Raw genomic sequence first — 144,179 nt, 5'->3', positions numbered from 1 at the left:
CATTTGAAGAAAATCTGTTCATTTAATTGCCAATGCAAAATTTGACTGTCGCTACAGCAGTATTTTTTTCTGAGAAGACCCAGCTTCTAGAATAAAAGGACCACATGAGGCTCTGTTTTCAGCTGACGTTGTTTTCAAGGCATTTAAGCATCAATATTTTTGAAAAGCATAAAAACATGCATTGTGAACACTTAAAACCTGGAAACAAGTTATGAGATACAAACCCTTATTGCTTTCAAAATCCTATGATTTTTGATGGCCAAGTCACCATTTGTGGATACTCTGGGTTGGCAACATAGACTCCACCACAATGTTTTCTGCTCCTGAGCAATTCATCCCAGACCCGCACACTGAATGCGTGAGACATGATCAAATTTAGGGGCAGAATAACTTTCTTAGAGACCTCTAAATGGCTGTTCAGTATCTAACTTAAAGAAGCTTCGCTTTCTGGTAGCACTTCGTTATAGTCGGGAGTAGATTTGTCTTTAGATTAACTTCTACAAAACCTGCTGCCTACCTACATACCTTTCATCAAGCTCAAAAATAGTTTGATTCTATACGTTCTGCCAGTGCCTCTTTAAGTAAGCATTGCCTGGTCACAAGTAAGAAACTGAGCAGTCACAGGCAAGATGGCAGTAAGCTGGTCTGATAAGGCTTCATTATAATAGGTAGCTCCATTTGATGATACAAAAAATTAATTCCATTTCTAAATTCAGTCATTCAAACCAAAAGAAAACAAACAAACAAACAAAACAAAACAAAACAAAAAAAACACTAACCGTAAGGCTCAGGGGAGATGTGGAATATCAAAGAAATAAGACATTAGAATCATAGAATCATTTTGTGTGGACAAGACTTCTAAGATCATCTGGGCCAACCTCTAACATAGCACTGCCAAAACCACCATTAAACCATGCCCCTAAGCTCTACATCCACCTGGTTTTGAAGGCCTCCAGCGGTGGTGACTCAGCCACCTCCCTGGGCCTGGGCAGCCTTTTTTTGTGGAAGCCAATTCTGTGTGGGAATGTTACAGTTAGCAACTTGGCAGCTATCAAAGAGTAATGACAAAACATAAAATACCCAGTTTAAACTTCACTTTTTTGAAAACATCCTCATGGAGGAAATATTAACCATCTTCCCCAAGATTCCAACAGCCGCTTGGCTTCAGAGCCCCCACAAGCTTCCTACCAACCTCCCTTCTTCACGTCCTTCTTGCCCGTAGCAGGGAGCTGAGAACAGGACCAGGGGACTTCTGGGCTGGGTGCCACCAGGGCCAGCAAGAACCACACAGAGGTGGGCAAGCTCGAAAGGAAGAAGCTCTTCTGGAAAGAGCACCTGAAGCCGCTGCAGAAATCCTTTCCTGAAGGAAAACCTGCAAGGCCATAACCTGAGGGCGCATTGGAAGGCCTCTGGGTGGAACTCCCGGCCTCAGGGCCGCTCAGGCCGAGTCACTGCTCCCGTGGCCCTGACGCTGTGCAGGCAGGGTTACATCCAGAAACCAAGTATACAATATACTACTTTTTTCCACAGAATAATTCTGGAAGAGCTCTCTCAATAAACCTGCAATACAGGAGCACCCACAGGCTGTTACTTCCTTACATTTCTGCTGCGTCCCATCTCACAAGAGCGGGATCCTGTGAGGCCTAATGGCCAACCGGCCTGCTGCTGGCTGAGGAGGTGTTTCACCCAGCCAGCCAGGCTGGCACTTCTTCACACAGACGGGAACCACAGGCTGACTTATCATTAGCAAGTCCTTCACAGCACACCCCAGCTTTTGTATTTTAATTACAGATGCTGGAGCTGTGAGTGGAGGCAAGTGCTCTCACGTCAGCGAGCGATGCCCTGAGGAGGTCTGGCAGTGAGCTGAGGGTGGCTGCAGCGGCCGCTTGGTGGGACTGAGACGGACACGGAGGGCACGGCTTCAGCCTCATCACATGCAACCTCTGCCACAGACACTAAAGCCACAGCACTGAGCAGCCCTCAGAGATTGGGATGGCCTTGAATAGATCTTTGCAATAAAAGCTGCTTCGGGCTAACAAAAACATCACTGCACACATTTAAGACATGTTGGTTTCTTGGCCAAAGGACACAAACAAGAAATTGCAATTCTAGACAAGACCCAGGCTGGTTTGTGCGCAGTTAGATCAGTCCAACTCTGAAATCTGAGTAGCAAATAGCAGGATTTGGGACTAAACACTTGCACTGAATTGTTTTTATGAACATGGCATTTAATGAAGGTTTCTTAAATATAACAAACAAAGGTTAGTTCTATTCCCAGCAGATCTGCAGCATTGGATGTGTTTCTGTATAAAAGCAGATAGTTTTGGTGAAGCCTTATAAAGAAAATTCTGACATCAACCTAAATAACCCCTAAGGTTATTACCAAATCATGTACACTCTCTTCCTGCCAAGAATCAGTTCTACTGTGCCCAAGATTTTTCCTTTGTTTCCTAAATTCAGAAGAATATTGTATCAGACACCATATAAACAACTGGTCAGGCAGACTTGGCTAGACGTGCATCAGAGATATCAGGATGTCACTGAGCTGCCTCAGTGTGGAACAGGCATTCCTGCAATTCTCACGTCAGTATAATAACTTTGCTCTTTCTGCTATTAACATTTCATCTATTTCTAATGCTTCTGATTTTCTGGTCATCCAAGACGCAAACGATTCTCCTGTCTCATCAGCAGTAGGAAATTCCAACTTTGTCTGAATATAACCAACATCTGCATTTAAGTTAGTAATTTAAAATAAAATGCATGAGGCAGATACTGGAGGAACCCTAGACACGTTTCTATCACATACACTGGTCACTATGTTCTATCTTTCTGCAAAACCTCTAGATCCCACCCCAGTCTTCATTCGGGTAAATTTACTACTTCAAATGAAGCAGGTTTTTGAAGTTATTTCCTACAATCTCGAAAGGAAAAAAAAAAAAAAAAAAAAAAAAAAAAAAGCAGAGACGAACAGTTGAAAATTTTAATCCAAAATTGAACCAGACTTTACCTGCAGTCCAAAATTGTTTAAACAACTACTCTTTAATTCCTCATCCTGGTTGTAGCTAACTCTGTGAGGAAGAGTACCAGTACAGGCTCCAGAAGACTAACAGATTACTCTGGAAGGTAGAAGATATTGGAGCATTTCAATGAAAAGTCCCAAATACTTATTATCACCCCTCCAAATCTGATATTTACCTATTACACCATGACTGTCTTTGCAGATACGTTTGTTATCTCATTATGGTTACTTCAGCTGAACTTGTAAATTACTAAATCCTTAACTTTTGGAAGGAAATCAAGGAAGAATAAAATTAATTTAGCAATATAAATACTGGCAGTAATAAAGGCTTCATGAGATGTTTGACCCCCTGATAAACTGTGCTGCCAAATGACTCAATTTCAGAGCAGTGATAGTAGAGTTTGATAAGTGAGGGATCGCATCTGTAATGTACCCATAGGTGAAATCATTTCTTCACTACATGCGGACTAAAGTCAGGCTTGGGAGAGAGAGAACAGTAGACTAAAAGGGATCAGTTGCTTATACTTTATGTATCTGCATCCAACCCATCATAGAACGCAGTGATTCTTCACAGGATATGACCCAAATGCTGACACACGAATCCAGCTGATATTATTCCTCAAAAATTTATCCTAAATCCCTACAGTACCTAGCTTTCTTATAAGGCTATCTTATCCATCGTGGTGGAATACAGAAGGATGCTTATGTGAAGTTCATTCCATCTTTTGTCTGCTACGGGCTCTGCATCACGCTTCTTGACAGCAGAAAGAGGTTAGAATTTCCTTAACAAGGAGGAAAATATATATGAGAAATAAAAATCAAAACAGCTGGGTTTTCCCCCATTTTTTGCTATCAGATGCAAGTCAGGAAGCAACAGGAAAGGAGAAATCGCAAGTTCAAGAGTATCAGGTACAAAGAATTAGAACATGGGACCAGTAAGTCTAGGGTTCATTTTTTCCTTCAGATTTCTGGAACCAGTAGCTTTGCATTGCCCAGGAAGTCAGAAGCACTCCTTTCAAGTATGCAAATAGCACTTCCACATGGGAATCAAGTTCAGGAGAAACTTTGGTCCTAAAATGCAGTGGAGCACTGTGTGGGAACTCCGAAGCAATCTGGATCCCAACCTAGGTCTCCTTTGTGCCCAGATCCCTTTTATATCTCCTGGTGAACACAGTTACTATATGAATGCACATGGCAACCCCCATCAGAATGAATTTCTGGTCAGAAAGTCCCCTGTGGACCAGCAAGAGCAGCAGTGAGGTCAAACTTCCTCCTCCTTCCCAGATTATTTTGATTTCTTGCTATTTCAGCACTTCCTGCACACAGATCTTAGGCCTCTTCTTCCCCCAGCTCCATATAAGAACCAAATTCCAGTTGAGTTCAACAAGGACTCTCAATAGAATGTGTGATCTATCCTCAACAGAACCAGCAGAAACAAGTCTAAAAATACCCCTTAAAGATTCCCAAGTATTCTCTTCTGAAAGTTATATAATAAAACTAAGGGTAGTTGAGACTTTTAACCTTTTAAAACTTCTCTCTAGATGTTGACCAGATTTGTCTGATACTATTTATTTGGGAGTTCGTTAAATACTTTGAAACATCCTGTTAGCGGGAGCCCTTGAGGATGTGTGAAGAAGAAAATGGGTTAATAAAAAAAAAAAAAAGTGAAACCTTTGCAGTTAACCTTTGATCAAATGCTGAAAAAACTCAGTTTCATGATGTTGTCTGAGGAATTACAGTACTTGACATGTGCAGACATCAAATTTTATTCCCTAAGAAGAACGACTTTAATATTGAATTTTACAAATGTTGTGAAGACAAAGTTATGCCACGCTTTGATGTTATCTCTTTGTTATAATAAATTCCCTGAATTCATTTAGGTGACCTTGATTTCTTTAATCTATAAAAAGGGCAAAGTTCCCCCTCCCCATCATGTTTTAGCTACAGCACATAGCAAATTTACATGTCATTTCCATCAAGAATCCTCAGAATACCAAAACTCTTGGAGCTCGAGGCTCAGACATTCAAGGATGTCCTGACCAATTGCTCTTTCATGGTAGGATTTAGTTAGGAATCATTCCACAAAAGACCAACTTAGTAAATACTTTAAAGAAGAGTTTTCTCCCCTTTTCTTAATGTCTTTCCCATCTGGACATGCATATTTTGAAAGGTGGTGGGAAGACACATCCTTCTGCCTTTATTTCCATTCGGGATGAATCAGACTTGTCAAACTGTAATGAAGCCTTCAGCACAGCTCAGGTAATTAAGGCTAAAGCACAAACCTGAGAAAGAGGAAGGGAAGATCGGTATTAGCATTCTCCCCATGTGCAGGAGCAGCTCTCTGAGATGTTCGCCACTGTAAGTGGAGACATAATGAGAGCTCCACTGTACTCATTCAGCGTTACAAGTGCTGGAGCCAACTCATGGCAAAGCAGCGTCTCTTGTGCCACATCTGCCTGAACACACGAGCACTGCAGTGCTCCTCAGCTGTGTGGTCACTGGGCTTTTAAGGTCACTAGCTCTCTGCCCCATGGCGTTACTGACTGCCACACAAGTTCACAGCGGCATAAAGAAAAGCTTTTGCTGCTATCTGTGGGTCAGGCATCCCACACAGAGGCAATTTGAATAAAGAACATGAAATCTACCCTACAGCCCCCAGCTCTGGTAAGAGCTGAAATCCCACTGACATCTCTGGGACAGACAACTGTTTAAATACTTTTACACCACTCCACGATGCCTGGTCGTGTTCATACTTGAGATCAAAAGTCTTCCTAAAACTCTGCTGGTTTTCCAGTCAGGCTCTCTCTGTTTGCAGCCTGAAGAGACCCAGCCACTCACAGAGAGGTTTCCCTGCCACCTCTGGGGCTGGGCCTACTCTGCCCCACCAGCAGCCTGCTATCTCAGCGAGCCCGGACCTTACAGCCACCTGCTCATTACAGAAATGACCAAACAGCACTTAAAATGCAACATCCTTATGGGGAATTAATGTAAGATCTGCGGACATTTCCACCAGCTGGCAACTGGAAAACCACGAGAGCAGGCGTGCTGGGTCCGCATGGTCCCGAGGCAGCAACACATCACCATCACTGGGAACAGCGACTAACTGGTGCTACCCAGCACTTTTCAAAGCCAGCCTTTGTTTTCTGAATATTTGTGAAATAGCACTGTGGAGCTGGCTGCAGGTATCTGACCTGAGGAAGGGCATTTCAGAGAATTTAAGATGTGTTGAGCAACCCTGTACAGACCTGCCAAGCTGCAGTTTCGCTGTGCCGCACTGGTAGGGGACTCCAAGTCAAATGGCAAAGCACCAGCACTGCTGCTTCCTCACCTGCCTGCAATTCTTATCAGGAGACTTGGGAAGCAGAAACCAACCACCATGACACAAGCAAAGGAAAAACCGCTGCACTTCAAATATGGTTTTTGTTTTGCTTTTAGTTTTTTGCTTTTATACACAAAAACAAATACACACAAAGGCTCTTTGCTTTTAAAAAGAAAATAAATGAACACAAAGGCTCTTTGAAGGTCTCAGGAAAATACCCAAACAGAAAACAACTTTGGATCATAAATATTTACTGAAACAATTCTGTGCCTATGTAACGTCCTTAAGCCTGGGATTTGAAAGCACCGGTTCCAGCAGTAAGCATCATACTCTGCTCTGCTTTTCCGTGCACACCAGCATCCCTTTCTGAGGTCACCAATTTGTACCAAAAACTACCTTAAGTTTAATGTGACCTCATACCTGCCTCCCCCCTTTTCTTTTGTTTTTCTGAAAGAGCACAGAGGTCACATCAACTGCTCCAAGTAACGAGATGGCAGTTGGGTAACAGAGCCCCTTAAATCCTGACTGCCATTGTAGCCATTATGCCAAATATTTTCCTCTGCATTGCAATAAAATATTTAAAGATAGCCTGTGTTTAAACTCAAGGAAGGGAAGTGTGTAAAATAATCCTGAAGATAAACTAAATCCCTCTATCCCATACTAGCTTTACACCAGAAAAAGCCACATCTGACTTGAATTGTCTGAAAGGCTGCAATAACAAACTCCAGCAGCCTAAGGACAGGCCTAAATCACACGGCTTGGATTGATGTTAAACAGAGCCAAGGTTTCGGGTGTCCATTACAGGACCCTGAACTGTCAGGCACTGACCTACATTTCGGAGAAAAGAGAGTTGTGGTTGTACCGGCCAATTACTGAAAATATACAAGTACTCCAAGACATCTCAATTCCTCTGTCTCCTTCATATGCGAACAGTCATGGAAAAGTGCCATTTAATTTCCTTCACGCCTTTTTTTTTTTTTTTTTTGCTGCTGTTGATAAAACAGCTTTTAACGTTTCCCCGGCTTCGCAGAGGTGCCTTAAATTGCTTTACAGTTTTGGCAAGCGTGCAGCAATTTATTGAGCTAGACATTTGTCGCACGTTGCCCAACACCAGGACATTCCTTCCCAATGAAACACCGTCTTATGCCTCCCACCCCAAAAAGCAGAGCTAACTGGGGGGTAGAACGCTGCCACCTCGTAACCTTGCAGGCTGTGGCACCACCACCTGCGTTACCCCAAGCCCAGGGGTGTCTCTGCGTCCTAAGCTCCCAAGTGTTTATGTTTCTGCTGAACTGCTGGGGTCAAATTAACCAGAGGAAGGGAAGGCAACTCTATAACCTAGCTACAGCCTGCAAACAAATACCCGGAGTTTCTTAAAAGATACAGCAATTTGATAAATTAACCTTTTTCCCTTTTGAGACTGGTTCTTCCTTGCAAAAAAAAAATAAAATAAACCTGCAAGATTCGTCACAGCCACTTAAACTCATCTAGCAGCAGATCAGTAATAAAGCTAAACTAAAATGTGCAAACAGCAGAGTAATTTGTCTGCAGGTCAATGTGGATTCACACAGAAAATAGAAGAAAATGGTAAGGTACAATTACAGAAGATAGAAATTGCACAGACTAGCAGCTAGAGATCTAGAACCTGATAAACCTACTTTAACTGACCCAGCAACAGCAATAAAAAGATGCAAAAAATCACAATGGTCTTAGGGTGCATTGATGGACCGACTGGTTAACTTCCCTAATTGAGCTGACACTCATTTATATCCCCAAAAGGCTACAGTTGACTTTTTAAAATAAATAAAACCCTCTAAAAAAAAGTGTTGTATAAGACTTTGATTTTTTTTTTCTTTCTTTTTGTCTGAAGAATGAATTGCAGCATTATTTCTTGCGTGGTTTCAGGGGACCGCTGATGAAAACATTCTAAAAATTAATGTAGGGTTATGGAAGATTTATGTTTCTTAGCATTGTGTTCAAGGAATTGCACCGTAAGTAGGCAACCGGGTCTAATGGGGGCGTCCCTGCCCACGGCAGGGGGTTGGAACAAGGTGGACCTTAAGGGTCCCTCCCAAACCAAACCATTCTGTGATTCCAGGAAATTTAATCACCAGCAGTTACCAAAGTTTACATTAAGGTATCTGTAATTCCTCTGTGCTGGAATGTACCAGATTTGTTCAGAAATACACAGGTGACCCCCATAAGCTCTGGATAATTTCCGTAGTTCCCAGCTACACTTAAGTCCGGGATGACCACGTAGTGCCAAAACAGACAGATCTACCGATCGACTCCATTGCTACAAGATTTGATCACTTAATGCCTTGAAAGACCCAAAGAAAAGAATTTTCTGCAGGCTCAGAAAACTCAGTTTGCAACTGGCAGCTTTCCTAACTTGAAAAACCTCCAGTTGTGGAATTCTCTCCTCTTCATCAACCTAGGTTCATAACTTCGCATTTGCACCACCACTTGAAGTGAGATCAACGAGCTGCACATCAGCTCCTAGTCACCTTAACGCTTATGGTATCCACCATAAAACCATACACAAATACTCTTCAAAGCATTCACTACTAAACTAAGCAATATTTTACATCTGCATAGAAATCTGCACCCCATGGTTAGCAGAGATTACTACTTATACGCTGTAAATCACAAACGGAGTAGTAATACAACAGTTTTCAAGAATATTTCCAAGACAATGCCAGAACTACTGTCAAAGCTTTGCTTTTCAAACCGAGCCAGCACCAAAGCATTCAGTTCAGCTCTACAACTGTAGGCATGCACTTACTGACAGGGCTTTAGGTGAAGCTGGCTTCCCTTAGGTGGGCATCGTGAAACTGAGAATACAGTCAGGAATCCTTCCAGCTTTGTTCATTTCATGTTGAGAATTTAGGTACTTAGCACCATTAAGAAACCTGCACTGAATTTATGCTTCCCAAAACCCTGCAGTAATTTGTGCTTTCTCTCATCAGAGATCTGAGTCTGGAAGCCAAGCTTGTTCCTAAGGAAGGCAGAGGAGCCTAAATTAAGGTTTGTAGCAGTGGGGGGGAGTTCATCATGGTATCACTTAAGTTGCCTACATAAGCAACCTAGTGGGGATGCTCCTACTCATTAGAAGTAACCCAAATAAACTGCATAGAGGAAATAAGGAATAACGAAAACACGTGGGTTCAGAATCAGCTGCTTTGACTGAAGTCTGAACTTTGCACTGAGATTACATCAATCTCCCTCCCCACTACAAGACACAATTTTTAAGCAGGACAAAAATACTTGAGACATTATATTTTGTTAGGAAAGATTCCATTTGTTTTCTTCTCAAATGTTGAGAAGTTCAGCTATAGTGTCTGCAGTACCTCCAGGGTCTCCTGGCAGAACTGCAATGTAGGATAATAATCAGCCCAGGCTCAATTATAAGTGTACTATTAAAATAAATAAATGGCCACAATCATGATTTATCTTTAACAGGACTAGCACACCACAAAATAATTAATTAACCTAATGAGAAAAAATGAAAATTTTCAAGTTGCCATGTCAGATTTTTTTATTTCCTGAGATTTGCTTAAGGTCACCCAATGGTCAGGGCAGTTTATCACTGAGACATCACAAGAGCACCTAAACTCAGAAATGCAGTTACTCACCTCGTCTCAGGTTGCAGTTTTGTTTAAGACCTGCTAAGTAGGAGAAAAAAGTAAGATACCTACAAACTCAGCCTGCAACCAAATGCTTACTTTTGAAGGAATGACAATTGCTACCAGGAACATCATTGTCCCAAACATGGTTTATTAGTCAGTAGCCTTACGTTAGCAAATAACTATCCACTTCACTTTATAATGTTGATCTATAAAATTTATTATAGTGCATTTAGAGAAACATACACAGTTACCTAATTTCTGTGTGGGACAAATGCTTGAGACTGGATTTTTAACCAGAATAAACTAGTAGCGTGAGGCTGCTGACCTTAACAAAGGTATGCTATATGGCTTCATTTTCATAATGGTTTTCACTGTTATACAGACACTAACTTAATCCCAAATCAAAATAAAATATTTTTTTCAATTAGTAACTGAAGAGAAGAACTAGCTTCTATTTAAAACCAGAAATACAGAATATCTCTGTTTGAAATTAAATTTTATTTTAGAGATGTGTAAAAGTCTTTTGTTCTCTAACTGGAGAAAAGTTGAGCAAAACCCCTCTGAAAAATTCTACATACTCATGTTGTCTTTGAAGCACACAAGAAAACTGACACTAAAAACAGCCATTACTGAATAAAATTTACTTTTAGCAGATATTTTTTTCAAAGGCACAAAGTCTCTCTAACTTTGTGAAGATGAACTCCACCCAAGTCAACACAACCTTTCTGGAAAAATGAAAAGAAATCTTAGCTCTGCCTAAAATACAGATTATCACTTAGATTTTCAGCTGCTGCAAATGGAGGTAGCTCAAGTGATTTCAATTTCCTTTGACTTTAATGGAGCTCATGTTGAGATAAAGCAGCTGAGGACATCCCTGTAGATGTACTTACTCGCTGAGACCTAATGCAACAAATCACCTGGGGAATGATGGTCTCATCTGCCCTGCTCCAAGTCAGCACAGTGCCATTGTCAGCTACCACAGGGATGCTCAGGAGCTGAAGGCATTTGTGCAGTTCAGTTCTTGGTCATGTTTGGTTTATAAGTGTCTTGCTTGCTTAAAAGTCAACGCTTTGTTGCTTTGTAAGAGAATTGTTCTATTTCTCCAGAGAAATAGATAGCAAAAGAAGGCAAGGAAATTTTAAGCACATCTCCCTCCTCACTGATTACTAAGGATGTGGAGCAGATAGCACAGAAGAGTGCTCTTGGAGACATAAGGCCTCTGTTTGCTTCTGTGAGCTCACTGATACAGTTTCATCTATCTAGCCAAACCTCCTTACTAGGAACATACCTGCCCTTGGCTTTCTATGCCAGAAGTGGCTCCAGACGGGTTTGGTTTGGTCCAGCAAATGGCTCTGCTATCTTTTACCTGGAAAGTAACTTGATTGTTTACTTAAGTTACTCCAATAATGCCTAAAAGATCTAGATGGTCTTAATGTTTACATGAAAACTCTAAAAATAAACCTAACAGAGAAGATGTTTTGTTGCATTTCAATAAACAAGAGACATCCAAGGCTGAGTGATCAGCTCTGCCTGCAATTACCCTGATGTAAGTGAAGGAGGGGGGATATTTGGATGATATGACTACAAGCTAGCCTTGATCTCATCAGATGTAACTGAGAACAGAATTTAGCCTAAAGCTACAAATTGTCCAAGTGAAAAAATAAAATCTAACTTTATCCTCACAAGCAGCCTGCACTGAACAGACAAAAGCAATAACATGTAGATTTGGCAAACAAGGTACTACTAGAGAGGGAAATGTCCCAGAGCAGCCCACAATAACAAATTGTCACTGTTCAGGCTAATAAGAACAAGCACTTAGCAAAGTTGATGCAGAGGAGCGGAGTGATCTTTACATGGCAGCAAGTGACTGCAGCAACAGAGACGTTTATGGCATTTGGAACAGTGCAGGGAACAAGGGGACCGCCGTCCTCCCACTGTGCGAGTGCCTTAGGCTGTACACAGAAGCATCAGGCTTTAATCTCCTCCGTCTTGCTCAGAACTGAGGCCATAATCAGACTTAGATAAAGAGGCATTTTCATATTTATTTATGTTCTGGGTGGCAGAGAAATGCATGCCATCATTTGAAGCCTTAGAAATCAGATGTACTGTGGGTTTTGAGTGTGTGTCACCAAGTATTAAAGAAAAGGATCTCTTGCTAATTTCCTAAACACCATGCTAGGCAGTTATAAAACAATTTATCAGCATCTGTTTGTGGTGACTGCTTTGTTTTCTCTTTGATGTTGCATCCAGATAGTACCCGACAGCAGAATACCTAGTGGGATCATCATCTACCGCATACCTAGGGCTTGTCTGCTTGCTTTTCTATGGAGTTACTTATAAGCTGTGAGGCAAGCCTTTGTTTCATTCATTTCTTGGTGCAGAATGCCTCTCTCCGACCTATGATAGCTATATTTATTATAGGCATTATACCTATCCTCTCAGGTCTGCTTCCAATTTGTGCGTTCATACAACAGAAAATGGTCTTGATCTAAAAAGATCAGTGTGGTGGGTTTCTGCTAAGTCTGAGAAACTGAACCTCTTTGCACAGTAGTTCTGCCCCCAATGAAGAACACAAAGATGCATATAAAAATGTTCCAAAGTTCATGCCAAGAGGCATCTCCAGGTTCCCAGTCTTTCTATTCACATCCCTGCTTGGACCTAAGCTTAAGTTTAGTGGGACCTTTAGTTTAACAACTTAAGAAATGCCACAATACTTAAAGATACAGTCTCATTTATCTCTGTTTTGGCTGTCTCTGGTAGTCTAGAGCACCTTTTAGAGAAGTAGATCAGAGACAATATATGTATAGACCGATTTTTCCTTGTACAAACCTTATAAGCTTGTAAGAGTATGGTTCGGGGGCTGCCAGAGCTGGAGGATGCATTTAGACCACTTTGGCAGCAACTGATTGACCTGTCTTACATGGACTCAGTAAGTTTCGCACTGGAGTTAGGATCAGATCTGGCATTACTTATCACAACTCTATGCACACTAATTGACATAAACATTTCTTATCTTACCTGTGGGCTGTGAACACCAACTGCATAGGCTGTATTTCACTGCTTAATGATATATATTCAGCCAGCTCACCTTGACACCCTGATTTTGAGGTGGTTCATAATCTTTCTTTCTCAAAAGAGCTCACAGACCTGTAGTGTAAGAGCTTTCATCACCATACATGTACGTGCTCGCAATGAGCAAGTCAAGCACCTGAGAAAACACAGCCTACTTGGCAGTTCTAACCAGCCACCACTCTTGGATCTCCTCATGGTTTGGTGAAGCAGTTTTGCACGCTCACCATAAGACTAATCAAAGGAAGCACAAAATTTCCAATGTAGCTTTCGGGTCACAGGAGAGCTTGCAGACCCGAGGGGCAGCAGCAGGCACTGGCTGCTCTCTAAGCGCATTCCCTTCACTGTGTGCACATTTGTGTGAGTCTTCCGCAAGTACTTCTGCAGTCAGTGTGAGCGGAGTACAGGTCCTGTTTGTCTTGGACTAACTTTGAGTTTTTAAGAAGGAGAAAAATGTGCAATTTCCTTCTTACACCCTACTCCGTTGTGTCACCATCGTTTACCAAGTCTGATAACACTTAACCGTGGTTCCTTTCTCCTGACACTTCAGCAAAGAACCTTTTCAGAAGAAAGCGTGACTCAGATGCCTCCTAAGAGTGAAAGCATTAGGGTTTTTCAGCTACACATGGTTCCAGCTGATGTGCACTACGCGTGTTGGCAGGAGAGGTGGTCAGTGGCTGAAAGTCACCCACTTTTGGCTGTAACAGACTTCGAGAGATGTTAGCATCACTTCAGATGTTCGTGATGCCTTCATTAGTACTTGCTGCCTGTAAACTGTCTTGCACTGGTTGACACAGAGGACGCAAAATAGATCGCAACAGTCAATCTTTAGAAGGTCTCTTTTTCTGCCATTGCTATAAATGATCTCTGGGTAAATACAAGTCTGGAAAATATATATTAACTGTAACTTCAGCAAATTCTAGTAAGAGAATGGGGAAATTAACTTCTACCTTTTTTACTTGCCAACTAACTTCACCCACGTGTTGGAAGTATTTAGATGAATTTAACATTCTTGAATTATTTGGGCTCCATATTCTTATAAATATTTATACTCAGTATGAATCCAAGACAGTGTCTCCATCTAAAAATAGCACTCCGATTTGTGGCTTTGCAAACATGAGATGAGGAGTCGGAGCATTACAAACCACATATACTAAGTGTGTGTGATTATGTTCATTGAAGTACTTTAAGTGGAAAAATTGTCATTACCCTGGGATACAAGAGAAGCAGGGCAGACAACCTCTGGATCCTGGCTGCAAGCAACTTTTGCCAAGACCGTGGAATCCCTTCCTTATTTCTAACAGTTTGCTTGGACTGTCAGGGACCTGCTTCTAGCCCTGAAATCAGAGCCCAACTGCACAAAGCTGGGGCAGATGCACTGCCCCTTCCTGAGTAACCCCTGGAAAAGTACTCCGTGGTGTCAGGAAGGCTGATGGGGGAGCTCTGGTCTGGACTTCGAAGTGTCAGAGTTGGAATTTGAAAAATGCCATGGAAAAGCTTGAAGCAGGACATTCTGAGTCTTGCTCTTTCTAGACTTGCTGTTTAAAAAGCAATTTGCTTGACTGTAAGTGGAGGATTAGTGTCTAGTTAGTGTTGCCACTCAATGGATTCTGCCTACAAGTGGAAGCTTCTGGAAGCAGAAGTATAAATGAAAACATCACCATCCCGTAATTGCCATGTGTCTGATGTTCTACAGCTGCCTTCATTAGAACAGACATTTTGTATTTATTCTACTAGTGTCTGGCTTAGCTTTAAAAGCATCTATCTCCAGTACACGTTTTATCTGCCACACATTTAGACTCTCTCTGTTTCCCCTCCAAACACCTTCACACCATTTCCCAACGATCCCACTACAATTCTGCACTATGGAACAAGGGGGACCAGGAGCGGTTTTACTTCTCCAAAGGAAAGCATAGCAGGAAAAGCTCCTGTAGTAATGTTTATTCAGCTGTGGAACAGTCTTCCAAAGGAAGTAGCAGAATTGCTAACACCTGAGTCATTTTATCACAGTGATCCAAAGTCTTGCAGAATGCATGTCCTCCACTAGCAGGGGCAGTTTTGTACTGTCAAACCCAGTGTGAAATCTGTAACCCCACGCTCCCTTGTCTGGAGAACGCAAAATAGGACACAAACCAATAAAGCAGAAGTTGTGCGTCAATTCTTCTTACTAGGGAACAAATGCTTTGTCAAGCTTCTGAGCCTCGTTCTTTTCCAATCCAGGCTGCATGGAAATGCATTTAACATCTCTCCTCTTGATAGGTGACTGCGCGCAGCTAGCAGGAAATGGACACTCTGGAGAACGCATACTTACTGAATGTCTTAGAGTAATGAAGTGACTGGAATTTAAGACTTTAAATTTAATCCTTCAGCACACTTGGCCTGTAAGTACTTAGTTATAAACCTAATCTTCTTGGTAAACTACTCTCTCTTCCATTTGTCAGGATGTCAGATACGTTTTTAATATATTTACTCCTTCCACTGGCACAGATACGTATCTGCAGGAAACACAACAGCTACAGCTAAAGCAATCACAGTCCTGGTGCATGTGTTAACTGTAATGCTTCTGCAAAAATCGAAGGTCTAGTTCTTTGGCATGGAGCAGAAGCAGAGTTGAAAGATGGCAAATGAGGAAACGTGGCTCAATAACGCCCCTTGCCAAACTTTTTCTCAAGGTCTCACCCATTCTCTGCACACACATGACAAAGGAGCACGCACTTACTGACGGGTCAGCCTGGAGAAGAAGGTCCTGCTTGCATTACTGGATTGCTAGTACTGCCATGGAAAACATTTTAATGACCTAAATATAAACATTTTGGAATGCATTTCATGTTGATATAAGTGCAGAAACTTTAGCTTATATCTGACTTTTCCAATTTGAATCTTCAGAGTAAGAAACACCACCCACAGTCACTGAACAAATTCAGACTCCAAATGGTTAATCTCTTCCAAAATAAAAAGTCCTTCTGGGCTTCCTCACTATAGCTGAAACTGAAAACAGAAGTGCCAGAGTACCACAATAAAGGCTGTTCTTACCGTGTTTTTGAACTGACTGAAAGAGACAGGAAGATCAAGAAACCCTGTGAGAGATAATAAAAGACAAGCACTTGAAAACTGAATTGTGATGTGGCCACCAGAAATACCACTCTCAGAAGCAAAAATACTTGAAAGTGCATCCCCAGAGAACGGACTGCCAAGCCCTGGCTCGGCAGCTCTGCTCTTTTTTCAAACTAGATTATGCAAGAATTGTCTGCGAGCGCGTGGAAGGAGAGGAGAAAAGCAGCAGTGGCTTTTGTCAAGCATCAAACTATCATGAAAATCTAGGAATTACCATATTAGATTAGGCTGTGCCCCCTATCAAGTTCCTCTTAGCAGTCATTAGCACCAGATGCTCCAGAGGAAGCCGAGACAGTTCTGGTGTATCATATCCCCCAGGAGACGTTTCCCCCTCCCTCTCGTGGTCAGCATTTGGATAAAGCACTGCAGCACCAGAGCACTGCCTCCCTCTGCGCGCAGAAGAGCTCGGAGGAAATGCACAGAACTTGGCCCCTGACTGGTAGGTCTCTGGATCCTCTCAGAGCAATTCAGGGTTAGCTCTAGTCCAAAGAACATTTCAGTGGTGAATGTTTTCAATAAAGCGATGGAAACCACCCACATTCTGCTGGGACAGTACAGGTTTGTGTTTCTGAGCTTTTGAACCCCTCCAGTGAGGTGCTACCCTTGCAAAAAGCTGCAACACGCCGGCACCCTTTCACGTCCTATCAGGCAGCAAGGGACATTTCCATGGGAGCTAATAACTTTTGAATAAAAAACACGCATTAGCTTTTATTAATTTATTATTATTATTATTATTTTTTGCTACAAACACACACAACAGCAGCCCCAGCTCAAATGTTTATGCAGGATGAATACACAGCCCACTTTCTTCCCTATTACCTTTTGAGAGGCAGCCTCAGGCAGGCCTCTGTCTCCTTGGGAACGTCACTGGGGAGCTGTACCACTTCAGACTCCTTCAAAATAGGAAAACATTTCAAAACCAACCACACACTTTAATTACTGGCAATTAGAAATTCCTGGTTTTGTGTGTTTACAACTCAAAAATGTTAATGTGTGCCAGTTGTGTCAGAAAGTTTGATTAAGCTCTTTAAACTGAGCTTGAAAAACTTAAAATGCAACCACTCCATGATCAGAGCATCTTGGGGGCCTTTCCAGAGCAGCTGGTGGAAGTCAGAGCTGCTTTAATGGTCTCCTCGCTGCTCCCAGGGGACCACAACGTGCCTGGCAAAGACACACAGCCAGCGTATTTGGCAGAAGACATTTCTATCTGACAGCTTTACAAAGGCTGGGCAACATCTTAATCACGCTAGGGTCGCTATCTGAATGGTAAACTGGAGTGACTGCCCAGGTTTGAATGAGTACACCTGGTGTGGAGGGAGGCATAAGCAGCTGTGAAGTGACCTAAAGGTGGGCTGTAGGGGTTAGTTTCTGGTTTTATTAGTCTTAGAAAATTAACACTTGAAAGAAACAGCATCATTAAGAACTTGATGTTAGACTAAGTCCATAAGCAAAACACCAAGAGAACCAAAGGTGCATTTGCTGGCCTAACAGGGGTGGTATGTCCGTGGGTACGTAAGGCTGATGATGAATGCTTGCTAAAGAGCTCTCCAAGTGTCATAAAATATGAGCAATAAAATAGAGTCAAAGAATTGAAAAGACAAATGACAAGCCTCTGTGCATCATTAATGAATGATGAGGGGAGAAAGGCAGAAGATAACCTTCCATGCATATAATAACGATGTCTTTGACTGGTGGTGCTTCTCCATGCTCGCACGTTTAATAAGATGTGTTAGAATTAAAAATTTAAAAATCAAGTTCATGTGCTCCATAAAATATGAGCAAAGAAGCAACTCCAGCCTCAGTTAAGATCTCAGCATTGCACATCTTGGTGAAGAGTGAGAGGTACTGATGTTTGCAAGTGCTCCTAAGTGGAGCATGGCAGCATTCTCTGCTGGTAACACGAGTGACACCATCAGTAACCTCACGTCTCGTTAAAGAAAAGTTTTGATACACAGCAAAGGGTTGGTAGTGCACAGGAAACTATTCATTACTTTACCTGCTGACATTTTGCCAGTCTCTTTATACCCAAAGCCACTACAGACAGCAGGCTAACTAGCAGGGTACTCATTTCGTCCTGTCCATGCATTAGAGAGTTCCCGTTTTGCTTGTAACACTATCTGATCCTCAGACAGAAACCTCTCCAGATGTAAAAGTTTTGGGGACTCCTGAAAAGCAAGCCTTCAAATGCAGATGCCAAAGAACTGGAGGAGCAACAGGTTATTCCCTTAGCTCTGCCATGAAAGGCAAGGAGACATCAGCCACGGGAGATGTACTTTGCTAGGAGGCAGAAGTACCTGCAGCTCTCTGCTGCTGGTGGTGGCAGGGGATGCAGAAGACAGGCAGACTGGGCTGAGACTGCAGATCACAGCATGGCTAAACAGGATGAAGCCCTGCCCGCTTGCCTGCATTTTGCCCAGCACAGCGAGGAAACAGCAACGTGAGGCTCAGAACCTATAAAGCCGTGATCTTAGGGGGACAACTGCACCTCTGCAGTGCCCAGTGACAGCGATCACCACCCTCATGAGACCAGTCCCCATCCCACACCACAGCACCAGAGCTGTTAGCTCCACCATTTACAGAGGGAGAGAAATGGCCTCTTACACCTCCAGTAAGCTGCACAAGTACAGCAGTTATTTTAGCAGCCTGCTGGCTATGTGTTTATTTCTGTCCCAAATGTTGCCAGTTAGACCACACCAAACAGTACCTGCTGTTATCCCAATCACCTCCTGACCATGCCACGTTGTTTCTGATAATCCAGCACCATGGCATGTCGTTTTCTTTTGTTCTCCTTATGGGTCAGTTCAAAAGTGTTGGGTTTCACATTCTTCTCTGTCTGTCTTGTTCATCTCCACACAGCTGGAGACATCTCCTAACGCTGCCTTTGTGGCCTGTCATATTACTATCGTCCCTGCGTCTTGTTCACTCAACTATTCAAAGTTCAGGTAGGAAGAGGCAGAAATCTCCAGGAAAAACAAATATTTCCTGTACTGTAGATAGCAGGACAAATAAGGGTGTTGGTATTGCTCTCTGGGACAGATTCCACCAGCCTTGGCTGCTCAGTCACCATAACCTCAGCTGAACTGGCTGACTAAATGGCACTGACAATTGTTTTGCATTACCAGGCAGGAGAACAAAAAAAGAAAAACAACAACAACTTGCCAGATCTAGCCCTGTGTATTTAAAGAGAAAAGACACAGGAGATACTTCCTGCCATGTCCACAGTGTGGGAATGGCTCAGCTCCCCTCAAAGTCTGTTTGATGCTGTTTTCAGACTTCGGACAGGTATTCTGCAAAGCCTGCAGCACGGCTGGCACCTCCCAGTAACACGCACATTGGAGAAAGAAGATGGGGAGCTTTGGAAATGCCATATCTGAAGAAAGCAGTGAGTGCAGGTTGTTTAGAAGGCTGGGATGTGGCTGCCTCCTGGAGTGGGAGGCCCCTGGCTCACCTTGACAACCCTTCAGCAAGTGCCTTTGACTCGACTCCTCACCAACGCCCCAGTGGCTGGCCCACAGCAGCTCAGGTGCCTTACAGCTGGTGCAACTCATTCAGACCAAACTCTCAGGAACAACTGCTCTGAATGCTTCTGTCCCGTGACCTTTGCAACAACAACACAAATGACACATCATAAAACAGCTAACGGAGTAAGGGCATGATGGACTGTCCATCATGGTTTCTCTCATACCTTGACCTCTTTTTCCCCACAACCACCATTAGCAACTCTTTTTTTTCTCCCCTCCAAACTCTGTTTGGAATTAAAAATGGAAATGTGCTTTAATGAACCATTAGTGTCTCTCGATGTCTTCCAGGCTAAGTCGACTCAATTTACAAAGCAAGCCATTTAAAGCAAGCCATTTTCTTTTCTCCTTTTTTTTCCTTCTTCATGCTGCCAGCTCCTCAAATGTAACCTGGAATCTGAAGCCCAACCCTAAGAGCTCAAGTATCATCACCAATAATAAAAATCTGGTAACTGAAATCTACCTGAGAGTGATGCTGTTGATGTGCCAGACAGAGCAGAAAACCAGCTCACTTTCCCACAACTCTATTGCCCCTTAATTGTTAGCAACAATAAAAGCTCATCCCCTTTAGGTAAGCAGATATGTCGGACATCTGGGGAGCAGTTCTGTGGGGCTGAGTGCCGCTGCTTTACAGCCAGTTCCCTCGCTGTTACGGCATTTCAGAAGAAGTTTCTTGTGGCATGTGAAGGAGAAGTGGGATACGTATGAGGACGTTGTGTCAGAGACAGCTGGACTAAGACAAGCATCTGGCATCTTTATAATGGAAACCTTAAACCTTAACGCAATCAAAGTCTCTAAAGGAAGGGACCCTGTCCAGCTCCCCAAAAAAATGAATGCCCAGCCTTCTGAGGCCTCTGAGAAGAGTCCACCAATAGGGCTGCCAGGACCATAACACCTTTCTGTTCCACCACACTTTGAAAGTTCTTGGTCAAAACGTGAAGATCTGTGCTGGGAAGAACTCATAATGTTGGGGTTCTTCATTACACATTTTTCCTCAGGAAATAATTGCAGAAGTAAGAAGAACAGAAGTATTTTTAGTAGTATATTCTACACAAAAACAACTGTCAAAAATCCACTCCCAGACTTACAGAGGGGAGAGAGGAGCACCTTCAGCACCTTTAGACTTGGCAGCCAGTATTAGACAGCAGTAAGAGGGGAATGGCTTTCCAAAGCCTTGCCTACTTGCACATTTCTTTTAGCAGTGTACTACCACTGGACAAGTTGACTTGGCCGGTCCAAACTGAGTGCTCAGCCAAAGCAAAAACCAGAATGAACACAATAAAAATTTAAATCCACTGCTTGGTGTTGTGGGAGCGGAAAAGGCAAACTTCTTATTAAAACCAAACAAAACACTTGGAGAATGGTAAGAGCTGTTCTGAAATCGTATTTTAAAAATATTTTCACCCACTGAATGACAGAGCTTGTCACTTCTATACAGTATAAATGACTGAGGAGATGGGATGAGCAGTAACACCGTGGCAGATTGAGTCAAACCAAGATTTGATTCTTAGCTCTGCTACCAGCTGATGCAGATAAATCATTCAAAGTCTTTGTACTTTGACTCTGCCATCCGAGAAAGGAGATACTCAGTTTAGTTCACAGAGGTGTTGAAATGTTGATCATTTTTATGCATACAGCAATGTGAACTCATTGGGTGTAAGGTGCTTTGGAAGTATTAAATATTCTTCGTGCCATTCCGCCTGCTTTGCTCTCCACACTGTTTATGAGCAGTGCTATTCTTTTGACTGAACTTCAGCCCATTAGAAGTTGACAGTAGAGAATTTACATCCTTTGCAGTGATAAATGCATTTAATTTTCTCCCAGCAAATACATTCCAATCCAGCATTTAAATATATGACTGATCTCTTTTGTTTCACATGAGTATTGAGTACAAACAAGCACCCAAGTGCTCTGTCAAATTGAGGCCATAAGAATAAAGTGCCTTTGGCAGTCAGACTCTGTGATTTGAAAAAAGTTCCAAATCTTGAATAAACTGTTAATAATTTGGTTACCATCCCACAAGGATGGGCATGGTGTAGCAAGTGGCACATACAGGGAAAAAAAAAAAAAAAAAGATAAGAAAATGAATAACCAAATTTCCAATCCATCGAAGTATTGATTCTTCACCTAGAGCTGCAATATTCCCTGTTACAGCTTGCTAAAAAGTTTGAGGGAAGAGACTGATCCTTCCCTTCACCACCTTTACCAGGGCTGGGTTTTCTTTCACAGTTATATCAGGTGTGCTGCATTTCCTAAAACTAGGAGAATTAAATACATCAATGTATTTGGCCTTTTCCGCTGCCTGTGTGTAAGAAAAACAAGTATTACTGTTGTGTAAAGCAATCAAAAAAATGAACAAGGATATAAGGAGGTTTGTGCAACCTACGAAGTGTAAAGTCATCAATTCCTCTAGAGTCATGCACTGAAATAAGCCATATCCATGCATATTTTGTTGATTCAGATCTGTATATTCACATTAATAACAAAAGATTGTCATGAATCAGTTCTCGTGATAACTGCAATAAAACAGAAAGCAGTGTAAACAAAGCTAAGACTTGTTTTCCTGTATTAAGTCAGAGATTCACTGCGATGAGGGCAGCATCTTGTAATCTGCAACATTACAGATTATTAGAATTTCATCTGACTTCAATATAAATAGGTTCCCTTGATTAGAATTAAATCCAGAAGGCTGAGGATGATCTTCCATTTCTTCCCCCATATCAGAACTCCGAAATCCTGAGACATGACAAGCCCCAGCTCCATACACAGTGCTGGGAAGCCTTAAAGAGCATCTTGCAACTATTTCATCAGCTTTACTGGAAACACAAACTTGAGGAGCTTAAGTAAATCAAACAAAAATGGAAGTTTCTGTACTTACAAGCTATTGTACTTATGAAATAGCTTAGCACAAAGCACTGTAGAAGTAAATCGTAGTAAGCAACATAAATGCAACTGTTCCTTAAAAGAGTGAATTCTGGGAGGAAATCTGGGCCTGTTCTCTCTGGAGCAAAAAACTGGAAGAGGTCATGTGCACAAATCTCCAGTGGACACAGTGCAAAACCTAGTAAGGCATCTGAGAAGCTGGGACAACTAAAGAGCCCTCCTTCCCCTAAACTCAGGTACCGTTACGTTGAGCAAAAAATAAATTCTGTCTTCACAAAAGGTATTGGATCAGTTCTCTAAGAAATATGTTCCAGATTACTTTATGCACGACCCCCAGCAGCAAATATGAGTGTCACTGTGCTCCAAAAGGGTTTGGGTCTCAAACCAATGGTGTAACAAAGCTTCTTGTCTTAATTGATGAGATCTCTGTAGACCAAAATAAATAGTCTTATTTCATTCCCAAAAGAAGCCTAAAAGTCCAACCTTTCCCCTGAGAACACAAGGTTGTTTTTTTAAAGGTAACAGACTTCTGATCTGCGAATTACTCGACAGAGCTTTGCAGAGGGCAGGCACAAGCACCAGAGCAGTGGACAAAAGCTCGGTAAAGCAGCATCCAGAGGGAAACCAGCATTGGCAGTAAAACATCGTGTTTCAGCCCAGGTGACCTGGGGACTGCTCTACCCAAAGCTCTTGAGGAGATAAGGAGTAAAAAAGGATTAACTCGGCCTGCTGAGGCTGAAGAGCCTCCCCATGTGAAGAGCTGAAAGTGAGAGGACTTGCTGGATTTTGAAGCATATCCCTTCCTGGAACAGGAAGATGACTCCACCAATGATGGTAATACTAATTAAAAAATAATAAAAAATAAAGAAAACTTAGTAACACTGCCGCGCCAGCATAGAGGACGGCCTGATTTCAGTAATGCCTTTTAATCCTTCATAGCACACAGAAGTTCCTACTGCTTATTTTACTTTCTTCGGAAAACACAGATTGATTTACTTATGATCATAACTGCTGATACAAAGCCTTGTACATGACATCATGGCGTGGGGGGGACCAGAAGAAATAAAAACAAAGTAAATTTCCATTTAGATCACAGAGTAAAACCTTAAGCACTTTGGCTCTTTCTAAACACAGAAAAATGTGATCCAGATTTTGTGTGGAGCAGTAGCAGCATTGTTTAAAATTACCTTAAAATAAGGAATAAAAAACAGAATCAAACCTGTGCAAACGGCCCTAGAATCAGTCTCCCTGTCAGGAAAATGTAGACATCCTCTCTGGCCCATCGAGTTGCCTCTGGAAGTAGTTTAGCCATTTATTTGCCCTGTATTAATAGCAAGCATGAAAGAAATTAACAGCCCATAAAAAGCATCGGAAGAGTAATAAAAATGTTAAAAGACAAAAAGTTGGAATTTAATCCCTTTGCAGCAACATTCCCACTGCCCATTAAAATGCTGCCTTTATTCCCCTCCCGCATTAAGGGCCGTGCAGACGGCTGAGGCACAGGCAGGTGGTGCCGCTGGTGCAGGCTGTCGCCTGATGGAGGTTTCCTTTGAACTCAATACCCCCCTTGTAAGCAGACAGTGCTCTTAGACTTCTAACTTCTCCCCTTTGGGATTCCCACTGGTCCCTTGGTTTTTTCCTCCTTTTTGGCATCTCTGAGGTTGTGGTGCTGCTCCTGAGCACTCTGTGATGGACCAACGACCTAGCAGTCTCGTTAAAGGAAAATAAGCTGACCTTGATACCTAATAATACCAGAAAGTAAGTCGCCAAATAAAATCCATGAGCCTCAGTTGGCTAAATAAAATCCACAATTTACTTCCCAGCCTGTTCAGCCAGCCCCTGTAACTTGCGCAGTGCCTGCAGCTGCCCAAACAGCCCTGGTACAGACACTGAGCACACTCCTGCATATCTCATCTGAAAGCAACCCAAAGTTTTTCTAATACAATGCCACAAAATGCTGCTCAATCAGTAGATGTAAACAAGCCGCAGTTGGATTACACGTACTTTAACACAGCAAGCTGCTGATACAACCCAAAGAGAAACTCCAGATAAGTCTTTTCCCCCCAGTTGCACCCAGGATTTAACAGTACACAACCTGCAGTTATAGCAGCAGGTTGAATTACTGTGTGAGAAGTCAGTAACATAAAACTGACCACATTTTTGCAACATTACCAGGAACAACCACTGAGGAAATCAGGTACCTTTGCCTTTCCAGGGAAGTTAGTTTGTAAGATTTATTTCTATTTTGGTATTTATAACAGAAATTATTGCCGCTGTAAAGATGTCAACTAGAGAAGTTTGAATTACGTTCAAAATATATTAAACCCATTTTTTTTTATCAACTGTTGAAAAATTATTTGTGAATTGTAGTTTCCTACTGTTAAACCATTTCCATAGCCAGTAATTTCTGCATTTTCGCCAGCTTGCAGTGACTAACTTATTCAAATGCTACCTTTTCCATTATTCATCTCTCAAGGCAATTTCTTCTGTGAAAGATCCTGATGTGACTTATTGATCAATTTCCCTTAAATCTGCTCAGCTGTAAATTCCGTTCAGCCTATTAGCTTTTGTATATGTAACAGGTAGTTTAGGTTTCTTGTTTCTGGAGGTAGGATCATGGACTGGTCTCCATACACAGGATGGGGAAACAGCAACCCCAAAGGAAGGCCCACCCCTTAAGAGACCAGACAATAATCCTTAAAACACAATCCTACAACTATAAAATCAAAGCCACAAACGTCCTCTGAATTTTTACCCTAAGAAGGCAAAGAAAGCAACAAGACAATCAAGTCCATTCTAAGAACTTCACTGCAGTAACGGGACAGCAATGTACGTCCCCGAGATAAAACATACTTGATACGAAATTCAGGTGAATCACAGTACACAGTAAGACCAAACTGAAGCAAATTAACTTGCCATAAGAGAACCACATTCTGTGGCACTACTTATGATCTAGAGGAATGTATTCTGTTACATATTTGCCTAAGTTCAGCTAACATAACATAGGCCAGAAAAAAAAATGTAATCAATCACTGCACTATGCTGAATTTTTCAAAAATACATTAATTTCCCCTTCACTGGCTGAAAACGGTGGTTCAGTTTCCCTTTATGTGCAATAAGAATTCACTCGTTGCCTTCACAAGAGTCCTAGAGTGAGTACCTGATCCATACACAGCATTTTTACATGCCATCTGTATAAATAAGGAGAATGTAAGCATTTTACAAATTTATGTCCCTTTTTTTTTTTTGACTAATACAGACATGTAAAATATATGAGGATTTTAGAAAGAGGTGGCAAGGAGGGGGAAATCATATGACTACAGGCCCCTTGGCCTTACCACTTTCCAGAGTCTATAACAACAGGGACCTCTCTGTTTTGAAAAAAGCTCATTCTGTTCTCCGAGTGCTGTAATGAAACGGAATTTGCATTCAGCATACAGCGCTGGTGGTCAGAGGGAATCACTTTCTCCATCAAAGATTGTGCACTTTAAATCCTTTGCTAGTTCAACTGCTATATATTTGATTTTAATTAAAGTTCTGCCATGAATTATAAAAGACCAGATCTTCAAAGTCATTAATTAAGGCCCTTCGGTGTCTGAGTCGTAGCATTATAATGACAAGTGAGACGTACAGTGCCTATCAACAAGCGGCTGCTCGGCAGCGGCAGCAAAGCCAGCAGACCTGTTATTCTGACCTGCTCGGGGTTGTTCCAACAAAGATCTCGGCCGTGAACACATGAGCAGTGGGGAACAGCCCAGCTTTGGCGTGGCACTGTTTGTAGGTAACGTGCACCTTCCTGCAACCTGGTAATTGGGTCATTCAGGGGCATGCTTCTTGGGGGCTCTCTCTGAAATTCAAGCAGCAGGAATTACGTAGCTCTCTACCAACAAGAGGCCAGCACCAATATGGACAGCAGGATCCATCCCTAGTGCTACTTATGATCACGTCAACTTTACCAAACTTAAGCAAATACTGCAGCATCAGGACTTCGGTCCTGATTCAAAGCTCAGCAGATGTCCCTTCATCCTACCAGATACTTGAAATAAAAGTACTTAAAACATGCCAGAAGTACACCAGGAAAATGTGCAGGGACAAGAGTGGAATTTACCCAAGGAGCTGGCATTTTAAACCTTCTCTAGGATAGCTGGAAGTGCTAAAGTAGGCACACAGCAGTTTGTATGGGTGACACACGTATGCCTGGGTTTTGACCAAGGTAGTTCAGCATTGTCTCTGCTGAACTAATTCACCCAACAGAAGCTTTGCAATGCCAGTTAACACCAGCTGAGGTCCCAAGCAGGAATTTCTGGTTCAGGCAGAAGCATAATGAACAAATGTAGTGCAAAACGTCTTGTCCTGAGGTAATGGATTTACTAAAAATTCATTTCTAATTTAGCAGCAAGCTAACAAACTAAATCCATGTGTCAAAGGAACTTCACGTCCTTAGGACCCAACTTCCCAAAATGGAAGGGATGAGAGAAACAAAAGCAAAAATGTAATTGCTACCTTAAATGCTGAAAATCACATCTGGTACCAACTGCTGACCCTTTGTACGTTTTTCCGTGCTCCCCCCTCCATGCACGCACACACACGCAGGCACCGATTTCCTAAGTTTAAAGACTCCCTCGTGTGGTGGTCAGATATGCTGAATTGGATCACAGGGGTTGAGCCAGCCGCTGAGCAGGCAGAGGGCACATCCAGATAATAAATGATGTGGATGTTTAAGGCTTACGCTCTGTTAGGATCAACTCTTCACCATACATGTCTTATAGGAGCTCACTTAACTGCGGTATAAATGAGTTCTTGCTGAAGTTATTAATCCCTTTAAACTCAAATGGACGCTGCTGTGACTAACCACTGCTTTCCAGAGACAACTTGACTAAAACAGACAAACTGCTAAGATTATGTCTTTCTCTGTTCCTACACGGCCACTTGTATCCATCAGTCATCTGCCGCCGGCACCCCCTACTTCTTTTCCAGGTGCAGAATGGCAGATGCTTGGAGTTCGGCGCCTTCCCTGTGCAAAACACCAGAGGAATGTATTCCTTGTGTATTAACACCACCTGCATAGATGGTCCGTCTTCAGCCGAGGTACTGCTAGGAAATAGCAGCGAGTGGATAAATGAGCCCTGTGTGCCGCAGGTTCAGGCTGGGGGGCTTCACGCTGGCACCACCACGGGAACCTTGCAACTTTCTACCGCAGCACCCCACAAGTCAGACATGTGGCAAGAAGCAATTTAAAACATAAAAACCCACTATGAATAATGAAAAAGCCACTAAGAATAAATCCATCATCCTCCCGTGGACTGTGCTCGCTGACACTCTGCCTAACATTTGCTCTGAAACCACCAGGAAATCATCAGCTTTTGATATAATTTCAGAATTAGCGACAGGAGGAATTGCTACAGTGTATTTCTGGAAGGTTGACTACTCTGTCAGCAAATTACCCAGGACACCATCTGAAGTCTAATCCTGAAACTGCTGAGTGCTCCTGAAACATTTAAAAAATAATTTTCTGGAAACAGAAAAATCCTTTGATAAAAGCAGCATGTTCATGCATACTCATGTGCCTCTTATCACAGCCAGATCTACTAAGATATGTAGCTTATGGCTCAATAACACAAGACATCATGATTCCCTTTTTTACTGTTATTACTGAAGTATGCCCTCAAGAGAGGCATTTGGCATCTCAGAATGTGTGGTTTCTGCCATACAGTTCCTATTAATGCATGAAAGTAGGCACTTAGAAAGCAAATCTGGCATCTTACTTATAAAGTAGATGGTTTTAAAACCTCAACATGGAGTGGTTCTGACCTGAAACACACACAATAACTGGAGAGCGGCTCTCTATGACTCAGGAGAGATAAATTAATGTGTATGTTGCATAAATGTCTTATCTAATGTGGAAGTTATATGCAATATTGGCATGATTTTTTTCCAGAAGCACATAAAGGTTGTAAATGTGCTTGTAATTGTGTTCGCTGTCTGTAGCTAATCCAGAGGTAGCAACTCTGTGCATGGACAAAAGTATCTTGCAGAGTGAGTATTAAGGCAAGAGATGACTCAGCTCTTCCATGAAGCAGGTAGATGGCCTTATGGTACCTTCTCAGGGGAGCTTATTTTTCTGCCTCTTCATTGGCTTTTTACTGTTTTCCCTTCCTTTTAACTTCCAGGAATCAGTTCACTAACTGCCAGCCAGCATAAGAGGAAACCTCTTCAGAGCTTGGAACGACAAGGAGCGGTTATGATGTAAATGTTAACGGCAAACTGTACTCTGTAAATATCAGAATACTCAGGTGTGTCAGGGCCTCCCTCCTGGTTTTGAGCTTATCTGAGAACAGAAAACACACCATAGCGTGCAGTTTCAAATTCAGCAGACTGGTAGGACCATGGAGTAATTCAGGCTGTAACAGACCCTGGAAGTCATCCAGCCCAACTGGATGACAAAACAAAGGCAGCCCTGAGGTCCGAGAGCAGCAGGAGCTCCCTGCTCCCAGGATTTAGCACCACTGCAGTCCTCGCCTGAAAAAACATCACCTCCATAGCCCTGTGAGAACAGGATGGTCCTATGGAACTCAAAGAGAAGTATAAGGAAACAAGAAACATTTTATCCCGAGCTTAGTCATATAATGCTAGGACTTCTACTCTTGGCTAGGATCTCCTGAATTGCTACTGCTCCCACGTGATAATGGAGCACCCACCTTTCAGGGAACAGTCAATATCCGGGTTCTCCCCAGTGCCCCTAAATCCAGTATTCCATCGCCCATTGTGCTTCCTAATTGCACATAACTCGCATAACTGCTCGCCAGCTGAAGCTGTCCCAGGAAAGCAGTTTGCCAGCAAACCCCAACTGAAGGTGAGAAACACTGTTCCACAGCAGATCCACATCTGTTGCTTTTTTTTTGAGAAACTGTATTTAAAAGGTGCCCTATACCTACTGCTGGCAAAGACAAGAAACTAAATACAGCGAGATTCTCAAGCTGCAGGGATCTCATAGCCCATTCACAAGTGTCCTCGTCCATTTCTGATTCCTCATTCACTGGGACACGTGGAGAATGTCTGGGCATTCATGAGACTTCAGGGAGGCCTACAAGCACAAGGGGAAAGTGCCAGGACACACGTGGCTTCAAATGGCTTCACTGCAGTACCCTTCAAAGCGAAAGCTACTAAGCCATCTTAAAAGACATGAAAGCTCCTACAGAAATGACGTGGCTTGTATGCTTTAAGATTTACAGCAGCCCTCGACCTACTCCGCAGCAGAGATAACTGCAGAGTCTTGCAGCATAGCACGCAATATTTTTACTTGCTTCATTAAGGATAAGATAAGAGTAACTTGGCACATCTAGTGAGTCTTTCCTAGCTTTTGCTCTCCTGCAGTTTTGTGTAGCCAGACCCAAATAGAAGCTGTCATCACAAACAAGGCAGGAGAGCCATTCCCCACAACAAAAAGCAGGGCTGTGGAAAAACGTGATCGCATTTTCAGAGCTGCCATTTATTAAGGCAACGCTTGGAAAAGAAGAGGATGTAATTTCAAAGCTGAACCATTAGGAGAAAGTCGTTCATTGTAACTCAGGTGCTTTTAGGATCATATGTGAAGGGTGGGAGAGCTACCTGCTTACAAAGAGAGCCCCACTCGTGTTCAAAGCTCCTGCAGCTCCTTCTTCTCCTCGAGCGTTACATGCTGCTTCCCACGGCTGGTTCAGCCAGTGGCTGAGCATACAGCTGCAGTGCCTGCTTTTCACCAGAGATGCATGGGCAGCAAAAGCTCCTGGGAATGCTCCTCCCTGAACTGCCTGGCCCCCAGTTTGAAATCGATCGTTTGGTTCGCAGGCTGCAGCTGGCAGAACAGCTCGGCATTAGTTAAGTCGAAAACCTGTCAATATCAAATCCCAAAGTATTGTTAATACATAACCAAACACCAGCAAAATATTTCCTTTTCATTAAGAGCCCTACTTGGTAGAGATCGTTGTATCCAGATGCATTTTGCTCAACAACATTTAAGGGAAAGGTGCTGCAGCCCTGCTGACATAGGGCTCAGAGGAACCCTGGTGGCTGCACTTGAGTTTAATAGGAACTGCTCTGTGCCAGCTGGCTGGCCAGAACACAGTTTGCATTCATGCAGAATTGCCAGCCTCCCATCTTAAAAAGTCACGAGGAAAGCCCCTACGATCGAGGATATTCAACTAAAATAACATTTAGCTTGTAATAACACCTCCAGGCTGGTGATATTGTGAAGGGCGGAGTAAGAAGCTTAGCCATGACAATGGCCATACTTGCACCAAAATTTCAGATGAAGGCAGCTGCACCAATGGGCCAAACTCATGCCATAAGCCCTGAATTTGGCACAATTCCCCCAACTCCAGCCGTTGAGCACAACTTCTCATTGCAGAATTTGCCCGATTCTCTCTTACCCCACAGAGAGTCAAAGGTGACCCGCCACACACATGGTGGCAAAGCCTCGAGCTGGCTACAAACACCTCACCGATCCAGCCCCAAGAGTCTCACCCAAAGCTCGGCACCCACGTTCTGCACCGAGCACGGAGGGAGCGGTGCCAATGAGCCCCATGCACACAGACCTGGGGCTTGTGCAGCAGGAGGGGGACGAGAAGCCTCGCACCGCTCCATGCAGGGGCTGCCTCAAAGTACGTGATCCTAATGGTTACTGAGGGGTAGGAGTGTAACCACATATATGGCTAAGGCAGGTTGTGATGTCTGTGGCAAGAATATAGGCTAAAAATAATGCAAATACTTAGGCAGGAAAACGTTTTGTTTTGTTTTGTTTTAAATTTAAGATTTACATCAGACACTTCAATATGAAGAATGGTCTTGCCTTTTGCTGCTCTCTGGCATTACTAACTGCTCTCATACATGCAAATGAAGAAAAAAATATGCCTCTTTCAGGAGTAATGAGTATCTGCCTGTTGCTACCTTAAAATCACAGCAATCACATCTGGTAACTGCCTTTTCTCATGTTTCCACTAGTTTTCAGACTTCCTCTTGTGGTAGCTTGAGACTGCGCATCTGGATGTTTTAAACATACAAAGGAATTGCTAGAGCAAGCAAAAGAGAAAACGGTGCAGAGAGTTAAGATGTGTATATAAGCAACTGGTGTACTGTGCAGCTAAAGTAACTGACAGGCAGTCAGGAAAAAGCTTTTTCCAAAGAGGACAGCACAAGTTTAGGCAGAATGAAGACTCACATTGTCTTTGGCTTAGTTTTGAAAGTCCTATTAATCCAAGTGTATCTTTTTAGCAAAACTTTAGCTGCACCGTCACCAATCATTAAGTTTCCGGGAGACAGCACTCCAAAAACAGACAAAGAACTAGCAGTGGTAAGTGTTGGTTTCATCTTTGCTTCAGATTTATATTGTTGTTTCATAAGCAGATGTTTCTTTCTTCTTTCAGCTGGGGCTAGGAAATGACTGCAGCATTCTCTCTCTAGAGTCTCTGGAAGCGCTCGCTAGCGAGCAAAGGTATCAGCTTTCAGAAGGGAAAACTAGAGCCAAGCAATGTTTCCTCTCTTAAAAATTTTAAAGACAGCAAAGAAAGTTGTTTTTTGCTTTTTGTTTTTGTTTTTTTCTTAAGTCTGAATGTATAACGTACAAAATAATGTCATTAAATCATCATGGCTGTAATCAACAGATTCCAATGGTAAGAGGGGAAAAGAGCAAATAGAAATGTCTGATTTTTGACTTAAACAGAACGGAGGGCTGTTGCGACTCACTTATGTAAACCTGGGCTTAATGCATGCATCACCCAGCTCTCAGGGCTCTGCTTTCAGATTGTTTGCTGTGCATTGCATAAACAGCTTTAAGGGACAATTACAATTGAAAGCTGGCTCGAGTTTCATGAGCCATTATGACTACTTCTGACTTCAAAAAACAAAAAAACTCAGACATTTAAAGAAATAGTCTTTTCTAAATTCAACCTGGAACAAAAAAAAAAAAAAAAAAAGAGTTTGGATTTTTGAAAGTGACATTAGCAAATTATGGCCATAACTCTACAGCATTTTATTCTAACCTGATTTTAGCCCTGTGGACCTTCATAAAAGTGACATTATGGGAAAGTCCATTTAAGGGGAGATTGAGATGGATTAACCTTATTTTAGCATGTAAATTATAGATATCTCTCTTCTTCAGCAGCAATCCTATATTAAGGAAGATTGAGATAAATTATTCTTATTTTAGTATATAGAGGCTTGAACATTGGTCACTTTTCTTGAGGAGCTGGTGTGCATCCTGGGAAAGCTTGCCAGGTTAAAGAAGGTCGGGGGGAGGGTAGAGAGACTTTCCAGATGGGGGCTGTCGTGGAAAGTTTAGGAAGAACAGACAAAACAGACCCAAAAAGGGCACTCCTCAGCCCTTAACTAAACACATTCACCCAGGCTTTTGTCTTGGCAGCATAGCAGCCAGGGGATGGGGGGCAGCATGTGTGGGAGAGGAGAGTGGGGTCAGACATGTCTAATGGTAATTTAACCACCCTGAAATAATCTATTTTCTTAGACACAGTCAGGCTTTTATTCAATAACAGCAATCCACATCTCCCCTCGTCTCTGTTTCTTTCAAACAACCTATTTATTATGTGTACTCAGAGGAAAATTACAAGCTGCTTTAACACTGCACTTCTTCTTTGTCTTTCTGGTTGTGTCCCTGGGTAAAGCTCACTGGCTGCCTTTCTCTCACCCCCTCCACCCGCACAGCCCCAGCACTCAGCATCGGGACACAAATTGCTATGTTGCAGCTGGACCCCGTTTCATTAATGGGCTGGATCAAAATTCCTCATCACCACAGCTCCCTGCTGACTCTGGGGAAACTGAATTTTGCAGCCTAGGCCAAGATGTGGTTTACACAGACACTACATTTCCTTCAGGATTCTCTCCTCATAGAACAGCTGGTTATGTTCATTTCTCATCTTCACTAAAATCTCCATTTTAGGAAAAACTGAGAGGGGGTTAGCTTGTTATTTAGAATCCTACCAAATACAATTCTTTATCATGCCTCATTTTCTATTTTTTTCATTCTATACCATGCCTGCAAACCTAAAATGGCAAGAGCAGCATCCTGCTTCTTCAGTAAACTTCAGTTCTGACGTACAGTCTGTGCTATGTCATGGTACATCATTGGCAGATACAGAGGGTAAGACAAAAAATATCAAAACTACATTACAATCAGGATAGGAGCAGAAACGGGTCTGTTTGATCACGTTCTTGGTGCATTGCACAGAAAGCCACAAGGCCCCACTAGCTCTGAGCAGATACTTAATGGTAGCAATGGTGAAACCATTACTTGCCAGTGCTGCAGCCCTCACTGGAGAAACAGCACATCAGAAGACATTGTTATAAAAATCTTAAAGTCTAAGCATAGTCTCTGCTTAGTCAGGAGGTGACTGGAGGACCTCCTGAAGGAAATGGTGTAACATCTTGATTAAATCCTTTCTCTGAGTAAACTCCGAGCCATTTCCTAGGCAGGGTAGAATGAGGACTTAACAAAAAGGTTGGTGCAATCCATGTCCTGACCAACTGCAAGCATCAAATATCCTCTCCTGTTTTGCTGATGTAGAGGTCTTACCCCCCATCTTCTGGGTGAAATTCAGTCAATTAACTACATAAAGTAAGGTTTCCCTCGGAAATAACTCAAATCACAAGGATTCACATGTGCTGTCATTCTGTCAAACTTCTTGGATTCCTTGGTTAAAGATAATTCTCTATAATATTTCAGACACATTTTTGGAAAGTACACCTTTACCTTATCTATTTGGGTTTCTTTCCTGCCATGGACTTGTAGTTAACATGTTGGGTACAGTACCTGCAGCATGCTTCTTCCTCTCCTATGAACAGTGCTACTGGTAACCTTTCTGTCTAGCAGCATCTCCGGCCACAGCATCCCTGAGCTCTGTGCCTCGCTCAGCACCAGTGTGGGATGCCCTCACAGCAGTTTGGGAACACCTGCCATTGGACATGGCTGTAGCATTCCCTTTAGAGCTAGGCACACAGTAAAGCAACCCTGAACTGCAGCCTGCAGTTCCTGAAATCTCTGTGCCCACAGAAGAGATTGGGAAAGTTCACTCTGTTGGATAAAGCCTACAGCACCAGATTGTTAGTCAAGCTGTTTGGACTCTGTGAATGAAAATTATTAGATGGTGGTAGGCAATTAGCATTCAGGACGCTCCCAAACTAGCATCTTCACCTGAATCCATTTATCTATTCTTCAGTGAGGATGTGCATCCAGCAATCTAAAGCTGTACCTGTGCTGAACAATGTGACGGAGCTGGCCTTTCTAACAGTCAGAGCTAAGCCAACAGCTTGAACTAGAGGTTTTCCCGAATTCAGTTTGGATCCCAACGCTGAAGCCAACACCTCTAAGTAGCCAGCAGCCTGTTGTTTGGCCAGATCTGTTAATCTCCAGTTAAGAATAGAGTTGATTAAGGATTTTACACAGTTGCCGGAGATATAAGTGGAAATTTTCTTGTTTGCTTTGTGTGAGGGGTCACGCTGTTACTTGGAATGGCAATGTTTTCATGGCAGCTTTCACCACGTGCTAGAGGCTGCCAGACATTCCTGCAGGGTTGGTCCCTGCTTGAAGAAGTTCAGTTATTCTGGCAGTCAACGCTGAATTTAAGGAGAAAAAACTACTAAACCCTAAATTGTTTGTGTGAGCTCACTTGTGTACTGCACAGAAGGTGGGGAACACGTATGGATCCTCAGGGCCACAGCTGCTGACCTCCAGTTTAGTTTAACATAAATACAGGGTTTATCAGCACATATTTGAGAAGTAAGGCTGCCTAATTGTAACTGCTACCAGGGAACACTGACCCCCTGCCCCTCTGGGATGGGGCAGCAGATCATGGGAGGCAGATTTAACACGTAAGTGGAACCACAGTGGTGTGTCTGCAAAGTGCATCCAGAGGCTCAAAGGCATGAACCGATACCTCACCTGCTCTTTGCCTCATTTCTTTCTTTCTTTTTTTTTTTTTTTAAACTGAATTACATCTCCTAATTAGGTGACTAAATCAGGTGATTGCCAATCAAAATGGGAACTGGGGAAGACTTGGGTGGATGCTATTTTGGAGAGGAGATCCAAATAATGGACTTGTGCTGCCTTTTTGATGCTTTACGACCACTGCTTTCTAAAGAGAGAAAATGTGGTCATCTGTCACCACAGAAGCACCAGAAGGCCCAGCCTAGCCATGATCTGCTGGAGCACTCGATGGTCTTTAAGCATGCAGATATTGTTTGGCCACTGTGTCCAGGCAACTGAGATGTTACAAAAGCCTTTCTTCCTCAGGTCTTTGCAATGGCTGACTAAAAACCAAACATACACAACATTTAAATAGCTTTATGTGGTTTGAATAAACAATGCTGTTTTGGGTTGTTTTTTTGTTTTTTTGTTTTTTTTTTTCCTTTTCAATTAATGTGCTCTCATTTGTGTGATTGCTTTGATACCTTAACTTGACAAGTTTCTCAATAATCCTCAGAGTCTTCCAGGAAAAAAAAATACACCAAATCTAAAACTGTAAGCAGATTTATTTTTTTATAAAAAAGATAAACTTGTTTTTACTTTGTAGTTTTACATTAAAGCTCTATGCTCTACTTATTAATAAAGCAATTCATTAAGTAAAGGTGATAGCTAAAAGTGGAAATGATTGCTTAATTAGCAACGTTGTGTGATCAAGGATGGTTTGTGTCAATTAAGGCGATTCTGCTGGTCTCTCAGTTACTAATAGGAATTTTGAAAAGAAAACTTGCAAATCACAGATGGAAAGCTAACATGGAATCACAGTTTGTATTTGTAATGATTACCCATCACTTTTATGAATCTTAAAGTTTTTGTTCTGTGCCTATTTTTTTTTCCCTTCAAGCAATACCTGAATAAGTACTATGGATGCCCAAAAGACAATTGCAATTTATTTGTACTGAAAGATACCTTGAAGAAAATGCAGAAATTTTTTGGGCTGCCCGAAACAGGAGACTTGGATCAAAATACAATTGAGACAATGAAGAAACCCCGCTGTGGTAACCCAGATGTGGCCAATTACAACTTCTTTCCAAGAAAGCCAAAATGGGAAAAGAACCACATAACATACAGGTACTGCCTGACGATGCGGGGTGTTGCTCGTACATAACCAGAGCACTTTCAAGAAGTATTGCCTTTGAACAAGGCACTTTGAAGCGGGGGAGTTGTTTAGCAGCCTACAGAGGATTACTTGAATTATGATCTCCTTGTGTTTGGATAAGTCCTAGATGCTTGAGAAAACATTGAAATTGCTAATTGTAAAGGTTCAGGAATAATCATCTACAGCTCAGTTTTACGGTTCTGGTTGGGACTAAAAAGATTTTGTTTTTCTCTGCTCTGCTGCAAGCATCCTACGGGATCTAGAGCAGCAGTACCTTACCTGCCCATCTGCTCGGTGGGACTGCAGGACTTACAAACTGTAGAGGATGTGGAGGAGGACAAAGTCCTCCGCATTCAGCAGCCATAAAAATGGAGATCATCAAATAAACTTTAAAATAAAACATTGTTTATCAGCTTACAGTATTAAACAATCACAAACCCAATGAAATAAAATTCACCTTCAGTGACCAGCCAATGAGAAAAAAAAAGCAGCATGCAACAAAGGGAGCAAACATTGCTACCAAAATTTAAAATTAAGATCTTTCCCTATTAAACAGATGATCTAACAATATGAGGAACATGAAAACTTAGGCAATATAGTATTAAAATAGTATGCCCACTACATGTATTATTTCTAAGAGTTTAAAAATGCCCATTTATGAACACAGAAATTTCTAATTGCTAAGATGCAGTCAATTGCCACAGCCTGGCAAAGCACCACACTTAATTAATCCACTGTTTCCATACCCTGTACTATGGCAAATGCAGGGATATCAGCCCCAATGAAAGAAGGATGTGCCATCACACACTTGTTTGGGGATCTAAGCAGCCTCAAAATTGCCTCACAGACCAAGCACATAGATGTGAGCAGCAGTTAGAGGTCAGGTGCAATGATTTAAAGCAAACCTATTGCAATAGGTTCAGCATATTTTCATTTTTAACTCTTGCCCTAGAGGGTTATGGACCAATATAGCTCTTACTGAAGTCCATAATAAAAACATCCCATTGGCTCAAGCGGGCCAGGACAGAACCTTTGGCAGGAGAGAACAAACAGCAAATTTGTCTTAGGTGCATGACCTGGTGTGCTGCTGCCTCATGAGTTACGACTCAACACATCCTGCATTCTGGGACCATCTAATGAATGCTGAAAAAACCTGTGGCAGCTCTCACAGCTCTGTATGGCTGCCATGCCTCCTCTGATAATGTTATCCCTATGCGTGAAGTAGTTTCATCCCTTACACACAACAGCAGAAAAGGGTCAGAAACTTTTCTTTACACAGCTGTTAAGCTGGCTGTAATACAAGGCACTAATAAGTCCAATCAGCACATATATATTAAAATACATATATATATATATGAGTTTTCCCTTTTTTTAAGTCAGGTGTAGGGCTTTATCCCACATGCTTTAACCTTGTGCTTCCTCATATATCCTACCACCAGTGTAACCAATGCACTGGTGGAGACTTAATATTCACTTGGCATAAAACAATACATAGCTAGTTATGAAGGTGAGGGAGAAGGGCTGCTTTTTTCTTGTTATTAGAGAAAAAACAATCCAGCCTTGAGACTTTCAAAATTATATTGAGCTTTTTTTTTCTGGCAGCTAAATCTTATGAATCAGGGATGTGCTGGTATGTTCAGGTCTAAAGCGAGAGCATGACCTGTGAGCTCATTATGTAGGTCCCAAAAATGTCAGTCTCACATCTAACCAAGTGAAAGAACATGAGGTGTTGTCTTGCCAGCACCGATGCAAATCCCTGAATATTTTGTGCACGGCCAATGCCACGCAACTTTCACAGCCTCTGTCTAAATAATTCATGGTGCTGTGTCGATTCCAAAGGAAAATAAATAGTAAGTGCCACATCTAAACACGCCTCTGAAGCAGCGTGAAGTCCAGACCTCACATGGAGCAGTGTTACCTCTTAACCCCTTTCTAAGTCTGTTCAGCATTAAGATCAGTAAGCAACAAATACTGGGAGGAGGCTTATGTGTTTCTTAACTCTTTCTTTTACCTCAAAGGATTATAGGCTATACCCCGGATTTGGATCCTGAGACAGTAGATGATGCCTTCGCCCGAGCCTTTCAAGTCTGGAGTGACGTCACACCGCTGAGATTTAACCGAATACACGATGGAGAAGCAGACATTATGATTAATTTTGGCCGATGGGGTATATTTTTCTGTTTTTCCATATGTTTTTGGTTTTGTTCCTTTCATTAATCCTTAGTATTGGAATGACTTACCCTCAATAAGTAGTACCCATGAGCCTTTCTGGCAAACCTTGTCCTAGTTTGCACTTGGCTTGCACAGGCTAGGATCTAATTTCACTTTTTTTCTTTTATATATGAGAGTCAGAGAAAAATATTTATACAATATCCTTATTCTATATTTATCTTTCCAAAAGAGAATTGCTAGGGGCAACATTTTATTTTTAAATTTACAAATCAGAAATAAAAACAGGAAATATTGGTGCAGACCTTCAGATGATGCGAGCTGGCATCCCGCCACAAAAAAGAATGAAAAGCCATCGTAGCCTTCATTTGTAGCTCCACGCTCAGTTTTCCAGTAGTAGCGGCAGAGGTCCTAACGTATGGGACCTTAAAAATGCATTTGAGCCTTTCAATTTCAACTCCATAGCTGGTCTCTGTTCTTTAGCATAGCAAACTGAAGACTTTCAATACATTCTTTGGTTTTGAAAAATTTCAAAACATGGATCTTAAGCTAAATTCTGGCTTTTGCTCAGCTGATGAGCAACTTGATTCATTTTAGTTGTACATGCCTTCTCAATTATTTTTGGTTTCCTCTGAAAGAGCATACATAACTGTTCAGTGTATACCTGAGGCATTTTAGCTTCTTTCAGGCAGTCATAGAATTTTTAATACTAATGAAGATACTTGTACAGCCAGTCACTTGGGAGGTAGACTTGGGAAGTGAAGTGAACAGTTCAAAGAATAAGAGAGCTCTTTGTAAAAGCCTCCATTTCAAGCTGGTTTTCTTTGCTTTAGCTACTGATGAGTTGACCTCAAAAGCTTCAGAGATTCTGTACAGAACCCAAAACTTCAGATCCTCATCCAGGCTGGCTTGGTTCACAAGAAAGAAGTCTTACAAAAGCAGAAGTGTTCCTGCTGATTTCAGTACTTGCTGATTATACTCAGCTCAGAAATAGTGGGGGAATTTCTCCCACATTCATTCATCCTTATCACCTTACTGCCTACTTATTCACAGGAGTTGGGACATCCCCAATGCTGTTCATTTTTAAGCAAAGCATGGGAGCGAAGTATCTAAATTCATGTCAAAATCTCACTCCCTGAACAACTGACACAGTAACCTACTGAAATGAATGAACTGAACTAGTATTAAGAGGCTGACAGCAGCACGAAATCAGTGTAACAGAATAGAGAATCAAGCCTGTGTATTGAAGGCTTCTGCTAAATGGCAAGCCATCAGACCAAAAGGCCTAAAATGATGCAACTGGAGATGCTGGCAGCCAGCTTTGAAGCACAGGTCACTGCGGTGGGGAAGCTATGAATACCAGGGTTATGCCCTTGCCAGCCTGCCTTACCCACATGCGGTGTACTTCCAAGAAAAGCCTACAGTGCAATTACAGGAGAGCTACTTAAAATGCTGTTGCCCTGTGAGCAGCCTGAGCCTTGGAGTTGTTGATGTGGAAGAGGGATAGGCTCATTCAGAGGACGCAGGGCGCTGAATAAGAGCTAGCTTTCCAGATGCTCACTGCTGAGAAACATGCAGATCATTTACTTTCCTGCTTAAATAGTCAGTAACCTGTGCAAAGAAAAGAGCACAGCAGTCTGAGGCACAAAAGCAGCCTGCAATAAGAAGTCTTCCTTTACCTTAAAGTCTGTGCTGGGGACCAAAACAAGTACTCCAAAAAATCTCTCTCATTCACAACATTTATTTTATAGCTCCTACCAGTCTCCACAGAGAAGTAACAGCGTGCATGCAGTCGTACATCCAATGTACTACATTTCACTGCTCTTCTCAGCCTTTGAGTCCCTTCCACAATACTTGTGATATATAAAACAACATGCCCTGACAACCACAGGACTGTCACTTAATGTTCTCTGTAAGAATTGGCTTCCTGTCTTCCAGTTCAGTCTTGCCAGCCCAGCCCATACCACTCACTAGAATATTCTGCTGCTCCCTTGGATGGGAAAGTACATACGATAATCATTATTCATGTATACACTCTGACAGAGTTGAGGTCATTAGAAACTGCTTTATTTGTCTCCTTTCTCCTGCAGAACATGGCGATGGTTATCCGTTTGATGGCAAAGACGGTCTCCTGGCTCACGCCTTCGCGCCAGGGCCAGGAATTGGAGGAGACTCCCATTTTGATGATGATGAACTGTGGACTCTTGGAGAGGGGCAAGGTACCAAACTTAAATGCTTCAGAACATATGGTCTGCTGACTGCTCTGCTTTAGCGCTGCTTCAGGCACTGCATTAAAATATTTTCATTGATGCATCAATAAATGTTAGGGGAAAATATTCCTACAGATGAATATTAATTCACACAATTTAAATTGTTCTCTACACAATGCTTATGTAATCCCTGACTGTTCCGTAGGATTTCCCTTTCTGTTCCTCTACCATTACCCCTTGAAAAAAATGAATTAATAACAGGCCTGATGCTGCACAAAGGGTGGGAAAAGTACAAAGCCAGGACTGTGATTTTGAATGCTTCAGTGCACAAGCGGCAATACCTTGTTCACTTGTAAGAGGCAGACTGTCCAGCACTTTCCTGCTGACCTCCCCTTAACAATGACTTAAACTGTGGCTCCAGTCTTTAAAAATGGAACCATCTGCCTGAATAAGAAATGTACATACTCATGGTGTTTGTCATAAACAAATGAAATATAAATCCCTCATGCCGAGTGGATTAAGAACAACTCCAAGTGTCCTTAGCAGGCAGTTGGCCACTGCCTTTTACAATGAAGCAACTGAAGTCCAGAGACCATCACCTGACCTAGACAAACAAGACCAAGCATTAGTAGTTTGGAACATTTTATTCTACCTAGACTTCACCGCAATCATATATTACTAATTATAATTCTCTTACTGTAAAATAAATTGGAAATCTTAGAATAAGAATGCAAATTCATGTTTACTTTTCATTTCGAAATCCAGTTTTCTCAGCAGTCCTCCCACTAAAAAAATAATTGAACTTCAATACCAAAATAGTCAAATTCCCTCTATTTGGCTTTCTTTTGACTTTAGCAGAACCTCAACTGGTGTCTGTAGTAACTGGGCTGGATTCCTGCCTCAGAACAATAACGAACAGGAGGAAACTGTTTTCTGTATCACTGGACACACTGCTTAAGTAGTTCCTGCTACTAGAAGTGCTATAGATAAGCAAGTTATTTGTACAGTAACGTATGCTAGAGCACCAGTACTGCAGTCTTAAGAAAAAAATGTTTACGTGTGACAAATGGAAATAAAACCTGGGAGCTGGGTGTGCCTGCATTACCACCATATCCCCCAGTGCAGCAGATCTTGTTCAAGTCAAATTGCAAATACCGATGTGGTTTATGAGGCACAAGGCATAGTCAAGCTCATGCTCAACTGGAACCTTTCAAGCTATACTGAACACTTTAGACCACATTACCAAAGAGGCTAAATTACTAAATGTATTAATGGCATGTTTATAAGTTTGCATTGCCATAGTAACAACAACATATATATTTTTCTGGGCTGATTTTAAGGCCTGTTCATTCTAACACTTCACCATGAGTAATATCTATGTAATTCTCTCAAAATTACCAGTTATTATTTCAGCTCTGATCATCTTGCCAATAGAGAGACTAACAGCATACAGAATTTCAAAGTGGAAATCCACATTACATTTCTGTATCAGTATTCTCCAGAAAAAAAAAAAAAAAAAAAAGGAGAAAGAAAAACAGGTCCAGAGACTAATTTTGATATTGGTCGGTGACTAATTTCCCCATTGCATCTGTTCTCTTTGCAGTGGTTAGAGTGAAGTATGGAAACGCAGATGGAGAATACTGCAAGTTTCCCTTCTGGTTCAATGGTAAGGAATACAACAGCTGCACAGACGCAGGACGCAGCGACGGGTTCCTCTGGTGTTCCACAACAAAAGACTTTGATGCAGATGGCAAATATGGCTTCTGTCCCCATGAGTGTAAGTAGAAGTTTTTTTTCAAATGTTTTGCTCCCTGATAGGTTGGTCCCTACTTGCTTTGTTTATCCCTTCTCTCTGTACTTTTTCCAGTTCCTTTCTGGTAGACCTAGATTTACTGATCTTTAATATCTCCGTTTTAACACTCCCTAAAGAATCCCTCGGTGTAGAAGAATTTGTAAATGACAGTGACGCAAGGCCCAGTCCTCTCCTTAAAATCAAGGACACACTGAAGGCGTGCCTGAAGCACACAGGCCCCCCGTATACAACAGGGGTACAAAGGTTCCGTTTCACAACCTGGGAGCAACCAACCACATTTTAGAATAAGGATAGGGACAAACTCAGAGATAAAGCACACTAAAGGACCGAAATCTCTCCCCAGATCACCAGCCATTCCACTAACAATTGCAATGGCATCTCCTTCAAGAGCAGCAACTGAAGAAGCCTGACAGTTCAGGAGGAACCCCATTAAGCCAAGTCTCTGTAACCTCACGTACCAAGTGACCAGTTTTAGCAACTGCTAGCCCAGGCCACCTGAGTCTGGGAGCCCTCTTTGGGCAACGTGACACCATTAGTGTCACAACAACCCTTTAAATGTCCTTTGACTGCTTTTCAAAATGAAAATGATTCAATTGCAAGTGGATGTCAATGCTGGTACAAAGTCATTAATAAATTGGCGCACTGCAAATTGCTAGCTAGGAGAGCACTCACGTTTTGTGTACAGGGTTTTGTTTCATCACCTGCCTTAGGACTCTGACCCATGGAGCAGCTCCAGTCACTCACTTTAGGTACAGGAACACTGTATTTCAGAAATCCTAACTCTGTGTCAGTATCTGTACAAAAGTGGGTCTAAGACAGCTAAAATCATACTGAATTTCCAGCTTTTTGAAATCTGAACAGAATCCTTGGCTTTACAAGCAATTTATTTTGTAATCGGACTTTTAGGAAACACTCATTTGTAGATTAGACAATGTCTGTAGTGCCGTTACACAGACGTAATTTTATATAAAATACACATAATATCATTATCTTTAACATGAAATTATATAATAATGTGTTTCCTGCTAAGCATCAGGAGTGTATTCATACACTTGAAAGTCTTTATGAACCCACTGGATACAAGATTTCAGCTAATTCATTACTGTGCAAGCATTAGTTTGATCTTCTGTATAGCACACAGCAGGAAAGCTTTAGAGAAGCAATGAAGTATAACTAGCTGTAGCTGCAGTGCTGACTTACCAGAAGAGAGAAGAGCAGAGATGTGAAGGGGCTTTTAACCATTTGTGCCATCTCCTGATTGCCAGCTCCAGTGCTGGCACCTGCATTGCCATACACTCCCCATACTGCAGTTTCCCACATCCATTTTTGCCCTTTGTACGCAACCAGGTGCTACCAGCTTTTGGCAGCAGGCAGTGTTTCCTCACTCCTGTTACCTGACGTTCTTAGCAATGGCCCCACAGCATCACTAGAACTCCTGCCTGCTGCTGCTAGCGCATAGCAAGTAATAGCAGGGCTATGAAAGAGATCAAAACAGAACAGTGGAACTTCCGTTAGACTTGTGCTAATCCTGGTTGGAATAACAGCGCTAAACTTATTTATAATGTTATGGCTACATGAAGTAGGAGGAAAGAGAATGCAGATTTCTTAAAGAAAGATAGTGATGCTTAAAATGCCAAGATAACAAAATGAGACATGGTCAGGGTTTTGCCAGGACAAGAATGCACAAGCACAGCCTGACACGTCCCAGGAAGCCTCAGCAAATACTGTAGAAACACATGTGTGTGTTACTCTGCATGTGTCAGTTAAGTACACTTTTTTTTTTTTTTTTTTACCAGATCACAAATATGCATGTGTAGAAAAAGTTTGCATACCCTGTTTTCAAAAGTTCTTTGCTATCTCTGGTTTAGTGTTGTAGCCAAACACTAAACAGATGGGGAATTTCTCAAGTTCAGTTTCAGGATTGTACACTTTCCAGTGTAAGTTTTTCTGTATTATCATGGCAGCAGTTGGCAAAGAAAATCTCTTGTGGAATATAATCAGTCTTCTAGCCCTACTGTGATTTAAAAAAAAAAAAAAAAAAGTTTTGTTTTGTTTTTTATTTCCAAAAACCTAATTGCTCATTATGTGTCACACCGTGGTAGACCCCAGCTCTCGATAACAGCTATTTAGGACTATAGCAGGTAAACAAGCAGGGGTATGAACTTTTAACAGATTTCAGTTAATCAAAATATATATATATAATTAGCTACATCCCTTTCAGAACTAGCCTCTTTAGCCTAACATTTACTTGAGTAAATTGCATGCACACACACAACCACAGAATCATTCTTTCCTCAAACTTTGTCATCTCCTTCGTTCCCCATATTTCCTCAACTCTTCCCTCTCAAAGGTTAATCCTTCCAGCTGGAAAAGTGCAGAAGTGGGTTTATTCTTTTAAAACACATGAAATTGTATCTTCATTCCTCAGATACTGTAAGGAATGAAGCCCACATTATAGGTAGCTGGACAAACAGAAATTCACATACCATGACTGGTACCTTTGTAAAATCCTAGAATCAGATGAGACAGAAAATGTGAGCAGTGAAGCACTCTCAGTAAGTTGTTCAAGAGTTGGTTCAAAAAATTGGTGTTCCTGGAAATGCTTGTGTCAAGGTTTCTGAAACGGAAAAGAAGGGTTTCAGCCTTTTGTTTCTGATGTAATTGTTTTGCAAGATCCTCAAGCAGTTATGCACAGATGTTTCTTATTAAATTCAGAGCAGTATTGTTCACTCATTATTCCAAGACTCCATTTGCTAACCCCTACTAATAAATTCAGATAGGGAAGGATTTACATCATATAGCCTGTGTTGGGGGCAACATTCCTAGTTGTCAGTGTTTGTTCCTCTGCCTTTTAAGTCACCAAAGTTAGTTTCAGTTCTTCCCAATATGCCACACTGCACATTTGGAAACATTTTCCTTAGAGCTGTGGTACTGCACCAGGCCTTTCTAAACTTAATCTCAGGTCTGCATCCTAATTTTATAGCCTGATTCAACTATCTGTTTCCAAAGCAGAAAGTTACCCACCTACTACATGAGTCTTACGTAGATGTGTGAAACCTCTCCTTTGCCATACAGGATCAAAGGGCACTGAATCACTCTACCAAACTCCACTAACACTACAGGGAGTTTGGGCTCCTAACTTTTGTCCTCCAACACCTACCATTGCTGCTAACTGCCTAACTCCACAACCTCCCCTATGAAGGAAAGACGCCCACCCTAACCCTAACCAGCTGGTCACACATCGCCGAGAGGTGGCTGGGGTTTAACCCAGCTTGGTTTTCCCTGTTATGCCATCTTTCACACCAAGATCTTCATTCAAGGCAGAAGGCTGGCTCAGACCAGCTCAGAACCCCAGGCAGTGTCCTGAATAGGAGCAACAGAAAAAGGTGATTCCTCTGCAAGCCCAGAAGCCCAAATACCTCCCCTTGCACTGGAAACCGATCTCACAGCCTGGCACTGCTGCTTGCCTGCTCTCCCAGGCAGAGCCCTCACCTCACATAGCTGCAGCTACCTCCAACTTGGGTCTGTGCCACTGGGTTTTGAGCAGCCTTCCAGCCCAAGGTTTCCTTGCATCACAGGAGGCTGATTTTTCTGGGAAGAACCACCAGTGCAGCTCACGGATTAGCAGTGTCCAGTCTGAATCTGCTGTCACGGTTGTAGAACTTTACTAATTCTTAAATTGTTGAACTTGGCATGATGCAGAGCAAGAGTCAGGCCCTTTTAAGATCTTACACGTCACTAAACCTTTTGTAATGTTTTGGGGGAAACTGATCTCGTCTCCTTAATTTTTGTTTATGTTAAAGCAAAGCCTCTTCCAGTTAATCGGGGAGCTGGGGGGCATCTTTGCAATCTTAAACCACGGAGGTTACCATCACATGATGTTACCTCAAGCAAAATTAAAAGTCATCTTCTGACTGTGACTCAGAAGGACTCCTTGCAAAGCAGTACAAGACCAACTTTCTATATGGTCTCTGCAACTGAGCCATGTTTAAACCAATCCTAAAAAAATAAGCCATTAAAATACAGAGCGTGCCAGGTCTCGAGCTGGAAGCAGCTCATGTGGTAAATGAGTCATCTAAACAACTCAGCTTAATTTTGCTTTCCAAATCTATCATTTAAAAAAAAAAAAAAAAAGCATTTTTCCAATCAGTATAAACAAATTCTAGTTAGTATGTTCCCTAACTTGTTTGTATTTTTCTTTTATTCTGTTACATTTGCAGCTTGTTCTTTGGGGAAAGCACAGTGTGTGTTGCAGTTACATTGATAGATAGCACCTTTTGCCTAGAGACAGGACCTCTGAGGCTGCTTCCACACGAAGGATGCTGGACACAGAGCTTGGCAGGATCAGAATTGCAAACTCACCCATGTGAGCCAGGCCTGCAGGGTCCAAGTCCTCTCCGTACTGGGACTGGAACTTATTTCAGTAGCCTGCTGGTTCATGCCCCTGATGCAGTGGCCAATTACTGATTTAAGTGGAAAAGGCAAAGTGAATCAATCAGTCGTGTCACAACATCCCATCATCAGAACCATTCTCAGTTGCCCTTCGGCCTGGAAAGGTCTTGACTTTTTATTTATCCCTACTCTAAAAAGTGAAGCCTGTTCATAAACAATGTCTCTTCCCAGCAGTGCATCAGACTAAGCAAAGACAAAAACCATCAAAACCTACACAAAGACACTGGGGCTACAAGAGCTTTTTGGTCATCAGAAATGATAACAGCAAACTTATAAACAAATTAGCAACCCTTCCTGCATATGTGTTTGGGTTTTAGCTTTGGATTTAAACGGGGAGTAAGAGAGAGGTGACCCCCTGGGCACCTTAAAAAGGCCACATTAGGTGTTCTTTATACTGGGAATTCTCAGAGTTATTTCTTTTCAGGGTGCTGTTCTTAAATCTCAAGGAGAATTAGCATATGGCTGTACAGAGGATTTGTTTTGGTCTCAGTTCAGTGCAGGGCCTGACCCATTTTGTTGCCCTGAGGGCTTCCTCCCACCAGCATGCGGCACTCACAGACACTGAGGATTCCTGAAGGAGTGGCCAGGAGAAGAGACAGGCAGATTCAAGAGACATCAGATGCTCTGAGGCATCTGCATTTTTACAGAATTCCATTTGGACTTTTTTTTTTAAACCAGTACAATATTACATGTATATCTGTCTTCCACTGGATATTCCAGAGAATTTACTACAATCCCCAAACAGGTTCCAGAACTCTTGGCTCAGGCAAACCTATCCTTCTTCACCCACGTGAGAGAATTGTGATTCTCAATGGCGAGCCCTGGGGACCTGTCTGTGTATGTGCACAAACAACAAACACCCCCTAGAAGACCTATGGCTGCTTCAGCTACCCTGGGGACCCTGACAAAGCAGGAGGCAGGAGGAGCCCCCAGTGTTCAGCTGGGTCGCAGGACTCCTCTTCTTCCTGTCTTTTTATCTAGGGAGTGCCTGAGCCCAGCTGCAAGGACTCTGGAAGTGAGAAGCAAAGCCTAGGGGAAATGCCTCCAGGATATATCATCTGGCTAACTCTGCCATAAGCCAGCATCTTAAAGAAGCAGAAAACTTAAGCACAAGACAATTAGGAAAACCAATCTAGCCTGTCCATGGTTTTGTACGATGTTTACCATCCTAGCTATCATTCCAACAGCTTAGATTTTCTTCATTCCAAGTTCACTCATAGCAAGGTCTTCCTTTGTGCTCTTCATTCCCCTACTTGATAGACTGTAACAGCCCCTGTCTTCTTCTCAAAGCATTTCCTTTTTGGTGTAAAATAGAGGTTTTAAGTGCACAGCCCTGCACACAACACACAACTAATCACTGTCAAGACCTTCACACGTCAACACTGGCACATTATGATTCCTTGTGGATATTGAGCATTGGGTACTGACATCTCCACCTTTTGGTTTCCCAACAGCACTTTTTACGATGGGTGGCAACGGCGATGGGCAGCCGTGCAAATTTCCCTTTAAATTTCAAGGCCAGTCCTATGACCAGTGTACAACAGAAGGCAGGACAGATGGATACCGATGGTGTGGAACCACTGAAGACTACGACAGAGATAAGAAATATGGATTCTGTCCAGAGACTGGTAAGGGGAACGTTGTTTGTGGAACAGTCTCATTTGTCATTGGTTTAAGTAATGAAAATTGAAGGTTTTTGTTGTTGTTTTGTTTTACACATACACCAGAGCATGTAAAGGTCAATGAGTAAAGCAGTTTCCCCATTGGTGGCCAAGGAAGCAACTAAGACAAGCAATCTATTTAAAGGATACTGCATGTAGCATACAGCACTACACCAGACTTACAAGGGACACACGGAAGTCCTGGAACCATAGGAATGTTCATTGAGTAGACTACAATTTGTTAATGGCCCTGGAAGAGAAGTCTCATGTGACAGAATAAACCATGACTGATATTTTAGCTTATACCTGTCAATAAGTAACACTTAACATTTACATTGGAAAAAAAGGTAATCCTGTTTAGTATGGTAAGCTCCAGCTAATAGATCTTCTGAGCAGTTCAGGAGAACTAAGGGAAATGGTTTACCCAGGAAAATAAACATCTGCTTTCTTCACAGTTTTTGATATTTTGAAACTTGAATTTTACTACGTGGAAAAACAAAAATAATTTATAGCTTGGCAGGTGTTCAGTTTAGGATATAGGCTATAGCCATAGCTATTTAGCTGCTGCAGTTCTAAAATCCCAGCCTTTTACCAGAGGCAAGGTGCAGCTACGATCATACATGACAGACCATAAACTTCAGCCCACCGCTGGCACAAAGGCCAGCTGAGAGCACACAGATGCACCCTGTACTTCAAGGACTCGATGATCTTGAGGTCTCTTCCAACCTAGAAAATTCTGTGTGATTCTGTGATTCTGTGAAAACAGCCTAGCAGTTTCAGCTGTGGATTTGTATCAGTGTTTGGTTTCTTATTAGTTCTGACATCCAGGTTTAACCCTTTAATTTTACCTTACAGATGATTTAAAAAAATAGAAATATATAAAGGATCAAACTCAATATAACTTGCTACATAGTTAGGAAGGTAGAAATCTAAAGCATGGTCCAACAAGCAGAAGAACCAATGTATCTGGAATCAATGCATCAAAACTCCTAGATAATAGAGTCTCTGTTACTGGAACAACAAAATGGTTTAAGTTGTTCCCCCCTCCTCCCCCCCCCCCCCCCGGTATAAACTGTTATTGGCAGCTGTGCTCATTATTTCCTGGCTTATTAATTAATAATGATCAATAAATAATAATAATCAGGGAGACAACCAGCTTTACCTTTGTGCTGCTCTTCTGTACCTTCTAAGAAGACAGACTATAATTTGAAAGGAATTGTAATTCCGAACAAAGTACTTCCTAGGTAGTATTCCTATTTAATTAACTCAATTAAATGAATTTCATATTTCTGACATATTTTTTGTGATACCTACTTGAACATGTAATTTTTTATTTAGTTTCATGCTCTTCCCTCTAGAAAATATTTGTATGTGCACATAGGCAAGTGCTTTTTCCTATGTATTACTGCTATATACTGTACAGCTGAGAAAGCAGTTGCGGGAAAGTTTTGCAAGTTTTTGCATTAGTATTGTCAAAAGAAAAAAAAGCCACCCTATTTTATAACTATTCTGTGAGAGAATGTTTGAATGTTGTCTCACTATTCTGTGAGAGAATGTCATCAATTATTAGGAATTGATGACATTTTGACTACTCTTCAGGACACTTTTTTCCTTGAAAGCTTGTACTTCAGTGGGACAACTACCAACCAGTTCATACTCAGTAGTCCTTTAACATTCCTAACACTAAACCTAGCTGAGACACTTTAAAGCATTGTGAGGAAAGGCATTATCAAAGTGACCCCACAGAAGTACTCACTGTGCAATCCCCTTCCACAGAACACCTAACTAACTGCTTGTGGATATTAAACACTAACTGCTTCTTTCTCTAAGTTGTGCACCTGCATCCAGGGCTTGTTCTCTTTGCCACCAAAACTAAAGGCAAGTTCATTGCAGTGGCCTCTTTCCTGTGTCAGAGGATTTTGTTCTTCACTATTAGTTTTAATCATACTCTTTAGTTAAGAGGATTGCAGATTTTCTCTCTCTTTTTCACATGTAGCTTAGGAGAAGATGCATCAGCTTAATCCTACAAAAGGGATTCCCTTCTCAATGTGTTTTCCGATCATTTTCCACAGCCATGTCAACAGTCGGTGGAAATTCAGAGGGAGCCCCTTGCGTGTTCCCCTTCATCTTCCTTGGGAACAAGTACGACTCCTGTACCAGCGCAGGTCGCAATGACGGCAAGCTGTGGTGTGCTTCCACCAGCAGCTACGACGACGACCGCAAGTGGGGCTTCTGTCCGGACCAAGGTAACTCCGCTTCTCAGAGTCATGCAATGGGAACAGCACAAGGAGCACAAGGACGGGGAGAAAAACCTTAATAAGTCATTCCAGGGCTCATCTGCCTGAAACATTAAGTTTCTCTAAAACTGCAATGGAAGTGTATTTTCAAAATATAAAAACCATTCCCCCCCCCTTTTTTTTTTTAATTTGAAAAAGTGTTTCTTCCATGACCAATTTTTCCCTCCAAATCCAAACTCCCAAGGACTACAGTACTTCCCTAGTTATGCAAGAACAGACAAACTAGGAACGAATGCTAAATGTAAACAATGAACACTTGTGACAGATATTGCTAAAGATGAAGAACAATGTTTAAAAAAGAGAAAAAAAGGAGGGAGCTTTATGTTATGTCTGTATGGTGAATATCAGTATTTAAAGTTATTTTCATTAATATTAGCCTTTATTTGTAACATGGATAAAATTAAATAAAGCAAAAGGCATTTTACACATCTACAAACAAGTGCTAGGTTCAGGCTTCTGAATATTTTCCCTTCTCTTTTAGGAGGAAAATAAATGCCATATTTCAGAGACTGTTTGGACATAACTGATTAAAAGCCATCCTACGATAAAAGATTTTTTTTTAACTTAGTATTTGGTACAACAGCACTGATTCAGGCTTTGTTCAGAGACAGAGGTACACAGACCTGTTAAACATTTCAGTACCATTTCAGGACAGAAAAAGATTTGAGATCTAGATTGCAAGTTTAATTCTTCTGTGCTTAAAGAAAAATCTATGATTTGATACACTTCCTTTTTTCACAAAAGTACTAAGACAAAGTCATAAGTGAGGCTGTAGCAAACATCAGCTACAGCAGAGGTTGTAGACTCTCTCCACTGGAATATTTCTGGGTGTATCTATGACATACATAATTAGAGACTGTAATTACTAATTACCGTGTTTATGATTAGGAGATTTTCCTGGATAGCAAGGAAAATAAGACCATGACTAACCTGTGCGGTACATTTTTGACACAAAGCAGCTGATATTAACTCTGTGTTACTCAGGATACAGCCTCTTCTTGGTCGCTGCACACGAATTTGGCCATGCTATGGGACTGGAGCACTCCGAGGACCCGGGAGCTCTCATGGCCCCTATCTACACCTACACCAAGAACTTCCGACTGTCTCAGGACGACATTAAGGGGATCCAGGAGCTATACGGTAAGGCCTTCCTCAGCAGCAGATTCAGCAGAAGAGCACACAGCACAGGCTGAATTTGGGACTCAGAACTTGCAGGGGATTTCATACTGCCCAGTATCATGAACGCCACAGACATCCTTTGTTTCACACTATTAGCAGGGCTCCCACTCCAAGCAAGTATCACAGTTTAAGGATAATGAGTCACCAAATTTAGTGAACTATCCCCAGAGCTCCCCTGATAAATTCCTAACTTGTAGATTCCAGTTCCTCTTGCCTCTACTAGCACAACGAAATGTTATGGTTTTCTCTAGCCTGAAATACCCAATGGGGTGTTTTTGTCTACATCACCCTGAGCTTCCCAGACTGCAACTGTCTGTAAGAGGGGAAGAGGTTTGCGTCCTCTCCCAGCTGGAAAAGAGATCCCATTGACTTCCCACATTCAGGTTGTACAGGCAGGATAACGTTTGCAGATAATGTGTGGAAGGTGATAGCTGTATGTAAACATATTTGGCAAGCTCCTGGAGAAGAAAGTGTTTTTATGCTGGTACATCTTTAAAATTCATTACTTTCTCCACAGACACACTTATATAAATGGAAGGGACTTTAATCATAATAATTCCTTTGCATTTTACTATCTTCCACATTCTGAAGGCAAAAATATACTACAGTCAATTAAGCAGCCTAGGAAAATCCATACCATTTCTCTTTCTGTACTTTTCCCTTTTCTACTGAGATATCTTCCTAATTGTGACTACATCCTACAGTATTTAAGACTTTAAAAATGATAAGAATACACCAAAATGATTACCGCAAGAGACCTTTTTATCAAAAATCTGATATAAATCTTTTTTTTTTTTCCTCTTGTTCTTGGGTGCTTTAATTAAGAGTGGGAATTGAGACATGGGCAGGGTTAAGTGAATTTCCTAAGCTTGCACAGCATATCACTGAGAGAGTTCAGAATTTAACCCAATTTTCTCAAGTCACACCTCAAAAAACAAGACAAAACTGTCTTTCATGCTTCTTTGTACCTGAAATAACCCTTACACAAATGGCTTTCTATATAATACAACTTTTTGGGGAAAAAAACTTGGCTTTTTTCCATTCCTATCACCTTAAACCCACTACATGCACATTGTGTTTAGTGAAGTAAAGTAGCCTGATGTCTAAGAAACAGCCAAAAAGTAGAACAAAATAAAATAAACCTGATGGCAAAGAGCATGTTCTAAAGAACACATTTTGATTAGTGATAAAGACACAGAGGCCACATACAAATTGTTCCAAATTCATCTTCATAACTTGCAACCACCCTTCTTTATTAGAATTTTTAATACTGAAGTTGTTTCCCCCTTTGAGCACCACCTCAGAATCATTCCCCTTCTATAAATTTTGTGAGTTCACGTGTTACCCACCCGGTGCTGCCTTTCAGTGTAGCAGGCTCTCTCTGTTCACCATTACAGAAGTATCCACCGATGTCGAACCAGGGCCAGGCCCAGGCCCAGGCCCAGGCCCACGTCCTACCCTTGGACCTGTCACACCAGAGCTGTGCAAGCACGACATCGTGTTTGATGGAGTCGCACAAATTAGAGGAGAAACATTTTTCTTCAAAGACAGGTAAGTGAGATATGTTGTTTACTGATGGGCCTCAAGCAGAGGAATCTGTCAAACCTATTTGGCCAAATCTAGAAAGTTAGCATCGGGCACAACCTCTGCCTTTTCTTCTGTGTGCTCAGGGATAGCAATGTGTCATAATCAGCTCCTATGGGAAAGAAATGGCAAATTGTGATCGTTTGATTTCTGGCTTCTGCCTACACTGGGATTGCTCATGCCAAGATGCTATGACAGCGACTGGGTAGTAGTTATAGCCAAGATCAGAACAAAATGCCAGTAGCCTCACAAAAAGAGCCTGATCTCATGGTATCCTCAACCCAATTTAATTATTAGAGAGCCAAAATTAACCTTGGTGCCACACTCTGCTGCTTTCTGTGGAATCACACAAGGGTTGCAACCAGCTCAAAAGGGTCAAGTAGCTGGGAAAAGCATCCAAACTTCTAAACACTTATGCAAACCACATCTGACCCCTCCCTCCCCCCAGATCCTTAGGGATTTATGCATCTGTAATATTAATCACAAAATTAGCAATGGAAGAGATGCATTAGTCAGTCTATTGCCTGCCAAACAAGGATTCACTCCCTATAAAATATTTCCGGATGCTGACTGTAGCAAGAACTGCAAGGACTGTTAACTCGGCACTGGAAACCCCATTACTTCTGGTGAAGTAGAGCTCTGGAGGCACGATCCTTCCTGATTTCATTCCATATAGTCTGCAATCTGGAGGAAAGTTTCAAATCTGACTGCAGGAAAACTTCTAATCTGAACTTCCAAAAACACACCCCAAAAGAAGCACACCACCCAGGGCTAGTGGCAATGACCCCTAATGCCTCCCCCACCAGAGACTGTTTTAGCAAAACTTCAGTGTAGGCATTACGATGGCCTGGCGTGAAGAGGGCCTGGCCTTTTCCTGTGTTCCTAAAGACACAATTATGGACATCTGTCAGCAAATCTTGTCCTTGAAACATTTAATACAGGCCAAGTCCAAAAATCATTAACAACAGCATTCTGTAACTCACGGCTGCTGTAACAACACATCAGAGATGCTGATGATTAGGATAGGGAGCAGGAAGGAGGGCAAAGGCCACAAAGCAGAAGACACAAGAGGCTTTTCTTGTGCAAGAGCAGAGGTGTTCCTGAGAGGACAAGGTGGCTGCACAGCTGCAGCTCCTTTGCCAGGGCCCTGTTATTGCCCAGCTGCTCAGCACTGAACAGCTTCTCCTAAAGACTATGAGACTTGGCAGCAGCATGCCCGAGAGACACGAAAGCTCTTTCTTCCCTGCCATAAATCAATGCCCAGTTTTAAATCATTTACCCTCAGCTGCTCTGAACATTCTCCCAAAGCAACTGAAGATCTGGGCCCACGTTATGTTCAATGCATGTGCCCATATCAAACATCTCCTAGCATATACAAGCATCTGAAGCTGATGGACATATTAAAACTCACTTTTTCATTGCTCCTAGACAGATTGTTTTGGATTTGAGGGTTTACAATCTGTACTGCATTCTTGGTGTTTCAGCAATGCAGAAACCGGGATTCAGTTCTTCTAACTGGGAATTGTTAACGTAACCATTTCTATTACAACCACTATGTGCTAAAAGGATTCATTCAACACGTCCATGGGGACACCTGGGAAACCTTCTGTGCTATTCCTCTGGGCCCCATCAGCAGCAGGCCCAGATTCCTTACAACCCAGTGATCCTGGATCACTAGTAATGACTAGCAATAGCCCTCTCTTGGCCCAGAAAGGGCCCCACTGTACCAGCAGATCAGCCCCGCAGGAAACCAGTGCTGGGCCCCTCCAGTAAGCAGTGCAGAGCTGGCCCCACCACCCTGGCTTACCAAGTTTGCCAAAAACAGTGCAAAAACATCTGCTAGCATAGTCAGAGAGCTAAATTATTTACCTTATCTCAGTGCTTTCAAAAAGAAAAACACATTCTTATAACAATAAAAAAGCCTTGCAAGTTCCACAGTATTCACAGCATCCTGATGTCCTTTTGCTCACTCGTGGGCCTTGATTTTCAGCCAGATCCCCACCTTGCTTCTGCTTTGATAAAGTGGTAACCACGTACAGCTTGATTCAGCAAGGAACCATTTGAAATCTGTCCCTAAATCAGCAGAGCAATTCGGTGTTCCTTGTAATCTGAACAAAATAGAGGTATTTCACATTCAGCTGGTCGAAGAACTACACAAATACTAAACCAATCTGTTCAAATTGGCTCATTCTCTACCCAACGTTCAGCAAAAGCAGACAATTGTTTAATTGTTTTCCTCTGGAACGGGTTTGCCTGTCAGTCTTGCGGCATTCAAAATACCAGGCAAGCAACATTATGACTCACTTTTGGAATCCAAAAAGCAAAATGTCTGTCATGTCGTGTGACTTCTATGATTCACTGAAATGACCCCAGCACCCAACTGTCACATTGCACAGCCATAAGGAGCAAGTAGCAAAAAGGAGGTCGGATGAGATGAATTATTTTTAAAAAATTGTTTTTGTCTTCCCCTCAAACCACATCTCAAACCAAAGAAATCAAAGGGAATACACACCCAACAGTTGAGCCTTTCCACCGGGCACAGGATTCTCCAAGCAACCAGTGTCTAAATACGACCAACTGATTTGGTCCCTTTACATAACTGCACATAATCATAATAAGTAATAATAATTATGTTACAATATAAAATTAAAAGTATGAATTTGTCTACAAACCTAATATTAAAATATAACCTGAATGACTTCAAACATTTTAACGTTTTCAAAGTGAAATGAGAAAGCAAAATTAATTTCACCATTTCCTCAGTGACATGAGTAGAAATAAAGATACCTCTTACCCAGTTCAGAAACAAAAGAAAATTCAACTTTGACAAAGCTTCCCTCCCCACAGAAAACCTCACTATTTTAACAAGTTCCTTGAAATGTGGGCTTTATTAAAAATACCCTGTGTTCAAGTCTCCATTGACTCCAGAAAGTTTTGAATTCATGCAGATAGCAATTATTAGTGCTGACTCAGCCATGAATAAGGTCCAAACTTGACTGAGAATCCTGTAGCCTGGCTTTTCACAGGAGCTTTTTTTTTCCTTCTTCCTTTAAGGAGCTACTTTTAGGAAAGAAGTGTTGTGAAAATTTGTTACACAGATTTCTATTTCATATATTGGATCTGCTTTTCTGTCTAAGATGAGATGTACAAAATATGTTTTATCATTACCTTTTACAGTGTTTCATGTATGCCGAAAAACTGTCACAAATAAGAGCAATTAGCAAACTGCTCTATTCTTTGTCTCTTTTTTAAATGAAAATCATAGGATATGCTCAGATTTTTTTACATGTTAAAAAATAGATTTGTGCATGCAAAATGAGAATAAGTTTATCTACTATCTTAATTATTAGTACCATATGTCAGGTTAAATTAATATGTATTTTTTAATTAAGAGAAAAAAAGATGCACTTTGCCAGTTGCACTCTTCTTCATATCAAACGCTACAGATTATCATAATTCAGTATGCAGCAGCTCATTATACTTGCAAATGCATTTCAAAATGTTTTATTTGTCCTAGCTAATGTTGTTTGTTTCAAGTCAAATTTCTGTTGATAAAAACACAGCAATTTATTGAATGAATTTAGGACTGATGCTCCAACTTTTAGGCAAAAGCAAAATTCAATTTCAGCTCCTGGTTTCTCAAGCATTTGCTTATTCTAGGTAGGAATGAGTAATGACTACTTGCAGTCTGCAAAAAATAAGGTGCCAGTAGCATCTTGATCTTCAACAACATAATAATGGTGAGAGCTGTTTGACCTTTTAATTTAATAGCTCGAGCTTGGTGGTATCACCGTACTTAGTGGTATCACTAACCTGCTGAGTTTCATTTATGACAACAGCAAAACTTTTGTTCTTCTGAGGGAAAAAAGTTGTTTGTTCTATGAAGAAACTGCAGAGCTATTTTTAATACCAAAAGCCCTCAGTACAAAGCTCTGCCACTTAAAGATAATTACAGCTTTTTAGAGCTTAAATCAAATGATGATCCTACTTATCCATAAAGTAGCCAATAAATCACCCTTTGCATTTCTCTAATGAACATTTTTAGAGCTGGCAGTTCCTTTTACAGCCCAGCTCACTTCCAAGCAGTTTGATATACAGTTATTAAATCTGAACTTTCAGTCACTACAACAGCCATTGCAAGAGCAATTCATGGAATACAGATCTCTGCTTTTGTCCAACACTCATCCATCTGCTCCATACACAACAGTGGGAGAGCTTTAATAGTTTAAATGCCCTGTAAATGAGTTTATTTGTATAATCAAAGCACAGACTGCATTTTGCTCTGATGCAAAAAGCAATGCGAACTCCAAAGCAATCAGCGTAAGCAATTTCATCCGCAGTCCAGCATGCAACTCATCATGCAACGTTTCAGCAACACACATCTAAGTGAATGGTTTGGCTTTCTAGTTGCTGTAGGAAAACAGTTTTAAGTGTGTGTTGCTGCTGATGTGGGCGCGCACACATGCATGCACGCGCACCCAGCCTTTGCCAGGAATGATGAGAAACAGATGTGCTGCTGAATTAGTTCATTGTAAATCTCGTACAATTTTGTGTTCTGCTCAGATTCATGTGGAGGACTGTAAACCCTCGAGGAAAACCCACGGGTCCTCTTCTTGTTGCTACATTCTGGCCTGATCTGCCAGAGAAAATTGATGCTGTCTACGAGGCCCCTCAGGACGAGAAGGCTGTATTTTTTTCAGGTACTGGTTTTTAGCTTTAAAATGCAAGTAGTCATTTGCATAAGTGTTGTGTTCGGCTTGGTTTCCTCTGACTTGTAACCAGGCCAGGGCATGGCCTGCCTGGGAGCCAGTACAGCCGCTGGTAGGGGTGGCAGATCCCAAACGCCCCGTGGCAGCAAAGACCGGGTCTAGAGGCTCTGACCAGCATTCAGTCCCATCACAGCCACAGCACAGGGGAGCCACAGGCCCCTGGAAGGATACATTCACCAACAAGCAGAACTAAACAGGGATTAGGACTTCAAACACAAAGCAACCCAACAGCAACAGTGGGAGCTCTGTTTCACCCTGTGTTTCTTCCTTTTCTTCTCATTTTAAGCTATTGTCTGTCGGGGTTGCTTGAGAAGACTGCATCCTTTTTTCCCATGCCTTCCCCAGCCTTCTCCTCCTTTGCCAGAGGCTGACTTCTGCTCTGGCTCCCCAGGACTGCCTCCGTGGCTCACCAGCAAGGACAGAGGCAGTCATGCCTGCCACCTCCGAGGCAGGGGAGGAGCAGGGGAAGGGCTGCCCTGGCCACCCTAAAGCACACACATGGTTCAGCTGTGCTGGCCGAGTTAGCAGGGCTGGGAGGCTGCTTTCAACATGACAGACTGAGCCAGCAAAAACTGGGCTGCAGTGTCTCCTAAAAACATGACTAAACATCTCCAGTCATGTAAAAACCACATGGCTGATGCTGCTGTACGTTTTCTGTACAGGATGGAGAAGAGTAACGATAATCTGTTCCACATGGCTCAAAGGCTATTTGCTTTAGTTTACATCGGGAAAAGAAACACTTTAAAATGTTTTATTTCAGCCAAGTCAAAACACTTTCAATATTGCATATACTATACATAACCCTATTACATCTGCATCTCTCTCCCCCTCTCTCACCTATGTCAGCCCCCTTGTTATGTTTTCCAGAAAAATGTAACTAACCTGCTTTAAGTAAATAAGAACTATCAAGCCATCAAAGATTGGTTTGAAACTCACCTGAAACCCATCTGCCTGAAAATACTTGCTGGCAAGTATTGAATGCTGAATGCTGAAAGGGCAATTTTAACCCCTCTCCTTACCCCCCCCCCCCCCTTTTTTTTTTTTTTTTTAGTATTTCTCCAATCCTGCCCTTTACACCTGTCTCATTAAATATTTGACTTTCCTTCCCACTAACTGTATCACAGGATCCAAGAGACATCCCTTCATGAACAAATCTTTCCATGGTGTTAAGTGAATCCAGTTGTGGTGTTTACTAAGGAAATTACAATTCCACATAAAGAATGCAAAATTAGACTATCTTCCACCAGTACATATTTGGAGAGACATTAGAAAATATCATATGACAAAAGACAACAGAAGTAGGAACTCTGGGCAAAAAAATTCCTGGTAATTGCTCAATAAAATCACTGAATAAAACAAGACAAGGAGACAAATGGCTAAAAAAAAAAAAAAAACCAAGAGTAGTGAGTTTCTGCATTTAACCTCCAGGTGCCCATGTCCAGTTTCAGCCCATCTTCACCATACAAAAAGTTACCAATATTAACAATTTAGTTTTACAATATGCCAACTGTTGTGTTGTGGTTTTGTTTTGTTTTTAAAAAAACACCCCCCTTTTAAAAAAAAAAAAAAGTAAACAGCTGTACTTTAGAAAGACTTTCCCTAAGAGTTGAGAAAAATGAGACAGACAAGAAGAAAGAGGAGGCAAAAGCACACTGAGGTGATATTTTACAAAGATCAAGCAACAATTAAGAGGCAAAAGCAGGAACTGTGATCACAGTACAAGTGCACTCTAGTGTTTCACAGATGGAAAAATATTAGAGAGTCTAGCATTACAATTAGTACAACAAAAATTCCCATGTCACAGCACAAAAGAAGAAATATTCATCTGTATTTGATTAATAATTAGAGTTTGTTTCTTACTTTTCTTAGGAAATGAGTACTGGGTTTATACAGCCAGCAACTTGGACAGGGGCTATCCAAAGAAACTCACCAGCCTGGGACTACCGCCTGATGTGCAACGCGTCGATGCAGCTTTTAACTGGGGCAGAAACAAGAAGACGTATATTTTTGCTGGAGACAGATACTGGAAGTAAGAGGCATAGAAGTGGTGGTGGTGGGACGTTGTTAGCCAAGCTTGGATCTCTAGGGCTGAATGCACACTCACATGCAGGAGGAAGGAGTCAGACTCGGGGGTTTCATCCTCCGGGGGAAAAAAAAAAGAGGGCTGCTGAGACAGCACTGACAGTGGTGGTGGGCGAGGATGCTGAGGCAGGGATATGGTTGGAGAGCACTCCAATACAACAGTGGGAATCTAGTGTGTATTTGAGCTAACAGCTTGCTAGGGAAGAGGAGATCTGGTGTCTCTGCCAGGCTGCTCACCACTAACAACCCATCCCTTGAACCCTGCATCCCAGCAACCGTCCCACATCAGCCCCAGGCTCTTACAAGGGGCAAGTTGGTCCTATCACCAGTGCACAACTAGGAGAAAGCTCTGAAGGGACTTCAAAAAAAAAATGCTGATCATCAGTCACCATCAGTCACTTGAAAGCAGATTGCCTTTAAAATTCTTTCACTAAGCCATCAGGTCTGAAGGCGCTGTATGCAAAAGAAACAGCGACCTGTGGCTAGCGAAGCTCACTGGAGATGTGGGGGTGACTGTAATCCTCTCGGCAGCTGATGTACCAGTCACTCACTATGAGCTTTACTCATAGAGTTGGCGCTGAGGAGATCTGAACAAACTGCAAGAAGTCTGTTAGTACTGCAGGAAAGAAATCACAGCTTCAATGCATTTTGACAGTCTCAGCAATCCTTTTCATGTTTTCAGTGCATGATCAGGGAAGATTTGTTGCAAAGAAGTCCACAAATACCTGTAAATGTGTATTTGCACTAGGGTTCCCATTCAAAAGACTGTTTGAGAAGCAAAATATGACACAACATAAGCAACTAAACTCACACCTTTTTATAAAAACAATCATTGCCATGGGGCTGAGACACCCTAACCAATATAGAATCTCTCTTAGTATAATCAACACCCAATAGTTCCACCCGAGTCTTTATGTTTCAGATAGGCAAAGCATAAAAAAGGAAGACGCACGGACTTGACTAAGGTTATACAGCAACCTGTGCCAGAGCTGGGCACCGAGCTGTATTTCTACATAAATTTCAAGATATCTAAACTGCAATCAAGGTGCAAGTGACCTGCTACAAGAACACACTCTGTCCAAGAAAGGTATCAGTCTCAGAGATGAAGAAGGAATGTCTTGAAAATACCCCAAGACTACTGCAGTGTTAGAAATAAATATCCTGCATTGCACCTGATGAATAGTGTACTAAGCTTATTTAATGGAATTTTACCGTCTTAGCTGGCAGGAAGACTTGGCACAAAAGATGGTCTTACAAAGCAGACGTGCCTTGGTGCTTTGATAACTGGGTGAATTACCTCTGTGCTGCCTAGCAGAATAGTGCAAGACCAGAACAGAGACGCTAACTCCTGCTTTTACCATCCGAGGTCTCTTCCAGGGACAGGGCTGTACTCCAGGAATGCTACCATTAAGCAACAGGCTGAAAATTGAACCACCCATTAACTGACAATTTAGAGGAAAGCTAAAAAGTAGAAACAGCAAGAGAAATCTAAAAGATTCTACAAGCTATAAGGGGCCCTTCTGAGAGATGATCTATATAAAATATCAAAGGAAGTATCAGTAAAATTGAGTCCACTTTATATGAACATTAATTTCATGTTATTATCAAGTTGGATGAGTGTCTTTTTTATATCCTAATGGCTGTGGAGTCCTGTAAGTAAATAAAATACCCTTTTACAAGTGCCACTTAATCATAACTTTCTTTCAATTACTTTGAAGACTCTACTCTCCTCTATAATTTAAAGGAAAAAAAGAACTTAAAAGCTAAAGAACATTATTCATCTTCTAATGTCACAGAGACCATCTTGTTAAATTATTTCAAGTAGTTTTAATACAGCCATTTGCAATACTTCTGATTTCTATCAGAGCCTACAGACTATGAGGTAGCAAAACTGCCGGGCTCCTTTGTACCAACCATTGTTGTGATTAACTGCACTCCAGGGCCTCCACGTAATTCACCACTCTAATCTCAGACCATACTCCTATGCATTCCAGAATGCATAATTTATTGTTAAAAAATCAAAAGAAGCTTAAGTAATTTCTATATGTTAAAGATAAAAGCAAGCTGTTGACAAATATTTGAGAAAAAAAATGCATCAGATGCAGTAACATTTAAGAATGTGCTTGTTTCATTTTATACAAGGACTTTGCCACATAGAATCAAAATTGTTTCACACCATAATCCTTTCTTTGCTATTATCACACTTGCTTTTAATGGATTTTTGGAAGCCTCCTCCTCTCCCTTCATCCAGCCCTGAGCTATTTTAGCGTTATTGTAACAAGATTGTTGAACAAAGAGAAGTTATGTGAAGGAGAAGCGGAGCTGGCTCAGATTCCACAGCTCAAATTTTAAAGCTGCATTAGAAGACACTAAGATTTTCTTTAAATATCCAAAGAAAATATAGGAAGTAATTTAAATTAATTATATAAATTGATTTTAACCAACCTACTGCTCAGTTGTACTCGTGTATCTTTGGATAAAATCCAAGTAGTTTCATAGTGCAGTAAGGGAGAAGGGACCCAAGGTACCTACAGATGTGAGAAGCAGAACACACGACCATAACACTTCCCTCCTGCCAGCGCTGGTCCCAGAAGAGCTGTCTGAAGCCTGCCCTTTTTGAAGAGGAGGTGGTGGAGGGACTGAGGTCTCATGCACTGGAAGCCTGCTTCAAAGCATGTCCTGTGTCACTGCTCCTCAGGACATCTCCCCTGCTCCAGCCCAGCACTGACGGCAATCTATATGCCAGGAAAAAGGGGAAACCAGGCTGCTGTCTTGCTGCTTTCCTCTGAGCAATTAAGGACCTTGCATCTCTGGGACATTTATTCCCTGTGTATGGAAATGGAGATTCTGGATTACCTGGGGGTGTGCAGAAATGACTCCACACCGATCCTACCTTCACCTTGTACAGTGGGAAACAGTCAATGAAACAACTGATCGTCTGCCAACGTGGATGCATGCAGGTCCACTCACTTTTGAAGGACACTGAAATCTAAACCCTAATTTCTCGGAGTTGTGTGGATTAGCATCAGATGATGTTTTCTCTTCAAAGCAGTGCACCGAAACCATCGTGTTTTTCAAATAAATGCACCCATTTTAACATGGCATTTGCCTCTTGAACATCACAAAGAGAAAAAGGACTGTGAGAAAACAATAGGGTTTTTTAACAAAAAGTTAAGGGAAGAATTAGGGTGGAATTTGTAATTTAATAGTAATCCATCAGTTACATGGACTACAAGCTTAATTTATTAACAAGTGTGTTGGTTTTTTTTAATATATTAATTTCTCATTAAAATCTGATATCTCCATATGTCGGTTGCTGCCTGAAAACAGTCACCTTTCCTAAAATTATCTTTGGAATTTTAAAGCTCTATTTCTGGAAAAAAAAATTGCTTAGCAAAATTTCAATGTAGCACGAATTACAGTTCCAGAAGGAAGGATTTCACAGGGTTTTAAAGGAATTAGGAATAATAATAATTCAATGTAAACAATGTTACAGTCTTGGTTATCTTTTCTGTTTGATTGTTTTATACAATCACATGAGGACTCCCTGAAAAATTATGCTAAATTTCTACATTAAATACAGATATGTAACGCAGAGATACAATTTGCTTTAGGTACAATGAAGAAAAGAAAAAAATGGAACTTGCATCCCCTAAATTCATTGCGGATTCCTGGAATGGAGTTCCAGATAACCTAGATGCTGTCCTGGGTCTCGGTGACAGTGGTAAGCTATAATCTGATCTAAATCTCTAACAAGGTCTCTTATTTGTCTCCTGTGACACTTACTGGATACTTCAATTCCTTGTGGTCCATAAAAGCCACTGCTGCTCACATCTGCAAACTACTAGATCACACTAACTTTCTGGGCTCTCTCTTTTTCCATTGAACATCAGTTGACAAATACCCTATTAATCACAGCTCAAAATACTTTAGATGAAACTTTTACAGAACAGAACCTCTCCTGAAATACTTTTATACAAACAAATAATAATAGTTTTGCTAACAGCCTTTTTCACAAAGCTCATTGAATTTCAACCTGCTACTCTTCTTTATCGTTTACTTCCTTGATGCTGAACACTTCGCAAAAACTTAACAGGGCAAAAATCAGCGTTCAGTTGGATTTTTCTCCTTTTCTTCCTTGCTATTTTCTTGAAAATAGCAAAGGCAATAATAAGGCTATGCATGGCTTGTCAAAGCATCTTGAAGCATCTTAGTACTTTCCATTGCTTTGTTGTACTGGCCTGGAAGCCCACTACACAACCGTCAGGCTGTTATGTAAATGGAGAAGAGCTACCGATGACACAGTCACTTTGATCTCCAGACATCACACTGTTCTGTAGGCTGCTCAGGATCAGCACCATTTCAGCATCCTTCTGCTCTAGCATAGCAGGAAGTAGAGTCTGATGTTCACCTTGATCACAAACGGATCGTGTTTTGCTCTTTTTTTTTTAAATAATAATAATTAAAAAAAAAAAAAAAAAAAGAAAAAACTAGCAACTTCAGCTGAGGGCCTGGCCCATGGCATGGCCTCATATTTTGCACGGGTATGTGTAGAAGTTTGGAAACATCACTAATATTATGAGTCCCAACTTGATTACAGTTTCAACAGCAATTTTACAAGCAAATATTTCTGCCCAGAAAATTCTGGCTCACAAAATGGTAAAGTGACTTCAGGTTCTATTTAGGACAAGACCTTTGTTCTCCAGAATGGGAATTTCTATTTATTTTTTAAATAAAACTTTTTTAATGTGTGCAAATGCTTCAGGAATAAGCTCTTATAGTTCATTAAGCTTTGTGAAATCAAACAAAGAAGCTTTGATCAAGAGTACTGCGCTCCATAATCTAAGCATACTGTTTTATTTGCCTTCACAGGGTACACCTACTTTTTCAAAGACCAGTATTATCTACAGATGGAAGACAAGAGCTTGAAGATTGTTAAAATTGGCAAGATAAATTCTGACTGGTTGGGTTGCTGAACTGTATGAGATATTAATAACCAAATATTTACTTTTTTTTTTTATATGCCTTATCTGTAATTAGAAATAGATCTGAATGCTAATTACTGGACCAGTCTGGTACTGGCACCAAAACATTAAGTACCAGTACTGTACACATCAGATAATTTAAAACTGTTTGCCTCCTCAGTATACAAGAGATGTTTACGTATATATTCTGGTACAAGTTTTCAGTTTTTCGTGCTAGTAATAGTAATGCTAGTAACAGAACACCCGTCGATCTTTATTCCCCTGGTGCTTAAAGAAAGCATTGAAACCATTGCAGACTGGATCAGGCCCGTGTTATCTTACATACATCCCCAATAGCCTCAAACGAGATGTACCAGCAGTGCACTTTGATATATATTTTTTTTAATACAACTCTTTTATAAATAGATGGTTTGTCCTGATGTTTTTCACCCTCTTGAGAGTTTGATCATTACTTCCATTTATTTACATACTACAGAAAGACTGTCAAAGGCACAGGTTGCCTCGGGATTTGATTTGTGTTGATGCATGATGGAATCATGGCAAGAAACTGTATTAAAGTATTGTTTTAAAGTACTTTTTATTTTAATACCGTAGTTAAGTCTAGCAATTTGCTTCATGCACTTTGTTACTACTCTATAACTTGTTTATATGGACAGAAGACTCAGATTTTTGAAGTCAATGCGTTATACATAAAAGCCAAGTATTATTGTTTAACTTGTTTTATTTTTCCATTCTTTCTAATATTGGGTTTTTGTTTGGTTAGGTTTTCTGCTTATGCATTGGGCAACAGAAAGTGTTCTTTTCCCATTTGATGGAATGTTTCTCATTTAAAAACAAAACAAAAATGTCCCACACATGAAGTGCCAATGATACAAATAAAATCAAATTACACTGTCAACATTTCTCATGGCCATGCTTTCTCGTATCATTTGGAATCAGAAGTTCAGTAGCACGTTACAGTGGATACCGCAAAGGGTGGGCAATATTATCCCAGTATATAACTGTATACTGGACTTATTTCGAAACCTGGGTTAACTTTTCTGTTTGTTCTAAGATGGAAGGCAGCAACTTGCATTAAAGAGATGATATGGCCCCACATACCATAAGGTTGGAACAGACTTCCAAGATCATCTGATCCAACCATCCCCCTGAATCACAACAGACCTCCAAGATCATCTGGTCCAACCATCCCCCGACCACCAATATCCCCCACTAGAGAATTGTCACCTGGATGAATCACTACTACTGCCAAAAGAAAAGATGGATATCTCCCTTCTGAGCATCCTTCTTCCCTTCAGCCACCATTACTGCCTTCCTAACTAGTTCTGCACCACAGTTAACAAGGTAAGGCATAAATCAGAGTAATTGTAACTGCAAAATGCTAGAATTTCAGTTTTTGCAAACCCCCGGAAACCTTCTCAGGACCACAGGACCTGACGACGCATTGCAGGGATGTATGGTCTGCCACAGACATCTTACACCAGTGGTGTAAATACTCTGCTGTGTTTGGGACTACCAGGAATTCCTCCTGAGTGTTGCAGTAACTTCAACCCAGGGAATTTAAGCACTTACTGCTTTAAGCATCCTCAAGTAACCACTCCTTCAAGACCTCTGGGTTCTGTGTCAAGACTGCCCCAAACTGCATGCTCTAACATCTGTATTTAATACAAAGGTTTCCAAACACTGATATACCAGAAGAACACTTGCAATGAGTCTTTCCAGCTCTGAGCTTGCTAAATCACATTTCTACTGATGACTGCAAGAGTTTCCTGTTCGTCTCTAACTTACGTGTATGTTGTGCAACACTGGCCGATCCACCAGCATACCTTCGGCAACAGTAAGACCGTAAACCTACAAAACTCTCCACATCTGGTGGGTTTTAAAGAGTTCTGCACAGCTTCTTGTTTTGTTCTTGCCTGTGTAAATCCATTCCCCAGTGACTACATCACTGTCAGAAAAACAGAAACAAATTTTCTATCCTTAAACCTACTTACTCTTCTTTCAATTCAGTTTCAGACTGGCAACCTTAAGCTTATCATAGGTCATTTGTAAACACATCTGTTTCTGTTCATGAACTGTTACGTACCTAGGTGACAACCTAGCGGGTATCACACAAGCTGGAGGAATATACTGACCCTTCCCATTAACATTTCATAATTGACCACTGAAATGCCAAAAATCACAAAACATCCTGAAAAAGTCCCTGGGTTTCATTTCACTTGAGGACAGCCACTTTTAAAACTCACTGTTGGAAACCAAACACAATCTGCTCTGCCTCCCAGGTGTCACCTAGTCATAATCACAGAGAAGCAGCTCTAAACTTACTTCAAACCATTTTCCAGTTAGGGATGCTATTTTTTTCCCTATGGCCAAAACTCAAGAAATCATAAATTTCCTCCCTGATTTTGTAGGTCTTTGCAGTGAGTAAGCCATGAGATAGAAAGTCCTTTCCCAAGCAGCTCTGCCCGTGTCCCACACCAACCCATCCATCTCACTTCCCTGGTGGGTTTTGGAGTTGCCCCATCCCTGTAGACTTTTCTGGATGTCCCTGCTCCTGGCTGAAGCTGCTTACCCTCACGTGCTCTCTTCACCTTGCTAGGGCACTGCAGGACAGTGCCCTTGGCAGCGAGACCACTGCCCCTGCCTGCCCTGCTGCCACACCATCCCTTAGGGAGCAGCCCATTCTTCCTGCTCTCTACACTTCTCCTAAGACGCTGTCAGAACTGAATCAGCATTCTCACCCTCTTTTTTTTTTTCTTTTTTAAACAGAGGAAGAAACAAATGCTAAAGATATTCTATTTTTTTTTAATCGAAGTCCTGTAAAACCCCAGCACAAAACTCTACGAGCCCCTTACCTAACTTGCTCTGCTTCCACATTCCCATTAAATGGAAGTCAGGCTCACTTCAGCCTCCTGGTGTCGGGGCAGGCTGTACACGTGCTGCACAGGGGCTCGCTGCTCCTCCAGCTGAAGGCAGTTTTCCACCAGCTGTCTGCAGGACAGGCTCCATGCCCTCAGCAGGGCAATTCCAGTCCAGTGGAGTAAAGGGCAGTGGTTTGGTGCAATACAATCTGTCACAATACATACAAGGCAGCCAAGGCTCCAGAGAAACACCACAGTCTGAACACTGAATAGAAACCCCAGCCTGAGCCGTGAGTCATGCTCAACAGCTTGTACCTCACTAACCCTCTGGTTTTGTTAAAAATGCATTTTCTTCCTGCTATTTTGCCATGACTTTACAAAGAAGTAGTTACCCATAAATTTAAGCAATTGACAGCAACTGTGCTGTTCTTTGAATCAGGAGGAAGTACGTCCTTCGGGCCTGGTTTAGACAAAGTATTTCTACTGACAAACACAGACGTGCGTGCTTTTAGCAGCAAGGACGGGGTGAATGAACATTCAGCTGCTTTTGGAAGTGACTAAGCCAACACATGACCAGGCACCGGGCTCTGGGGGATCTCTGCAAGTGCAGAGATTTATGCCTGGAGGGGAAGCTGCCTGCTCCACACTGGTTATGTGGAAACTCCTCAGTGCTGAGGTATTTCAAGGTAGTGAATTGTAGTAAGGGCAAAAATACAGAATGGGAACATACACCCCAAAATAACAAAACCCAACAACTCAGAGACTGACAAAAAAAAAAAAAATAAGGCAGGTGCAGGCAGACCTGGAGGCATCTCCAAGCTGCCAGTAGGGTTCCTGCACACCAGGCCTGTCAGAGCCACGTGCCGTTACTTGCAACCCATCTCCCTCTGGCACTGCCTTTCAAAGTAGAACTGAGAGCAAAAATAGCATCTTCAGGTAAATTCTGAGATGTACATTTGCACACGATGGCTAGGATTTCAGGCACAGCTGGCAGGGAAGCTGGCTGCCACCCCCCTCCCAGTTTAACGGCAGGCCCCTACTTGCAAAGACATGGGCTCCACTTCCCCAGCTGCATGACATTCAGTATAAAGCAGACAATTCAACAGCATTCATGCATTCTCATCACTACATGAAAAATGTTTGGGGTTTTTAGTAACATCTTCCATTAGTCTTTTCTTAATGGAAACAAATATCCAGGAACTCACTGTCTCAGAACCTCCAAGTTCTGAGACAGTGAGAGAACTTCCATCTTAATCTAATGGAGAAAGATATGACCAGAATCTGAACAAACAACAACAAAAAAAAGCACATTAGAGCCAAGAATAACAAAGAAGAATGACAAACCTGGGTACCAGGCTACCAAGAGAAGTCAATTTTCTTATTTTTTTAATGTCTTTAAATCAAGACATTACTTTTTGGAGAGAATCTTTCATTTAAATATAGTATTTCTTGCATTAATCCAGCATAACTTGGAAAAAACACCTGGCCTCAACAGTTTGGAGACTGAATTCAGTGAACCAATGGTCTCTCCTAACTTTGGACTGTCTTTGGATATAAAACTAATTTGTATATACATCTTTAAGTTACATAATACATTTTCTAAATTATGTATTAAATAGATGCCTGCATGTATACACACATATACATGCACAAAAATCATTTTTTGCTATACTACGTTCTATTTTATATTAATAGGATAGCACAAATACTTCGATTAACTGCATGCTAATCAACCTTAATGACCTGCTCAGCACATCGCACTGGTTTCTCTCTCCTCCCCAGAACACACCACGTGCTGTGTGAAGGCCAACAAGCACACTGATACAGCCACTAGTACTGGCTCTGCACTGAAGGTGTTCCTCCTTGGAGGCACTGGTTCAGATAACAGTTGACAACTTTAGGCTTCGAGGCTCAGTAGTTAATTTGCCCATAGTTACACTAGCTCAATGTGTAACAGCGACTTCTGAGGCAGCCTAACAAACCCTGGGAAGGCTTTACCCACATTACCAGCTGATATAACCTTAGGACCATCCTTTCACCTCTTTTTCCAAGTCCCCAAATTCCTGTTACACTTCTAAAGCCACGCTTTAGCCAACCTCATCACTCCCAAGCTCGGACTCTAGGAGACAACCAACAACCACTCTGAAAGGACAGGGAGGAATGAAGGCAGCACGTCACTCCAGTTCTGTGTGTCACTTGCAAACCCTGATGCAGACTCTGCCCACACAATGAACTGGAGGGTGACAAAAGAGAAGTCTGTTGAGCTTTCAGCTTTCTGTTATTGCCCAGCACTTTCCTCTGGGACTTCTTAGAACTGCTTCTGAGTGACTAACCCACTTTGCAGTTAAGAATTTCCTACCATTGCCAAAATAAACGTAAAGTTTTAAGAGGATAATTGTTTTAATTTGTATTAGCCTGGAGCTTGGCAGCCTGTCCCTGGAGTCATTTGGAGGTGGTCTCCCCTTCTAAAAGACAGGAATTCACAATATTAACCTATCCAAGTGGGCTTGTTTTGGGGGTTTGTAACCACTGCTTCAACCTTAGACCGCTTCACAGCTTTATTCTGCCTTCCCTATGCCCCTTAAAACAACCATAAGGCCAGAACGGCTGAAGCTGGAAAGCAGCTTTGCACTTTGTAGTTGGAGGCCAGACAACGATGAAGACCCGGCACCCCCACAGCAGCAAGCTGCTAATCACCACGAGCCAAAGAATTAGGAAATTCAACCGCAGGTCTCCCATCCAGTGTCACATCACACACTCAGTTCAGCCACGAAGCCATGACTTCTCCTCTTGCATTTATAACAGATGATTCTGGCCACTGCCTCTCTCCACTGCTCCCTTTTTCAAGTTCCTAAATCCAACTTAAACTGCAGCAGAGTTCGCTGCCCCAGGCAGCAGCTGACCATAGTATTGGGCAAGCTGAGCTGACGCAATTCACCAGGAGACAAGGCTTGCCTGCAAAGGGAGGCAAGTCAGCCTGCTTTCTGCCTGGGGTCAATGCTTTAAGTGTTGAGCCAAGTCTTCTAAAGAAAAGGAGTGATTTCTCACTGTTTGAGGACTAGGCAACTCTCATTACATTCTCCTATCTTGCATTTCCATGCTTTTCTTTTCCATTAAGAAACTGTTCGAGGCCACTGGCAGTTCTCTTCAACAGCTCAGAAGTATGAAGGAGGATGACTTACCCCCATAATCCTTCTTCCATTGCTTCCCATGCGGTCAAAGCGGTTTGTATTTGTGTCCCTTTAAAAATCCTTACCACTGCTTTGTAGCACTCTCTTCTTCCTGAATGATGCCTTTCATCCATTCTTACATGTAGATGCCCTCCTAGGGAGCACCGTGTGGCATTCTCAGCCCTCTGTCCCCTCTATCACTGATTACAGATGTCTAATTACGGCTTGATTCTATGCTCAAATAAGTAAATTCCAGTTCCTCTCACTTTCACACAGCATTTTGAATCTAGGAACATCCTGAAGCTAAAGGAAATAAAGTTTCCAACCCAAAGGTAGGACACCAACATAGAAGATCTTTAGGCTCCAGGTTTTGCTTTGGCTCTTGCTTCAAGCAAGTCCTTTGAGAAAATGCATAATATATCAAAGCCTTTACAGATTTTGTTTTGGTTTCACTGCACTTTCATCTCCTGTTTACTCTTTTGTTCTTTTACCTTTCTTTCTAATGTAAACAACTGGACACTGGGAACAAAACCAGAAGCTGGCAGGGAGGAATTAGCCATTACCTGTAAATTCTGAGTTCAGACCCACTCTAGGAAACAAGGCATGTCGCTCTTGGAGATGAAACAAGTCACCCTCAAATATTTTTGTCTGCAGACACTATTTTTGCATGTAAATTCTGCATTGCAGACAGAATAACTGAGAAAGTAGGGGTAGAAATTGCAAGAAGGGTAGATTCTGTGCTAGATATGCTATATTTTTATTTTTAGTGAACTCATGATGTCAGTAAATAGAGCTTTTTTCATTTAAATCTCAGTATTCCCTTGGCTGTCATAAGTCTACAACATACTCTATTTTTCACTGAGAGCTCAGAATAAGGGAGTTTCACCTATATGTATTAAAGCCTGAGAGGCCATGTAGTAGTTTTAATTACAACTTTTTATTTCATTTTATATATATATATATTAATGAATGTGATGGTATTTATGTATATTTATACTTCCATAAAACGTTATATAACAGCATGAAACAGAAATTCACAGTTGTAAGTGGACACTTGTTATGCAACATAAGGTAAACAGACAGAATAAATGTCTGCATGTCAGAAATCCTGACATCTAAAATAATCAAGAGAAATAGCATTGCAGGAACAGGAGAAATTAGGTAGTGTAGGCCTTAGATGTTTATTCTATCTAGATCTCACAGAAAATCTGCTACAGGCATTGGAAATCAATAGCACATCATCGTTTAGATCACATACTCTGAAATATTTAGGAGCCAAAAAACTGCAGATTAGCCTAAGCAAGACCAGATAATCACCTCCTGCTTAACCCCCTAGAGCATTTTTAAAAGGTCTGGCAGGTGTCTACCCACATCATTTTGCCATGGTATTTTGGGATTTTATACACAATTACACACACTGATGTGGTTGCATTAAACTGAAGACTTCAAAATAGCATTCCTTTACATCCTTTTGAAAACTATTTACTCTTCAACATAAGCTGATGCTTTTTGCAACAAGGTCATGCTCCCAGCAGGCACTCTGCACTTTATCTACTATAAACACAGCACATCTTACAAACAATTTGGTGGCAAGCATGCTTTTCTGAAAGACAACCAGGCATTTAATTAAAAAAATTCAACCAAATTTAAAGCCTGAAATCTATAAAATCGTCACATGAAAATCACAGATTAAATCACCACAGAAATGACAACTCCAGAGCTTCAGATATCCTACTCAGGGTCTGAATCTGCACTTCTTTGCGTTACAACCCCCAGTGACTTTCAGGGGTGAGAGTGTAGTAAGGAGCCAGATTGACCAGTCCCAGCGGTTTGCACCTGAAGAGGTGTGGACACTTGCAAACAAAGATGACAACATTAGATACAAACAGATTTTAGCAGGGAAGTAAAGAGTAAAATCTCTTTGCTCGTAAGTTAGCTCAAAGTTAGAGCACTGTGAACACTTCAGTATATAAAAGATATCTATATCTATTAAAGATTTAAACATAGATATCTTTTGTAGATATAACAATGTGCTCATGTACCAGCCCCATCTGAAAGACACTTGCAGATGGCATTCTTAGCAGGTTACTTTCAGTACAATAAATACAATTGATTTTTCCACTGCATTTGCAGTTCTTCACTTTACATTATTGAAAGCCACACTCACCAATACATCCAGAAAGCTATTAAACATGGATTGGTTATAATACTATCAGATCTTTATTCGCCCACAAAATGAACACTGCAGTGGATTTTAACCTGTTGAAGGCTTTCAGGGCTAGTGACCAGACCCTGCAAAAGCACACAATCTGTTTTCACACGAGATTAAAATGGGAAGCAACTAGACAGGCAGAGTAAAACTCTGCAGGCAAACTCTTGTCCAAAGTGGGAATCTCACCTGGCAGTCCTGCCAGTGCTAAATAAAACTATTTGCACTCACCAGATGACTTCAGAGAAATTATTTGCACTAATTGACAGAATACATGACTCCAGCGTTTCAGCCTGGTTTCAATTAGGGGGAAAATCCCATAACTCGATTCAGGAATGTGAGAAGTTCCTGCAAACACAGGAAAGAATATTCCTAAAATTGAAAGGTTTGTGGATTTTGCAACCTCACAGGGCCCCTGTGTGTGAAAAATGAAAATATTTCTTTTTAAATAATTCTAGTCCTTGAAAAGTTCTGCTCCATAAATTCTAGCCATGCATAACTGGATGTGGTCTCTGGAAATTAGAACTATCATTACAATAAATACTGCTAAAATATATTATGTTTCTGGGGCACACTGGCAGCTTTTAGTGTTTCAGAGAAAACTGTGTCTCTGTTCAAGGGTTGCTGCACACAAGCAGCGAAGTCCTGAATTCATGGGGAATTTTTCTTTTATGAAGTTGAAGTGGTCAAGAGTCAAGGAAACACATTCTTTCTCACCTTTTTAAACCTTACAAGCAAACACTAAGACTAATTCACCTTCCTCATCTCTCTTTGGAATATTTCATTCCTCCTCATTAGTATTTTAATCGCTGCTGGCAAAGGCAATGCTCTGTGGAACCTGAAGGGCTTAAGAACACACACGTTACATCTTTTTAGGTGCTCAGTTTTGAAATTAACTTCAGCTTTTTTCAGGTGTTGAACTGGCCCTAGTTTCTCTACTTCAGAAATTAAAGATCACGATTAATACCTTGTCTGTAACTCCATCATGAATCCTACCTAAACTCTTTGCTACCTATGTGCACAGATCTCTCAAAGCAGTAAAAGAATCCAGACTCCCAGCTCCACATCCCTTCCTCAGCACAACGCAGCCCCATAGGAGAGGCACCTTCCCATGTTTCCTAATCAAAGTTTTATTAAGAAAAGAGGCCCTCCTGAGTTTCACACTTTGTGGGAATACACTGCAGTATTGCAAAAGTGAAAAAGCACCCCAAACAGACCAACAAGAGATACACTGTCGTTTTCAGGCACATCTGGAATGCAACATATGCTATCTGTAATTAGCAAACTCCTCACAATTTCTGTTTAATTTTCATTGTGAGAAAATACACCAGTAAAACTAACTGCAGCAGGTTTGGAAGTAGTTCCCAGAAACAACCACTGTTCTAATACCTGTATCTTCACAGAAAACGTAGCTCCCCTGCTCACCAATGTTAAAATTATTATAAATCCTATTTAATTAACAGAGTATGACCTGAGCAACTGTGGCATGAGCTGAGCTACTATAGCCACCACATGGCCCACCGTGAAAATGCCACATGAACTTCTGCAGAAATTACAGTGGAAACACTCTCACTGAAGTTCACACAACTTACATAGCCCTGCTTTCTCCCGGATTTGATAACAGGCAGCATCCTCCTGAACCCCTACATACAACCCCAAGGTATCCAGCTCATTCAGAAGGGTATTTATGAAATGTGGAAGTAAACTAGAAGTGTTTCTGAAGTTCAAGGCAAGAGAAGATTTTGCAGTTCAGAGAAGCAACTTTACAATAATTGATGGGTTTTAGAGCAAGCCGAGGGAGAGCTATTGCAGTTGACACAGCATCGCTTCTAGCTTGGTTTTCTTCCCAGAGTCAGCAAACAGGCTGTCATATACAAACACTTGGAAAGAGAGAGCAATGCTGAAGCATTTCAGTTTATGTAAGGTTTTCAGATAAACCAGGCTGCCGAGTCCAGTAACCGGACGAACAATGCCACTTGCAGGCTGAAATGAATCACTGCACCCAACAGAGAGCTCAAAGCAGTAAGGAAAAGCGCCTTCTTCAAGGCCCAAGCCACACTGCCCCACAGCAAACCCACAGCCCCAGAACAAGCCTGGTGACCAAATACAGCTCAGAAAGCAGCTGCATCCCTCCAAGCCCTCATGCAGAATGAGAGGGTGCCAAGCCGAAGACTTACAGGACTTGAGTCTCTTTATGTCACTTTGGGGGAATACAAGCTATTCAGAAAAATAACAGGTATTTAAAACAAACAGAAAACATTTTTTTTTTGGGGGGGTGGGGGGGGGGGGGGGGTGGGGGGGAAAGGGGAAGGGTGTAAGTGTGAAAAAACATTTACAAAGGCATCTCTTTAAAGAGAGGAAGAAGTCACACTACCTTCCATGACTCTCCCATATACCCACCATTTATACTCTATACCTACATAGGGGAAGCTGCTTCCCTAAGTTTGTCCCTCTCTCCTCCCGGTTCCCCTCAGGCTGTGCATTTTAGCAAGCAGCCCTTCCAGCACTGCAGGAACGTCATCCAAAGCCGCACAGCCCTCAGCCAGGAGAGGGGGGAGAGCGACTGAGGCTGGTTCAAGGCATTTCCTCATTGCAGGAGGTGAGTCCCCCACAGTAATTCCTGCCAGGCTGAAGAGCAAAGATCGCCTTTATAGCAGCACAGTGTGCTGCCAGTAAACCGCTGCTCTGGCCCCCGTCTCAGCAGTGTCTCAGCCGTGCACTATTTATACGGATAATGGGTTGGAATATTTGTTCTTCCAGCCATGCACGCTGTTAGACTTTATTTTTTTGAACAGGCACCACCTGAATGCAAGTTTAAGCGGTCATCTTACTGTGATTCTCTATGATAATACAACATATTAAACTGTTTATTTAACTCTGTAATTCTGTTTCCGAAGTTGGTAGGGTTTGAGTTTGTTTTTTTCTGGGGGGGTGTGTTTTGATTTTTTTTTAAAAAAGCAGATTTTGGCATGTGACTAGCATGACACACTCTCAGCCAGGAGAACAGGAAATTAGGCAGGCCATGCCTCTACAAATAAAAACCATGGCACAACTATGACACCACAGTGAAAATGTAGCCTGAAATACTTCTGTGTGCTTGGGAATGGAGTAGGTACAGCACTGTGATGATTGCTGCACATTCACAGCCCTACACATATCTTGGGGAACGACTCTGGAGGAAAGGCAGTGCCAACCCTTATATACCCTTATAGAAGGTATTTTGAGCAAGTTTGCTGATGACACCAAACTTGGAGGAGTTGTGGACTCGAATGAGGGTGGAAAGGCCTTGCAGAGGGATCTGGATAGGTTGGAGAGCTGGGCGATCGCCAACCGCATGAAGTTCAATAAGAGCAAGTGCCGGGTCCTGCACCTGGGACGGGGAAACCCTGGCTGCACGTACAGACTGGGCGATGAGACGCTGGAGAGCAGCCTAGAAGAGAGGGATCTGGGGGTCGTGGTAGACAGCAAGTTGAATATGAGCCAGCAGTGTGCCCTGGCAGCCAGGAGGGCCAACCGTGTCCTGGGGTGCATCAAGCACGGCATCGCTAGGAGGTCGAGGGAGGTGATTGTCCCGCTCTACTCTGCGCTGGTGCGGCCTCACCTCGAGTACTGTGTGCAGTTCTGGGCACCACAGTATAAAAAGGACATGAAACTGTTGGAGAGTGTCCAGAGGAGGGCTACGAAGATGGTGAAAGGCCTGGAGGGGAAGACGTACGAGGAACGGCTGAGGGCACTGGGCCTCTTCAGCCTGGAAAAGAGGAGGCTGAGGGGAGACCTCATCGCAGTCTACAACTTCCTCGTAAGGGGGTGTCGAGAGGCAGGAGACCTTTTCTCCATTAACACCAGCGACAGGACCCGCGGGAACAGGGTTAAGCTGAGGCAGGGCAAGTTTAGGCTGGACATCAGGAGGGGGTTCTTCACAGAGAGAGTGGTTGCACACTGGAACAGGCTCCCCAGGGAAGTGGTCACTGCACCGAGCCTGACTGAATTTAAGAAGAGATTGGACTGTGCACTTAGTCACATGGTCTGAACTTTTGGGTAGACCTGTGCGGTGTCGAGAGTTGGACTTGATGATCCTTAAGGGTCCCTTCCAACTCAGGATATTCTATGATTAACCCATCCCAGGTTAACAACGCAACCCCAGTGCTACAGGCCAACCACTTCTCAGGGGTGACCGATAGGTGTCGAGGCCTTCAGTGAGGATGACAAGCAAATAGATGTCAGAGAGAGGCTCCTGCATCTCCTTAGAGATTACAGCTCTGTTGCATCTTTAGGAAGCCAGCACTGGTCACGTGCCCCCAGTCATCCACCCTATGCATCGCCCAGCACTCACTGTTGGGTCCTGTGGGGCACCAGCACAGAGTTACGCTTGGAGCCCGAAAATCCTTCCTCTGAAACCAAACATTATCATCATTAGAGAGGCATGACAAAGGTAATTTTTCTGCTATTATTTGCAAGAAGAAAAAAACAAATCACCAGAAAAGGAATCATCACAGACCAGGTAAGAGATAAATTATTACTGTAACAGAACTACTGAATTCCATTCCAACACTCGGGCATGTCTCACACTGCTGTGGAAAGTTATCGGGATACAAAATCAATTCAAAACATAGACCATGCTCCTGGCAGGCTCTTTACCGCAGCAGACGTTTGTCAATAAACAGAAATTTAACTGTACCTCCATGGCATTTTGTTATCTAGAGCTGAAGAATACCACTAAATATTTCACTTCCATATAGATTCATCTCTTCTGCCTTAGTTTCTAGTATCCATCACAATCTAATCTATATTGGCAAGACTGCTCCACTTCCCTGATGGGATAGCTGCATTTTATTAATGTGAACAAGTTTTATCTGTATCGCAGTCCTGGTGGCTATTTGCAAACGTACTTTCAGTTTACCAAAATACAAGACTCTTATTTATTAGGGGAAAAAACACTGATCTAGAATTAAACACAAAAGCCTTACATTACAGATAAGGCTGGGGTGTTCTTTTCTTCCTTTCCACTTGCACAGCACTTTAAAACTCCTCCATCTTCACGCTGACTTCGGCGAAGGGAGGGTTAAAGCAAAGCCCCTCTCTGCACCCCAAGTGCTTTCAAACAGTACGTACCCTTTCCAACCAAGTGTGCTCCACAAAATTCTGACTGTGCTTATGCTCAGTATTGGTTTTGTAGCTTTTACTCCTGAAGGAATGCTGTGATAATTTAGCCTGAACTCCTTCAGTCTCCCCTCAAATTTCAGCCACTGATTACTACAGTGCTGTCACTTTTAGATAAGCAACAACTCTTGATTTAAAAGGCTACAAAATATGAAGAATTTACCACATCCCATGACTGTCTTTTTAAGGAGCTCTGTTTCCACAATGCCATGAATGACAGCTTATTTTTTTATCCAGTATAAAGGATATGAGGAAACCACAGGACATGACTGGGTTCCAAATCATGCTGTTTACGAGCTACGTGCAAACATACAAACCCTGGTAGCTGAGTGTCTATCCAAAGTCCTGTATCAGACCTCAAGAGCCTAAGAGTTATGCTGTTTATACAGAATTTCATCCCCAGTATAGACTTGCAATGCATTTCTCTATAACACTCTTTACCCTTCAAGGTAATCGACTGCAGATGTGCCTCAAAACATGCTTCACATTAGTTGGTTGATGGCAACTTCATTTTATAATATTGACTAACTGAGGCTTCCACTGGTGCCTTAAGCAGAAGCCAGAACTACTTGATCTTCCTAGAACCAGGGGATTCAACAGAATTAACTTCACATTGTCAGCTGGGCAGGAGAAAACAGAACCCTATTTCTACAAATTACCACCTGTCAGAAATTCCTATACTACCATTTAAACTTGGATCCTGCAAGCTTGCACACAAAGATCCCCTCCCTTGCAAGAAGAAGTGTTTCCACAGCACTTCCCAAACTACATCGTTTCTTCATCCCCTTTCAGCTTGGCTTCTGGTGGCTGATCTGTGCTCTCAAACCACAGAGGCAGTTGCATTTTGACACACTATCCCTCTACCTTTGTGTGTTAGACTGTGATATACTGTTACGCTTCAGAACATCATGTCACCTGTTATTCAATTTCAGTGAGAATAAATTAAACAATACAACTATTTCTATTTAAAAAGGAAGAAAAAGTGTGCTTCCACAACGATACTGTGTCCATCTCTTCAGGCAAAGATGTGTATGAGGTCTGGACCAGCCTTCAGAGGCTCAGAGTCCTCGTTAGAGGAAGAAATAAAAAGAAGCTCCACTTTCAGCAGCATTCAGTGTTGCATGTGATCAACAGATAGCAGAATAAATAATTTCAAACCAGATGGATTGTCAAATGCTTCATGTTAATCCCTGTTCCTTTTATCAGGTCCATCACGTGTCTACAGCAAAGCCTACTTCTCACCTCTCCAATGCTCCTGCTTCAATGCAACACAATGAATCAGAAACAACACAGATTACATACAAACTCATTTTTACTTTTTTCTTATTACTTGAGGAGTCAGTAGCATTTTCTTTCCAGAGTCTCAACACCAGATTTACTCAAATAAATGAATAAAGGCTGTTTTCATTAAATGCATTATGGTTAAGCAACAGAGACAAACAATTTCCTGAAGAGCTGAGCACAAATACAAATACAGTCTACAGGCATGGGCTTCATCAGTCTAAATATTTTCAGTCAAAGCAGCTCTGTATGCATTTAAAAATAAAATCCGAATAAATCCCAGCATTTTACCATCAAGTAATGTCCAGTCTAAAAAAAAAAAAAAAAGAAAAGAAAAAAGAGCACATGTACTTAAGAGTCAACTGGATGGCAACAGGAAGTGGAAGAAAAGCTCACAGGAATTCAGGTAATTCAGTAATACTCATACATTTCTCAGCGTAAGTATTTTTTATAACTAAAACCTGTTTGTCTTGCATCTCTATACCAAGGAGTCATTCAAGAGCTCTAGGTAATAACAACACAACCTTCTTCAAGGCACTTTATAAACATGAACTAATCAATCCACTGAGCATGTCTGGGGGTTTGCTGGGGAGATGAGTCTGAGAAATCTGTTAATTTCCCCCTTGTACGGCAAGTCATGGGTAGGGCATGGTGGAAGGGGCCACAACCCTCATAAAAACGGAGCTTCTTCATTTTGGTGCAATTAGGGGTGGCTGGTGCTAGTCTACTAGTGCTAGCCCAGAAGCCAGCAGCTTTCTGATTCAGCAGCACCAACAAACTAGCTGGCGTCATGACTCTGCCTTTGGAGAACATGTAGGAGAAAGAAAACAGTCTCCTCTTCAGAAAGACACAGTCAGCGTACCTGGGACTGAGAGTTATTAACAGAAATTGTACTATTTTTTATTGGCCTTCTCTCCAGAAAACATGATAGGAACTTCTGCACCTGTGGCAGCACGTTCTAGTTTATTAAACAACACGCTCCTATATGGATGACAATCAATTCAGCATGCAGCAGCACAGCCCAGAATAGCAGTTAGCTTCTTCTTTATGTCAGAGTTCCACCTGTGCTGCACCATTGATATGCTCAGTGGTATTCAATAGGACCACTGTGTCACAGAACATCAGTAATTCTTCACATTGCTTTTTTTAAAAAAATTAAATAAAAAAAAAGAAGCACAACAAGCTAGAATGCTGTTGTATGACTGCATGCCAAAATCCCTGATTCTTCATCTGAAAGTTCCTTAAATGTGATTATTCTTCCCACAACGGCATTTAAACTTGGCCAGAAGCTCTGTGCTCAGCCATGCTGTGGCAAAGGAACCTCCTTATGCTCAGGAGAACCTCTTCATTCCAGGCTATGCAACCATTTTTAGAGGTCTTGACAGACAATCCCCTGTATATACACAAGGACAGAATGTTTCAGATAGAGATCAGAAAGCCAGAAATCTCAAGAATAATCTAAGATTTCTCCAATGTTTCCTGTTCCTTCATCAAGCTACTTTCTTCTATGATTATCTCCAAGGGAGATGCCTTAGGTCTGTGTAAAACAGTTTAAAATTCTACTTAAAACACGTGTGTAAAAAAAAAGTGACTTGGCTTTCACAGATAAGCAGTGCCACTGCCAGTTTTAGCCCCAATAGATTTCCTAAACCAGCTTGGGAACTGATCCAACCTCACAGAAAAAAAACACACCAGCAGATTTAAGAACATGACAACTCCAGGGTTTTTTTGTTTTGTTTTTGTTTTTTTAAGTCTCTGCATAACTACACAATCCACACAGCACTGAGTATAGTACAGGTAGCAATACTAACATCATTAGCCTACTCCCTTACAGCGTTCTCTCTGGAAACAATAACGAGGGAAAAAGAGAGCTCTGCATGACAGGTAACGGTTTCCTTACCTGAAAAACTCTACCAAGGCTCTCAGAAGCTATGCAGAGGAGGGTAGTACAAGAGCATAAACAGCATATAAAACCGAAGTGGAGGCTATGCCCTTCATTCCAAAAATATTATTCGAGTGATATTTCTTGTGATGGAGTTACAAATTGGCTCTGTTATACTGTTCTTTTTACTTGACCTGGTTACTAAACTGACCTTAAGAGATCTAAGTGAAGCATGTTGAAATGGCTACCAGGGAAAACCAGGCGCATTTGCAACATTTGTCAAACAGTTGCAGATATATTTTTCAAAGTTCCAAGGCTGTAAGTCTGATTTCTGGGGAAACTAAAAGCAGTGACTGCAAAAGTTCAGAGTTACCAAGGGAGATTTCAGACAAGGACAATGCTGGCCTTGCATTTAAGAAAGGAAGTCCTTTGACACCAGAGATAGCTAGCACTGAAACACAGCTGGCAGCAAAGCATTAACACCTCCGGCACCCAGCTTGGCTGCACTAATGGTTACACTTACCCTTGCCAACCTCTGAGCAGCGTTCTAAGTGATACTTCGCATCCAGTAAGTGGATAAAAATGCTATCAAGGAGAAGGTGAATAGAAAGCATTCTGATGGAAAAACTTAAATGGCTTCTACTAAGGCGTGATAAGCACTCAGAAATAAATCTTGTGCCATACCAGATCTGCTAAGAGTGAAGTAATAAAATCTGGAGTAAGACATAAAACAAGGAGGAGGCAAAATGAGCTTATTAGTGCCCTTTTGAAGGTTTTGGCTTCCTCCCTTCTCTCATTTTCAAAGCTTGAAGGTATGTAAAAACATCACAAAGATCAATTCTCTATGGCATTTTTGCTCTACGGCCATGAATGACAATCCTACAAGCACAGAGAGGTTTCGGAGATTTTATTCCATATCTCACAGCCTCAACTGTGTTTTAGTCTGCTTGTAGGATTTACCACTGTGGTGAGAATACATTTTTTAAAGAAAAGGCAAACACTGCTATTTACATAGAAAACACATTTCCCTGCCTACTGAAACATAAGCTCTTAAGAAAAGTGTTTACTGAAATTTCAATATAATAAGGCAGCGGTTCAGTAGATTTCAGATATTCATGGCAGCACATTTTCCTTGAGAGGTTCTTTGTTTTGCTTTATCATTCTTGACATTTCATATAGCACGTTATGAGCTTTTGCAGAGGAACACCACTTCTACCAGAGCAGCACAAATTGCAGGGGTGGGGGAGGTCCATGCTAAACATTATTAAAAGATCTTCCTTTTCCAAAATCAGAAACGAATGCAAAGGCATAAAGCCATCTGGAAGCACAAATCCTTTTAAAAACATCAGAAATGAGGGATACTCTCATTTTTATTAAGAAAGTCACCTGCACACCTGTCCTAGTTCTACTTATTATACAGGTCTTCAACAGTCAGATGGGCACTGCACCCTGATTTACAGAGGAAGTACACAGAGTTTAGAAAAACTTTCTAGATTTCTGTCATTTATATGTCAAAAGAATCCAGATGACATGGTTAGAGCACAGCTTTGCAAGACCAATTCCAAGGAGTTCAGCCCCACACTGAAATCAAAATCAGATTTTATTTTTAAAATATACATTAATATTCACTTTTGTAGCAACACTGAGATTAACATTACTTTTAAATCATGATAATGGCAGCTTCTGGAAGTGATTTGTTGCTCTGCCTCTCCAGCCCATTTGGTGACTGCTTTGATATATAAATTGTTAGCAGATCTACATACTCTGAAATTCTTCAGAGCAAAAGCCATGCTTCTTGTTTAACTTAATAACTGTCAGAAACATCTCCCAAATATCAATACATATTAAACTACACTTATGTTGGGATAAATCTCCACAAGTTGTTTCCCCCCTTCTTTCTGTTGGGTTTCTCCCCACCCACCATCATTTTTCAATCAATGGTGCACAATATTTGTAACTTCTTTCATGGATCATATGATACATTTTAATGGCACATCCTTTGTTCCATTAACTTACTTTATGTTCACTCACTGCCAAAATCCCTGGGCTGTTCAAGTGTTCTTCACTTTTTTTTTTTTCCTCCTGTAGATAGCGCTAAGCTAGCAGTTTCCTTAAAATTTTGAGTTAATAAATCCCTAAGTAATTAACTGACATATCAAGCTGTATTACACCATTGGACTACCGGGGTGAGGACTGGCACTGCATAATTTAGCCTTACAGAAGTCCCAGATCGCTCGTTTTGGAAACTTTTATTTCCCTAAAGCTTCCTGACAAAATGGCATGATCCTCTTCAAAGGAAAAGCAGTGACAGAATTGCCTCTGACCTCACTGAGGACAAGGTTCCACCACCAACCCAGGGCTTTATGATTTCAGATTGTTTGTGTACAAGTCACGGGCATTAAGAAATGTGTCTCCACCTCAGAACTAAATTACAGAATCACGGAATGCTTTGGGTTGGAAAGGACATTAAAAATCACCCAGTTCCAGCCCCCTTCCATGGGGCAGATACCTCCCACCACACCAGATTGCCCAAAGCCCCAACCAGCCTGGCCCTGAGCACTGCCAGGGATGGGGCAGCCACAGCTTCTCTGGGCAGCCTGTGCCAGTGCCTTGCCACCCTCAGAGTAAGCATTTCTTCCCACTATCTGATTTAAATCTACCCTATTCAAGTTTAAAACCACTACTCCTTGTCCTATCACCGCACCCCTGTCAAAGAGCTCCTCCTCAGCTTCCCCTTTTGGTACTGACAGCCTTTGGGTGTGCAGCAGTAGATAAAACCACTTGGCACTGAGCTAGCACTTTTTATTTCAGTGCATTTTACAATTGATTATGCTTTTCAAGCCCTTCTGCAAGGCAGCCACACCATACTACAGACTAGAAAACCAGCCCAGAGTTGCAGTCATTTACCCAGGGAAGCACTGGTGAAACTCCAGCACCCAGTCCCTGTGGGCCCATGCTCCTCCACTACTGGGAAGAAGCTCAGAGGTCTCCGTAACTAATCACCGTTTCTCTTTATGACAACTGAGCTACAGCTCCATCATCCTTTGTTAACATCCACATTTGTCATTTGATTCTATTGGAGAAAAAGAGGTTGTTATACTGTTCAAGACACAATCCCAGTCTGTTGAACCTGCCCCAGTGCCCCCAGAGCTCTTCCAAGCCATCTGGAGAGAGCTTAGGCAGTATTTCTAGTCCTAAAGCACAATTCCAGGCTGAAATCTTTGAGATGAGAAGCTCCAATACAAGGCACCTGCAGCCAATAGCAGAAATTTCCCTGTCACATGCACGCTTTTCCTCAGAGCTTCCTCTGCAGGCCACCAACTTTGGCTACAAGAAACAACAACAAAAAAAGCCCAAGGTTTATTCTTAATGCCTGACTAGCAACAGGTCCCTGCAAAATACCAATTTTTCTACCAAGCCTTTTCCTTACTCTTCACTCCTACTTTCTTGTAAGACTGTCATTACTTCCAACCTTCATGCTGTTTTCCTCAGAAATAAATAAATAAACAAATAAAATAATAATTAAACCCAAAAACTTTTGACCTGTACCCAAATGTTAACAGTACCTCTCTGATATGTACCTGATAGCAAAATTCCATCCTGATCCCTACATCATATCAGCCTTATGTACCTGTGAAGAAATGATACTGCTGTAGTCCTCAGAGCTCCTAGGATCCCGACTGCCAAACAACACCTGCACCTGACCTTGTTTTAAATTACCCAGCTTTATCACCATCAGCACCACATTTAGAAGACTTGAGAAGCCAGGGTTGTGCTTCAGGGCAGGTTACATTACCGATATTTGAGCTCTCCCACCTGAATCTTACTGCTGCCCTTGTAATCTTGCAGCCACACCTGTCTTACTGATGGCATTGTGATAGCCTCAGTGTTAGCACTTTAAAAGGTATCCAGCAAAAGTTCTCAATTTTTTTTTCATCTGGCCCATTGTAAGAAGCCCCCAGATTTCAACAAAACTGCCTGAAGCTGGAGGACATCTTCCTAGAGTTGCTAGATAAAAAATATGTATTGCATGTCTTCCTTTCCCCTTAATCACAGTTTTAACATCTTACTTTCCTAGGTGCCTCAAGCTGAGTTGCAGATAGCGAGTTGGAAATGCTTCTTGATTTTTCCCTCTCAGCTGCTCTTGATATATAAAAAGAGCTGACCCATCTGCATACTTGATCTCCTACTAGTGTGGTGTGCTTAGAACTTTAAATATGACACAAACAGGACTTGGGTATCTTTCTGACATACAGATGAAGTTCTAGAGGGCATGCAGTCATGGTAAGCATCATGGTAAAATAACACGATCATGTGGTTCTGGTATCTAATTTTGGTCTTAACTGAAATAGCCAAAATGCCCGACTGTACTGAGAGAACCCCTGTGAAGGAGATCATGTTTGGAGTTCCGAACCCAGAACTCCTGACTGTGACCAGACAGCCAGCAAAACCCCTTTGGCTTTGGAGCTGAGAAAACACAGTGAGTGCATAATTCACCTTGTCTTGTGATTAAGAAAGGAATGGAGGAGGCTAATTTAATTTAACCAGAGTGAGTGAGATCGGGGTTTCCACCCTAAAATTCCTCTCTGCTTCTCTTCCAAGCTCTGCTCACTGCCCAGCCACATCGGTGCTTGCATTTTGGTAGCCAGCAGTGCAGACTTGGCGCTATGCTCAAGGACAGCTCTGCCTTTACCCTGCAGAAAACAGCAGTGAGGATGGGTGATGGTCAGCTCGGGAAGTTGCTCTGGGCAGGACAATACAAAAGAAATGAGCTGGGGATAGCCCTGCCTGCTAACAGCTGCTTCCTACCACGGGCCTGAGGTAGTGAGACACTGGGCAAGGGGCCAGACAAGCCTCTAGATTCCTGCAACCGAAGGCTGCTTAAAGTTGGTGAAAGACAATATAAAGGTGGCTTTGTTTCAGCCATTTGAGACAGCCCCAGAACTCCATTCAGATTGTAGAAAGAGCCCCAAGAGCCTTGGATTTGTCTCCTTATTTAAAAGATATACTGGAAGTCACGTCATCTGAGACACTGAAACTCAGCTGGACACTGTACTAACACCTCAAGCAAATACCTCAGTGTGTTGCTAGAGGCTTGGGACATTTATTTATTTTTCATATTAAGACGCAGACTGAGAATATTCTTCAGAGGCCATACTATACCATAAATAATTAAGAATTTGTTCTAATACCGACAGCTTAAAAATTGCATGGGCTGGGTCGTTGGAACTTGAGAGCTGGAAGGAATCCAGCCCCTCCAAATAAAGGAGCTGGAAGGAACTCAGGTAACATCAACAGAGACGCACAGTAATTTAGTATATTAAACCAACTTCTTTTTTCTTTCCTTTTTTCCCTATTCTACATAAAACTCCTGAAACTATTCTACCATACAACATAAAACAGAAATTACTGCAGAGAGGCAATGGATGTGAAGGTGAATAAACATACATATTTAAAAGGATAATAAAGTGCTCATAAAATTGTTTACACAAATAGAGAAACCACAGTGCTAATGGCAGCTCCCCATACTGATATTATCAACACATACAGACTTCAAGTTGTGGTCTTTGCATTTAGATGAAATAACATTGCATTTGGTGGGGAGTTTTAACAGAAGAGATACTTTCATTGAGGCAAAATATTAAAGTTAAGAAATAGAAAATTCTGATTACCAAAGACACAGTTTCACCATGAGGAAGAAATATACATACACAACAACATTTAGGCTATAGAAAACTCTCCTGAAGAATACGCTGAAAATCACATTATTTGAGGCACTTGACATTTATCTGAATGTAATACTTGTAAGTATACCACGACAAAAACATTTACAGTAGGGGAATCCTCTCAATAACCTTTCCACATCCAGTTTCTACTGACAACAGGATCTATGGTGCCATGAAAGGAACAGAGCTTAACCTAAACTTCCCATAAAATGAAAGAAAAGGAATCACAATATTTTATACAAGTCTCTCTATGTATCAGTTATCTAACACCAAGCTGCTTTTTGTGACATTTTACACTAGCCTACCGCTCACTTGATCGCTTTATAGAGGCTGAATAAAGATGACTAGGGATTTATCGCCCTCTTGTGAGTGGAAAAAGGTTGCACTCTCTCAGAAAAATGAACGTGCACAGTTGTTACTACTAACGAATCCTGTGGTAAAAATATATCTGTATAAGTAATAAACATAAATTTGGATTGCTAAATGTAGACTCACTGGACTGCTACCTTTAGCAGTGCAAATTTCTGTTTATTAGCTCTACAGATATAACGGTAATCCAGGGGGTCAACCTTTAGTAACCAAAATAATTTTATCAGAAAAGGATAGATTACAAAATTAAAAAACAAACTGAAATCAGACCAAACCAGGTATTTTTTCAATTAAGTAGGGAGATAGCAATCTAAATTCCCCAAAATCACTGCCTACAGCACTGATCTCAAAAGGCATGGCTTGCTCAAAGGTGAGTTAACCTCTCCCGACTACAGATGCAAAATATCCTTCAATGTCAAAGCAAACAGGATGATGAAAAAAAAAAACATCTATTTTGCCATGCCGGAGAAGAGGTGGCCTTTCAGTGACAATAAATGATCGTGGGTCTGAGTCCACCTTTGTTGCAGTCCCTACTGAAGTCCCCAGACAGAGGTGTAGGTACCTCTTGGCAGGCATAGGCCCTTGCTGGGTGCACACACAACACATCGACTGTATTAACACAAATTAATTCTACTTTTCTATTAGCACACCAACTAGCCAAATAGCTTTCTTCTGTAGTTCTTCAAGAAAGAAATCTTACCAAAACTCTCTCCTGAGATTATTAGCAGGCCGTAATACCAATAAGCCAAGTGCCATTTGATCATGAATAACAGAGGACTCTCATTATGAGAAGCAAAAATAACACTGTCTTACAGTAATCCGAGAGCATGTGTCTTGGTTCTACTGCCTTCCCTAATTTATAATAAACAAAGCATAAATCCTATCCAAATGAAGGCATCCACAAGTCCTCCTAGCACAACATAATAACCATTTCCACAAAAAGCTATGTATTAATACCACTTAGCATAATAAATATTTAAAGTGTTACTGCAGTAAGGAATACAAATTCACCTATGTCTTTCCTGTTCTTAGTTGTGACACTTAAAAAACACAGCTTTATAGCTACTATATTTAAATGCAATTAGTTCTATATATTTCCAGCTTAATAAGAAATAATACATATTCATTTCTGCTCATTAACAGTCAGTATATAACTCTTAGCTAATGAACATTCAATTACGCTCCCTGAATACGTTGTGGGATAAATTCTCTTTTTGTTGCTCATATCAGTTCACTTCAATTCAGTTGCTTCTAATTAAAATTCTTTTGCTTCATGTAGACAAAACTAGTTTTTTCTGAGTCCCTTGAGACTTCTTTAAGAGTTGTTTTATCTTTATGTACAGTCAGCTCCCTAATTAATGCTTTAAATAGGGTAAACTTTACTGAGGCTCCTGGGTTCAGTTCAAAGGGAAAAAAAAAACCACGTTAATTTTATATCTCATTCTCACGCAATTCACTGGAGTCTCTCTTTTTCTTGTAAATCTACTTTTTTCTTTTGTTTTCAAGTGAATTCAATAATCAGGGAAGGTACCAGCTTGAGAGCACTGGGAATTGGAGATCCCCCTTCATCAGTCTAGAGTTTTCCCTACCCAAAGAAACAGAAGAGAAATTCTTGTCAAGTTGTCCAGTTTTGCAGCCACCACAGGTGAGGAATATTTACAGGAGGATTCTCCAAGGGGACAGCCCCAGTAGATTCCCTGAGATAAATACTACCTTTATTTTCAGCCAGCATCAGCAAGGCCCGATGCTAATGTATGTTTTCCTAACTTGTTAACTGAGCTAGCTCAGCAATCTATCTGCCTGTCTAGGACCTAAAATCTAACGCAAGCCCTACTTACTCCACCAGAACCAACAACATGCACGTTAAGCATCTGCCTTTGCAGAGGTCATTATCAGGTATGACTTGCAAACTGAAGTGGCTAGGTTCTTGCCTCTGATTTTATCTGCCTTCTGTCAGTTAGCAATGCAAAGAGAAAGGAATTCAGTAGAAGCAGATTCAGGGCACTCTTAGAGGTTCCTCTCTCTAATGCAGCATGCCAGGACACATTCTTGACTATTTTACCTATACCAGAGAATGGGCTGGACTCCCATACTTAACAGACAGGGGGTGGCAACACCCCTCTGACAAAAACATCTAGAAATAACTCTCAAATGCAATGACTCATTTACAAACTTACCAGGCAAACACTGTGTGAACTCTATGTGCACCAATATAAGAGAGAATGCTAGGACAGAAAGCCCAATGTTTACTGAACAAGGGAAAGTGGCAGAGAAAGGAATTCCTGTTAAAAGAAACATCTAGTAATACCCAGGAGAATCCTTAGCTTTAGAAGCGGTTCAGTTTTATTTAACATTTAATTAAAACTCCAAGATATGTGCACCTCTGCAACTGACTTGAAAACTGAAAAACTAAATGGGGTCAAGGAGGTGTTATGTATACATGCATGCATATGAACGCACACGTGTGTGTCTGCTTGGATGGACTATGTATGCCTGTCAGCACATCCTCTGGTCCACAACTACATGAGCGCTGTGAAAGGAACAGGCCAAATCTTCTTGTTTGAAGCAGGAATGAAACAAAAAATTCTACTGAGGGATGTGCAGATCTAGATCCTCAGCAGACTGAAATTGGTTGATGGAGCCCTAACAAATTACACCATACATTATCCAGCCCATTGATTGTTCCCATGGATAGCATTTTTTATTGAGTGTTAAATAGATACTAGGAATAGCGACTGTTCAGTAATGTTGGTTTCACTTACCTTCTATAATCAGATATATTTTTTTCCCCAAGGTCTGCCACTTAATTTGTCCTTTATCAGTATAGAACTTGAAACAGTAGAGGGTGTTTCTGATCCTCTCTCACGTTAAGTATGCTGTCTACTATTGCAGCAGATACGGACTGCACAACAGGCCATGTTTACCACTGTGGACATCATCAGGGAGACAAGTATGTCCAGAGTGCTTAACAGTAAGCCTGAGTCTGCTTGGAGCCTCATGCAATGCCCTTCTGACTCTGAGATACAATTATCAAAAATGTTTGTGTTGTGTGTTTGGTGTGTTTTTTTTTGTTGTTTTTTTGTTTTTGTTTTTTTTTTTTTGTGGCAGCCTGCCACAGTACTATTAACATAGCATGTTACTGAGGTTGTGTGTTGCATGACTAAGGCATGAAGACCTTTAAGGGTATATGGCTTACCAGGATAACACTGGAAGACTGTGCCAGGTGGAGAAAAACAAAGCTGATGTGAATCGCATTACACTATGTGGCTTCACTGGTCCCTGAAGAAAACATCCCATCAGCTGCACCCAGATTTTCTCTTGGAAGGAATTAGTCAGCATTTCTCCTCAGCAGAGGCTGAACTTGCATTAGGGGACCATGGCCTGGAAAGAAAGAAAGGAGAAGTTAAACTGACAACGAAAACACACTAGGAATCTATTTCTGTTCTCATACCCATTTTGCACACGAAATTCACATTTTATATCACGGAAAGCAAGCCAATAATCAGGATGCTACTTTGCACGAAGAAATTTTGTCACTTGTTCTTGAGGAAGGGGTCGTGGTTTTTTCCTCACAAGCAGTTTACAGATACTGGGCTAAATTTTCTGTGCAGAAATATTACACGACCGTGGCCACAAGAGGGAGCATTTTGGTCAAAAGCAAACGGAACAATTCAAACACGAAGGAGGTTTTCAGTTTCTTTATCAAAGAACGCCTTTGTGTGTTTTGTAAAGTTAAGACAGCAGGCCTAACTGAAAAATTAAAGATAGAAATGCTAAAAAGAGCAACTTCATTTCGCTTCTGGTTCAGATTTGGAATTGCTAGTGGAAGATTTAGTTCACAAGAATTCCTTATTCTGCAATGGATGATTTAGTCTACCACACTTTAAAGAACTGATAAATACTGAAAATACTCATAAATTACTGTAGCTTTATTAAAATTATTATGATAAGAAGATATATTGGAGTATAATTTTACAAATTACAAGGGAGAATAAGCTGTTCCAAAGGCAGCTCTGATGAGAGAAAGATCACAGTCCAATTTAAGCTGTATATCTAATTTATACTAAAAACAATAAAGTTCCATAAACTTTTTTAAAACTGTGACAGTTTATATGAAAGAAGAATCCCTGCCTACGCTGTGGAAGTGTTTACTGGGATGTCCTCTTTCACTGGTATGATTCACTTGGATTGCATACAGAAGCTACACCTGCTCTGGAGCCACTATTTTTACAGTTTCTGAGTAGAATCAAGACAGTACCGGGTAAAGCTCTTTAGGTAAATCATATGCTTTCCTACTGACCTGCAAAACTAAAGGTGTGTGTTCAACCTACAAAAATAATTAGTAACAAGCTAATGTTATTGCTCCCACATTGCCAGATACACATTCTGGTAAAATAAAGATACTGAAACAATTCCAAACATCAGTATCATAATAGCTTGGTGGTATTTTGTGTTAGTGGAACAAGGATCAAAGTTCATTCCACCACAGACTCGCAGACCAAAATGGATTTATTATTCAAAAGAGAGACTGATGTCAGTTTAGGCAAAGGATCACACCTTCTCACATTCTGAACGTTAACACATTTTTCTTGCACTGTTTGTATCTTGGTGCTTGCTTAAGCCTTTTTCATGATGTTACGACTAACCAGCCTTAGATGAGTAAATATTTATAATCAATATCAATTTATAATCAATATCACTGTTTTTTAACAAATGTACAAGTTACCAGAAACAGATTATTTTACATAATAAAAGCATCATGTCTTTAAAACTAGATGCTTTATTATTTCCTGGTTCTAGAGGTAAGATCATTACAACCATTTAATAAGGACAAATGCAGTGTTTTATTCTTAGAACTTTGTGTTGTAAATGACAAGTAATTACTCAGAAATGGATCTAAGAATTATCATGACTTACAGTGTGAGTCACAAGGCCAGGCTACTGCAATAAAAGAAGGGATATATAAACATGTTAGACAGAAATCAACCCTTCCTGCCCAATCAGTAGCACTGGTCAGTCCTCCTAGTGAGTAACATTTCCAGTTTGGGTACTTCGAGACAGGTGTGGACCTATTGGAGAAATGCCAGAGAAAGGCATTAAGTATAATCAGATACCTAGAAACTATGACCTGGGAGAGAAAACCTGAAAGCACTGAACTGTTGAGTCTAGTGAAGGCTTGAGTAAATCACAAAAGCACTATACAAGAGTGCAAAAAGTAGCTGCAAAGAGGAAAGAAAACAGTTTTCATACCCACCAAGTGAATATAAATTGCAAAGAGACTCTGCTCAGATATAGAAAAAATGTTTCATAACATAACCAGAGAAGTGCTGGAACAAATCCGCGAATCATCTGTCAAGAATGACGGAGGCAGAACTGATCTTTCTGCTCTGGGGTTTCCCTCTAGCCTCACTTCCCATGATGATCGTGTCGCACTGGTTCATGCTCTGGTTTTTCAGAGGCTGATTCCAAGGTCAGGCAGTCACAGGGTGACCCTGGAAGCCCGCCAAGGGAAATCCTACATTCGTCAAGCTTCCACTATACGCAGGCTTCAGTTAACCCATATATATTATTTTGATTATTCCTTAAGCACCTGCACATCAAGCCACAACTGAAAAATAATTTTATAATAATTAATAATTACTATATTTGAGGAAGTAGTCATGCCAAACTGGGAACTGAACTGTGAGGTTTCTATAACAATTTTTTAAAGGAAATACGAGCGGTCCAGTGACAGACTAATGTTGTGTGAGGAAGTGTCCATGTTTTTGTGTGAAGAACAGGTGTGAGACAGGAGGGAGAGCCACAGTGAAGTGCCTGAACCAAGGCCACGGCCTGGAGGCCAGGAGCCACCCGTCCCTGAACGCAGCGCTCCGGGGGCTCACCCTCACAGTCACAGCAGATCCAGTGCAAGAACCCACACGCTCACCTCCTCAACACCATCAGGCTGAAGCTTCCTTCAGTGCTGAAAAAAGAAGCAGCCACATGAGCGTGGAGTAACATGAGCGGCGGGCAGCACCTCTGCCTCAGCCACCCTGCTTCAGGTGCACGGCCTCCCACCCACGGCCCTGCCCATGGATGCAGCTCATGGTGTGTCTCCACACCTCACCTCCTCCTGACCTCAGCGCAGAAACGCACCCTCCACGCAAAGAAAAAAATAAAAATAAAAAGACTCCTGTTGTACACCCTGAGCGCATTTGCCTCCCTTATCTCTCAGATAACAGCCGTGGTGCCTGCCAACGAGGCACAACAGCCGCCCGTCAGCAGCCCGGGCTGGGCAGGGGAAGGAGGACACGGGGCTGTGGCGGGGCAGGGGGGAGCCCGGCGCCTTCTTGCTGCCACCTCAGGACACGGGCGGCAGGGGCGGGCGCGGCGGCTCCATCTTGCGGCCCCTGAGGGCTCCTTCCCCGCGGCGGGGCCGGGCCGGGCGGGGCCGGGCCGAGCCGAGGGCTGGGACCGGGGCAGGGGCTGGCGCAGGGACAGTGCCGGGGACATCGCGGCCCCCCCGGCGGCAGCTCCTGCGCAATCAGCCGCCCGGCGCTGGCGGCCGGAGCATGGCGCCGCGGGTGCTGCCGCTGCCCAGGCAGCACTCCTTCTGCTCGCCCGTCGTCCTCAACCCCTTCGTCCACCCGGGCCGCCTGAGCGCCGGGGACAAGCTGCGGGTAAGGCCGGCGGTGCGGCGTGCCCGGGGAGCTGCCCTGCCCTGCCCTGCCCGGCCCGGCCGGGCTGGGGAAGGGCTCCCCGGCGGGGGGCGGCTGCCCCTGCCCCAAGGCTGCGCCCCGCGGGCCGCCATTTCGCGGCGGGGCTGCGCGGCACTGAGGCGGCTCCTGGAGCCGGGGGGAGAAAGCCAGCGGCCGCCTGAGGGAAGGGAGGGAAGGAAGGAAAAATGGAAGGGCTCCCGGCCAGCCCGGGCTCCCCCGGGGCTGTAGGGCAGCCGCTGTTGTCCCCTGTAAGGGGGGAAAGCCTCCGGGTTAGCAGGGCCTGGGGCTGTGGGCTCAGCGCCAGGTTTGAGCTCCTGGTGCGAGGTGTGCAGCGAGCTCTTGGCAAGGGTGGTGCTGTCCCGACAGTAACACCTTGCTGCTGGAGGAAACGGGAATCCCCGCGTCCCCACTCACAAAAGTGGGATGCTGTCCGTGGTGCCAGGCGCCTCTGGCACTAGTGGGAAGATGCTGACAGCCGCTCTCTGAAGTGATGCGCTAAAATAGAAAATAACGTGCTCTTTTTACAATAATCCCCTTCAGACACATAACTCGCTGTAAGCTGATTTTAAGCCTGCTTTGGGGGAGGAAGGAGGCCCCCCTTCTGAGTTCCACATCCCCCCAAAATGGGTATCCCTCCCTCCCTGCCTTACTGCTGCTGTCACTGGGTGAATTGAACCAGGCTCCTGCAGTCCCGCTGCAGTGCCGGGCCGTGCTGAGGGTACTCGCACAACTCAGAAAGCAAACAGCGTTTCTGGGCATTGATTTCCAAACATCTCCACTTTAAAAACTGAGGAGATGAACCAGCCGAGAACTGGCATCTCAGTGAGGACGAGGCACATAGCAGTGCGTAGGCAAACTTTCAGCATTTTCTGCTCATTGTTACACTTACCTAAGGCTGACACGCAGCTAAATATTTTATGTTCCATGTAGCTCTCCCTCAAGTTATAAATGGTGTTTACCCTGAAGGTAGCTAGTTAGAGGAAATTTGAGAGATGTGGAAAACAGTTTCAAATCTTCTTAACCCCTGTGTTTACCAGCAGCCTGCAGCACAGCTCAAGTGCACCTGAGTCAGAAGGTGTAGGCATGAACCCCGAGGTACCGGCAGCAGTTCCTTAATGAGGTTCCAGAAATGGACAGTTCTCTCTGCTGCCTGATCTTTTTAAAGGATGCACAAACTACTTTTAAAAGCTTGCAGTTTTAAGCTTCAATTACCATTTGATCTGTAATAAATATACCCTTTTTCCTTCAGGAGGAAGGGATGAAAAACATGGTATGTTTTAAAGCAAGATACCCTCTATGCATAACTCCACAATGTACCTGGAAGGAGAAGCAACCTAGCTGGGACAGGACCCAGCAGTAGTGAGCTTTGAAGCAAAATTGCAGTCATCACTACTGACTGCAGTAGTGAAAGGTCACACAGTTGTTGTACGCAACTTAAACAGAAAGTACCCAGCTGATTCCTAATTTGGGGAGAAGTTCTTCAGATGACTCAGGATAGCTTTATCTTTGTAATTACTGCATATTGAAATGAGTAGATCTGATCCGACTTAATAGTTACTGAACTTTAAACCTGTCTTTTCTTCTGTACATTTTTCTCCGGAACTTTTTATTTTCTAACCTACCTTGACCTTTCTCTTTTCTGTCCTTTTCTTACCCTACTCTGCAGCTGATGGAGCAGGAATCAACTCTGCCTCATTACACAGTGACCTAGAAAGCCAATAGCTTGCATCAGCACATCAGTACCACCTGTGCATCTGCCTAAAATAGATTAATGAATTTATTAAAGTTTTGAGGGAGGAATTGTTTTGCTTTTTCTACTGCATCCTTTATTTTTTCATTGTAGGTCAGTGCATACATTTACTTTTTTTTTTTTTTTAATAAAGTAAAAAGGTATTTTAAGTGAAAACATGCTGATTTATGCTTATGCTGCCCCTTCCACATTATTGAATGCAGCTGAAAGGTTGAACTGGGACTCAAGATCACATTACAAGAGGACATGCATGGTGGAAAAAATAGGGATCTGATTTTGGGAGGCAAGCAGGGAGTCTTGGTTAGTTTAACTTGCTACCTGAATTTTTCAGATTCACTGTGACCTGTGCCAAAAGAGCAATAAATCCCCAGGGCCAAATTTCTTACACCCAGCTACTGAATCCATTTCTGTGTATCCAGAGTACTGACCTTAAAGTTACTATTAAATTTCCATAACTACTTCTATATACAACTTCTAGGTAAAAAACATTGTATACTTCAAGAAGGATCAAATGATACCTGAATGTCCATCTGCCCTGGAAACATGTTATGTGGCAGTGCTTAGAGAACATAAGCTGCTGCACCTGCTGCCTCTACTTATCCTAATTTACACTGCATATCCACTGTCAAGTTTGGTATGTTGTTACCGTACCTTTTGTAACACAGAAGAGAGTCCCGAAGGCCCAAAATTCCTGTTAATCCCTGTCACTATCACAGGTTTAGAGCCTAAAGCCAGAGCCTCTCCTGAATATCGGCAAGAGGGCAGTAGGAGGATATGACAAACGAAGAATGAAGAAGTTGGGCAGCCCACAGGAGGACTGTGTCAATGAAAGGAAAATTAAAACCAAGCTACAGTATCTAGGAATTGGATTAATAGTACTTGGATTAATTGGATTAATGTAAAGATGCTTATATTCCAAATGTCCTATAATCATTTGTTCCTTTGGAAAGGAGAGAGGTAATTTAAAATCCTCTGTACTGCTTAATAATCATTGTTCAAGTATTTAAGTACAAACAAATTTGGAAAACTCATTTATTATTCAAAGCCATGTGATTCCTGTACAGTAAGTAGTCATTGCTGAAAAGATGTCTAGAAAGGCTGAGTTTGTGAGAGGAGTGCTGCTGTGCAGCTGTAGGCTTCCTTTTAAAATAATAAAGCTCACAACTCGGCTAGTCCAAACTCATTATCTGATCTGGCATGACACAGAGAAACTTGTGTGTGCCTTCACATCAAAATCCACTTGACTTGCTGGCAGTTTGTGACTACAGACCATTCAGATTTAAATTCCCAAATGGGAACTTTGCAGCTCTCTCCTCTTGCAACTATTTATTTGATTAGAACTGGTATTAAACTTAGTGAATCAAATTATTTTTGTAGATTTATATAGGCTGATACCTCCCCAAAAGATGAGATGAATATCATGCAGGCTCTTTACCTAAATTCAAAGGTGCGTTATATATTATTAGAAGCTGCGCTGAAAAACAGATGTTATTACAGAATTACAAGCTGAACGCTTATCAAAATGTGTAAAATGTGTACGCTAAAACTACCACACTTCTTGACTAACTTCTGCTATGCTTCTGAACTGGGGCAGCTGTCAGTCTGTGACCAACGCTGCAGCCATATACCAAGTTCTGAGGGACTTTTACAAACACAGCTCAAATAGAAACAATTATTCACTACAATAACTCTGCTTGGGCGTGCACTGCTGTGTGCGTACACGCGCAAAGCTGATACTCAGCATGCCCCGAGCTGGCCAGGTGTCAGAAGGCGTCGAGCTGCTCGCAGCCTGCCGGGAATGCTGCGCCGGGACTTCCGCAAGGTATCGCAGCTCATCTGCCTCCCAGCCTGGGCTTGCTCAATCCACGTAGGGCTGTTGTTGCGCCACAAAGGCCAACCTTCAGGATATAGTTTCTAAATTAATGTGCTGGGGTAAGACAGCTGAGAATTTCTTCCTGCCCTGCACCGCAGGCTGCTACCAACCTTGTGCCAATGCACCTCCTTCCCGGAGCTGTGCGCGGAAAAATGCAAGCTGAATATTCATTAGTAAGGGTTGAGGGTAATAATTGAGGATTATTTGCAAGCAGTGTTATGTTAGGTTTCTCCTTCCCCCCCACTTCCCTTACAAGTGTGTGTGAAGAACTGAGGAAGTGGTGAGGAGCAATGTCAGCTTGGGGCAGTTTCAGACCGGCTTTGCTACCCAGTGTGGTCGTCTGACCGTAGCAGAACTCTCCCAAGAGTTTCTTTGCTTTGAGTTAAAGCGAGCTAATAACAGCTTCCAGAGTGTGGGGAGAAAAGGAAACTAAGATTTTTCAATTCATTCTGAAGTATTCAAGGAGATCCTGGCACAGAGTTAATAGCCAGGATGCTTCACACAGACAGGAGGCAAGAAATTAGTCCCCATCATCTGAAGGGCCCTGCTGGATGCGTACTGCAGGTGGTGAGCAGACGACTTCCAAAGGCCGTCAGCCTTGAGCTGCTACAACAGCACTGTAAAGTCCGAACCCATGCCTTAAACCACATGTATAATTTTACCAAAAAAAAAATAAATTGCTGAAGTCCTAACTAGGGGCAATGAAGTTATGTGGCCTCTACACTACTCTAGGCAGTGGTACTGAGGATCACTTGCAGCAGTCGTGTGACTCAGCACAAGGTCTGTCATTTTTAAAGGAGCAAAAGTACATTGTGATCATCTTAGCAATCCCACTTGGCTTGTAGACAGGTGGCAGCTGGTGACAGAAGGCTCTGGAGTGGAGATGCACTTCAGCTGGTCAGATGAGTCTGACCTTGTTGTATGCTGCAGAACAAGCCAAAGTATAAACTAAGGCAGGCAAACTCTGTTTACCCTCTCTGTCTAACAGTATCTGAGCTAAAAACCCAAACAGTCAGATGTTCTAATTCCAACTGAAATGGGAACCCAAAAATATTTTCTGAAACACTAAAAATGACTGAGTAATGTAAATATTTCACAGTCCATAAAATGTAACTGCATAGATATCAGTAATTCCTGTTGATGCTATTTCTTGAGATTTTCCCCTCTTTTTTCAGACCGTTCTTCTGGGGATTATTTTGCTACCTCTCCGTGTCATATTTATTACATTCATTTTATTGCTGTCATGGCTGGTTGCATCAATTGCAACTTACCGTCACCAGGGAGGAGGAGCTGTGCCATTAAAAGGATGGAGAAGGTAAAGCGTGACCAAAATTTATAAAAAGTCTCTACTTTATTTTTTTTTTTTTTTAAATAACACAAGGCCAAGAGATTATGGGAAGTCCCATTGAGGGAACGTGCCAGGTATGGGAAGATTGTCATTTAATTGTTTAAAACTGATTTCAAAACAAAACAACAGTATCAGAGTGATATAAGTTCATACAAAAAAGACACTGCAACTGCTAAGTACTCTCCCTGCCCTCCCAGTAGCATCATGCTAAAATGCTATAAAATATGGCCAGAGAAATAGCAGAACTTGTTGGGGAGGGATGTTGTTAGAGGTGCTGTACATTGCCTTATCTTTAAAATTGTATCTGTGAAATTGTAAGCTCTAACACAGAAGGTGATGGACCTTCCCTCCCCCTGCTTCTTCCCCTTTAGCCCACACTCTCCTTGTGAGTAGTGTTCCTACCCTGTGCCTGGCCACAATGCTGGTGAGATCTATGCATTTGTTTAGAAAATGAGCTGTAATTTGGATGATATTTTTGTGTTTCTGTTTACCAGGAGGATGATCCAGACAAGCCTTTCATGCCTAACTCGTACCTTGTTCTTCATAATGGGGTTCCAAGTTGAAGTAAAAGGGAAAGTGGCAAGTCTGCTGGAAGCCCCCATCATTGTTGCAGCTCCTCATTCAAGTTTTTTTGATGCCATTGTTTCTGCCTTAACTGGAATGCCATCGATAGTATCTAGAGCAGAGAACCTTTCAACTCCAGTATTTGGCAGTAAGTATTCATGAAAAAAATAAAACGTTCAAAGTCTTATCTGTGAACCCGATTAAGGGACAGACTGTTTTAAATCCTTGAGTTCCAAAGTTACTGTCAGATTTTCAGTAAAATCACTTGGGGCAGCTTATCTTTCAGAATTGGTCAAAACATTTGAGAGTATGCTGTTTCCTTTCAGGCATGGAATATAATACCACTTTAAATGTGCTTTACATCGAAAGCATGTTTCCTAGCTGCTCAGAGCACAAAATTTATCTGAAAATTCACTCAGTAGGTAGCTTGAACAATCTGTTCAACTGCTGTCTTTTAACAGTATGGCCCACAAACACAGAACGTGTTTTGATAAAGGTTATTTCAAAACAGCCCTGAACTACAGCAGTCTGGAAAATACCATATTCATAAACTTAAACTTGCAGGCACTGTTATGGATATTTTTTAATGGGAGTCAAACCAGGAAGGAATAAAAGAGAAGTTACTCAAAAAGGAAATGCAGAGAATGGGAAAGATAGATGAGTCATGCTTCTATTATTTTCTCCTCCTTTTGGCACAGAAAGAATCCCAGTTTGCATTATTCCTGGAATCAGCAGCAGCCTTTCTGCTGGCTGTATCTCTCTTCTGTCCGTAGGACTCGTAAAAGAACAAGCCAACAGACAGAATTCAGTAGGCAACACAGACAAGTAGCTTGGTAGGAAATAAACTAACTGGTGATATAGTGATCTTGTCTTAAAAACACAGGAGTGGGATGCCAAAGCTAGTTATTTCCCCAGTTTCTCATCACATTTCAGCATGTCCACACATTCTGATGTAGAGTTCTGATATAATCAGTTTTGTTTTGTTTTGTTTTTTAATTACCCACAAGCTGTGTCTGCTTCATAACTGAAAAGCACTCGCTTCTTCAGCCTGGGCTCAAGGTACATCGTCAGTGCAGTCTGGATGCGTTGGGCCCCGGTGTAGCCTGTGAGCAGATACCTGAGCAGGTCTCTTTCTCAGAACTGTGTGGAAACGCTCACTGAAGGATAACAGTAATATTAGTAGAATGGGTGCACGTGAATTTGATAAGTTCATACCTACTGTCAAGCTCCTCAGCTTGAGCACAATAATGATACTCTTATCTATTTAGTCTGAAAGCTGTTTGTGCAGTCTGTTTCCTAGTATGAGCATAACAAGTTTTTGTTACAGGAGAGCCCTGAACACGTGTTTTCTAGGCACTAGTGTAAAACAAATGAACATCTGGATCTCTTTCACAGCAATTTTAAGTTCCCTTCAGCCTGTAGCGGTTTCTCGTCAAGACCCTGATTCACGAAAGAATACAGTCGCTGAGATAACAAATCGGGCATTATCAGGAGGCAAGTGGCCACAGGTAATAAAGATACCACTACTCTTCTGTAATATATCCCAGATACACTGTGGATCATAATGTCAGGCAGTGCCCAGATGAATAGGATTCTGTTGGCATATAAAGGCGGCTCTCAGATCTCTAACAGGTTTGGGAAAGGAAGAAAAGAGGCTGGTGCCCAGAAAGAGTTTTGTCAGGACAAACGAATCAGTTAAATCCAGACAATACCAATTGCTGTTCTAAAATGCAGATGCTCTTAGATTTCATGCCCTATTTTAATACTTAACTTGCTGTCCTCAGGGTAGCAGTTGACTTGTATTGTTATATGTGAATCACTTTTCTCAGCCAAGCTCATGTGTGAAAAGCTGTGGTGCAGAGCTGCGCTCACAGCGGTTAATGAGTAACCCAAACTGTGTGAGCTCCATCATAAACAGTACTTAAGCTTAAAACATTCATTTCACAGGTGGAAAATAGCTGAGCTGAAGGTCAGTTCACTCCTCAGGGTAACAGTGCAGTAAGAACAAAGCTTTTAGATTGGTCTGGACACAATAGTTGGTGATTCTGCACATTGCTTCCCATGGTCATTCCTCAGCAGCAAGCTGCTGTTGTGCTTCTAGACCCTGGGTGGCTTTCCATCCTGAAAACCTAATGGGGCAGAGGCTGCTCTAAAGGAGAAAACAGTTGAGGCAGCAACTCTGCTGCCTTTGGACAGGTAGAAGGCTGGGATAGAAATCTGCATCTACTGGCATCATACTTGGCATTGCCTCTCCACTCTCTTCTGATGTATTGATTGTGGTTTCCTGTCACCTCTATCTTTATGCATTTATCAACTGTAGGGAGGATTTTAAATACGCACTTGTGAAAGCTAGCAAGGCTTTTTTTTTTTTTTTAATACTATGCTTAGACTCTGCATTGATGCTTATGACTTGTTAAACTGTTGTGGATAAAGTGATCCCAGCAAGGTCCAAACACCTAACCTCTGCTGAAAACAGCAAGGTGAGAAAAAGGAGAATTGGCTTTACGCCAATTCTGCAGCTATGTTATGGCACAAAGAGCCTATGAGTCAAGTAATCTGGGAATCTCCGAGACTGAATCAGCTACAGCTGGGGGTATCAGAGGGTGATTCCTAGTCCTGTGCAGCGGCCACACCTTCCTCCTTGACCACAAGATGATGTCTCTGATAACCTCAGCTGAGTGCCTGGGCTGCATTCTTTTAGCACAACACAGAGGAGTAGCTGGATTCCCAATTCCTTCCCCCTCAAACCGAAACACGACAGGCTGCACAACACTCGCACTTATTAATAGCATAAGCTCCTGATTATTGCTTCTCCCAACCCTGTACCAAAACAAAAGGGGAAGAAGGGTATGATAACTTACTGCTTGGGCAGTCACTAATATGTTTTCTGGGGCTTATGATGTACGCCAAGCAGAAAGATGCCCATTTTTGTGCCCATAGCACCGGTATATCGTATCTTAGAATGGCCTGTGTCTCCTGAACAACAATCTCTCCTTCATCTAGCCTTGACCTCTTAATTCAGACTGAAGTGGGAGCACACCTTGAGCCCTCTCAGTCCAGACCAGTTCTTGTACTGAGATTCTGTGGAATGCTGCTTATGATCCCATAGTGATAGGAGAAATACAAAGCTTCTTTGTATTCCATAGGGGGCTGAATTCAGTGTGTCACATTGCAGCTCACTACACATCTAATCTGGTATTTTTCAGAAGCTAACTCAGAGTCCTTCTGGGTATTTGCTGTGTCTGAATCATTCAGGGACTGTGTAGTGGTGTGTAGTGCCATCAGAGCTCTGCATCAGAGATACACCTACACTCTCTGCCTTTTGCTGCTACCCCTTAAGCTGTGATCTCATCATAGCTGGCATCTTGACTCATGTTGATAGCATCTGTGCCTGTAAATGCTCAAGTGCCTCACGCACTTCATGTCAGTCCAGACTCTTGGTGATAATATGCTCAGCAGTTCAGTAAGAAACTGCTGGCAGAGAAACAAAGAGAAGCCTCCTATCATTACCAAAACTAAACATCTCGAGTCAAACACTGGAAACATTTTATACTGTATTTCTGAACTGATAAAGGCCTGTCCCCAAAATTCCTCTCATACAAAGCATTTGTTTCCAAATCAAGATGAATCAGGTTGTTATTATTGTGGGCATCCTTTACTAATTCATTCTATTCTTGTTGAAATAGTAATGGTATTCTTGTGATGCAGTGTAACACGTTACAGACCTGGCATAAAAATTCAGCCTTCATATAAACTGATGCTGAATTATAATCCTTTTATGACACGTATATATTTGCTTTCTTTCTCTTTAAATCTAAGATACTGATTTTCCCAGAAGGCACCTGCACAAACCGATCTTGTCTGATCACATTTAAACAAGGTGAGAAATTTTGTCGCATCTTTGTTGGAAAACAATGTATGAAATACTAGTCTGATAGCTCTGGTATGGCTTTCTGCAGGTACATACCCACAGCAGCATTGTGGTGATGTGTTCTGTCGTTAAAGTTTCAGTGCTGTCTTACATCACTGATGTTTCAGTCGCTCTAAACCCACTATTTTATACTATCGTTTGACTTTTCTCATTTTTTGGATTTTGTAGGTTGCAAAATATCAGTGCTGCATACTTGTTTGTAGTTTGTTGTTGTTGTTTCTTTAGTTACCCAGAAAAATGACTGACTACTATGACATAAACTACCAAAATGCATCCTAGTTACGATGTTCCTTTAATTCAACCTACAGTTGTGCGAACTTAGTTTCCTGTAAATTTTGTCGTGCAAGACATAGCAACTAAACTATGAAATTGTTTGTGTGTGGCTTAGCAACATAGGCCAATAGATTATTCTTAACATGGAAAGGGGTTTGATAGCATCACTGACCATTAGCCTGTTGTGCTGCACTTCAGTTAAAGCCACAGTGCTCTCCTTTCTTACTGTTGTACAGTATCTTTGGTAGCAAAGTTGCAAAACCAGTACTAAATGCTCAGATTCCTATCACTTAACAAGATGATCAAAACAGAGAAGAGTTCAGGAAACACTCAACAGCCTTGTGAGAATCTAATCCTTTGAAATAAATGGCAATCAAGTGAAGGAAATACACAGAAAATCAGTTTGAACAGTCCGGGGATCTGAGACAGCTTTCTCCTTGTTTTTTTTCTGTTTTGACATCTTGCTAGTTGCACCGATGATTTTATGGGAAAGAAAGAAAAAAAAAAAAAAAAAAAAACCTTTTCCATTCCTCTGGCTTTGAAAAAAAATCTGCTTCCAAATATCCTATCTTACTTGAATCTCTTAGAACTTCCAACTGCTGTATGAAGCTCAGTCTTAACAACCCATACAACTTTTTTGGTTGCAGGTGCATTCATTCCACGAGTTCCTGTGCAGCCTGTGCTGCTCCGATACCCCAACAAGCTGGTAAGCAGAACATTCTTGTATCACTAACTGGTAATCTGGAAGTCAAAATACTGACTTAGAGTGTACCTAGGCTGAATATTTTGCTTTGTAACTGAAGAATCTATTGCCCTGAGCTTATCATTGGAGAATTCCAGGCTTCCCAAGAATCAGCATGACGTAGTTGCTATTCTGATTGTGAAAAACTTACTTCTGGGCATCTTAGCTGTACTTCAAGGAAGAGGAAATGTAAGAAAATATTGCAGCGGAAGTTAGAAACTTCCTGCAAAGTCACAGAGTCTGTACTTGGAAGTCTAAAATGCACACAACTTCCCTACTAGTTATCCTTTTTTGGTCAAGTCCTCTTACTACAGACAGGCTTTCTGAACAAAACCAAAGCTGAACCATGCACTACTTCCAACACCCCTTTCTTTCACGCAGCTCAAGAAGGCAGCTTTGCAGATGGTTCTTTTTGTGTAACTTTCATTTGTTTTGCTGGGTAACTGTTTACACTCCCTGCCAAGTATACGGGTAGAGCCATATGGCTCCATTTCACTAACAGGTGTAATACTGGGACACAAGTCTAGCGACTGTTAACGTGTTTTTTTATTCCCTGCTCACCACACAAATCCAGAAAAGAACAAACTTTTAATTTATTATTTAAATGATTCCTATGTAAAATCCTTTTGCAGATCAATTTCAAAACAGTGAACCACTTAACAGGGACTGGAACTGCATTTCACTGATAGGATGTAAGGATCTGCAGCACACGCTGTAAAAATTATATATAGGAAGTAATAAACATAGAATAAGAAAAAAATGCAAAGCCAAAAAAAAAAACAAAACAAAACAAAGAAAAAGCACGATAGATTACCCATGCAGAGATGTCCTTGAAAACATATTTAGGGTCAATATAACATATATATTTATGTCCTTGTCCAGCGTATTTAGGAGGCTGCCTTTCTAAGTGGACTGGTGAAGTCCACTTCAGAAGATTTATCAGATACTTTTTTCTACTTCTGTTGTTTAGATTAGAATGAATGAGAATGAATGATTTAAAACATCTAAATAACCACTTAAGTTTTATTCCTAATTGTTCATAGAACACAAGTCTGCCATGCTTATTTCCAATTTTTTACAGCAAGAAATCCTAGACCTATGGTCACCTTTATTTATTTTCACTACAGCACTATAACACCATCATCCGCTTTTACTAAACTTGTGCCTGTTTTATATTGTAACCTATCTGCTCTCTAACTTTGATCTCATCTTGTCATACATTTCTGTGTTTTATTTTTATCCTTAGGATACTGTGACCTGGACATGGCAAGGCTATTCATTGTAAGTTTCTTAATCCTACTAAAAATTACACATAGATTTTTTTCCCCATTGCTAAACAGTCTGACAGACAGATTGGGCAAAGTTAAGACTCATGTTCCTCTAGGTGGCTTTTTTTTATGAGGGGGAAGTTCTTGGAGATAATGCTGTCATGCAGTAGATTTCATATCTGAACGGCTAGAGGAGGAATTTTCAAACAGGAAAACATTATTTACATCTCTGCCACTGATTTGTTTAATTTTCTCGTATGTTTTGCATATTACATTAGACCAAGGGAAAACTGGAAATTCTTTTTCTTTTGGGAACAATCAGTGGCCATCAAAGACCATTGATATTAACAGTTTCCTACATGGTATAGAAACAAGAGAAAATAAATGTTATTTTATCCCCTCCATTTATTTTTTCCACACTTTCCTTGAAGAGTAACATGACAATAGGTGAAGAAGACAGGCAAAACAATTGTGTTTCCCTGTCTTTCTATTCTGACATGTAGGATTCTGTTTGCTTTTACCTGACTCAACAAAAGCAGTTGCTTGAGATGCCAGTGATGAGGCTAAATATAGTTTCTGACAATTAAACAATGAAAAATGTTTTAACAGACCATTTTGGCTGTGGGTCTTGTTTTTTTTGTTGCTGTTTGTTTTTTGTTTGTTTGTTTGTTTGTTTTTGTTTTTTGCAATACAGGTGGTCTTCTGATATGATAAAATATTTTATTAAAAAACTTCCATAAACTGTACCGAAAATAACAAAACTACCGTCTGGGAAGCACTTTTCAGCTCATAAACACTCACTAGAACATTATGTGGATTTGCAGAATTCATAGACCATACTTTCATGTGGAATATGTAATGCATCAAAGTGCAGCACTACTGATTTACTATGTGACTAAAATTTTCAGACAACTGATTTGAGACATATCTGAACTAGAGAAGTGGAGCATTTTAAATGGTCTACTTAAAAGTGCCTTTTAAGCTACCGTTAGTTAATCCTACCACTCACAAACTTATAGAATGGACATTTTGAAAGCTGACTTAGATGAAAATACCCATCTTCTTTAGTTTAGATTTTTCTTGTTATTGCTGTCAGTTATCAGCACGCTGATAGTAATATATAGTACAGATTCAGTAGCATACTATAGATTACTCCGACAAAGCATTTATACTCAAAGATTTAAAATAATTGTCTTTAGTTGTGAGGGAAAATGCAGAACTTGCAGTCTTCATAAAACATCTTGGGTATTGCAGCCAGAATGGACAGTACCAGTGTCCTTCTCAGAAACCTCCTGACCCAGTTTCTGCTTTCACTTGTTACTTTTCTATTTTTGTGTTTTACTGAGTGTCATGCCTAAAATTACATGCTAGGAAATCAAGCACTAAGGGTGGATTCCTGCAGAGAGCAAAAAGGATCACTTAGTTCTGCATTTTTTCTTGTTTTTATTTTTTCAAATTCAGGAACAGAAGAAAGATTGCTTTAAAGCTTCCTACTCTAATTTACATGATTTAAAGTGGAGAGCAAATGTACATTTCTGCTTAAAAATCTCAGTGAACAAGTCATAAATAGAAGTGGATATGTTTATTCTTTTTCCCAGCTTCTTCTTCCCCCTACCTGTTAAAACTTGTCCATTTCTTAAAGCACTGAAGGTCCTGGACACACTGACACTTAATTAACATATTTGTGTAAACATGACTATAATTTGCAAAGTGGGTAGCAAATAGTTACAGATCCTTGCTTCAGTTCTGCAGAAGGAAGTTACTGGCTGTTTTGCAGATAAGAGAATAAAAGATAGGGAAGTAAAGCTGCTTCTCAGAATCAAAGCTCTTAAAGCTTCAAAATCCGTTATGTGTTCACCTCTTTAAAGATAAAATAACACATACAGATTTTGCTAGCCAAAGAATTGTATAGTATTGTTAATAAGTATGACAACAGATAACAGGTTGCCTGCCCAGTGAGCAGGCAGCCGGTGTATGCAGAATCCCTATAGAAAAGCATTAAACAACATTTCAGGAAACTTTACTGCAAGGTACTTAAAAACCTCGCCCAATATTGGCTGTGTTTTCATCAATGCTTCAGAATGTTTCATCTGCAAATACTTTTTTTTAAAATAACTGTCTTTTTTTCCTCTCTCTTCTCCACCTGCAGAAAAGAGTTATTTGTAATGACGATGTGTCAGCTCTTCACAAGAGTAGAGGTTGAGGTAAGAATTAAAAATAATCTTATACTAAGATTCAGTAACTCCTACTGAGTTCGTACGTCAGCATAAATGCATTATTCACGTTCTTAGTCACTGCTAGTGATCTATAAACAAATGTCTCAGCAACAAGAACAGTACCACGGTGAAAATATATTCAGATCCGTTGTCCACATCTCTGTATCACTTAACCTGATGCGTTCCTAAATGAAAGCTGGCAGAAAAGCCTTTATTTTTAAAGCACTGTGAAATCATTGCTAACTTGCTATGTCCATTTAACAATTATAATACATACTATTAAAGGTAACTTGTCTTTTTTTTCCCACCTTCTCATTTCCCTGCTGCCTTGAAAACCTCTTTGTCTTCCTCACCACCTTCCCAGGCTGAACTCTAAAAGGCTTCTGCAACTAAGAGCTCAAGGACTCCAGTGTTTGTACTGTGGAGAAAGCTGAGCCTTGATCAGTAAAATCAGCAGCAGAGCACACAGACAGACGAATGACAACTGACATAAAGTACATACTTCATAACAGCAGTACACTTACTCTAACAGCTTGCTTCCTGTCAGAGTCAACATTCAGAATACAGTCGTGAGGAGCCAGATAACAGCTGTGATCACTTTAAGGGTTGTACTTCACATTCCGTGACAGACCCCAAAGATTGTCAGTATCAAGCAATTTGGTTTAGGGACCTGAGTAATGGGAGAAATTCAGGCAGCTTTTGCTGCTTATTTGAAAAATACAGAACTCACGAAGTTGTGCAGAGCTCTCTGAACACAAGCAGTGTTGCTGCTACTAAAATCTAGCAATACAGTCTTTGTTGTCAAACAGTTAAATTCATTTTAAGGGAGCATCTTGTATACTATAATACATGCAGTAAACAGTTATATTTATGGAATGTGTACTAAAGATAGAATTCTCCTCATGATTTTGCACAGAAGGACATACCTGTGTAATTCATACACGTGGGAACAAGAAGTAATTAATGTAGCCCTTCCAGTAGAAGGTTTATTTCCTCCTACTTCAGAATGGAACTCAAACTTGCCTGTTAGAAAATAAATTCTGTTCCCAAAGGTGAAACCAAAACATGAAGAAATACACAGCTTTCACAGCAGCACGTGTCCCCAGGGTGAAAATAATTGCAAATCATCGATGCAAAAGTCCTACCAAAAGACCGAAGAGAAGGGGCAGATTGACCTGGAGAGGGAGGAAATCAGACTACTCCTTTTAGCAGTGGACTGCCACATGCTGTGAACAAGCAGCCTCTCCATTCCCATCTGTACTGCTCTGCCTCTTCCTACAGTGCATCAACCATGATGCAGAATTGCAGTCCGAGGAAGTATCTAGCCAAATTGTGTATATTGACAATTAAACAGTGAACATGGCCGTGAGTTTTATGGCTGCAAAAATTGCAGCATTTGGCAAATTCTGTAAGAAGATAGACCAGGTCAAAAGCAAATCAGAGACGAATTTTTGATACTGAAAGTGCTGTGAAGAATTTTTCTTATAGGATTGCAATTTGACAGCAAAGGTATACTTAGTAATCATCACCCGATAAGCAGCTGGGTGTGTGTGAGATCATGCATGCCTCCTTCGGAGGCCAAGAAACCAAATTCTTTACCTCCTGCTCTGGTTTCTGGCAAACTGGTTTTATGAATAATTAGTGGTAGGCAGGTTTTTTGAAAAAGTGGTGGTGTTTCACCTACCAAAAATCTAAATTGCTGTCTGAGCAAGACCTCAGCCTCAGATGATATAATGACCACCTACAAGACCATAAACCATGTTTACACAGATAAACTTCTCAGACTTGTGTTCTCATCTTACCCAGTGATAACACCATTCTCTGTGTCTGTACAGAGTATCTGTGCTTCCTCAATCTAGGAGTTACATGACTTCTGCAGGGGACTTGTAATAAGCAGGGACATGTGTCAGCCTTGAACCGAGCTGGAAGCTCCTTGTAGAAGGAATGAAATCTCAAAACTTTGTGTGAACTGCTGGGCCCCTGCTGTCCTTCCAGAAGAGAAAACTCCTGGCTATAAACAGTGAATTGTTATGGTTATTTGACAGATAACTTGTTCCATAAACTTACTGGTTTTGGTCATAAAGAGGCAGCATTCTTTAAAATCAAAGACAAAAAGGCTGGTCAGGATGGACTGTGTTTATAGTTACCAGTTGGATGTAGTTACCATTATGGTAGTGTATCACCAACAACTAGATAAAAAACTGAAGAAACATGTTGACAGATATTTAGCAACTGTGCCTGCTAATGAAGTGTCCAACATCTTACACTTCTAGCATTGCTGTAGTCTAGGATTGAAGGGCAGGACTGTGGGATGGGAGGCAGCGTAAGTGAGATAACTGATAATCACAAACGAGAACTGGTACAGGAATCTGAGCTGCAGCTGACCACTCTGTAGACTGAAGGAGGAAGAACAGAATACACATACACACACACCTGCTGTAATAGACATCTGCTTGGATATCTGCTCTGTTTTCTGAGCTTGGGAAAAGAGTGGGTTGTTTTGTTGGGCTTTTTTATTCTCTGCTTGGGGTTGCACAATTTTATAGCATCAGTATCCATTTAGCACTCTGTTGGTAATTCAGAGCTAAGATCCCATTTTTACCACAGAGGAGAAACTTAGAGGAAACTTATCGATCACATCCTGACAGATACAATTAAGGGGTACTGGGTGCTACTGTGGCATGTATGGAAAAAAAACCTACAAATCTTACACACACTTTTCCACTAATAACATAATTTATAAGGAATCTTTGAAAAGATTTGTACAGGATTTCAGATGTGCATTCTCATAGACACAGCATTTAATTTTATAACTACATATGTATTTAATTTTCTTCTTTGGAGTTTTAATTTTTCTTTTTTAAAGCTGCTTCTACCAACCTTTAAGAAGCAGGTTGGACTAATCTTGTTTGTGAGCCTGAGTTGTTTCTAAAGCAGTTGAGACCTCTAGTGTCCAGTTCTTTCATTGCATGGCTGACTTTTTCTCCTGTTTTTCCCCTATTCCAGACAATAATAAGAAACTGTCTGTGTTGTTAATAAAGTGGTGACTCTTAATTGATCAGATAACTCCTTTCTTTCAGTTTTTGCCTGTTCATGTGCCTACTGAGGAAGAAAAGAAAGATCCCATTCTTTTTGCCAACAGAGTCCGACAAACCATGGCAACGTATGTAACATCATAAATAAAATCCTAGAGAACTTTTCTTTCATATCTATCCATATATCCTTTTATATATGTCCATACACATCCTAGCCACGTACTCCAGGTACGCTGTCACACAGTTAAGTCGTGTGTGCTATACATAGGTGTCAAATTCCTATACCAAAACACCCTTGGATTGCTTTTATGTAGAGCATAAAGCAGATTGTGTTGGAACATAATATGTTCAAAACATGGAAAGCTGAAATAAAATCCTGCCTTACACTTGCTTGACAAGAATATGTAAATGGTTCTCTAAGGTTACTGGGCTGCATTTACAAGACTGTAAATCTTAAACCATCATGACACTGCCATAACATTTCAAAGTATGGCTTCACAAAATGTATTGCTCTATCCTACCTTCAGCAAAGCAAGAATGAATTATTGTGTGTTTTGTATATTAGCATTAAAGCCAAGCTGAGGTGGTGGGAACAGGAACAGTCAACTCAAAGTCATTTTTATATATGAAGTTGATTTTCTTTTTCCTTAATTTTCTTAATTTGTTTTTCAGTGCTTTGAACGTGCCAGTCACTGATCATACTTTTGAAGATTGCAGACTGATGATTTCAGCAGGACAGCTAACTTTGCCCATGGAAGCAGGGCTGGTGGAGTTCACCAAAATTAGCAAGAAACTCAAGTAAGGGAAGTTAAGCTGTTGGTGGTAATAATTACTGCCACGTTGCAGTTCATTTGTCATCTATAAAAAGAAAAGTGACCTGACAACTGACCTGGCATGGCTCTGGTCAAATATAAAGTCTGTGCACTGTGAATCTAGACTTGTTACATATGTGCCACACACTTATTTATACAACTCCATCTGAAAAAATCTTCAGTAGTTACGTGGCAATCATAATTATTCTTACCAAAGTGCAGAGCTGTAATTTTGTAGAGAGATCAGATGCTTCCCAGGCTGCAGCAATATTAGTGTTTGGGTAGAGAGTTAGCTAACAGAGTTGAGACATATACCCTTCTGTTAAAGAAATATTCACAGTAACACCTAATGTAGCAAAATAATGTTATACCTGAATTTATGGCAATGAAAACAAAACCTCTCCACTGGACTAGCCTGTTGATAATAGGTTTGGGAAGGTAATCTAAGGAATTCTGAAATACCCAAGGATAGAACTGGCTGTTTTTCATACTAATGGCCATGGGGGGGCAGTCCGTAATTGCCGATTTCATACAAAATATCAGCCTGGAAGTACAGCATTTCCAGTGCTGTACACTCACGCTTTTGGCTATTTTTTGTCTTTGAATACTATAATAACTCCTACTGAAATTCCATCTGTTCAAGATCTGCTGTATAGAAAAACCTCCTCTCCCTCATGTTTGCATAGCCTAAAATGGAATCACGTCAGAGAGCAGTTGGATACCTTTGCTGCTATTGCAAGTGCTTCCAAAGGGGGAAGAATTGGAATTGAGGAGTTTTCAGAGTACTTGAAGCTGCCTATTTCAGATGTCCTCAGAGAGCTGTTTCACCTCTTCGATAGGGTGAGTAGTCTGTTACCTGGCTGGAGATTTGTTGGCAATGTTTTGTTAAGAACTACATCCCAAAGGATATTTAATTCATTACATCCAGCTTAGTAAATGCTTCTTGGTTAGCAATTCCACAAGCTAGACAGGTGACTCATACAGTTACCATTTTTTGTTTTGATGGAAAGAAGTTGGTCAGTTTAGAGTTGTGAGATGACAGCCATCTCTTGGAACAAGTTGCTGCACCACCATCACCAGATGATAATCTCCAGGCTGGTAGTGGCTGAGTATTTGCTTTTGCCTACCGAGATTTTGCTCTCATTTACATTCTGACAGCTTAATTAAGTGCTGTAGTTATAAGTAGATAATTTAAGGCAGATTGAAGCTAACTAGATTGTGTTCCTGCTGTGTTTGTGAAAGGTGTTATTAGACACTGTAAAAACTCCTATTGCCTGTCTCCAACCATAAAGAAGGCATGTGCCAGTGCTAATCTGATCATCTAGGCTTTCCTCCACATTTTATACTCATCCCTGAAGATAGGGAATATTGCTGTGTGGATGTGCTTCTCTGACTACACCAGAAACCTAAGTAACTAGAGTACAGTGTAGAATTCATCTGACTGTATGTGTCCCATATATGCTACACTGGAAGCAGCGTGTTTTACTGGAAGTGCTTATGAACCAGTTTGTTTCTCATCTTGGGAGCTTTCCTAATGCAGCATCATTCTTCCCAGTCAAGTTAGATCTAGCAATACACCTGTCCTTGGGAGGGCAAGTTGTTGTGTTGATTTGAACTTCCAGGATTTTCCCAAGTACAAAGGATTTACAGACTTTAGCATAGAGATATGTCAAATATATTTCTATAGTTGCTGAATGCACAGAAGCTCTAGCAGATAAGGCACTCATCTTTTTTCCATTCCTGCCTCCTCATCTTGGACTGTTGGCTCCTATGAGCACATAGCTGAGTTCTGAAGCACAGCACAAATGTAAGAGAAATACAGTGAGGCAACCAAAATAATTAAAGGCAATCAAGACTCTTTTCACCTCCCCTTTCTGGCACAACTGCTTCAGTGACTGGAATTTGCAACATAATGCACAATTCACCAAAAAGTTGAAGGCATAAAATATTGCAAGAACAGTTGAGACTCTAGTAAGCTTTCCCTGTATTCATCTTTAGGAGAGAAGCTTTACTGAGAAATGGTCACACTAAGGTGGAGGGCTCTTTTCAAACTGCTTCAGTTATGAGCATATGTTTCTTGAGACTTGTCCTTTCTGGCTTTCAGTCTCTTCAGGTTTTTTGCTAAAAAGATTTATCAAATCTCATAAAGCTAAATATACAGACAAGAAGAAAGAAGCAGAGGCATATCAACGACTGGCAGAAACTGCTGAGATCTGCGATAACTCTGGCAGCTGGAGACATGCACAGACACGGTAAAGTCTAAGCACGCAGATAAGCTGTGTTCTGCCCACACCCAGCTCAGACACAATACGGCTTCGGAGAGTTACAGAAGCACTGGATCTCTGAGTAACTCCCTTCAGAAAATCTTCGCAATGTTCCTGGCTAAAGCTTTGCTGAGTGGAGGAAGTGGTAGTGGCCGTGGAGGAAGCCTCGCACGTGGCCTTGGAGGTCTCCTAACAGGAGGCGGACATGGAGGGAATCTTGGAGGACTTGTTGGAGGTCTTGTCAATCTCATAAGTGAAGCGGCAGCTCAGTATAATCCAGAGCCACCTCCACCTCCTTACAACCATTTTACGAATGCTGAAGCTCATGAGAGCGAGGAAATTAGACGGTTCCGTCGCCTTTTTGTCCAGCTGGCTGGAGATGATATGGAAGTGTCTGCTACCGAGCTAAGGGAAATCCTGAACAAAGTGCTTTCCAGACATCAAGACCTGAAGACAGATGGCTTCAGCTTAGACACATGCCGTAGCATGGTAGCAGTCATGGACAACGATACAAATGGCAAACTGGGCTTTGAAGAGTTCAAATATCTGTGGAACAACATCAAGAAATGGCAGTGCGTATACAAGCAGTATGATACCAACCAGGCAGGTGCTGTTGGGAGAGCTCAGCTGCCGGAGGCCTTGCGGGCTGCTGGGTTCCACTTGAAGGAAGAGCTCTGCCAGGTAATCATGCGCAGATATGCCAGTGAGGATGGTAGCATGGATTTTAACAACTTCATTAGCTGCTTGGTGCGCCTGGACAGCATGTTCCGGACCTTCAAGTCCTTGGACCAAAATGGAAGTGGGCAGATCAAAGTAACCATTGACGACTGGCTGCAGCTGACCATGTATTCGTGAAAGCATAGCAAAGAAGAATAAGCTTTATCTGAAAGATCCACATGGAAGACTGCAATCCTGTATTATCAAGCTGTAGTCTTTTCCGTATTCTAGGGTAGATGTAGGTAGAGGTACTTAGCTTAGATTGAAGTGCTGTAATTCCTCTCGTGCATGTGTTAGTCTGCTCTTCTGGAGGCTTTGTGCAAGTTATCAGTTGTGCAGATGCATAAGTCTGTCTCAGAAAACTATGTCTAGACTCTGAAATGAGGGAATACGTTGAAGGATCAAAGCTTAGTTATTTCCTCACATAAAGCAGGCTTGCATAGGAATATAACTATTATTTAAAAGGCTCTAAGTTTGGTGGGTTTTGTGATGTTACTGTTCCAATTTGTCCGCATTCAGTAAGCTGAAATAAAGCTCTGCTTGCCTGAAGGCAGTCACCAGTAGAGTTGAATGAATTCATAAGTTGTGCAGTTATTTCTAACAAGGGAATAAACATTAAAGTTTCAATGACTATAATGATCAATAAATTTACATAATCATATTTTACTTCCTTCCTATTTCTGCTTTTTCATGCTTGTCTGCTAAACAAAACCTGAGTAGAAGTGCCACTTCTACCTACTAGCCAGGGCAAAATTGAAGGTATATAAGGCTACTTTTACAATCTTTTTCTCCTTCCTACGACTCTATTACCATATCTTTTCTCTCTCTCCTTGAAACCTTATTATAGTTATAATGAAAACAACTTAAAATATTACACTTATATTTAGAGAAGCTTGCCGTAGTAATGCAGTCACACAGCAGACAGACAGCCAAAATCAACCTCTGGCTATCAGACATAACTTTGCATCAGGGTGCAGCATCCCACTCAGGCTAATAGCAGAGTTTCAAGATGTCAATTTTTGAGTAATACAACAAGAAATAACACAAACTGCTAAGGGTGTATTTTTCTGAATTAAGGAATACATAGCTGAGGATAAACAGTTCTTGTTCTGCGAACTAACGAGGAAGATTTCTCAGCAGGGTTGCTTTAAAAGCAAGTTGGCTAGGGTGTGTGCTGCCCGATGGGAATGTGACACCAGGAGTGGAGCAGGCAGCAGCTGCACACAGCCTCCATGTGTAGGAGTCCAATGCCCCTGCTCCTCCCAGTGTCTCCATCAGTGACTAACAGAAATACCACACAATACCTGCAAGGCAACTGGATGCTAATGCAGTACTGAGGTTTGGTTTGGTTTCTACATTCCCATAGCTTTGATTTTTCAATCTTAGAGTTGCACTCAGCCAAGTATTTTCCAAACTGATGAAATCTCCTCCCTGGTACGCTTGCAACAGCTTTTTACTTGCAACTTAGGAAGAAACTTACAACTTTTGCTCTTTTTTTTTTTTTCTTTTTCCTCCTGCACTGTGTTTAATACCAAGCCAGGTAACACAAAGAGTAAAAATATTTGTGTTGGCTCAAACTGTGATGAAAGAAGTCAGTCCCTTTCAAATGACATTCACCCTCACCCCAGGTATTCAATGGAAAAGTGCAGTTATCCACAGGGGCATTTGGGCTCTCTGAGTAACAGAAAAGTGGGTGTTGAGAGAAAACGTGATGCCTCCAGGGGAGCACCACCCTACCAGGTTTGCTTCAGAATTCCCTTTCTGACAAGATACAACTTGCATGTAGCAACAGGCAGTTGAAATTTTTGACTGAGAGCAAAAGCCTCTTATATAATGAGCCTGGGTGTGAACACGAGCCATGCAAGTGCAGTTCCTCTCCAGGTGGTCCAGTTGTGGCTTCTCTGTGGTAGCTCTGTAGCCAGCTCGAGGTTTACTTAGGTAATCAGAACAGGAATGACCAGTGCACATGTACACTTCATTTTTCCTGTCACCTTTGTACAATACGAGTTTTGGGGCAGTAGTATTTTGAATTTTACTGACTGCATCTGTCTTGCAGAGAGCTTTGCCAGCTGCCTAAAGCTAACTGGTTATCTAGCTTTGATCTCCTTGTGCAGCCATAAATGGAGACTGTTTATGGCAGTGGAAACTTCCTTCTCCAAAGAGTAAGGTACATTATATTATATAAAAACTACATCAAAACCCTAGTTACCCCACATGCTGTAGCACAGATAGTAGCAGAAAACTTGTTTGCTTTAAGAAAACCAGGGCTGTTGAGGCTACACTCTTTTGGTTATTTTAATAATATAATTAAAAACATATAAACATGTTCTACTTTGATATTTAGAGAATTGGAGCTTAGCTCACGATTCCTTAAAATGCGCTTGGGTGTATTGGCTGCAAACACAGCTAGGTATGTGTACAACAGCTGTTGTAGTTGCTCTTTTGTGCTGGTGCTACAGAAACATGGAAGGTTTTCCAGTGTTTTCAGTTTTACTTCCATCTCTCTTCCCAGGCAACAAACCCTATCATTTCTCCTTAACCAAAATGCCAGAGCATATGGAAGTTAGCCAGCATCCTAGGGCTTAGTAGACCTAGTCACAACATGATCTTACAAGTCTAGTAATTTCATTTCATACTCAAGCTGCTGGCATTCTCTGTATCAGATTGCTCTCAGTTTTGATTATTGGGTTTTAACACATTAAGTAGAGTAACGTGAGCCTTGTTAGCTCTTGTCATTTTTCAAAGCTGTGTTTACTGATTTCAAAAGTTGTTTTTGAATTAATTTAAAGTTTACTGTCCAATTCTTTTTCTGTGATAAATATTCTTAACTTTATGTATGTTTATATATTCTAATGCCATCAAATAATCCTTTGCTAAGAATGAAGTCTATAAAACTGTCCAAAAATAATATTCCAAAGCCCTTTGGACAATTATTATCTACATTGTTGCTTCAGTCGTCTTAAGAGTTTAGGTTTATAATGTTACATTTCAAAGCTAGGGCTATTATAATTAGGAGAACTGCGACACGGCCAAAATACTTAAAGTGAACCTCTGCTGCACAGTGACACAACTGATTATTAAATAAAACAGCATTTAGGAGAGAATACTGCCCTTTTCCAACGATTAAAAGCTGTCGAAAGTTGTATCCCTTGACACGCACCAGACTTAAAACTATTCATATTTTTGCTAAACAACTATCTTAAGATCTAATTCCAGTAACAGAAATCCCTGTTTCCTAGAGCCCAAGACTTCCAAAGCACTCTACAGAGCAGCCTTAGCATTTCTCCACTGGGGAGCTCCATATTCCACTAGTCAGCAGGAGAAAACCAGGAACAGAAAGGTTAAGCGTGGTATGCTGAAGTGGGCATTGGAAGCTGGTGGGAGAGCCAGGAATAGAAGCAAGTTCTGGCTGTTCACTACAGATTTACCCAGGAGACCACCCCTCTTTCACTTGGCTGAAAATGTTTTGTGCTGTTTGTTCTCAGACTTAGTGAGTCCACTTAAGAAAAAATAAAAACCTTGAAATGTACAGCACATTATCTACAAAAGGAACTCTGCTTTACATTTTTGTTTGCTTTTTAAATGTTTTTAATGAATGTCCTTAACTGTGAATGTTCCAAACTATGAGCTGCGAGTCATCACAGCTATGCTTTCATTAGCTGCTCTGGGTCCCATCACCAACGCTAACATATGGCTGCTTCCCTAGGCTGGATGTTTCCCAAAACCCTCAAGAAAACTTTCAGTGTGGTCACAGGAACATTACTGACTTAAACATGTATTCCAGTGGGCGTCTACTGTTTTTCCTGTCTGGAAATACAATGCAGGTTACATGGAATTAATCACAAATCCCATCAGCGAAAGCTCTGATTGAAAGAGCTGTGTAGTTACTGTGTGGAAATGTTCATTCAGGTCAAAACTACAATTATCAGACAGGCTGCTACAATTAACTCGTTGCATTTCTAGCTTACAATGTATTTGCTTCAAAACAGCATGTAGGGCAATGCACTTGCTTCAAAGAAAAGCTTAAATAGACCATGTTGATTTACTGCGTCGTCAGGCTGTACTTTTGCTGGCGTATATTTTATTGCTGAAGGTTCTTAGGAAGAATTAACTCAAGGCAACAGCCTCACTGCTGCCCTTTTTATTCTGGGATGTTGCATTAGTCTGAGATTGTGCTACATGAACGTTTCCATTTCCCTTAAGCACCTGTATTACAGTTCTTGTTAGGGGTTTCTTAGAGGCCATACGCAAAAGAAAATCTCCTTGTTTTAAGTTGTTTTAAATCTTTTCACTTGTGTGTTTATAAGATAGAAATTGATACCTATTGATGCCCCAAATTGGGGATCAATTTCTATTTTGCTACTTCATCCCTATTATTACACGAAGTTTGAAAGCTGTTAGTATTTTATCCAGGAAGAAAAAAGGCCCTTAATGTTGTAGCTGTCTTAGTGCATGTTGCATAGTGGATTAGTACAACAGCTTTTAAAGTGATTTGCACTATTAGCCATAACTCCTGCCATATATATTTTGGTTTCAGAATGGAGATGGCACCATCGACTTCAGAGAGTATGTAATTGGTTTGTCTATTCTTTGTAACCCAGCCAACACAGAAGAGACTATTCAGATGGCATTTAAGGTAAGTTCAATTTAGTGTAAATCTACAAACCTGACAAATCAAGACTGACTGTGAATCTGTTAGTTTTCAAATCATAAGTTTATAGCTTCAATCTGTTATGCAAATGTGAGTAATTCTCTTAAACCAATTGACATTTAGAGTGTGAAGGGGAGGGCGAGAATTGCAGGCATCAACTTCATAGAAAAGGGTTTCAAAAGCCATGTGAAGGCACTAATGAATATGTAACTTGGCAGGCTAACTCCAAAAATGATTCAGCAGCACTTGCAGTTTTTCCCCTGAGGTTTTTTTCTGCTGTGATTCTTCAGTGTCGCAAGTAGACAATAGTTGGAACACTATTGGAACAATATCCTCTTGAGTCAAGCACTCAGCAGAGTCCCTCTTGTTAACAGCCTAGGAGGTTGGGGTGAGAGGAATCAAGGACTATTCAGGACTGGCACATCCAAAATTGGGCTGCATCAGAGATCATATATTTGCTTGTCCTATGGTTTCCTGATAGTTTGGGCAGTTGAGGAGTGGTAGCACCTTTCACATCCCAAGTACAAGCATGCAGCATGCAACCAGAGATGCCCATTTTTGAATCCTTGAACACAAAAATGCCTAAGTGCCTTTTTTTTAAAGTAGATATTTGACACAGATTCAGGTATTTTACCCACCACTCTCCTCTTATGAACAGCACTGAACATTGTATTAAGATATTGATCATATTCATCTTAAACTGTATACATTTTAATATTGATTCTTATTCAGGAAGTGCCCATATTTTTATGGTAATCCATTATCATGGTTGCTTTGCAGGTAAGTGCCACAGCTGTTCGAAGTTGTTGATGCTTCTGGAGGATGTTTTATTACTATAGATTCCTCAGAAGAAGCAAGCCTTTGCTGCTTTATTCTTCTGTTTTCTAGACTACATTCTTCAGTACTGTAACAGTTGCATTGATTATAAAAATTGTAATTCGTTGTCATTCCCAATTTTAGTGTGAAATGACTGGTTCAGCTGGTAAAAAGTCCATTTTGTCCTGAAATGGCACGATGGGTTTTCTTTTGCTACTTGTTTTCTTTGCCACTAAATGTGCTGTCCTTCATAATGGGACTCTTTGCCTGTAGCAAGTGCTTAAGAATTACAGCCATCCATCCCTTGTATTTCTCAAGGGGGTGATTCATAGCAGATGCATATTGTCGCTGTGCTGGGAAGGATGGCATGATTGGTGTACATGCACAGCCTGCATTCCAGTCACCAAAATTCCTCTTAATTATAATAATTACTTAGTGGGTGACAGGTCAGATATACCAGAAGTTAGGTATTTTACATCAGAGCGTTAACTATGGCAAGTTTATCAGATGCCAGATGTGCCATAACTGGAAGACTAAATTGGAAGGCTAAAACCTAAGATATGCTAGTAGAGAGTGGTTGAATCCAGCAGACCCTCAGTATAGCTCACAGTGACAATTATCATAAACCTTTGTTTTAAAGTGTTGTATAAGTTCTCTTACGGAGCTAATGCTGTGAGATTTCTTTGCTCTCACACGTTTGCTGCATACTTTTCCTAGTACAGAATATTCTAATCCCAACTACAGCATGTACGTTGCTCTGCTAAATTTCTGCTTAGTATTATTCCAGAGAAAATACATAAAAGCTCTTGTACGATTAGGTAGCTGAGGTGGAACCAGTCAGATGGTCAACTTTTCAAATCCCAGGCATTGTTCGCAAATCATCTCTTGAATACTAGGGTATGGGTGGCTGGTTTGTACGTAGAAGGTTCACAGGCATACGAATGCTAAAGCATTTCTACACCTACATCTTTTCCAGCTCTTTGACTTGGATGAGGATGGCACTATAACAGAAAATGAGTTTGCTTGTATCATTCAGTCAGCTCTGGGGGTGCCTGAGCTTGATGTTTCTAACCTCTTTAAAGAAATAGATGCAGATGAAACCGGGAAGCTGTCCTACGGTAAGTTACATCCTTTTATAATGAAGAGCACTCTGACGGTCATACCAACAGTGACACCTCTTTTTCCCCCAAATATCTGCTGGTTTACATATAGTTTCTGGGGAAAACTGTTGCAGCACAGACCCAGATACTTTGCATATGTCCGAGATGCTTCAGAAAAACCTAACTGGAAATCACCTTCATTAAAAGAAGCAGGCTCTGAAATTTTCTTTGATTCTGTTGCCACACTGTAGTATCTGTGTTTTTTGTATTTTTCAGATGAATTCAAAGACTTTGCACTCAAGCATCCAGAATATGCCAAGCTGTTTACTACATACTTAGACCTACAGAGATACCAGCTAGGTATGTTGGAGGAAGATGACATTCAGCCACCTGAAGCCAAATACACTCCAGTTGGAAATGCAGTCCCAGTCTCAGAAACAAGACCAGTGGCAAGAAATAAAGTCTGTCCTGCAGACAACGAAGAGGATAACTCAGGTACCTCAGACAAAAAGGATGACTGAGAACAGTTGAAGAATTCATCTCTTGAATTCTACAGGAATGTTTTCCCTACCTATTCATAAGCACAACTGAGAGAAAAAAGAGATGAAAGTTGCAATTCAAAAAAAAAATATATATATATAGTATCATTTACTTTTTTTTTAATTTTCGTATCTCAAAGAGCTATTCCTGAGTGTAAGGGAAAAAACACTGTAATTATTTTGTCCTCGATGCCAGTATCACACCATTGGGAATGGTTGCTCACTGTCTTCCAAGTTCATGCTTCCACAAAAGCAACAGATGTACTAAGAGGGTTAAAAGGCTCCAGCACTGACAAGACCTTTCACAGTAGAGACTGAGGAGTCCCAATGTATAAAAACAGGTAGAATTTTTGGTGCTGCTCAATTTTTCTACATCTTTAACACGTCTTAAGGCAAAAAATAATTATACCAGAGAGTTTTAATTTGCAAATATCCCTTAGCCTTTCTTCAGAGAGACAGAAATTAGTTACAGGAAGCTGAGAGTTGAAGCTGGTGTTTTCTTTTAGTTGTCCTTAGATTTCCCTTAACTACTTGTGAACTGTAAAGCCTAACCTTCTGAACAGGACATGCTGTTTCACTGATGTTAACAGTAACAGCTTTAGGCTTACAGGCTAGTTAGAGATGGAAGTGGCTGCATTTCTATGCAACAGAAAACTAATCAGAATTCCAAGATAGCAGTTCACAGACCACAGGAAAATGTAGACAATAAGACCCAAGAATTAATGGACTATTTCAAAATAAATAGAATATTGCTTACAATAACAACTGTTCAGGACCACATTAGGAGGAACATTTCAAACCTCAGCATATTTTCATTCTAATAGTTATCAACAGAGGAATGTGACCTTGCTCTGCAAAACTTGAAAGGTAAATATGCTGTCAAACCATAGTTCCAGTAGTTTATATCTACTCTAAAATGGTCTCCTAGAAACCATATTTGCATTACTGTGCCATTACTCATTATGGTTGTAGGGTCTGATTCAAAACCAAGCTCTTTCTGGTCAATGATTTGAGTATGTTTTGCCTCAGTCCCGTCTAGTGCACTGGAAATTGAGCCTTTTCCTTTTTCTGTCCTTCATTTGAATGCACTTTATACGGCATTTTAAATATACAGGTATTTACGCAAATAGCTTCTAAATAAAAAGTTGGAGTGGAATGACAGGATATTTTCAAACTAAAATTGAGGTGAGCGAAGTCTAGAATGTCTAGTACCAAAAAGAACCAATTTTCAGCTGGTTTTCATATGTGAAATGTCAAGCTTTGCCTCTAATTTATTGTTTGCGTTTTCTGGTTCCAAGTGTATTGCCACATTTAATCTTTTCTGTATTTATAACTGTGCCTATCCTGATGTTTCACGTGCTTAAAATAAATCTATATTTTTACTTGAAGACTTTACTTGAACAATGCATGTCTTCTTAGTACAGTCAGAAGGGCACTCCATCGTGAGGTGCTGGGGGGATTTCCAGGAAATCATCCTTATGATGTCTTACTTTGCTAAACACAATGCAATTCCAAGTGGGTATTTTCAGTTCGGAGTATGAAGGCACTTTTCCTTATGCTACGGCTAAAAATGTAGGACAGGACTGATGCTCTTCCAAAGAGTTACTTCTGCTGACTGCTTTAGCAAGAAGGAATATGATACAAAGTAGACTTGCAGGTATCTGGAAAGATCTCCCTCTCTTCTGGCAGAAAATAAGGCATCACCATTGGTATGTAGAATGAGCGACTCCAACCACAGTTACTGAGAAGTAACTAACATGGCTTTGTGTGATTTGAACATCAGGAGAGAATGAGAGGCAGGGGATACCCTAACCTGGCTGTACAGTTAAGTGAAATGCACGTTAATTCCTTGGCAAGGATGCTTTTGCCTATCACTTCAAGTGAATTCCTCAGCTTCTCAACCAGCAGTAACCTTTTCAAATAAGGCTTCTGTTCCAGACAGTAAGAAAAAGATGTGTGGGCAAAGATACCAAGAACAACTACTCCAGGCCCATGACTGCTGAGACTGCCTTACATGTGTTGCTGTTGAATCCAGCCACATTAAACAACTGGAACACTGTGCTGCCCACTAGTGCAGCACATTGAGGACTGGTGATTTTATAAATACATGCAAGTCACACAAACGCCTGGCAATTAAAGCTAAAAATACCATATATATAAATCTACATCTCTCTATAGTTTAAGGAGGAGAGGCCACAAATGGGTTTGGTACGTAGCAGTGATTCAACTATCCTCTGGAAAGAACTCAGCTAAACGTTAGAGACACTAACTCAATATACACACATCTGCTTGATGTGCGGGAAGGGAATACATTAATTTCTAGGCATCATTGTGCCTCAGGAAGCTTTTAAAAGGACCAAACTAAAAGCAGGCTGCAACAAACAGGCATTGCATTAAGTGGCAGAGCAGGAACTGAACAGAAAGAGAAGGCTAAAAATACTAAACAGAAGATGGTTCTCCATCAGGTGCTGAGGAGTGACACCTTTCTGCTCCTGTACAGAGCATTGCCTCGCTGCCTGAGACTTCCTGACATGTGAGATCCCGTCTAAGCAGCCCTGCTTAAGGATCATTTTGAGTCCCATACAGCAGAGCTAGAAAGGTATCTTTGATCTCTTGCCACCATAGGAAACGTCATGTATTTAAATCAGTACTGCTCTGTCCTGCTGTAACATGGATTTGATGACAATACCTTCTCAAAGTACGACACTGTGAACCTTACACAAACTCCATCAGTCTCAGCAAGGGTGAGAATCAGATGAGGACAACTGTCCACTGCAAGAGGAAAGCACAATTAATTCCCAAGAACAGATGCCCATGGGCTGCTGTTTTTCACGTTTTCTGATAACGATGTGCATGCAGTACATACAATCAGTTTGGAGAGATCTTATTTACATTTTTAAAGCTAGATTCCTGCTCCTGAACACATGACAGGCAATGGATGCTCACCCAGAAAACCAGACCTTCCTTGTTCACCTGGAAAGAGAGAAGATACTAATACCATAAATCCTGACTAACTTGTTTAAGGAGGGTGAATTAATAGGGTCTCCACTGGCCACTCCAGAGGCTGATTTCTTAGGGAAAGGTCTGATCTGAGAAAATTAAAAGTGAAGGCTTCTGTTATCTGCCCTAGCAATTCTCATCTAAAACAAAGCATTCCCTGGGTATCAGAAGTCTCAAAAACATTTGTTGAGATCTTTTTTATGGTGGTCAACAGACCAGGGCCCTACTCCTGGGTAATCCCTCAGGCACTATGCCAATGCAAATACATTTACCATTCTCCTGCTCCAGGTGGTGGTTGCATAGATGCCAAGGGCTACTCCAGATACATGGATATGGCAGATCAGGGCCTGAAGCTTAGGAACTTACGCGACAAACACACAAACAGACTCACACTGCTCTGTGGACGGCCTGAACCATCTGAGCACAGCTTTCAATAAGCAAAGAAGCCCTAAGTTTCACGCTGAGGCTTACAGACTTCTCACTTTGAGCATGCGACAGGAAAAAAAAATTACATCATTTTATTTTGTGAAAGGCTTGGGAGCTTTGTGGTTATGTTCAGTACAGTTTGCTAGGACAGCAGCCTTGGGCTTACCTTTTGCCTCTGTTTTGCCTTACTTGGAATAGCCCGCCTTTCCCTCTACTGTCTCCCTCCACATTTCCCCCCAAAATACAGGCACCACCGACAAAAGCTGTATTCCACAATGATTAAAGTTAAGAAACTGTGAGATGAAAACATGAACCATTACTGAACGGCGTGAGATCCTGGCTGCACTGACACAGCACTCAGGTAGCTACCTTTACTGGTCTGCAGTGAGATCAAACTTGTCAAAGGTTGTAAGGGATTGTAATGACATTTAATTAATTAATTTTAAATCTTTACTCAATGAAATAACATTTATTAGACCGACTAGCAGCAGGGAGACGTTTGTCAGCAGTGCTTAAGTTGGCAGACTCTCTGTTACTATACATAGCCAGAGAGGCAGAAAGTAAACATTTTATAGGATTAGCAGCTATGTTGATAGCTGAGATGAAATTTGGACATTTCATTAGTATAAGATTGATTCTGACATTTCCTAAAGCCAAAATGCAAACAAAAAGTGTGTCTGATATAAATACAGTATGCAGCACTCATTCAGATAAAGTTCAAGAAGCACAGCAGGTTTAGTGCCGTGACAAAGGAAACAGAGAAGGGTCATGTAAGGACCCAACTTCTGTAAGCACTAAGTTTATGCTTATCCTGTGGCCATCGCTGAGATCCTCTGAGCTTATTAAAGGCACACAATACTACTAATAATTAGAAAACATGAAAAAAATCAATGGTAAGCCATTGCTAATGGTGGTAAGAATTAGATCCCCCCTCACCAAGGAAAACAGTATCACCATTAATTAAACTTTAAGAAAGTTTTCATTTTTTGTGCCATCCTCCTAGTTTAAGATATTCACAGCCTGACTGGTGGGACTGTAGAGACACGGGACATGTTATAATAGGAAATCGTTCAGTACCTTAGCTAGACACTACCTAGTGTTGTCTTTGTTCACACACACGAACCCCAGTGCAACAGGTTGAAAGAAATATATGTCCCTCCTCTATTCTCACATGACAGTTACTTTGCATTTTAATATTATTAAATACTGAAACTAAATACTGCACCCTTCAAGCCAGGCATGGCTTTTATACAGGAGCTAAGGGAATCTGTGTTTTCTAGGAATTGCTAGCAAAATTGAGGCATTTTGAAAACGTTACACAGCTTATTTTTCACTTACTATTGGCAAGAATACCCAGTAAACATGTGCAGAAAATCATTCCCTTCCTATAACCCAGCAAACACAATTTTTCTGCCAAAGTGAAAATTCATTAGGTGAAAGCTGTCACTAAAGACCTGCAGAGAGGATGACTGCACAGCCTTGCCAGCAACCTAGTGCCTTGCATAACCACTTGGGCTGCTAGAAAAGTGCTTCTCAAGGTCAGGCCTGAACTCTTCTGTGCTGAAGGCGTGAGGTCTTGTTCACATCCTGCTCAAAGAGAATCCATTTTCTACTTCATTGCAGAGCATCTTCCTTTATATCTCCGTACATCCACATATTCAGAGATTAGCAGCATGCCTGTTCGACTCCTGTATCTCCACGCCTTCCTCTCCTAAACCAAGAAGAAGTTCCTTTGTTCTTTCCTCACAGCTGGCACTTTCCAGACCTGTGTTATTTGCATTTAGGTTCTCTGGAGATAGCACTTGAGCTCTGGCCCTACCATTCCTAGGTAGAGGAGACAAATTTCTTTACACTCCGTACAGTTTGCAGACAACATCTCTGCTTCTGCACGCCCCGTGTAAGGCTTGGCTTTGCTGAAGCAACATGGCACTGCCCGCTTACGCACAACTAGCATTGATCTGTGAGCCCCAGATCCTCCTTGAAGGAACTGCTACTCAACCAGAGTCCCATTTCTCTCTTACAACCGCTTGTTCCTGCTTAACTGCAGTGTCGTAGCATTGTCCTTACTGAATGTAAAAGATCGGCTTATCGAGAACGTTTTGATCAGCTCAGATTATCATTAAAGAGAGCTCTCTTCTAAATATGTTTTTTTTTTTCCTTTTGTTAAGGACATTATCTTCCTAAACCTTCACCAAGCATCTGACAGGGCACTAGAAGCAAAGCGCTACAAATTGGAAAGCCATGATGAAAGCTTAGAGTCCAGAATTGTTCAAAAAGAATAATTTCCTTTCCAAAGGTAAACATCGGCCTTGCAGACAAAGATAAGGCCAAGTGCACAATTAGATACACAAGTCTGTGTTTCTGCTCGTATCTCCTGATATCAAAGATGGCAGGAAAATTCGGAATGTTTTCTTAAAACGTAAAAAAAGAAACGAACAGGAAAAAGTGCAGGAGACTAGAAGGAGTCAGAGCAGCTCTGCCAGCAGCTTTTAGGAGAGCTGTTTTCCTCCCCGACGGAAGTCTTTTTGAAACTGGAGATAACCAGCCAGGATGGACAGCAGCTATTCAAAGCAGAAATCAGTTCAGTGTTTAGATTTGGGACGCTGCTGTTTTGAATGAAAGCATGCCAATCTCCATCATGTTATTTAATTACATTTCTTTGACAGCCTGTCTCTTGTAAGCAGAAGAGTGAATTGTCAATAGGCGCTGTGGAGAGCGGCGCTGCAGCATTTTCACCCCTCCCAGTGCAAGTTTGGACTACCACTAACCCCAAACTAATCCTAAACCAGCCCTTGAAATAAATACAAGCAGGAGCTCTTGTCTCTACCTTTCCTACTGCCAATTTTGAAGGCCAAATCCTAGGCTTTCTATAGTGGAAACTTCTCTTTTAGTAGAAATATTATGCTGTGGAGCAAATCAAGTCAGTTTCTTCAGAAAATGCCTAGTAAGGGGAAAGATGCCTCTGACAAATCTCTTGTATTGTTTGTTGTACTACAGTGGGCCTCAGCAGCTCTAAAAGATGAAATAGCCACTGAACTAAGTACTGTATAAAACACATAAGAAGAGTTTCTATCCTTCCTGAATGTTTACCAGTTTACAAATAGGCAAGGAAAAGGAAAGAGACAACCCTGCCTAACGCTACTCAGGAAGCTATGTGGGAGTGGAGATGGAAATCCAGGTGCTCTGACTCCTCATCAGGAGAAATACCCACAAGTGCTCACCGTGCCCCAAACCCAATAACCAATTTGCTATTCTTTGCTTTAACACTCCCACTGATGGCTCTTTTCAGAGGCAGGAAGGCAAGCTCAGCATCCAACCATGACAAGAAATGCCAAAACAGATCTGATGGTTTATTCAGGCCATGCCTTTAGCATCTCTCCCCATGGCAATGCCCGTACTGCTGTCCTGCAGCTCTCTGAGACCTGCTTGCTATCTCTAAGCCTTTTCCCTGATACCAAGCCTGATTGTTGCTCGCATGACTGTGGTGCACACCCAGATGCAAAAGCACGCCCTGCAGTCTCCATATGGCCATCTCAGAGGGCACACGGGCAAGCCCTGCTCTCGCAGACACGGCCCTGCCAGCACCGTCAGTGTCTGACCTTCTGCTGGAGTCGGTCAGTCTCGATTTACTCTTCTTCCAGCCTAATGTGAATAATTTCACAGCAGACAAAAGACCCTCCCCTCCACCTAATCGCTTATTATTCTCCCAAGTGGAGTCCATCTAGCTCACATCAAAGAACTGCTCTCGTTAAACCATTGTTTTATAAGTCTGCTAATATTTTCCTGTCCATAAGACAGAAGACACCGCTGATAGAAATATGTCAACAGGAAAACAAACAGGCAGCATTTGACATGCTATTAGTCCGAGTCTGGGCAGATAAATAAATCATAGATCAAATATTCATGAGGGGGAGAAACGGTGTTTATTTCCACGGGGTTCATTACGCACACATCTCCCGTACAGCGTGGTGGCAAACACATTTCTCAAAAAGGATGTCACGACGCACCCAAGGAAGGAGTGTTGATGCTGAAAGGACAATGTATTCCCTCCTTAGAAAGTGTTTCAGTCTCTTGGGGAAATACCAGGGTGGTCATACAACACCAAGCCAGCTAAAAGTGTCTTTAGCTCAGGCAGGGTGCAAGGCAAGGCCTTGGGATGAGAAGCCCTCCCTGCTCCCATCGCCATCCCTGCACAGCCCCGCTCAGCTCACCCACACCGGCTCTGGGGCTCTTTCCTCCTCTTTCTGGCAATCCGTGCCCAGGGTCTGGGTCTGCTCTATCCTTAAGTACTACTTGCCCTGCACTGAGAAGTCCGGCTCAAAGATAAAGCTTTCACCATGCCCTGCAGTGCAGAAACCCCAAACAAAATTACAGCCTGGCCCAATTCAAACAAATGAAGAGCACAAACTCAATCTGTTGAGACAGTCAGAGTTCAAAGTAACAGCAAAAGGCATATGGGGGTAAGCGCTGCCAGAGATGCATCTGTTCTGTTGCACAACATGACAAATTACACTTTCTAAAGTAAAATGCAGATATGGAGGAGAAAAGGAGGTGGAACCAGCAGGCTGCTGGGAACCAGGAGCCTGGGAGCACCTCCTGCTTACTGAGAAAAGAGCCAGCCTTGTCTGCTTGTTGCCAGAGCTCCCCACCTGGCTCCTTACCTGTCAAACTGACTGGTCTGCTGGAAACTGCATCTTTCGCCCCCAGCCCTTGCACAGAGACACGGAACTGCTGGGGGAACAAAAGGGCCTCTGGAGGTGACCCGGCCCAGCCCCTGCTCCAGCAGGGCCACCTCTGCCTGGCTGCCCAGGACCATGTCCAGACGGCTTCTGAACACCTCCCAGGAGACAGCGAAACACCCACACTGTTCGAGATGAAAAACGTGTTCTGATCCTACCCTGATCCAACATCTGGATAGTCCATCAAGGTATCCAACTTTCTTCCAAACTGAGAAAATATAAAAGAACAGAGAAATAAAATAGCAAAGAAATTAAGACATTAAGACATTAAGACATAAAAGACATTAAGGTGTTAGGTGTCTACATATATTTTGGCTCACAACGCTCCCCATGTTATATTATACTTGACATAGCAAAACTGAACCCAATTTATTTTGGTGATGCTCCCTAATTAAAAAAAATCATTAAAGAAACCACCTTGACAATCAAGTGTGTTCTAGCTGCAACCTCAACTGTAATAAAGACAGGATGATCAGGTTAGCATCTCTTCTCTCCCAGAAATGCAGTACAAATGCAGGTCACTCAAACAAACTAAGGAATAAAACAGATACAGATGTGTCCCCATTTACTGGAGCTCAATACAGCTCATGTCTTTGGTGGTGAAGCAAAGCATCAAATGAGAATGTTTATCGGGTCAGAAGTTTGCAGTTCTTTCAGAGGAAGCATCTCAGATAGGTAAAGACTTACCCAGATCTCTAGATAAATACCATACGGAAAGCGCCCAGAGACAGAAGGTCATTTTGTTTAAAGCTCAAAGGTATTTCTCTGCCTAAAGCCCCATTTTCCAAAAGCCACCAAAAGCCACAGTTCAGAATACCAGGTGTCATTAAAAAGTTTTTTTGCTCTGATTTTTCAGCACGCACAGCCCAACAAACTGCAGAGCACGAAGAGGTGGAAGCACCAGGCTCTGGTTCTGGTAAGCAGGCCCAGCAGCAGCGTGACACAGCCCTTCCGACTTACAGGTGCCTCCTCCTGCCAAATGCCAAGGGATTTCTAATCAGCACTGACACAAGGAATATGGCAGGTGCCTGGCACCCAGCACAACAAAGCCGGTGTGTGTTCTGCTCTGAGAGCCTCCTTTGAGCCCGACGAAGCTCTTCTCACTTCCAGCACAGCGGCACGCCACCTTAGTGAGTGCTACTGCAGGCTGCTGCCTGCGAGGAAGGCAGCTCTGTGTACGTAGGCTTTTTTCCAACAATGGTGATTTCTGTTCCATTATTTTATTATTCAGGGCTGGGTGAGAGAGCATGGCCCCGGTGCCATATTTTATTAGGAGCTTCTACTACCACTGGTGAGTGTTCATCATCATACTCACTACAACCTTGGTCTCTCAGCAATTGATAAATAGTCCAAAAGCCAGTGATTATTTTCTTATAAACTAGCCATTATTAGAGAGCATCTAAGGACTAGTTTTAATCGAACACATTCAGCCCCTGGTTAACCTGCAGACCTTCTTGCACAAGCTCAGCCCTATTTACCACTCCTACTACAGGGTCCTGACCCCATGGTGTACTCCCTCCTCTTTGACTGGATTAAACTGTTTAAGAAAACATGGACAACCCCAAAAGAGGAAGGAATACAAACCACCAAGCTGAACAGCAGCTTTCCAGGAAATATAAATGCTCTTCCAGAGAGTATTAATGCTAAAATCAAGGTAAGTTTAGTTGCGTAACTGTTTCAATGAATGTCTGGCAACTAGCAATATGAATCTTGTTTGTATCTACAGAGTATAATAAAGTGGATTCAGTTCTTTTAATTGCAAACCACTCTCTATTTCTCCCAGATTTACTCCTCCCAGATCTAGTCAGCTCTCAGTCTGAAGCCACAAAACCATTTAGGTTGTGCCTCTTCCCCTTTACTCTCTCTGTTTCCGCATCTTCCCTGCACAGAACATTAAACACTGGAAGTCACCCAGACGTGTTTGTGTTTCAAATAACTACACTTGAGAACTGGAGGCAAAGAGTATCTAGTCTCAATAAAAGAATGGCACTGAGGTCAAATCTGTACTTCATAACATCACGTGAAAAATGAAAAATCAGTGAATCAAAAAATGCAGCAAAGGCTACACTTAATGTGAATGTTCAGAGTGCCCTAATATCCCTTCTTTGCGCCTTACTAAATAAGTTTCTGGAAGAAGTGAATGGGCTGGGGGTTTCTCAGACAGATGAAATCAGATGTGCTCCCTCCAGGAACAGGTCTCCCTCATCTGCTGGTTTAAGAATCATTATGCAGTCCTAAAACTCAACTGCATCCTTCACTTCCAAGATGATTTTTTCTCTTATTTTACATATTACAGGCAAATGCTCACCATTAATAACAAATGCGTGGGGATTTTTCCTAAGAAGCCCCAAATAAAGTCTTACACCAAGTATGTTATCAAGGTTGCAGGTCAGAGAAGGATGCATTCCCAACAGCTGATAATGCAGCAGATTTTAACAAATTCAGCAAATTTCAGGGGAGATTCAGAGAATGGCCACTTAATTCCTACAAGAGGAACCAATTAAAAGCGTGGTGCCAAAAGGAATTTTGAATGTATTGCTGTTGAATGAAACAATGTTTGAAGAAGGAAATGAATTTGTTTATGAGAGGCATTGTTGGCTTTGCTGAGTTTTACCACCGCAGTTTTCCTCCAACAGGAAATACATTATTAAACAAGAAGAAAGCCTCTATCAATCCCAGTAAGGCAGCCTGAAGTTAATGTCAGCAGTGACATGATAAGGCTCTTCTACCAGAGTTTTATTTGGCATTTTTATCTATAAACCCTCCAGAACTGCCAAGTTCCAATTTACATCCAAATTCCTTCAAAAAGGTTGGGATTTTGACTTGAGCCTATTACATACTCTTATCTGTGGGGGATTTTATTTAAAAAGAAAAAAAAAGGCTTGAGTTCTTCAAGGCTTGGGCTGGCTTTACATTAGCCATTTTACAGAGCCTGTCATAACAGAGCACCAAACCCCACCAAACCAGAAACAATAATTTATTCAGCAGAGCAACCTGACCCTTTAATGTACATTTTTTGACGCTGCTATCAGATATATCTGCCAAGAAACAGGCCCCAGAATCTCGGTCCAAGACTACAAACCTTACCAGAATCAGATAATTACATTGCATGATAATGAACTAGCACAGTTAAGGAAGCATCAGTGCTGCCTTTGTGGTTGCTAACAGTGAAAGCAATGAATCAGTGTGCCCTCAGAGCTGTTACTGTACCAGAGGATTGCAGTGCTGAGCTCCCAGCGCTGCTCTGCTGCTGTCCTCGAGCTTGTTCCAGGAAGGCGGCCGTGCCCAGCTCTGCCCCGATTTCTCCTTCTCCCCCCAGGGGATGCAGAGACCTGTGCCACAGCGGGGACCGGAACGAAGTTTTGCTGATACTGACTTGGAAGAGGGGAAAAAAGAACACGGGTAAGAGAAAATAGGGAAAAGCATAAGATAAATAACATGGGAGTGAGTGGTCGGCGTTTCTGATTGATTTTTCAAGACCACTGAAGTGCTACAGCTGCATTAAATCCTGCTCACACCTTACAGGCACACAGACCTAGAGTTGCAGGAGCTGAAGGACCCTCAGATGGAGTTGGGGAAGACAACTGCAGCGATTCTGGGGCTGAAGAAAGCAGATGAATCAGCAACTGACCTGGACCTAGTAAAAGACCCAGTGAAGATGTTTTGCCTTCAGTACCTTTCTCCCTGATGAGGCTACTACCAGCCCAAATAACTTAATTCAGCTCATTCTTCTTATTTTCTCTCTTCCAGTCTTGTTAAGTCAGCATGTGCAGACCTAACTAAATGCACAATATTCCTCCAAAGTAGAATTTGCCTTCCTGATTTTATCTAGGATCACCTAGACTATTGCCCTGATCAAAAAATGATGCACGAAGCTTCAGAGAAGCCCATAATGAAAACAACCCATGCTCCAATCCTCAAACTCCCCCATGATTTCCTCTGTAGTTGTCAATCTGTTGAACTAGCTCTCATGCTAACCAGAGATCACAGTCCAACAGACGCTCCAGCCAGTTCTTGTATCCTGCACAGAGCAGCTCTCAGCAGCCAGCACATCCTTGCCCTGACCCAGCAGCACCTACCTCTTTTTCTCTCTCTCTCGTAACGAAAAAATAAGAAGAAAGGAAAGCAAATTTCCTAACTTCCTCTGAAAGTTTTGAGTCTCACTCAACTCACTTGCCTCCCTGGAAGGGCTCTGAACTCCTGGCCAGATCTTTGCTCCAGGCAAACCACGCGGCTGGGTGGCACAGCAGGACTCTGAGCTGCTGGTAAAGAGGCACTGAGTACATCCTGCAATCCCTGCACTGAAAATCTGTAAACTGCTAACGAGATGCAGACTTCATAGACAAGGCTGGCCCCTTGATTTCCTTCTACAGCTTGTATGGAATCTCAGTCAGATCCTTCTCTAAACCTCAGAAATAAAATTATTTAAAAAAAAAAAAAGCAAATCCAGAAAACCCTAGGATCACCAGAATGTGTTAAGAACTAGAACTGTCTACGTTAATAATGTGCAGACCAATAATTAACAGCAGCCTGTCACTAACAGCAAAAAATTTGTGGGGAATTAGGAGTGAGCACAGAACAATGAATTGTTCTGCTCTGTCGATAGCATGTTCTGCTCTGTTCAATGCATGCATCGCTTCGCTTTTGCCTTGACATCCTTTCATACACACCCAGCTCACTCTCCCCACCCTCCATTTTTTGGCTTTTTAAAACTTCCATGTGCTCTTCTGTGCAGGAAATGTCTGCAATGCTCAGCTGCAGGAGAGCACCACCAAGTAGGGCACTGTGGAGTTAGGGCCTGATACCATTTGCTTCCTCACATCTACCTCCCTCCCACAACAGAGCTACAGAAAGTGAAGGATCTCAGAAAGCTGCAGGGATGTCTCCCTGAATGCCCAGAGAAAGAAGCTTAAGAAGTTTCTCTCTTTAAAAAATACTGAAAAACACACACACACACAAAAAGAAAAAACTCTCCCAAAAGATAGCAAAGCATTTATTCTTGTTCTCCTTCTGTTTTTGTGACTGTATGATGCACGTTTTCAAGCCTACGGGCTAGGAACGTCTCTTTCCTGAACAGAAGCTGGGTTTCTCATCAAAATGAGTGCTTTATGAGAACACCCCAAATACCATGAGGTGCGGGCAATCCTAGCCTCGGAGGAGGAGCTGCAGCAGAGCAGCCCCGCTGCACCACCACCACCATCCCCGTTCCTCCCTGCACACTGCATGACCAGTGTCACTTGTGTCACTTAACCAGGGGAGAACAGTGTCACTCGGGATCCCAAATGTGCCCAAATCCTAACACAACAGTGGCCGCAGCTCCCCAGAGGCAAGGCACAGCTGAAGGGTGGGCGGGCGCGCAGCACCATGTTCTGCCTGCAGATCAGCCGTGCAGCGAGCAGCTCGGCCTTCCCAGGGCACAGGCACATTCCCTGTGCCTGAATTTGCAAAATCCAAATTGCAGACGTGGGGACAGCAGGCAGGAAACCTTTCAGCTGAGATGACGTGGATTAATCCCAGCTAATAGTGATCTGTGAAGGGCTATCAAAGGCCACCGGTGGGAGAGAGAAAGAGGAGACTGGAAACGCAGGTGTTCAGTCAGGCAAGGGGCAGAGCTGCCTGCCCTTCTTAGCAGGGCGACTTCTCCTCATGCCTCACGAAATGAAAAGGGGCTCTGGTTATGGGGGATCCCAGCATTACCCTACTTGCCACCATGAAGCCTCCTGGGAATGACAAAAATTTGGTACCTTAATGTGTAGAGGAAGAGTTACCCTGGTGTTGTGCCACCCAGGAGACGGATTTCAGGTAGAACAGACAGCACGGTCTGCAGGCACCCTCAGTCTAAAGAGAGGGCAGTAATTACCATTCAGGGATCTGATTCTGGTCATGGACTTGCAGCTGACCTCACCCAGAGCACAGTCTGAACCAATTCTCCTCTCCTTCAGTTTCCATCGTGATCCTCGGTCCCTGTCTCTAACCACACGTGGGCACAGGACCAAGTCCCCTGTGGACCTATTATTACAGTGGGGCTCTCAGCTCTACCGTCAAACAAACCATGACTGTCTCCCAGAAACAGCACAGCAATTGTTAACAAACGTACAGAGCTGAGAATACTCAACCTCCCCATCGTATTTCCCCAGTGGGAGGTCCTTTTGGACCCTGACCACGAGGAATTATACCCTCTCTCGTTGTGACCTGGACACAAACAGAACACAACGTGCAAAGCTTCAGAAAGCAAGAGAAATGTTTCTAACGTTGAAGATGCATCTGAATACCCCATCTCTCCTTCAGAGCATACCAGCTCACAAAGAATCTCTCATGCTTATTAATCTTCTGGTGTCACTGCTCTCTGAGTACATTAAACCTGAAGCTTTTGCTGGTCAAAGTATCATATTTTTAATTTTAAAAAATTATGTTCATCCACTACTATGCTTATGTTTTACTGAGATGCAAGTAATACACTTTAAGAACCATTTGAAAACTAAACAATCGCAGCAAGAAGGGGTGACTGCATGCTTACCTGCTGGTTGCACATCAGCTCATTCATTTGAAATGAACAAAGAAACCAGTTCTCCAAATCCACACCTAACTTCAAAATCTGTGTTCTCATTCCCTTTACCTCAAAGGTTCTTTTCTGCTCAGGGCAAAGAATGATCAGACAACATGTGATACTGGGTTTAGGAGATCTGTGAGAAGCAGTAGGTCCCAAAAGCTTGGTTCCCTGGAAAAGGCAGAGAGCCAGAAGTGGCAGGGGCTGTCAGCAGGGTGGGCAGCATGGGCACCTTCTGAGATCTAGCACCAGCTCTGCCACCCACTTGTTCCAGAGCAAAATCTTAGCTAAAACACAATGTTGATAGCATTTCTTACACTTTGGTTGCTTGACTTTGCAACAGGGACAAGCTTTTAACCTTGCCACTTGTAGCTCTCAGACACATGCCCTACATCAGCATATCTGCTGCATCACTAAGGGAACTTGTGTTGTTCTTACCTTCCAAGCAGGTGGCTTGAAATTCTCTAGAAAACCACCGAGCTCTGGTTGTTTCCAGAGGTCTACAGGACTTCACAGGACCAGCAGAACAGGCGCATCAGCCAGGATCCCACTGCCCTTAAACGAGGTTTCTGAAACACAGCTGCTGAGCGGGACGGGACAGGACGGGATGGGATGGGACGCCTGCACCCCGCCGCTGGCAGGGAGCGGCGCATCCAGCAGGAGGAGCGTCAGGGCAACCAGAGCCAGACCTCTGCTCAGAAAACAGAAGCCCAAGTACGGTAATTAGGATCTCTCTGAGCACTTGATCAATAATCCCAATCTAGACAAATGCGACTCATCCTGGCTCCTGTTTTTGCCTGTCTCCTTTTCTCAGTTTCAGAGTGCAGCTGTAAGGTCCCTTTACTGTATGTACCCCCGAAGCAATAATGTAAGTGCTTTCTCCATGTCTTTTCATTTTTTCTTTGTAAAGCAAGGTTAATGTTGATGACTTCATATGTGCTTAGTCTGAAAATGTAGAAAAGGGATCAGAAGTTGAAGTAACAGTGGAGAAAGCCTGTCTTCTGCTACCTTTCAGTATTGCCATCTACATTACCACGTACACGCGAGTCTGTTGGAGGTTGCTCTCACTGTGTAGTTTGCCTCTGACTTTTCAAAGAACAGAAATAGCTACAAAAGTATGTTTTCCTTCTCTCTGCTCTGTAGCCTCCCACCCCTGTACAGCTCCACCTCTTGGTGCCCAGACACTGCACATCTCCAGGTGTCATTTGCTGTAGCCTGTGTTACCAGCCAACATTTGGGCTTTAATCCTCTCACATACATTTTACTCTTAAAACATCTACTGCTCCGTGCAGCGGTGGTGTCACACTGCTGCCTCCCCTTTCAGTCCTCCAGCTGAATCACACTGACACACAGAGACATAAATGTGTGAGTGAGCACCCTGTGTTCCCCATAGTTTTCAACATCTGATGATTTTAGATGCACAAAGTAACAGAGAAGGGGTTTTTTTTGTTTGTTTGTTTGTTTGTTTTTGGGTTGGTTTGGTTTGTGTGTTTTTTTGTTGTGTTTTTTTTTTTTTTTTTGGTTGATTTCCCCTCCTCTCTCCCCCACTTAGAAAATATGTCCCTTTTGCAGGGCTGGGCCATTTGGTGCCCTGCCCTCTGCTCTCCCCAGCATCCCACTGCTTTGGAAACTCACAGCCAGTGCAGGTACAGAGCCCAGGTGGGACTCACAGTCCCTGCCACACTTAAGACCTAAAAGTTAACTTGTTTCACCTAGACTTGCTTTTTCCCAGGTCCACCTTCCTTCAATTCAGCTTCTTGCTTCTAACCTTTCAGCTTATCAGCATTGATTTATTTAATACAAAGTAGTGAGGTTACCTTAGATCAATTATACCTTTTTCTGTGCAATTTCCAATGCTTAATACATCTGTTACTGCTCAGCCGCAGGGACAACTTGTCCAGCTGGATCCTAAATTATTTCGATCCTTAATTCAATTGTATTTTTGCCACAGCCCAGCCAATGAGCATAATTCTTTTATGGCTAAGAAGCCTCTTTAGAAATAATCCAATAGCCCATATTAAAATATAGGTCATTGTGAAAACTGCCAAGTGCCTGACTTGTCATAACTTCGAAGAGAGGCTCCGAGTCTCCTTCGGCATTGTTGATTCTTTTGGTGCTCGGAGGCTTAATTTTAAAACAATCAGCTCAACAAAAACAATTTACTTATAACTGTCCAAACTAGTCAATGTTAGCTGGGGAGCTAATCTGCTACTTGGTGCTGCGCCTGGATAAATGCTACAACTGAGGGCAACCGGAGGTTTCCGAGTACTCAATCAGTTCACAGCTCAAAGGATTTACACGGACCTGTTGCTGTAGAACTGCAAAGGCTTTGAACGGTAAAAATAAGTAAAATCCACTCAAACCTACACAAGATGGCCACATGAAATCACCTGCAAAACCAATGTGTAAACTCACATAAGGCCAAATATATAAACATTGTTTATATATAAACATTCTTAAACATTGAGAAGAAATTGGTTTTGGCTCTTCAACTAATACCCATGATGAGATTTGGGTCCTTTTCAGCATGTATATTTATACAGATTGACTTTGCTTTCAAAAGAAATAAAGAACTGGTCTCATTCGGGGTTTAGGAGGAGACTACCTTCAATTATCTATTGTTTTTTTCTCCTGCCTCACAGACAGGCAACCACAACATATCAAGGAAAGCTTAAGGAAATCAGTGGCTTGTCTATGAGTACCCTTAGGAAAAAAAATAAAAATAATTTAAAAAAATGACAAAATGACAAGTGGAATTTGGATAAGTGAGGCTTTCATTTTCCAAAATCTCCTCTCCAAATCCGTGCACACATACCATTATCACCGGCCACAAAGGGAGTACTGGTTCTATACCAAAGAAAATAATTTTGTCCCAAATGTTAATATTAGGGCTAAGAGAAAGCTCCACCATTGAATAACTGAAATGTCCTCGCTGTTTGGTTGGGCTTTAGTGCAATCAGTGCAATCAGATGTAATGCATTTGGTAAAAGAATGACCTGTCTGTCCTATTGTGCCTTCAGATACAGCTGCACGGGGACTTAAAATGAGTGAGGTTATGTAAAGACTGGCTTAGAATGCCTCCAATAATCACTGCGGTACACAATAAACTTAAGATCAGACACCAACATTAAGGTGCCTATTTCTAATTAAGCAAGATATCAGTGCTCATTCTCAGCCTTTTTTGCAGCCCGCACGAATGGGCACATTTTACGATCTGTACAAGCAGAGATAGCAGCGAGAGACTGGCACCAGGAGAAGGGACAGGTTCTCCCAGCACGCAAGGACAGATTGCTTCTGGGTTTTTGTTTAGTCTTCTCCACAGGAGAAAAATAATATCCAGCACCTTGTCATTACCAGTACAGTAAAAAAACCTCTAGCCTTAGGGTCAGCTGAAATTCAAGGAGTTTTCATTAGCAGGATATATTTGGGGCCACCTTTCAGTATGGCTTTGGACATTGAGCAAGGTGTCTCATCCAGGCACTGCAAGAAACTGACCTTATGATGTATTTTTATGAAAGCCTTGATTTAGGGAGATGCAATAATCTCCCAAAAATTAGGAAGATGCACGTGGAGTTCCCGCTATTCCTACAATTAAGCGGTTAAAACCCTCTTCACATCCGCAGGCATATAAAACCAGAAGAGTTGGACAAGCAAAATGAGCTTCCCAAGGGAAGGCAGATTAATCTGGTATCTTTATCTGATAACTACCTTTATAAAGGCAGGGCAAAGGGGGTAGATATTAATCCCTCATCAACTCAGAAAAGCAGATGCTACGGTGACACTTGTAATTGTAAACCTCAGCAGAGGAGATGGGATAAATAAAAGAATTGTTAAGACAGGAAAGGAACTAACTAAAGAGGAAATAATAGTGTTGTACTGTAAGTATAATTATCAGCTTGGAATGAGGTTACACAGCCCAAAATATTTGCATTTATAATACGCACACATAAAAGTTAGTGTTCGCTAATGAAATGTGGAGATGATGAAGTTGGCAGGCAATATTAAAACACAGAATGGGACTCACTCAGGAAAAAAGGATGTTCTTAAATCCCTGAGATACAGAAGTGGGATGGAAGTGAACAGGATAAAATGTTAAACTTGGAATGAAACTGGGAGCGCTCCCACTTTCACCCAGCTTTGCAAATTGCTCTAACACAACCATATCCGAGACAGAGTAAAGCAGAGGTTAAAGTAGCAGCAAGAGCTAGCCTAGAGATTCAAAACAGGTAGCGACAAAGAATATCCTTGAAGCTGAGACAACTAATTCTGGTTTGAAAAGCCCTAAAGCAGATTTATAATATGAAAAAGAAAGTAAGTGCTAGTAAACTGGAAAGAGAGCAAAGTCAGGTGAAGATGGTGTGCCTGTACAGTGTTGACATTGGGAGGGCTAAACCCAAAACCCTTCAGCATCATCCTCTACACACACGCGCACTCTATGTGGAGGCTCTGACCACCTGATTTCAGACCCCTGCCATGGGTTTTCTCCACAGAGTCCCCGCCTGGACGCAGCCAATACTTCTAAAATGAAAAAGATGCCACAGGGTACCTTGCTCAGGTCACCCTGGTGCTCCCTTGAAGAAGACAACCTGATGCCAGGGGTAGCAGATCCCAGGTAAGCAGCTTGGGAGGCACATGGTTGTGCCAATCTCAAGCAGCTTGGTCAGGAGGAAACAAATACTGCCATCATAAGAAATAGGGAGGAGAGGCCTTGTCTTCCCACAGAGCTTGGCTTTCTTGTGTAAAAGGAATACCAACGCATCATGGAGAGCTTTGGTAGTACCTGGTTGCAGCGTGCAGGCGGTTTGTAGCACGGCAGGCTGTCAGACTGCTGGCTTGGACCAACCTGAACGGGCCCTCTCATGGAGATGTATTTCTTTGGCTCTAGGGAAGAGATACTGTGAGAACAGCCTCCTAAACACAACCCAAAGCTTTAAATACTAAGTAAATGCTACATTTGGAATAGCGACATGATTTTAGAGATACCATAAAGCAAAACTGCCCGACCCACTCCTAACAACCCAAGGAGCTGGAGCTGACACATCTGCTGCCATCAGATGTCATCAGTCTGGTACAACACAGTGTCCTTTCCCTGCTAACCGAGAAAGATGGGCACCCCTGCCACTGCCATGTTCCTAGCACCAGGAAATTGCTTTAACATTGATTGGGTAAGAAGGCTGTCGTCTACTTTGCTCCCAGTTCCTACAGCAACTGGCTGGTGCCCGAGTTTCTTTTGTCATGGACTGACCAAAGCTAACTGCCTTCAGCTTCTGCAGTCCATGTGAAAAACACGGAGTCTTTCACTGCTGGTCAGCCCCACGGCTAAACGAGCTTAGAGCTTCTGTGGATATACCAGGATGTGAAATCAAGGAGGTGGTTTATATATCCCCTGCCTCTTTTTCATCTTTTTATATGTGTTGGATTACAAGGAAGTGTTGTCCTGGGCCTTGGAGCCCAAAGCCCAGTTCTCACAGGCAACTTTACCATACAACCATACAATTCCTGCTTGACGAACCTGATCTCCTTCTACGACAAAGTGACGCGCTGGGTGGATGAGGGAAAGGCTGTGGATGTGGTCTACCTTGACTTCAGCAAGGCTTTTGACACCGTCTCCCACAGCATTCTCCTCAAGAAACTGGCTGCTCTTGGCTTGGACTGGCGCACGCTTCGTTGGGTTAGAAACTGGCTGGATAGCCGGGCCCAAAGAGTTGTGGTGAATGGAGCCAAGTCCAGTTGGAGGCCAGTCACTAGTGGCGTCCCCCAGGGCTCGGTGCTGGGGCCGGTCCTCTTTAACATCTTCATCAATGATCTGGATGACGGCATTGAGTGCACCCTCAGTAAGTTTACAGATGACACCAAGTTAGGTGCATGTGTCGATCTGCTCGAGGGTAGGAAGGCTCTGCAGGAGGATCTGGATAGGCTGCACCGATGGGCTGAGGTCAACTGTATGAAGTTCAACAAGGCCAAGTGCTGGGTCCTGCACCTGGGGCGCAATAACCCCAAGCAGAGCTACAGGCTGGGAGAGGAATGGTTGGAGAGCTGCCAGGCAGAGAAGGACCTGGGAGTGATGGTGGACAGTCGGCTGAATATGAGCCAGCAGTGTGCTCAGGTGGCCAAGAAGGCCAACGGCATCCTGGCTTGTATCAGAAACAGTGTGACCAGCAGGGCTAGGGAGGTGATCGTCCCCCTGTACTCGGCTCTGGTGAGGCCGCACCTCAAGTACTGTGTTCAGTTTTGGGCCCCTCGCTACAAGAAGGACATCGAGGTGCTTGAGCGGGTCCAAAGAAGAGCGACAAAGCTGGTGAGGGGCCTGGAGAACAAGTCCTATGAGGAGCGGCTGAAGGAGCTGGGCTTG

At 41.9% G+C, this 144,179-nt stretch overlaps 3 protein-coding genes across 4 annotated transcripts; all 3 read left to right on the top strand.

The window, feature by feature from the left end:
* The first annotated feature begins 31,544 nt into the window (after nucleotides 1-31,544).
* On the top strand, nucleotides 31,545-66,758 carry MMP2 (matrix metallopeptidase 2). Its single transcript, XM_068693326.1, has 13 exons — nucleotides 31,545-31,879; nucleotides 36,405-36,631; nucleotides 38,678-38,826; nucleotides 40,919-41,047; nucleotides 42,642-42,815; nucleotides 48,758-48,931; nucleotides 51,037-51,210; nucleotides 52,246-52,401; nucleotides 53,838-53,991; nucleotides 58,588-58,724; nucleotides 60,663-60,822; nucleotides 64,490-64,599; nucleotides 65,748-66,758. The coding sequence occupies exons 1-13, from the start codon at nucleotides 31,736-31,738 to the stop codon at nucleotides 65,849-65,851; spliced, it is 1,992 nt and encodes a 663-aa protein (XP_068549427.1). The 5' UTR covers nucleotides 31,545-31,735; the 3' UTR covers nucleotides 65,852-66,758.
* A 28,059-nt stretch (nucleotides 66,759-94,817) lies between these two features.
* Nucleotides 94,818-124,503, top strand: LPCAT2 (lysophosphatidylcholine acyltransferase 2). Of its 2 annotated transcripts, XM_068693282.1 has the most exons (15): nucleotides 94,819-95,177; nucleotides 96,883-97,059; nucleotides 100,015-100,154; nucleotides 100,682-100,899; nucleotides 102,147-102,259; nucleotides 104,571-104,631; nucleotides 105,603-105,661; nucleotides 106,944-106,978; nucleotides 109,115-109,169; nucleotides 112,262-112,344; nucleotides 112,889-113,014; nucleotides 113,715-113,868; nucleotides 120,547-120,645; nucleotides 122,453-122,594; nucleotides 122,853-124,503. In XM_068693282.1, exons 4-15 carry the CDS (start codon nucleotides 100,686-100,688, stop codon nucleotides 123,095-123,097), a joined length of 1,386 nt encoding a protein of 461 aa, XP_068549383.1. In that variant the 5' UTR covers nucleotides 94,819-95,177; nucleotides 96,883-97,059; nucleotides 100,015-100,154; nucleotides 100,682-100,685; the 3' UTR covers nucleotides 123,098-124,503. The 2 variants fall into 2 exon arrangements, with proteins under 2 accessions (XP_068549382.1, XP_068549383.1); XM_068693281.1 differs by lacking the exon at nucleotides 96,883-97,059 and having other exon boundaries at nucleotides 94,818-95,177.
* Nucleotides 113,907-116,569, top strand: CAPNS2 (calpain small subunit 2). The gene has a single exon (XM_068693283.1). The coding sequence runs from the start codon at nucleotides 115,401-115,403 to the stop codon at nucleotides 116,145-116,147; it is 747 nt and encodes a 248-aa protein (XP_068549384.1). The 5' UTR covers nucleotides 113,907-115,400; the 3' UTR covers nucleotides 116,148-116,569.
* Nucleotides 124,504-144,179: the final 19,676 nt, after the last annotated feature.

This window comes from Anas acuta, chromosome 10 (assembly GCF_963932015.1).
Source record: "Anas acuta chromosome 10, bAnaAcu1.1, whole genome shotgun sequence".
NCBI lineage: Eukaryota > Metazoa > Chordata > Aves > Anseriformes > Anatidae > Anas > Anas acuta.
Note: the sequence above shows the minus strand (reverse complement) of the source record. Positions and strands in the feature narration are given on the sequence as shown.

Excerpts from the sequence above, each read along its gene's own strand:
- MMP2 (XM_068693326.1), top strand. The coding sequence starts at position 31,736 with ATGAAGACTCACATTGTCTTTGGCTTAGTTTTGAAAGTCCTATTAATC. Across the intron at positions 51,211-52,245 it reads GGGCTTCTGTCCGGACCAAG|GATACAGCCTCTTCTTGGTC; the intron begins GTAACTCCGCTT and ends TGTGTTACTCAG. Across the intron at positions 60,823-64,489 it reads GCTGGAGACAGATACTGGAA|GTACAATGAAGAAAAGAAAA; the intron begins GTAAGAGGCATA and ends AATTTGCTTTAG.
- LPCAT2 (XM_068693281.1), top strand. The coding sequence starts at position 95,070 with ATGGCGCCGCGGGTGCTGCCGCTGCCCAGGCAGCACTCCTTCTGCTCG. Across the intron at positions 109,170-112,261 it reads TCACAAGAGTAGAGGTTGAG|TTTTTGCCTGTTCATGTGCC; the intron begins GTAAGAATTAAA and ends CCTTTCTTTCAG. Across the intron at positions 120,646-122,452 it reads CTATTCAGATGGCATTTAAG|CTCTTTGACTTGGATGAGGA; the intron begins GTAAGTTCAATT and ends CATCTTTTCCAG.
- CAPNS2 (XM_068693283.1), top strand. The coding sequence starts at position 115,401 with ATGTTCCTGGCTAAAGCTTTGCTGAGTGGAGGAAGTGGTAGTGGCCGT.